The sequence below is a fragment of the Thalassophryne amazonica genome, chromosome 6, assembly GCF_902500255.1.
Source record: "Thalassophryne amazonica chromosome 6, fThaAma1.1, whole genome shotgun sequence".
In the NCBI taxonomy this organism is placed as follows: domain Eukaryota; kingdom Metazoa; phylum Chordata; class Actinopteri; order Batrachoidiformes; family Batrachoididae; genus Thalassophryne; species Thalassophryne amazonica.
In genome coordinates this window covers 65654625-65798803 of record NC_047108.1, presented here as the reverse complement: position 1 = coordinate 65798803, position 144179 = coordinate 65654625, and the positions used below count along the sequence as shown (strand labels likewise).

The 144179-nt window shown below is 41.9% G+C and overlaps 1 protein-coding gene across 3 annotated transcripts; it reads left to right on the top strand.

The window, feature by feature from the left end:
- Positions 1–30453: 30453 nt before the first annotated feature.
- avpr2ab (arginine vasopressin receptor 2a, duplicate b) lies at positions 30454–120266 on the top strand. 3 transcript variants are annotated; one of them, XM_034172359.1, is made up of 8 exons: positions 30454–30848; positions 34359–34433; positions 90237–90622; positions 100095–100340; positions 100568–100714; positions 102819–103031; positions 103122–103371; positions 119556–120266. In XM_034172359.1, the coding sequence occupies exons 3-8, from the start codon at positions 90239–90241 to the stop codon at positions 119753–119755; spliced, it is 1440 nt and encodes a 479-aa protein (XP_034028250.1). In that variant the 5' UTR covers positions 30454–30848; positions 34359–34433; positions 90237–90238; the 3' UTR covers positions 119756–120266. The 3 variants fall into 3 exon arrangements, with proteins under 3 accessions (XP_034028250.1, XP_034028248.1, XP_034028249.1); XM_034172358.1 differs by lacking the exons at positions 30454–30848; positions 34359–34433 and adding exons at positions 67187–67203; positions 67300–67301; positions 75085–75093 and having other exon boundaries at positions 102819–103371; XM_034172357.1 differs by having other exon boundaries at positions 30456–30848; positions 102819–103371.
- Positions 120267–144179: the final 23913 nt, after the last annotated feature.

Sequence of the window (144179 nt, the reverse complement as noted above, 5' to 3'; positions counted from 1 at the left end):
CGGACAAAGAAGGAAACTCCTGTCATCGCTGTCCCCTAATTGGAAAGGCCTTTGTGCTCCTGTGATGCTCACAGGAGCTATAACAGTAATTGAAATGCCAAATTCAATACAACCCATGCCACGGAAACTTCGTAAGAAAAGAGGAATAATGACATTTAAAACAGACTACAACATCACAGTAAGAAACGGGATACCAGAAGGGATACCCCGACAATTAGAAGCCATAGACAGTAGCAGAGTTAAAGCAGATGAAGACGCGGATAAATGGGGATGGGCATTGGCGCTGTTCGGGGTTACTCCAAAAATCCGTTCTAGGTTCCAGGAGGTGCAGTGGATTAATTACTTGTGGTATAATCAGCAAAGATACCTGAACTGGACATTGGCAGCAGTAGGAGCCTTAACCGAACAACTGCACGCCACCTCGCTAATGACAATGCAAAATAGATTAGCTATCGAGATGATGATGGCTGATGAACAAGGAGTTTGTATTATGATCAAAGCCACCGAATGTTGCACAGCTATTCCCATGCGTACAGGGGAAGACGGAAATTTGACAGAGCTCTTAATCACACTTGAAGAGATGCAACAGGAACTGTTAAGTAACTCCATAGGAGGGAGAAATGAAACTGACGATTCTGGATACATTGTAGGGAATGGAATGAATATTGGCCCACTATTTTCACTGTTTGGGACTCTAAGGAGAGGGTGGATATCATGGAAAGACTGGTTATACCAGATAGGTGTAGTCTTGGCACTAACAGGGGTGGCGGTCTTGCTGGTAATATGTTGTGGTATTCCCTTGATAAAATTTCTGGTTAATAAATTGATTTCATCCACAGTAGGACAGCACCCACTGTTAGCCATCCGAGCCCTGGAAGAAAGCACAAACGAAACAGACAGAGAACCAGAATATATGGAAATGGATGAAATACCAATTATCCTCCCCGACAGCCCCCAGCTCCCTAATATTGTGGCGTATACCCCAGATAAGGAGGACTGGGATGGACCGTGCTTGGTGATATTGTAGACGAGGAAGAAGACATGCACGCACATTTACATTCACACACATGCACCCACAAAATGAGGGATAGGATAGACAATATCTGAAAGAATGACATGGAGCTGTAATAATGAACGTATATGTATATTACTAGGACACAGGAGTATGGCTGAGAGACCAGACTCCCCTGATCAGGGACCTATGCCTGATCTGCCTCTATCAAGTCTGATTGGACTCTCAGAACTGTTTGGAGAAGAGGATATACAGGAGGGATGGTTGAGACATGATTGGTCGCCACAGCCGCCATCCATCCAGCAGCTAAACCAGTTGGCAACAGAAGGATCTTCATTGTTCCAGCATCTGGCGATGACAGCTTCACAGAATCTGCCTGCAGCAAGAGTCGGCCCAAGGACTCCACCATCACCTGAAGGACCCTTTGGACTCAGGAACACACCCCTTCCGCAGATGCCATGGAGACAGTCACATGTGCCAGTGGCAACGATACCCTCCAGGGGAGGCAGCCAAGGTCGGCCATATGCAGCAACTGCCTGAGTGCATCCTAGACCCAATTCACTGCTAGGACCTGTCCCCAGCTTTCCACCCCCAAGGCAGGAGAGATATTCCGATCAGTCTAGTACCTCTGGAGGACGATCAGCAGGGGTGGACCTTAGTCGAACTCACCGACCAGGACAGAGGGGAGCTTTGTACAGGCTGCTAAATGCCCAGAGTGTCCCAGCCACTTGCCCGAGCGACATCAGCAATACTCCCCCCACACACGAAATGCCTTCCCCCTTGTACTTCCTGTCCCCTGGACTGCACAACCTTAATCTGGTCATGGTCACCCCACTGGACATGGCAATCTTGGTTCGAGAGCTTCGTCTTCCACAAGAGTCTGTTCCAAAAACCTTGGAGCAGCTCCTGCCTCTCACAAATCACATTCCCCATGGGCTATTTGAGGAAATCATGCCACAACTGAGTCAGACAGCTGCATACCTGTTAAGGATACACCGTGACAATGCCAACATCTCTTGTGCTCAGGAGGGCCTCCATACTCAACTGTGTGGTCTTCAGTCTAGTATGGACATGCTAGCCAGCATGATGGAGCATATGGAAAGGGAACAGCTAGGGCTGGCCACCACCACCCTGAATGTGGGCAAGAATTCTCTGGGGGCCCTGTACAACCTGGCCAAGCAGCACAAGGAGCTGGAAAGATCCATCAGAGAACTGCACGACTGTCTGAAAGCCAGAATTCCTGATCCTTCCCCCACTACCCCTGAAAGGCCAACCTCCCCATATTCCCCAACGTCTCCCAAAACTTCAGATGCTGAGTAAATGCTGAGGAGCACGGACTGACGTGATGGCACTGAACACGGACTATGATCTTGGTTCTTGAGTTTGAATTGCGGACTGGTTTCAGAAATCTGAGTGTAAATAAAAACAAAGAAGGATATATGTTAGTAACGAAGGTTCGGTAAATGTCTGTCCTTACCATCATCTGCGTAACACAGATAAAGCTAAATGCATACACATAGATATCACATTGCGAAGTTATAAAAAGGGGACCCTTACACGGCGTGTTTGGAGATTTAGTAGTAAAGATGCACCATAGGGACCCCTTTTTCTTAAATTATAGCATGCCTCAAGAGACATGCATCGCCTAAATTTGGCGTCTGGCCAAAAAGGGCATTAGAAAACAAGCTGAAAAAGAAGAAAAACAAAGTGGAAAATGTTGAGAAATGGCCTATAATCAAAACCATTATATGATTGACTAAGGCAAATGACTTAAGGACGGACATGAAGGGAAACCATTTATTGTGTTTATCATTTAACTAGACATAGATGCGCTAACCTTAGAATAGTTTCTTGATTGGTTAACTAAATAGTGGTAACGTAGGGGTTATTTGATGCATTTAAGTAATAAATGTGTGACTCTTTAACAAAATAATATGTAGAACCAAGTATAATGGGTTGGAGCCTCTGGTTGAGTGAGACAATAGATGCCAGAAGATGATTGGTTGCACTGATGTCAATGTAAAGCCTTTACTTTGCCATGATTAAGAGGTTGCTGTAACTTGTTTTATGTGGCCATTTTAAGTGCCTTGAATTACACCAAAACTCAATGTTTGAATGTCACCTTGCGTTGATATAATCCAGCTAATTGATCACCTTGTGCCTTAGTAGGTAGGTTCACCTGCACTTAAACTTCAATATATTTACCGTGTGAAGTATCACTGATATTCATATCCGCACCAGAGTTATCAGTAAGTCGAGTGATGTGTTTTTCTTTTTTATTGCAATGCACAAATGAGGATGTCTTGTCAGTAAACAACCCAAGAGTATAGTTGATGTAATGGGACTCTTTCGAGTCCCAGAGGAGGGACTGTAGAAGAATTTTTAGGTCCATATTTGAACTGTGATGAACTATCAAGTGTCCGGATCTGAACTGTATGTCCTCTGGCTGAACTAGCAGGTGTTCAACCCAAAAAAAGGGCTCTATTAGTCATTCAGTCTGTCAGGGGCTTTCCAAGGCCTTTTAGGTGCTTTCCCGCAGGCCACGTGCGAGGGGCCTCGGGCCAGCTGCACCTGTGGCTAAGGCCACGTGCGGGGGGCCTCAGGCCAGCTGCACCTGTGGCTGAAGGTCTTTTAAAAAAATCAGTTGTAAATCCTTCACGTTTTAATGGGAGCGTTTGTCACATTGAAATAATGGCCTAACACCTGCTTAGGGTTCACTAGAGGACGCTTCCAATAGAAAACCATGTCTTGGGAATGAAATAAATAAAAAAGTCGAAGGAGGAGCGATGCCCGCGGGTCTCCAATAAATAGATGAGCGCGGTTGTCACTTATTCAGTCTCTCTATAGGACTCAGTTTGTCTAAGCTCTGTGTCGAAGGCTTAAATAAACTTAAAACTCTGTGCATTTTATCTTGCTTAAGGCTGAATTATTCTAAAGTGTTGTGTCCTTTTCTAGCATATCACTTGCAATTAGTTTGTGTTATCTAAAAGACGACATCCCGAGAAGACTAAAGACGAGCCACGACATTGGCCACCTCCTTCATTCTGGTCCAGTCGATGTCTCCTGCCCCTGGTGTCTCACTGCACATTTCCATATTCTGTAAACCAATCTGTACAATAATTTTTTATCTTGTATTTCACCACAGCTCCCAGCATTCTTGGGTCCTCATGTGGTTCAGTTAGTTCGATCAGAATGGATTCCAGCTCATGCATTTTTTAATTACACCGTTTTTTAAATACGCCCTTGGGCGTTCCACACAGGGTTGAACACTGTGACTTAAATTTATCAATCCATTGTCCTTCACTAACCTCTAATTGTGTGTTTGTTCATGAATGGCCTGATCCACTGTTGGTGTGGATGACTCAGCTGATTGACATTCCTAGTTTGGTGTAAGGTCACCAGGTGTCAACAGCAGATGAGAGTCAACATAAGGGAAAACCAGAAGCACTGACTGAGGGAAAAACAGAAAAGAGAAAGAGACACAAGTGTAGATCACTGATTTACACAAGTCATTGTGGGGAGGTGCTGCCGCTCCCCCTAACCCCATCTCTCTCTCACACAAATTCATACAGACATTCTGTACACACACATACACATGCATATCCACTGTCTGCCTCAGTAGGTTGACACACTATTGTTTGCATTTATATAGGTGTGCACCCCCCCTTTCCTGGCTGCTCACTCCCCTCTCAGTCTAGAGGACGGGCTGATTGACCCAGGAGAAGGCGATAGCTGAGGGAAGGAACACAGCAGAAGGAGCTCAAATTCATTTCTGCTGGTGCTGCTCGAGGTTCAGCACGTTAAAAGAGCATGAAGTTAACTACACGGAGCCAAGACGCACATGGCTATCAAATGGATTATTATCTCATACACTGGTGCACTACTGCACTGACAATGTAGAGATTAAGCACAAAGTGGGTGTGCACAGAGCTTGTAGAACTACTTTGTCACACTGACAGGAAAATCAGGGTTTTTTTTTTAGTGTGCTGTCATTGAGAAAAGAGCTGACTGTCACAGAGTGGAAGGACGTGGACTGAAGATGTAAATATTCAGGTTAAATTCTGATGCTTTGCTGCTCTCCAGAGAAGAATAAGTAAGTGCCTTTTATTTGTTCAGATGAAAAATGCTAATTGTAGTGATTATACTTAGTAGAACTGAATTATAACTGTTAACACTGTCGGCTGTTGTGTGGGAACTTAGAGGTGTCCAATGATATTTGTTGACTGACCAATCTAGGTCGCCCCTGTAAGTCAACACCGTTTCAATGTGACACATTAAATATTAATAACTTTTATACTTTTAGAATCACAGCCATGCCAATACTAAACTAATATTATAGTGGTCTGTCCTCCCACCCTCCTGGCTGGTGATACAGTAGGTAAAAGTTGCATGATGCACAGTTTCATCAGTCACAAGCAAAGACGGTTAGGTAATGGTCAAGAGGTTAAAACAATGGGCTTGTGACCAGAGGATCAAATCCCCGTCAGACCAGAAAATCAGAGTCCTTAATTCCATTGTTGCTGTAGTGAGCACATTGGCATCGGTGTGTACGTGTGTATGTGAGGAATCAGTGTAATGCACTTTGACCATGTAAGCGCTATATAAAAGCAGGCCAGTTACCAGGAAGCCTGTAACTCATTCAGAGTTGTTATGGGTGTCTTGGTGGCTTCCCTCACTTGTGTTCTTCTTGCATATTTACACAGTTTTTGAGAACTGCTTACTCCAGATTCACCATACTGTATCATACTGTTGGTATTTCTTAAAGATTCTTGTAAACGAAGTCCAACACACACTGACTTGGAAATGTTCATGTTTCCACAACTTTAACCAACTTTAAAAAGTGTTACAATTGGTAAAACCTGAATGAATTAAGTTGTTTGAACATGAGTTTGTAAGTTAGAGTTGATCTTACAAACTTAAGTTCAAACAACTTAATTCAGTCAGGTTTTACCAATTGCAATGCTTTTTAAAGTTGGTTCAACTATTCTCTTTTTCAGTGTATCTCCCAACTTGTCTGAAGAAAACTGGCTGTAAAATTCACAATAATTGTTTTAGCCAGATTGTTTAATTACTTAACGCTATGAAAATAGAGGGACTGTATATAAAATGGCTGTAATTCCTATAATGGTAAACAATAGTATAATATCTTATTTATATATCACTTTTTGCACAACATTATAGAATTCACAGTGTTATAATCAAATACACCAACCACGATTAAAACACAAACTACAAAACACTCAGAGAGCTTGTACCTCCAGCAAAGCCACATATTGCTTACAAATTCTTCTGGATCCTGGATCCAAGCTATTTTCTGGATTCAATACAAAATAAAATTCTTCATTTTCAAATTCTCAAAACTTTTCAAATTTCATCAACATCCTCTGACAACTTTTTGACTTAAACGCTATGCACCAAGCATTGTTCTGGATTTCAGTACTCAGATATATCACCTCCAAATTGAATCAGTTATTTTCCAGAACATTATCAATCTGCTCACCAGATTTCATTGAAATCCATTTATTACTTTCTAAGATGTCGTTTCACGAGATAAACAGACAAAAGCTGGTGAAAACATTACGTCCAAATACAGTACAAAACTGTAAATCCATCATAACAGACAAAACTTAATTTATGTACGTAATTGAAAATATTGCATGCTTAGTAAGCACGATGGGCTGAATTACATCGAGACAATGGTATCCACATGATAAGTTAAGAAATTATCATGTTAATGCAATATTTCGTTAAACTCCTGACAGTACAGCTAAACGTCGACACTACAAGCACATCTCAAAAGCTGTCACTATCCAAATACTTATGGACCCACTATATGTGTCGATTTACAGTAGTGTTCAGAATAATAGTAGTGCTATGTGACTAAAAAGATTAATCCAGGTTTGAGTATATTTCTTATTGTTACATGAGAAACAAGGTACCAACAGATTCAGTCGATTCTCACAAATCCAACAAGACCAAGCAGTCATGATATGCACACTCTTAAGGCTATGAAATTGGGCTATTAGTAAAAAAAGTAGTTCACAATATTGGTAGTGTGGCATTCAGTCAGTGAGTTTGTCAGTTTTGTGGAACAAACAGGTGTGAATCAGGTGTCCCCTATTTAAGGATGAAGCCAGCACCTGTTGAACATGCTTTTCCTCTTTGAAAGTCTGAGGAAAATGGGATGTTCAAGACATTGTTCAGAAGAACAGCATAGTTTGATTAAAAAGTTGATTGGAGAGGGGAAAACTTATACGCAGGTGCAAAAAAATTATAGGCTGTTCATCTACAATGATCTCCAATGCTTTAAAATGGACCAAAAAAAACAAACAAAAAAAAAACAGAGAAGTATGGAAGAAAATGGAAAACAACCATCAAAATGGATAGAAGAATACCAGAATGGCAAAGGCTCACCCCCTGATCAGCTCCAGGATGATCAAAGACAGTCTGGAGTTACCTGTAAGTGCTGTGACAGTTAGAAGACGCCTGTGTGAAGCTAATTTATTTGCAAGAATATCCCCCGCAAAGTCCCTCTGTTAACTAAAAGACATGTGCAGAAGAGGATACAAATTGCCAAAGAACACATCAACTGGCCTAAAGAGAAATGGAGGAATATTTTGTGGACTGACGAGAGTAAAATTGTTCTTTTTGGGTCCAAGGGCCGCAGACAGTTTGTGAGACGACCCTCAAACTCTGAATTCAAGCCACAGTTCACAGTGAAGACATTGAAGCATGGTGGTGCAAGCATCATGATATGGGCATGGTTTCTCCTACTATGTGTTGGGCCTATATATCGCATACCAGGTATCATGGATCAGTTTGGATATGTCAAAATACTTGAAGAGGTCATGTTGCCTTATGCTGAAGAGGACATGCCCTTGAAATAGGTGCTTCAACAAGACAATGACCCCAAGCACACTAGTAAATGGGCAGAATCTTGGTTCCAACCAAACAAAAATTAATGCCTCGCTGATGTAAAGAAATCATGAAAACTGTGGTTATACAACTAAAATACTAGTTTAGTGATTCACAGGATTGCTAAAAAGCAGTTTGAACATAATAGTTTTGGAGTTTGTAGCATCAACAACAGATGCTACTATTATTGTGAACACCCCCTTTTCTACTTTTTTTTTTTTTAACTAATAGCCCATTTCATAGCCTTAAGAGTGTGCTATCATGAATGCTTGGTCTTGTTGGATTTGTGAGAATCTACTGAATCTACTGGTACCATTGTTTCCCATGTAACAATAAGAAATATACTCAAAACCTGGATTAATGTTTTAGTCACATAGCACTACTATTATTCTGAACATTACTGTATATGTATATATGATCATCGCCAACATGCTTATTAAAATGTTGGATATGAATGACAACTGGTTCATAACAACAGGATTACTAGGCACAATATTTACATATTTAGCACTCATGTCATTGTGTAACATATGTTAGTATAATAAAATTGACATTGTTATGGCATAGCCGATTGAAAAAATACCTTCCTGTGGGCAACAAACATGTCAGAAGTGTGTGGCTTTGTATGCCATTTGCTTTTATAATGTTAACAGTGACGGTTTGGTTGTTTTGTTCCACAGTCACCGAGACAACTGCAACACACAGCAACAACAAAAAGACACGCAGGAGAAAATTGACCATGCACTGAACAGCAAGGTAAGGGATGAGACCGCGGGGGAAGCACACAGCTTACTCACCTTGGGTTGCTCTTCTTTTATATGCTTGTGTGCGTTACGTGTGCTTTAAAGGTGATGATGATGTAAAGATATATGGGTCCCAGACACAAATCCACATGGATTCAGTGTCAAGATTTTACACATTTTTGTTTAAAAATGGAAATAAAAGGCACCAAGACAGACTTTACACCTACTTAATGCAGCTTTCTCTGTCATATTACAGAAACAGCTTGGGCTTTTTAAAATGTATTACAGTGTAGGGTTACGGTTGGATGAAAGCACCTTTCCACCCCATTTCTCTTAAATGTTGACACAATGGATAATATGCTAAAAAATGACTTCCTGTTTTACTCATCACTTGCCAGTATCTTCTTGCTCGTTTGAAACAATTACACGTTCTATGTTGTTATTTGGTGTCGAGCCAAAATCAGTCAGGAAGTTCTAGTCTTGTTTCTGCCAAGTTGGTAAAGCTGCAGCCTGTTTTAGAAGTCTTAATTTGAGAAGTACAAGGCCTTGTTCTGTTGAGCACACGTGTTGGTTATCACTGTGCTAGTTAATAATACATAGGCAAAAACAGTGACTGATCTCATGGTGGGACTGTATTGGGCCTTCTGTAGCGTGAGGCTGCCTGCTGTCTGCTGCTGTACTGTAGAAACAACTGAAGGTGAGGCTTGTGAACACGGAAATGTGCTGCTGAAATGTGGGCAAGTAATGACTGTGTCAGTGTGTGCAGTGAGGTGCAGCCCTGCATAATGAACATTTAATTAATGTCCGGCCAAAAAATGTAGAAAAAAGTGTTTTCTTTTATTATTCACGAAAGGAAGCACTGTAGAAAACATAGCATCTGAATATGACTTTTAATGAGTACAACAGGGCCTTTACAAATTGATATGCACAAATTCATACAGGGTTTTTTCTGATCACTCAGCCGCCTCAATCAAATGGTAAATTTATGCTGCATGCAAGCGTGCACATGGGGTGTGATTTACTGATACATGTGGTGTCAGGAAGATCATGTGCTTCTATATTTTGTCATGCAACTGAAGCATCACTGAGCTTGGCATGCGGACAAACCGACTCGCCCATTGATCCATATATAAATAATGTCTCTTGCCTTTTGAAAAAACAGCACAACGCACTAGAGTTTTAAAACGTCATAACCTGAACAAATATTTGGTTCATGTGCTTATTTCACTCATTTCAGCACACGACTGGACTATTCTAACCACATTTCATGGCACCAAAGTAAACCGAAATAGGGCTTAAACTCAAACTAAAATAAGACTTCATGTAATAAAACATTTCCTCAGCAGTTTTAATCCTGACAGCCGAGACTGAAGGTAACATAAGGAGAGGGCAATAAAAGCGGAAACATGCAAAAAGACAAAGCGTGGTCAAATGGAACTGACATACACACACACACAGGACAGGAGTAAAACTAATGGGTTCTTCATGGATACGGTGTTTCACAACATCCTGTAATGCCTTGTTTACAAAGTAGTTCTGGTGTGTCTTCTTGTTTTTGTTGCAGAATCGTTGGGGGATAATAAAGAGGATATTAGAATAGTTAAAAAAAAAAAACAACAAACAAACAAAAAGATGCCACAGTGCATGAATTGCCTCAGTGCAGCAATTCATGAATTAAATGTTAAGTGCAAGGGTGCAAGGAAAGAAGGTAATGTTCTACAGATTTCCCAGCAATAATCAGAATCAGAATCAAATTTATTGCCAAGTAAGTCCCACATACAAGGAATGTGATCTGGTGTCATTGGTGCATAAACAACAATAAAAGAAAATACTTCTGTAAGAAGTGAAGGAGTCAGTAGATAAAATGAGCAAAACTATGTTCACTTTCAAATAAATTTAACATAGTGGAATGGGGCTGTGCAAAGGCATGCAGATGTACAGCACCTTTCAGTGCACGGATGATTAGTCTGTACTTTGTGAGAGTGGGGGGAGGCAGGGTAAATGGGGGTCTCTGGCATTATTTATAATTCTAGCTGTAGATGGAAAGAAGCTGTTTTTGTGTCTTGAGGTTTTAGTCCTGATGGACCTCAGCCATCTGCTAGAGGGGAGGGTAACAAAATGTTTGTATCCTGGGTGAGAGGGATCGGCCACAATCTTCCTGCTCGCCTTACGTCCTGGAGGGTAGCAGGTCCTGTAGGGATGGCAGATTGCTGTCTGTCATCCCAATAAGCACCAAACAAACTTTTTTTAAAAAAGCAAACCACAGGAATGAGGCAGATTGGGACACACTAGCCCCCCCCCCGCCCCCCGAAAAAAGCATTCAAGGATCTGCAGTGAACACTTAATAAATTTTTTGTGAGATTAATTTCATTTCTATTCTATTTTTTAATAAATAAAAGAAAAGAAACATTTTGGTTTTTAGAAGAAGCAGGTTTCAGGCTCCTGTTTCAGACTCTGTGGGCAAAATGACACTGATTATTGCCCAATTCCACATGAAATCAAATCAAGTTAACATGTAAAAAAAATTTCTTGCCTAACTGTGTATGAAACAAAGATTTCCACATTAATTATGCATGATTAAGAATGCTGTCAGCTATAACCCTGATTAACGAATGAAATGACTGAAATTTACCTTCAGACAGAAAGCCCAGTCATTTTTCTAAATGGACTGCATTTATATATCGCTTTTTCATCTGCATCAGACACTCAAAGTGCTTTACAATAATGCCTCACATTCACCCCGATGTGAGGGTGCTGCATACAAGGTACTCCTACACACTGGGAGCAACTAGGGGATTAAGGACTTGCCCAAGGGCTCTTAGTGATTTCCGGTCAGGCTGGGATTTGAACTGAGGATCCTCTGGTCTCAAGCCCAACTGCTTTAACCACTAGACCATCACCTCCCCTAAAGTCCTTCAGTGACAGCTGTTCTCTGATGTCATGGTGTCCCCCTGCTTAGGCGTTTTTCACAACTGGCTGGGGCTAAACAAACTATTCCTGCTCAGTTTTCAAGCACTAGCTGTGAACAGTAGTGTTTTTCCAGGCTCAGCAATCAATTTTTCTTGGTGTAAATCACAGACTGTCCCCTTCACGGGGAGAAATAAAACAACCCTGCATAAGAGGCATTTCCAATGTCTTAAATCATGGCTATGAGCTCTCCCCATAGCCATGATTGTGTTGGGGGTGCTAGACTGGGCTGTCGGGCTGAGGCAACAAGAACACATCCACAAAGGGTACAGACAATATTTTCATTAAACCCTTACTCTGTGACAGGGCACACACACTGGGCACATGCAAATGCAAATTACTTATTTAAAACTCATACAATGTGATTTTCTTTTTTGTATTTCTGTCTCTCACAGTTTAAAGTGTATACCTACAATAAAAATTCTAGACCTCTCCATTCTTTGTAGGTGGGAAAACTTGCAAAATCAACAGTGGATCAAATACTTATTTGGCTCACCATACATTATCAACAATAGCTTCAACAAATCAATAGATGCTAGAAAAAGGCAAGCAAGTGTTGCAGCTAAGGTCACCAGATTCCATATAGGTAAATAGCAATATAGAATATCATGCAGAATTGCTCTTATTGGTGTCAAAAACTTCATCAGACATTCAATTTCTGTGTAAATAACAACAGTGAAACAATTAGAACTTTTTCACACATTTATTAAAGTATTTTATTTTGATAGTTTTATCATCTGTCACAGCTATGCCTGAAATCCCACGCAACGAAGCAAACAAAATCACGTATTATTGTCTTAGGTGACTCTGTGGTGGGTTTGATGTTGATGAAAATCTATAGTGCATCTGGAAGGTTTTCACAGCACTTTTTTCCACATTTCAGCCCTTATTCCAAAATTGATGAAATTAATTATTTTTCTTCAAATTCTACACACAATACCCCATACTACAATGTGAAAAAGGTTTTGTGAGATTTTGCTAATTTATTACAAATAAAAACACCAAGAAATCACCATAACATAAATATTCACAGTGTTTGCCATGGAACTCAAACTTGAGCTTCCTGTTTCCACTGATCATCCTTGAGACATTTCTACAGCTTAACTGGAGCCCACGTGGGGTAAATTCAGTTGATAAGACATTATTTGGAAAGGCACACACCTATCTACATATAAGGTCCCACAGGTTGACAGTGCATGTCAGAGCACAAGCCAAGCATGAAGTCAAAGGAATTGTCTGTAGACCTCTGAGACAGGATTGTCTCAAGGCACAATTCTGGGAAAGGGTAGAGAACATTTCTACTGCTCTGAAGGTCCCAAGGGAAGTGACCAGAACCTAATGGTCACTCTGTCAGAGCTCCAGCATTCCTATGTGGAGAGAGGAGAACCTTCCAGAAGGACAACTATCTCTGCAGCAATCTTCCAATCAGGCCTGTATGGTAGAGTGGCCAGATGGAAGCCACTCCTGAGTTAAAGGCACATGGCAGCCTGCCTGGAGTTTGCTAAAAGGCACCTGAAGGACTCTCAGACCATGAGAAACAAAATTCTCGAATCTGATGAAACAAAGATTGAACTTGTTGGCGCGAAAGCCAGGCATCATGTTTGGAGGAAACCAGGCACCATCCCTACAGTGAAGCATGGTGGTGGCAGCATCATGCTGTGAGGGATGGTGGTGGCAGCATCATGCTGTGAGGGATGTTTTTCAGTGGCAGGAACTGGGAGACTAGTTAGGATTGAGGAAAAAGATGAATGCAGCAATGCACAGAGACAATCCTGGATGAAAACCTGCTCCAGAGGACTCTTGACCTCAGACTGGGGTGACAGTTCATCTTTCAGCAGCCAATTACCCTAAGCACCCACCCATGATATCAAAGGAGTGGCTTCAGGACAACTCTGTGAATATCCTTGAGTGACCCAGCCAGAGCCCAGACCTGAATCCGCTTGACCATCTCTGGAGAAATCTGAAAATGGCTGTGCACTGACACTCCTCATCCAACCTGATGGAGCTTGAGAGGTGCTACAAGAGGAACGACAAAACTGCCCAAAGTGTCATGGTCTGCCTTTGTCCTTGCCCTTTTTAACCTCTTGTGTGTAGTTTGTCAGTTTTCCCTCCAGGTGGCGAGTTATCTAGAGCCGAGGAACACCTGCAGCTCATCATCTCCTCGCACCTGACACACATGTGCTCCTGATCATGCACCCGCTACTTAAACCTCCGGCTCTGAGCTCAGTCTTTGCCAGAGTCTTCTGTGACCCTGACCAGCGAGAGTCTTCTGTGAGAAATCCACCTTGTCTACACTGACGCTTCCATGTGCTTTGATGTCTGAGCTTTCTGCAGCTCATTTCAAGGTAACCTGGCCTCCTGTAATTTCCGTATTAGAGCTTGTTGATCTTCCTGCATAGCTTCCATGCTGCACCGCTCCTGGCTCCCACGCCACTACCAAGCACGATGTCACTTTGGAAACTCATCTGCTCTCTGCCTCAGAGCACACAGCTCTGCCATGTTCAGCCAAGGTTCCTGCATGTCTATGAGATCCCGTTCTCATGCTGCTCCTTTTGTGACTGTGCATGACCAAGAACTGCTTCTAAGAACTGTGTTCAAGAAATAATATCAAGAAAAGTTTCCAAGAACTATATTCATGAAATATTTCCAAGAACCATTTCCAAGAACTGCATGAACTGTTTCCCAGAACTACTAGAACTTCCAATTCATTTCTGAAGCCAAGTCCCTGCTTAATCGGAACTGCATCACAAGACGCGCAGCATCTAACCTTTGACCTCTGAGGACAAGTCATGAACTGTGAACATTCCTGCCTTAAGCCTACAGTGAACTGTTTGTGTTAAAGGCTTTCCAGTGTTGAGAGTGTAAACACTCACCTCTGTTCTCCTCCATCCTCCTAGTTCCTTGTCCTCAGCTCTCTGTGTCCATATACTCCAGGACTTAATCCCGTAGCTTCATATACTCCAGGACTCCAGCTCATTCTCAGACTCCCAAGTCTGTCCCTGTGTGCACTGTGGCTCCCGAACTTCCACCATTATATGTGGGCCTGGTCTCGGCTCAACAGGCTTCCTCCAGCTCAGCACCTCAGTATTTATTATTGTAAATAAAGCTCTTTTCCTTCACAACCTGTCTGTTCTTGCTCCCAGTGTTTGAGTCCATCACCTGTATCGGTCCGGTCCCCCGGCCCTCTAACCACAACACAAAGATAGGTGCGCCAAGCTTGTGGCATCATATTCAAGAAGACTTGAGGCTGTAATTGTTGCCAAAGGTATATCATCAAAGTATTGAGGAAAGGGTGTGAATACTTACGTACATGTGATTTCTTAGTTTTTTTTATTTTTAATAAATCTGCAAAAATGGTAAATGGACTGCATTTATATAGCGCTTTTCCATCTGCATCAGACACTCGAAGCGCTTTACAAATAATGCCTCGCATTCACCCCGATATGAAGGTGCTGCCTTACAAGGTACTCACTACACACTGGGAGCAACTACGGGATTAAGGACCTTGCCCAAGGGCCCTTAGTGATTTTCCAGTCAGGCTGGGATTTGAACTGAGGATCTTCTTGTCTCAAGCCCAACGCCTTAACCACTAGACCATCTCTGTTAAAAATTTCAGAAAGCTTTTTTCATGTTGTCATTATGGGGTGTTGTGAGTAAAATTTTGAGGGAAAAATGAATTTACTCCATTTTGGCATAGGGCTGTAACATAAAATGCGGGAAACGTGAAACGTTGTGAATTCTTTCCAGATGCACTGTATGTATAAAGTTGGCCACTCACTGAGCGATGGTCAGATACACTTGTGTCTTATCAGTGGAATCCATTACTGTATCAGTGCAATCCAGGAACGTATTTCAGAAGAAATACAAGACAGTGCACACATTATGGTGTGCGCCGGTATCTCCACAGTGAAGGATGAGCAGGTGGTGTGCATTGAGCACAGCGGTGCTGTGAGACAGAATTCTTTGATGTGCACAATAACTACAATTTCTTTCCCACATTTGATTAGTTTATGTAGACACTGTAAACATCTGTGCTGTGCCAATTTGTCAGGCGCACCCAGATGGTAAATAGCACCATGTGTGAGATACGTTATTATTCAGGATAGGCTAACTAAACAAACAAACAAAAAAAGATTTAAAAAATCATTAGTCGACTAGTCAGTCAACTTTCATTAGTAGTCTGGTAGATTAGCTGATGACTAATCTTGACAATAAATGAATTAATAGTTATTATTTTAATTTTGATAATTATGGCTTACAGCTTCAAAATCCCTCAAGCAAACTGAGAACTGTGAGTGGGGAAGATGAAAGCACAACACTGGGGTCACCCTGATTACCATCACTAAGGTGTCCTTGAGCATTTTTCGCTATCCCCAAATTGCTCCCGATGTGTAGTCGAACAGCTTGCGTGGCATAACCTTGACACTGGTGTGAATGGATAAATGTGAGACATTATCAAGTTAAAACAGTGTGACAGAAATGCATTCCATTTACCATTTAATATGTGTGTATCTGGTTTAATAGGCAGGACAGGCTGGACGCAAATGCAGGACTCAGGTACACAGCTCAGTGGAGCAAAAGCATTTACTAAGTTAACAAGTTGGGGTCGGTACACAGAGAGGCAGTCAAAACAGAGCAACAGTAGCAGAAGCATAAGGCAAAAGGCGTGGTCGAGATACACAAGCAGGTAGTCAAAAAACACAATGAGGCAATCAGAGCAAGGCAAAAATACAAGAACTGACCTGGAAGGAAGGCACATCGATCTGGTGAAGAACAAAAGCAACTGTGAGGTTTATAAAGCACCCAGGTGATTAACTGCAAATCAAGAACAGGTGTGGAGAAACTCCCAGAACCGGGGTGTGGCCAGACAGAGAGAGACAGACACCCATCACTAAGAACCAAGAGAAAGAGACAAGATAAAGCAGGACAGAGAAAACCCAAGCAGAAAGACAGAGCAAGAGCCGGACAGAATACAAAAACAACCCAAACAAGACAGTAACCGAAAACATAATCACCCAACAGTCCAAAAATCTAACAGTGCCCCCCACCCCCAAGGGCCGACCCGATGGCCCAGGAGCAGAAGGGTGAGAAGCATGAAACTCACGTATAAGACTGGGGTCCAAAATAAACTGTGAGGGAATCCAGGACTGCTCCTCAGGGCCATAACCCTCCCAGTCCACCAAATACTGAAAGCCCCGACCCGCCGCCGGGAAGCCAGGAGGCGTCACACAGAGAAGATGAGCCCCCATCCACAAACCGGGCAGGCAGCAGGGCATCGGCAGGTGGGCATAAAGGGCTGGAACGGACCGGTTTCAGTTGGCTGACGTGGAAAGTGGGATTAACCTTCATGGACCTTGGGAGATGAAGATGGATAGAGACAGGATTAATGATCTTAGCTACAGGGAACGGGCCAACAAAAATGGGAGCCATCTTCTGAGGCACACCCCGAAGCGGCAGGTGTCGTGTGAACAGCCAGACCCGTTGTCCTGGAACGTAGGTAGGCGCCACCGACCGTTTGCGATCCCCGGCTTCCTTGTAACTCTTGGAGGATGGCAATAGGGCCCTCAGGGCCCGCTTCCAGGTCCACCGGCACCACATAATGAGTCCCAGAGCAGATGGTACAGGTAAGTGCAGATCTGTGGAGGTGAACAGAGATGGCTGGTGACCATAAACAACGTGAAAAGGAGAAAAACCAGAGGCAGAGGTGGGTAGACTATTATGTGCTAGTTCAATTCATGGCAACTGAGAGGACCAGAAGGCGGGGAACTGGGAGGACAGGATAAGCAGGCCTTTCTCTAGTTCTTGAATAAGGTGTTCTGTCTGTCCGTTAGCTTGAGGGTGGTAACCAGACGTCAGACTAGACGTGACCCAGAGAAGCCGGCAGAACTCCCTCCAGAACTGTGAAATGAACTGGGGACACCAGTCTGAGACTATGTCCTGAGGCAGGCCATGTAACTTAAAAAGATTCAACAAACGTGGCATGAAAAACGACTATCATGTCCGCAACGAATAATCTCCCCCCTAAGAGAAACTGGAACGAATAATCTGCCGTTGGGCCAATCTGGAGGTACGGGAGTATTACCTAACACTGACCTAATCTTGGATTCAATATTCCAGGTAAGAGCAGACACGAAACAGGTTTCGGGAAGAATCAGTTCTGGACTGGGAGCGGAGTCGGTGGACTCTCCTATGTGGGAAAGCGCATCAGGCTTACCATTCTTGGACCCTGGGTGGTATGATAAAATTGAACCTGCTGAAAAATGGCCCACCGAGCCTGAAGCGCATTGAGTCGTTTGGCAGTGCGAAGATCAATCAATTCAATCCATTTTATTTATATAGCGCCAAATCACAACAAACAGTTGCACCAAGGCGCTTTATATTGTAAGGCAAGGCCATACAATAATTACGTAAAAACCCCAATGGTCAAAATGACCCCCTGTGAGCAAGCACTTGGCAACAGTGGGAAGGAAAAACTCCCTTTTAACAGGAAGAACCTCCAGCAGAACCAGGCTCAGGGAGGGGCAGTCTTCTGCTGGGACTGGTTGGGGCTGAGGGAGAGAACCAGGAAAAAGACATGCTGTGGAGGGGAGCAGAGATCAATCACTAATGATTAAATGCAGAGTGGTGCATACAGAGCAAAAGAGAAAGAAACACTCAGTGCATTATGCGAACCCCCCAGCAGTCTAAGTCTATAGCAGCATAACTAAGGGATGGTTCAGGGTCACCTGATCCAGCCCTAACTATAAGCTTTAGCAAAAAGGAAAGTTTTAAGCCTAATCTTAAAAGTAGAGAGGGTGTCTGTCTCCCTGATCCGAATTGGGAGCTGGTTCCACAGGAGAGGAGCCTGAAAGCTGAAGGCTCTGCCTCCCATTCTACTCTTACAAACCCTAGGAACTACAAGTAAGCCTGCAGTCTGAGAGCGAAGCGCTCTATTGGGGTGATATGGTACTATGAGGTCCCTAAGATAAGGGACATGACTATTCAAAACCTTATAAGTAAGAAGAAGAATTTTAAATTCTATTCTAGAATTAACAGGAAACCAATGAAGAGAGGCCAATATGGGTGAGATATGCTCTCTCCTTCTAGTCCCCGTCAGTACTCTAGCTGCAGCATTTTGAATTAACTGAAGGCTTTTCAGGGAACTTTTAGGACAACCTGATAATAATGAATTACAATAGTCCAGCCTAGAGGAAATAAATGCATGAAGTAGTTTTTCAGCATCACTCTGAGACAAGACCTTTCTAATTTTAGAGATATTGCATAAATGCAAAAAAGCAGTCTTACATATTTGTTTAATATGCGCTTTGAATGACATATCCTGATCAAAAATGACTCCAAGATTTCTCACAGTATTACTAGAGGTCAGGGTAATGCCATCCAGAGTAAGGATCTGGTTAGACACCATGTTTCTAAGATTTGTGGGGCCAAGTACAATAACTTCAGTTTTATCTGAGTTTAAAAGCAGGAAATTAGAGGTCATCCATGTCCTTATGTCTGATAAGGACATGGAGATAAGCCAGGTTCTTATGGTCAGTCCAGACCAAAAACGGTAACTGTGCCCCCTCTGACCAGTGATGCCACTCCTCCAAGGCCACTTCAACCGCCAGCAGTTCGCGATCTCCAATGCCATAGTTGCATTCTGCAGCAGTGAGTTTTTTGGACAGAAAAGCACAGGGATGCAACTTGTTGTCAGTGGACCCTGTTTGAGAAAGCACTGCCCCAATAGCAATATCAGATGCATCAACTTTGACCATGAAATGCTGGGCAGGGTCAGTGAAACGATTGTTTAGGTTCTGGAATGCTTCATCGCACTCGGGAGTCCACACAAATGGCCAAAGTAAGGAGGTTACATTATGCAAAGGAGCCGCAACAGAGCTAAACTTGCGGATAAATTTCCGATAAAAGTTGGCAAAACCCAGGAACCTCTGAACGTCCTTGCGACATTTAGAAACTGCCCAGTCGCAGACCGCAGTCACCATAGCTGGGTCCATCTGAATCTGACCTTCAGAGATCACAAAGCCTAAAAATGACACTGTGGAATGGTGGAATTCATACTTTTCTGCTTTGACATCAAGATTATTTTACAGCAGAGTCTGGAGAACAGAACAAACCTGTTGAGTGTGAGTCTGTAAATCAGGAGAGTAAATCAAAATGTCATCCAGATAAACAAAGATACACTTGTTCAGAAACTTGCGCAGGACGTCAGTAACAAGGTTTTGAAATACTGCGGGAGCGTTGGTGAGTCCAAATGGCATTACTAAATATTCATAATGACCAGTGGGCGTGTTAAAGGCAGTCTTCCATTTGTTGCCTGCAAGAATGTGAACCAGATGATACGCGTTTTGTAAATCCAGTTTAGTAAAGATCTTAGAACCCTCCAAAAGCTCGAATGATGATGAAATCAATGGCAGGGGATACTGGTTCTTAATGGTGATGTTGTTAAGGCCACAATAGTCAATATACAGGTGGAGAGTCTTATCCTTCTTTTCTACAAAGAAAAACCCCACCTCGGCAGGCGAGGATGAGGAGTGAGCCAAACTGGCCGCGAGTGATTCCTGTATATAAGCATTAATGGCTTCGTGTTCCGGCGCTGAAAGAGATAACAATTTTCCCCGGGAGTAGATCAATAGCACAACCATACCTGTGGTGTGGTGGAAGCAATTTAGCTTTAACCTTGTTGAATACTTCTGCAAGATCATGGTAACAGGCAGGGAACCCTTCCAGATCTGACCTATTTACACTAGAAGTGCTTACCGGCTTAGTCAAACAGACATTATTATAAGCAGGTCCCCAAGATTCGAGCTTTCCATGAGACCAGTCTAAATAGGGTTTTTTGGCATTGCAGCCAGGGGCTCCGCAGGATTATAGAGTGAGTCATTTTGTCAAAGATGTGGAAACTGATTAGTTCTGAATGATGTTCAGGAATGGTCATACGAACTGACTTGAGTGCGGAACTCAATTTGGCCCAATTGGCGACCATCCACTGCATGGACCACCAGGGGACGTGATAGACGGTAGAGTTTAAGGTGGAGGGACCTGGCAAGAAAGAATAACATCAAATTAGAATCACCAAGAGAGAATAACATCAAATTAGAATCACCACCCGAATCAATAAACACAGGACAGAACAGCGTGGTATCAACGGCTGTTTCACATAACCACCACGAAATTATTTAGGCCCCAAGGGGCCGCAGCTTCTGTCAAGCTAACTTCAGCTGAACAACAATGGTATCAAGTGCCGAATGCCACGCCTCATGTGACCCTTTTAGTCTCTGAAAGCACGAATCCATGACCTAGGTCCAATGGTAAAGACAGCCTCAGAAGTTGAAGAATGGCAAAACATGGAAAGTCCACAAGTACATCTGTCAAAAGACCAGCAGTTTATACAAATTAATTTAAAAGTAAATGATGAGGCTATAGCTCAAAAGTGGAGCTCAATCCTAGACCAGAGGGACAGATGGTGTTACGGCCCAACAAGAGAAATTGTTAGAGCAAATACCACCAGGGTGTGGTCCAAAAGCAAAACAGATGTAGGACTAGTAAAAAACAGCCCCAGTAAAAATAAAAGTAAAACGGGAGAAAACTGCCTCACCAAAGGCAGTATCCATTAAAAACTCAGGCTATTGAAGGCATAAAACCAGTAATTAAGGGCTAATGACAGCTGGAGTTTTAATAAAAACTGCCAAGCCCATGCAATACTCTATCTTCCGATCCCTAAAAACAATACCAAAGAGTATCGGCTGGTACATGATCTGCGTCCTATCAATGCAATAATAGAAATGGATGCACCTATAGTACCTGATCCGCATACTACTATCAAGCACCCTGCTGGAGCAAAATGGTACACAGTAATCGATCGTGTTCAGCCTATTCAGTGTGCCTGTGCACCCAGACTCACAACATTTGTTTGCATTCACATTTCTGGGACAACAGCTAAAGTATACATGGCTACCTCAGGGACTGAACCTGTCCCCAGCCTCTTTAACAAAGTCCTGGCTGAAGATTTACAACACCTTGGACATACCCAGTACATTGGTGCAATATATGGATGATTCTTATTGCATCAGAGACTCAAGAACAGTGTGAAAAAAGATTCATTAATTGTATTGAATGCATTGGCAGATGGAGGTCATAAAGTAAGTAAGGAAAATTGCAGTTCTGCAAACAACAAGTAGAACTTGGGAAGACAGTTGTGTGGGACACGATGTATAGCCCCAAGCCAAGTGGAGGCTATAATCAAGGCTCCCAAACCCCAAACAGTGGGACAGATGCTTTCAGTCCTTGGGATGGCAGGGTACAGTCGGCCGTGGATTTGTGATTATCTATAAAAACTGCACCTTTGCGTGCCATGATTAGAGCAGTGGGGCAAACAAGCAATGCAGCTCTCCTCGTCTGGACAGATGAGGCAACGGGAGCTTTTGAGGCCCTAAAAACAGACATGCAATCTGCTCCCGCGTTCGGTAACCCAGATTATGGGAAACCTTTCCATTTGTATGTTACTGGAAAAGCTGGATATGCTTGTGCTGTACTAATGCAGGAAACAATGAAGGAAAACAACCATTGGCCTATTATAGTACAAAGCTTGACAACATTGAAACGGATTGCCACCATGCTATCAGGGTCTAGCAGCAGCTGCCTTTGCATTTCAAAAAGCTCATCCATAATCATGGGACATGCAGTAACGTTGTACACGTCGCATCAGTTACATGCCTGCTAACCAGTCAACTTTTGTCTTAACACAAGCTAGACGCACTGGATATGAAGTTGTGTTGTCCGCTCCAGAAATAACAATACAACGTGTCACACGTGAATCCCGCCACCAAATTGACCACAACCGTTAGATGGTACTCCACATAACTGTGTGGCAGAGACAGAGAAATTTTTGAGAGCCAGAGAACTTTGTATAATCACACCATAGATGCAGATCTAACCCTGTTCGTGGACGGCTCATGCTTTCGGGATGCCGCGGGATTGCATGCGGGTATGGGATGTTAACAAACACGGATGGCGAAACCTTTGAATTACTGGGTCCCAAGGAATTGATCAGCCTTGTTCAGCCCAACTGGCAGAAATCAAAGCTAACTATGGCTTGCCAGATAGCTAAGATCAACGTGTAATATCTACACAGACTCAGCCCTACGCTTATGGCGTATGTCATGTACATGCAAACATTGGAAACAAAGGGGATTCCTGAGGCAGATGGCACCCCTGTCACTCATGGAGAAGCGATTTCCCAAACTGTTACAAGCTCTCCAATTACCGTCTGAGGTAGCCATCATTAAATGTGCAGGTCATCAAAAGAATAATAACATCATAGCTCAAGGTAACAACCTAGCAGATGACGCAGCTCGAAGGAGCACAAGGGGAAAATATGTTTCCCCTGCTAACCATCCAGATTGTGCCCCACTGGTTTCACTTGACGCACTGATAGTGGCTCAAGTAGGCCAGTGGAGAAGAAAACGAATGTGGGTTAAACGAGGCGCTATTGAGACACGTAGTCAGGGGCCAGGACAAGCTGTGGCGCAGTAGTCATGGACATTTTGTGTTACCACCAATTTATTACGACATGCAATCATTTGGGCCCACGGACCCGCATTGTTCGCGAGTCCAAATTATGAACAAACTAAAAGCTGTCTGGTGGTCACCATATATGGCAGCTACAGTGGACCGTTTGTTGAATGAGTGTGAGGTATGTGCACAGTACAATGTCCGGAAATCATTCACAGCCCCTTTAGCCCGTTCCGGTCCCTGATGGGCCATTCAGACATCTTATGATGGATTTCATAGACATGGGAGCTGAAAATCGAGTTAAACGAATGAGATATGTTTTGGTAGTGATATGCAGATTCAGCCGATGGATTGAGCAGTAGCCTCTGCAAATCAAGACCATAAAACGGTAGCCAAATTCTTGTGCCGAGATGTTTCCAAGATTTGGCATTCCAGATACTATCTCATCTGACAACGGTAGGGCTTTTGTAGCCAAGGTTACACAAGAAACATCAAACAATTGGGTATCAAACAGAAATTTGGGTGTGTTTATCACCCTCAATCAAATGGGGCGGTGGAACGGGCTAATGGCATTTTAAAGAACAAACTAGCAAAAATCATAGCAGACAGCAATGGCAAACTAACCTGGCTGGATGCGTTGCCGCTTGCTTTATTGTCATGCGCTCACAAACTAACCGACTAACCCATTTGACACCATTTGAAGCTCTTACAGGTCGGCCGATGCCTATTCCATACCTGAGAGGACCCTACGAAGGACCATCGCTGGAGCAGCTACAAGACGAATGGCATAATTATCTGAGACAGTTAACCCAAATACAAAAACTATCTTTTTGCAGGTCAAAGGTGCTACACAGAGAGACAGAGAAGCAGAGATTCCACTCGAAAATCAGAGCATCCAACCTGGTGATCTGGTTTACGTCAAGGTGTTCAAAAAGAGTGGGACAGGCCCCGCCGAGAAGGTCCTTTTAAGTTATTCTTGCCTCACTACAGCAGTCAAAGTAGACGGTAAGGACACTTGGTTTCATTTAAACCACTGCTGTAGGGTTGGTGGCCCAGCGCCCCGCCGGCCTCGGCAAGCTCGTTTGGCAGAGCCGCGGGCCAAGGGGGGAAGCAAGAGAAGCCAGAGACCCTACAGCAGCACCGAGGGACAGCCACGCCTCCCTGCAGCCAGAAGAAGCACAGAGGGAAGGCCACGCCTCCCTGCAGCCAGGCGAACACCGGCCAAGGCGCTTACAGAGACTGATTGAACAAAGACGACGCACAGCTTCAGAGAGTAGTGGATCCCTGCCAGATAGAGCAGTGACAGACTCAGATGCCAGACTCAGAAACAACTGGAGACGCAGGCCAACAGACAGACAGAAATACAGAACCGAACAGATAGACAGGCCACAGGAGAACATCAGACTCGGACAGCAACTTAGTAGATTTACCGACAGAAGACCACGGAAGTACAACCAGACAAAGCACAGATACACCACACATCCCTAGTGACAGCTCATCTAGTGACGCTCACTCAGTAGCACATCTAGTAGCACATCTCAACAGTCATCAGAGCAATGATTAAGGAATTATTCAAGGGATTGACAATACTACTGGTGGTCAGTATGGGAGAAAATAGACATCCAAAACATACAACGGACTGTGCCGTGGCCATGGCCGCAATAGCAGCTAACAAGGCATTCTAAACACAGGAAAACATATAATTTGGTATACATTAAATCAAAAGCCTACAAGAACATAGGAATACAGGGAAAGCTGGGGGATTACATATTAGGCGAAGCCATTAGCATCAAATGTGAAGAGGAGGGAACACTCAACATAGAGGTGATTTGTGATAAAGGAGGATGCAGGGAAACCAAGCAAGACTGTAACTGTTACAGTACATGAAGCCACAAAATGGGTAAAAATCAAACCAAGGAAAAAGAGACAATTAGAAGCCTTAGAACAAGCAGTCACGTAGGGAGATGGGATCCCAGTACAGACTAGCCCGTACACAAGGGTGAAGACCAATCTACTTTACCAATGGTTGAAATTTCGGCTAGGCAGATTCAGTGAAAAGCCTTGCATAGCCTGTCACCGGAAAGGTGTGATACCTCAGGCTAAACCCCTACCTGATATATCAACAACTGTTATAGGAGTCCCCAACATAACTCAGACCAAGCAGAATGCTATACACAATGTGTTATGAAAATGGCAGTAGGTGATGAAAAATATGCTGCCGACAGTAACTTTGTCCAGTGCCTCTAAGTACAGAAGGAACCGTTCCACCTATGATTAAAATAGAGAAAGGGATGATACACCCATTCTGTATAGCTAAAGGCTTAGTAGCACAATACATAAGCGATTGGCAGGTAGGGACGACCCAGCCAAAACACCACATACAGTGTATGCAAAAGCAGCAAGAATACAAACCGGCCAAAACAGCATGGAACATACCGTCTGTCACACCCTGCCAGCAGCAGGCATACAGTGTGAACAAATAGTACCGGCCACAGGGGGGTCTGTAATTGGACTGAATCTCACCCATGCTTCATGGGTATCTACTCCAAATTTAGCTAAGGGAACGGTACCCTTAGCTGACATCTTTTGGATATGCGGACAAAGAAGGAAACTCCTGTCATCGCTGTCCCCTAATTGGAAAGGCCTTTGTGCTCCTGTGATGCTCACAGGAGCTATAACAGTAATTGAAATGCCAAATTCAATACAACCCATGCCACGGAAACTTCGTAAGAAAAGAGGAATAATGACATTTAAAACAGACTACAACATCACAGTAAGAAAACGGGATACCAGAAGGGATACCCCGACAATTAGAAGCCATAGACAGTAGCAGAGTTAAAGCAGATGAAGACGCGGATAAATGGGGATGGGCATTGGCGTTGTTCGGGGTTACTCCAAAAATCCGTTCTAGGTTCCAGGAGGTGCAGTGGATTAATTACTTGTGGTATAATCAGCAAAGATACCTGAACTGGACATTGGCAGCAGTAGGAGCCTTAACCGAACAACTGCACGCCACCTCGCTAATGACAATGCAAAATAGATTAGCTATCGAGATGATGATGGCTGATGAACAAGGAGTTTGTATTATGATCAAAGCCACCGAATGTTGCACAGCTATTCCCATGCGTACAGGGGAAGACGGAAATTTGACAGAGCTCTTAATCACACTTGAAGAGATGCAACAGGAACTGTTAAGTAACTCCATAGAAGGGAGAAATGAAACTGACGATTCTGGATACATTGTAGGGAATGGAATGAATATTGGCCCACTATTTTCACTGTTTGGGACTCTAAGGAGAGGGTGGATATCATGAAAAGACTGGTTATACCAGATAGGTGTAGTCTTGGCACTAACAGGGGTGGCGGTCTTGCTGGTAATATGTTGTGGTATTCCCTTGATAAAATTTCTGGTTAATAAATTGATTTCATCCACAGTAGGACAGCTCCCACTGTTAGCCATCCGAGCCCTGGAAGAAAGCACAAACGAAACAGACAGAGAACCAGAATATATGGAAATGGATGAAATACCAATTATCCTCCCCGACAGCCCCCAGCTCCCTAATATTGTGGCGTATACCCCAGATAAGGAGGACTGGGATGGACCGTGCTTGGTGATATTGTAGACGAGGAAGAAGACATGCACGCACATTTACATTCACACACATGCACCCACAAAAATGAGGGATAGGATAGACAATATCTGAAAGAATGACATGGAGCTGTAATAATGAACGTATATGTATATTACTAGGACACAGGAGTATGGCTGAGAGACCAGACTCCCCTGATCAGGGACCTATGCCTGATCTGCCTCTATCAAGTCTGATTGGACCTCTCAGAACTGTTTGAGAAGAGGATATACAGGAGGGAGGTTGAGACATGATTGGTCGCCACAGCCGCCATCCATCCAGCAGCTAAACCAGTTGGGCAACAGAAGGATCTTCATTGTTCCAGCATCTGGCGATGACAGCTCCACAGAATCTGCCTGCAGCAAGAGTCGGCCCAAGGACTCCACCATCACCTGAAGGACCCTTTGGACTCAGGAACACACCCCTTCCGCAGATGCCATGGAGACAGTCACATGTGCCAGTGGCAACGATACCCTCCAGGGGAGGCAGCCAAGGTCGGCCATATGCAGCAACTGCCCGAGTGCATCCTAGACCCAATTCACTGCTAGGACCTGTCCCCAGCTTTCCACCCCCAAGGCAGAGAGATATTCCGATCAGTCCAGTACCTCTGGAGGAGGATCAGCAGGGGTGGACCTTAGTCGAACTCACCGACCAGGACAGAGGGGAGCTTTGTACAGGCTGCTAAATGCCCAGAGTGTCCCAGCCACTTGCCCGAGCGACATCAGCAATACTCCCCCCCACACACAAAATGCCTTCCCCCTTGTACTTCCTGTCCCCTGGACTGCACAACCTTAATCTGGTCATGGTCACCCCACTGGACATGGCAATCTTGGTTCGAGAGCTTCGTCTTCCACAAGAGTCTGTTCCAAAAACCTTGGAGCAGCTCCTGCCTCTCACAAATCACATTCCCCATGGGCTATTTGAGGAAATCATGCCACAACTGAGTCAGACAGCTGCATACCTGTTAAGGATACACCGTGACAATGCCAACATCTCTTGTGCTCAGGAGGGCCTCCATACTCAACTGTGTGGTCTTCAGTCTAGTATGGACATGCTAGCCAGCATGATGGAGCATATGGAAAGGGAACAGCTAGGGCTGGCCACCACCACCCTGAATGTGGGCAAGAATTCTCTGGGGGCCCTGTACAACCTGGCCAAGCAGCACAAGGAGCTGGAAAGATCCATCAGAGAACTGCACGACTGTCTGAAAGCCAGAATTCCTGATCCTTCCCCCACTACCCCTGAAAGGCCAACCTCCCCATATTCCCCAACGTCTCCCAAAACTTCAGATGCTGAGTAAATGCTGAGGAGCACGGACTGACGTAATGGCACTGAACACGGACTATGATCTTGGTTCTTGAGTTTGAATTGCGGACTGGTTTCAGAAATCTGAGTGTAAATAAAACAAAGAAGGATATATGTTAGTAACGAAGGTTCGGTAAATGTCTGTCCTTACCATCATCTGCGTAACACAGATAAAGCTAAATGCATACACATAGATATCACATTGCGAAGTTATAAAAAGGGGACCCTTACACGGCATGTTTGGAGATTTAGTAGTAAAGATGCACCATAGGGACCCCTTTTTCTTAAATTATAGCATGCCTCAAGAGACATGCATCGCCTAAATTTGGCGTCTGGCCAAAAAGGGCATTAGAAAACAAGCTGAAAAAGAAGAAAAACAAAGTGGAAAATGTTGAGAAATGGCCTATAATGAAAACCATTATATGATTGACTAAGGCAAATGACTTAAGGACGGACATGAAGGGAAACCATTTATTGTGTTTATCATTTAACTAGACATAGATGCGCTAACCTTAGAATAGTTTCTTGATTGGTTAACTAAATAGTGGTAACGTAGGGGTTATTTGATGCATTTAAGTAATAAATGTGTGACTCTTTAACAAAATAATATGTAGAACCAAGTATAATGGGTTGGAGCCTCTGGTTGAGTGAGACAATAGATGCCAGAAGATGATTGGTTGCACTGATGTCAATGTAAAGCCTTTACTTTGCCATGATTAAGAGGTTGCTGTAACTTGTTTTATGTGGCCATTTTAAGTGCCTTGAATTACACCAAAACTCAATGTTTGAATGTCACCTTGCGTTGATATAATCCAGCTAATTGATCACCTTGTGCCTTAGTAGGTAGGTTCACCTGCACTTAAACTTCAATATATTTACCGTGTGAAGTATCACTGATATTCATATCCGCACCAGAGTTATCAGTAAGTCGAGTGATGTGTTTTTCTTTTTTATTGCAATGCACAAATGAGGATGTCTTGTCAGTAAACAACCCAAGAGTATAGTTGATGTAATGGGACTCTTTCGAGTCCCAGAGGAGGGACTGTAGAAGAATTTTTAGGTCCATATTTGAACTGTGATGAACTATCAAGTGTCCGGATCTGAACTGTATGTCCTCTGGCTGAACTAGCAGGTGTTCAACCCAAAAAAAGGGCTCTATTAGTCATTCAGTCTGTCAGGGGCTTTCCAAGGCCTTTTAGGTGCTTTCCCGCAGGCCACGTGCGAGGGGCCTCGGGCCAGCTGCACCTGTGGCTAAGGCCACGTGCGGGGGGCCTCAGGCCAGCTGCACCTGTGGCTGAAGGTCTTTTAAAAAAATCAGTTGTAAATCCTTCACGTTTTAATGGGAGCGTTTGTCACATTGAAATAATGGCCTAACACCTGCTTAGGGTTCACTAGAGGACGCTTCCAATAGAAAACCATGTCTTGGGAATGAAATAAATAAAAAAGTCGAAGGAGGAGCGATGCCCGCGGGTCTCCAATAAATAGATGAGCGCGGTTGTCACTTATTCAGTCTCTCTATAGGACTCAGTTTGTCTAAGCTCTGTGTCGAAGGCTTAAATAAACTTAAAAACTCTGTGCATTTTATCTTGCTTAAGGCTGAATTATTCTAAAGTGTTGTGTCCTTTTCTAGCATATCACTTGCAATTAGTTTGTGTTATCTAAAAGACGACATCCCGAGAAGACTAAAGACGAGCCACGACATTGGCCACCTCCTTCATTCTGGTCCAGTCGATGTCTCCTGCCCCTGGTGTCTCACTGCACATTTCCATATTCTGTAAACCAATCTGTACAATAATTTTTTATCTTGTATTTCACCACAGCTCCCAGCATTCTTGGGTCCTCATGTGGTTCAGTTAGTTCGATCAGAATGGATTCCAGCTCATGCATTTTTTAATTACACCGTTTTTTAAATACGCCCTTGGGCGTTCCACACAGGGTTGAACACTGTGACTTAAATTTATCAATCCATTGTCCTTCACTAACCTCTAATTGTGTGTTTGTTCATGAATGGCCTGATCCACTGTTGGTGTGGATGACTCAGCTGATTGACATTCCTAGTTTGGTGTAAGGTCACCAGGTGTCAACAGCAGATGAGAGTCAACATAAGGGAAAACCAGAAGCACTGACTGAGGGAAAAACAGAAAAGAGAAAGAGACACAAGTGTAGATCACTGATTTACACAAGTCATTGTGGGGAGGTGCTGCCGCTCCCCCTAACCCCATCTCTCTCTCACACAAATTCATACAGACATTCTGTACACACACATACACATGCATATCCACTGTCTGCCTCAGTAGGTTGACACACTATTGTTTGCATTTATATAGGTGTGCACCCCCCCTTTCCTGGCTGCTCACTCCCCTCTCAGTCTAGAGGACGGGCTGATTGACCCAGGAGAAGGCGATAGCTGAGGGAAGGAACACAGCAGAAGGAGCTCAAATTCATTTCTGCTGGTGCTGCTCGAGGTTCAGCACGTTAAAAGAGCATGAAGTTAACTACACGGAGCCAAGACGCACATGGCTATCAAATGGATTATTATCTCATACACTGGTGCACTACTGCACTGACAATGTAGAGATTAAGCACAAAGTGGGTGTGCACAGAGCTTGTAGAACTACTTTGTCACACTGACAGGAAAATCAGGGTTTTTTTTTTAGTGTGCTGTCATTGAGAAAAGAGCTGACTGTCACAGAGTGGAAGGACGTGGACTGAAGATGTAAATATTTCAGGTTAAATTCTGATGCTTTGCTGCTCTCCAGAGAAGAATAAGTAAGTGCCTTTTATTTGTTCAGATGAAAAATGCTAATTGTAGTGATTATACTTAGTAGAACTGAATTATAACTGTTAACACTGTCGGCTGTTGTGTGGGAACTTAGAGGTGTCCAATGATATTTGTTGACTGACCAATCTAGGTCGCCCCTGTAAGTCAACACCGTTTCAATGTGACACATTAAATATTAATAACTTTTATACTTTTAGAATCACAGCCATGCCAATACTAAACTAATATTATAGTGGTCTGTCCTCCCACCCTCCTGGCTGGTGATACAGTAGGTAAAAGTTGCATGATGCACAGTTTCATCAGTCACAAGCAAAGACGGTTAGGTAATGGTCAAGAGGTTAAAACAATGGGCTTGTGACCAGAGGATCAAATCCCCGTCAGACCAGAAAATCAGAGTCCTTAATTCCATTGTTGCTGTAGTGAGCACATTGGCATCGGTGTGTACGTGTGTATGTGAGGAATCAGTGTAATGCACTTTGACCATGTAAGCGCTATATAAAAGCAGGCCAGTTACCAGGAAGCCTGTAACTCATTCAGAGTTGTTATGGGTGTCTTGGTGGCTTCCCTCACTTGTGTTCTTCTTGCATATTTACACAGTTTTTGAGAACTGCTTACTCCAGATTCACCATACTGTATCATACTGTTGGTATTTCTTAAAGATTCTTGTAAACGAAGTCCAACACACACTGACTTGGAAATGTTCATGTTTCCACAACTTTAACCAACTTTAAAAAGTGTTACAATTGGTAAAACCTGAATGAATTAAGTTGTTTGAACATGAGTTTGTAAGTTAGAGTTGATCTTACAAACTTAAGTTCAAACAACTTAATTCAGTCAGGTTTTACCAATTGCAATGCTTTTTAAAAGTTGGTTCAACTATTCTCTTTTTTCAGTGTATCTCCCAACTTGTCTGAAGAAAACTGGCTGTAAAATTCACAATAATTGTTTTAGCCAGATTGTTTAATTACTTAACGCTATGAAAATAGAGGGACTGTATATAAAATGGCTGTAATTCCTATAATGGTAAACAATAGTATAATATCTTTATTTATATATCACTTTTTGCACAACATTATAGAATTCACAGTGTTATAATCAAATACACCAACCACGATTAAAACACAAACTACAAAACACTCAGAGAGCTTGTACCTCCAGCAAAGCCACATATTGCTTACAAATTCTTCTGGATCCTGGATCCAAGCTATTTTCTGGATTCAATACAAAATAAAATTCTTCATTTTCAAATTCTCAAAACTTTTCAAATTTCATCAACATCCTCTGACAACTTTTTGACTTAAACGCTATGCACCAAGCATTGTTCTGGATTTCAGTACTCAGATATATCACCTCCAAAATTGAATCAGTTATTTTCCAGAACATTATCAATCTGCTCACCAGATTTCATTGAAATCCATTTATTACTTTCTAAGATGTCGTTTCACGAGATAAACAGACAAAAGCTGGTGAAAACATTACGTCCAAATACAGTACAAAACTGTAAAATCCATCATAACAGACAAAACTTAATTTATGTACGTAATTGAAAATATTGCATGCTTAGTAAGCACGATGGGCTGAATTACATCGAGACAATGGTATCCACATGATAAGTTAAGAAATTATCATGTTAATGCAATATTTCGTTAAACTCCTGACAGTACAGCTAAACGTCGACACTACAAGCACATCTCAAAAGCTGTCACTATCCAAATACTTATGGACCCCACTATATGTGTCGATTTACAGTAGTGTTCAGAATAATAGTAGTGCTATGTGACTAAAAAGATTAATCCAGGTTTTGAGTATATTTCTTATTGTTACATGAGAAACAAGGTACCAACAGATTCAGTAGATTCTCACAAATCCAACAAGACCAAGCAGTCATGATATGCACACTCTTAAGGCTATGAAATTGGGCTATTAGTAAAAAAAGTAGTTCACAATATTGGTAGTGTGGCATTCAGTCAGTGAGTTTGTCAGTTTTGTGGAACAAACAGGTGTGAATCAGGTGTCCCCTATTTAAGGATGAAGCCAGCACCTGTTGAACATGCTTTTCTCTTTGAAAGTCTGAGGAAAATGGGATGTTCAAGACATTGTTCAGAAGAACAGCATAGTTTGATTAAAAAGTTGATTGGAGAGGGGAAAACTTATACGCAGGTGCAAAAAAATTATAGGCTGTTCATCTACAATGATCTCCAATGCTTTAAAATGGACCAAAAAAAACAAACAAAAAAAAAACAGAGAAGTATGGAAGAAAATGGAAAACAACCATCAAAATGGATAGAAGAATAACCAGAATGGCAAAGGCTCACCCACTGATCAGCTCCAGGATGATCAAAGACAGTCTGGAGTTACCTGTAAGTGCTGTGACAGTTAGAAGACGCCTGTGTGAAGCTAATTTATTTGCAAGAATCCCCCGCAAAGTCCCTCTGTTAACTAAAAGACATGTGCAGAAGAGGATACAAATTGCCAAAGAACACATCAACTGGCCTAAAGAGAAATGGAGGAATATTTTGTGGACTGACGAGAGTAAAATTGTTCTTTTTGGGTCCAAGGGCCGCAGACAGTTTGTGAGACGACCCTCAAACTCTGAATTCAAGCCACAGTTCACAGTGAAGACATTGAAGCATGGTGGTGCAAGCATCATGATATGGGCATGTTTCTCCTACTATGGTGTTGGGCCTATATATCGCATACCAGGTATCATGGATCAGTTTGGATATGTCAAAATACTTGAAGAGGTCATGTTGCCTTATGCTGAAGAGGACATGCCCTTGAAATAGGTGCTTCAACAAGACAATGACCCCAAGCACACTAGTAAATGGGCAGAATCTTGGTTCCAAACCAACAAAATTAATGCCTCGCTGATGTAAAGAAATCATGAAAAACTGTGGTTATACAACTAAATACTAGTTTAGTGATTCACAGGATTGCTAAAAAAGCAGTTTGAACATAATAGTTTTGAGTTTGTAGCATCAACAACAGATGCTACTATTATTGTGAACACCCCCTTTTCTACTTTTTTTTTTTTTTAACTAATAGCCCAATTTCATAGCCTTAAGAGTGTGCATATCATGAATGCTTGGTCTTGTTGGATTTGTGAGAATCTACTGAATCTACTGGTACCTTGTTTCCCATGTAACAATAAGAAATATACTCAAAACCTGGATTAATGTTTTAGTCACATAGCACTACTATTATTCTGAACATTACTGTATATGTATATATGATCATCGCCAACATGCTTATTAAAATGTTGGATATGAATGACAACTGGTTCATAACAACAGGATTACTAAGGCACAATATTTACATATTTAGCACTCATGTCATTGTGTAACATATGTTAGTATAATAAAATTGACATTTTATGGCATAGCCGATTTGAAAAAATACCTTCCTGTGGGCAACAAAACATGTCAGAAGTGTGTGGCTTTGTATGCCATTTGCTTTTATAATGTTAACAGTGACGGTTTGGTTGTTTTGTTCCACAGTCACCGAGACAACTGCAACACACAGCAACAACAAAAAGACACGCAGGAGAAAATTGACCATGCACTGACAGCAAGGTAAGGGATGAGACCGCGGGGGAAGCACACAGCTTACTCACCTTGGGTTGCTCTTCTTTTATATGCTTGTGTGCGTTACGTGTGCTTTAAAAGGTGATGATGATGTAAAGATATATGGGTCCCAGACACAAATCCACATGGATTCAGTGTCAAGATTTTACACATTTTTGTTTAAAAATGGAAATAAAAGGCACCAAGACAGACTTTACACCTACTTTAATGCAGCTTTTCTCTGTCATATTACAGAAACAGCTTGGGCTTTTTAAAATGTATTACAGTGTAGGGTTACGGTTGGATGAAAGCACCTTTCCACCCCATTTCTCTTAAATGTTTGACACAATGGATAATATGCTAAAAAATGACTTCCTGTTTTTACTCATCACTGCCAGTATCTTCTTGCTCGTTTGAAACAATTACACGTTCTTGTTGTTATTTGGTGTCGAGCCAAATCAGTCAGGAAGTTCTAGTCTTGTTCTGCCAAGTTGGTAAAGCTGCAGCCTGTTTTAGAAGTCTTAATTTGAGAAGTACAAAGGCCTGTTCTGTTGAGCACACGTGTTGGTTATCACTGTGCTAGTTAATAATACATAGGCAAAACAGTGACTGATCTCATGGTGGGACTGTATTGGGGCCTTCTGTAGCGTGAGGCTGCCTGCTGTCTGCTGCTGTACTGTAGAAACAAACTGAAGGTGAGGCTTGTGAACACGGAAATGTGCTGCTGAAATGTGGGCAAGTAATGACTGTGTCAGTGTGTGCAGTGAGGTGCAGCCCTGCATAATGAACATTTAATTAATGTCCGGCCAAAAAATGTAGAAAAAAGTGTTTTCTTTTATTATTCACGAAAGGAAGCACTGTAGAAAACATAGCATCTGAATATGACTTTTAATGAGTACAACAGGGCCTTTACAAATTGATATGCACAAATTCATACAGGGTTTTTTCTGATCACTCAGCCGCCTCAATCAAATGGTAAATTTATGCTGCATGCAAGCGTGCACATGGGGTGTGATTTACTGATACATGTGGTGTCAGGAAGATCATGTGCTTCTATATTTTGTCATGCAACTGAAGCATCACTGAGCTTGGCATGCGGACAAACACGACTCGCCCATTGATCCATATATAAATAATGTCTCTTGCCTTTTGAAAAAACAGCACAACGCACTAGAGTTTTAAAACGTCATAACCTGAACAAATATTTGGTTCATGTGCTTATTTTCACTCATTTTCAGCACACGACTGGACTATTCTAACCACATTTCATGGCACCAAAGTAAACAGAAATAGGGCTTAAACTCAAACTAAAATAAGACTTCATGTAATAAAACATTTCCTCAGCAGTTTTAATCCTGACAGCCGAGACTGAAGGTAACATAAGGAGAGGGCAATAAAAGCGGAAACATGCAAAAGACAAAGCGTGGTCAAATGGAACTGACATACACACACACACAGGACAGGAGTAAAACTAATGGGTTCTTCATGGATACGGTGTTTCACAACATCCTGTAATGCCTTGTTTACAAAGTAGTTCTGGTGTGTCTTCTTGTTTTTGTTGCAGAATCGTTGGGGGATAATAAAGAGGATATTAGAAATAGTTAAAAAAAAAAAACAACAAACAAACAAAAAGATGCCACAGTGCATGAATTGCCTCAGTGCAGCAATTCATGAATTAAATGTTAAGTGCAAGGGTGCAAGGAAAGAAGGTAATGTTCTACAGATTTCCCAGCAATAATCAGAATCAGAATCAAATTTATTGCCAAGTAAGTTCCCACATACAAGGAATGTGATCTGGTGTCATTGGTGCATAAACAACAATAAAAGAAAATACTTCTGTAAGAAGTGAAGGAGTCAGTAGATAAAATGAGCAAAACTATGTTCACTTTCAAATAAATTTAACATAGTGGAATGGGGCTGTGCAAAGGCATGCAGATGTACAGCACCTTTCAGTGCACGGATGATTAGTCTGTACTTTGTGAGAGTGGGGGGAGGCAGGGTAAATGGGGGTCTCTGGCATTATTTATAATTCTAGCTGTAGATGGAAAGAAGCTGTTTTTGTGTCTTGAGGTTTTAGTCCTGATGGACCTCAGCCATCTGCTAGAGGGGAGGGTAACAAAATGTTTGTATCCTGGGTGAGAGGGATCGGCCACAATCTTCCTTGCTCGCCTTACGGTCCTGGAGGTGTACAGGTCCTGTAGGGATGGCAGATTGCTGTCTGTCATCCCAATAAGCACCAAAACAAACTTTTTTTAAAAAGCAAACCACAGGAATGAGGCAGATTGGGACACACTAGCCCCCCCCCCCGCCCCCCGAAAAAAAGCATTCAAGGATCTGCAGTGAACACTTTAATAAATTTTTTGTGAGATTAATTTCATTTCTATTCTATTTTTTAATAAATAAAAGAAAAGAAACATTTTGGTTTTTAGAAGAAGCAGGTTTCAGGCTCCTGTTTCAGACTCTGTGGCAAAAATGACACTGATATATGCCCAATTCCACATGAAATCAAATCAAGTTAAACATGTAAAAAAAATTTCTTGCCTAACTGTGTATGAAACAAAGATTTCCACATTAATTATGCATGATTAAGAATGCTGTCAGCTATAACCCTGATTAACGAAATGAAATGACTGAAATTTACCTTCAGCAGAAAAGCCAGTCATTTTTCTTAAATGGACTGCATTTATATATCGCTTTTTCATCTGCATCAGACACTCAAAGTGCTTTACAATAATGCCTCACATTCACCCCGATGTGAGGGTGCTGCCATACAAGGTACTCACTACACACTGGGAGCAACTAGGGGATTAAGGACCTTGCCCAAGGGCTCTTAGTGATTTTCCGGTCAGGCTGGGATTTGAACTGAGGATCCTCTGGTCTCAAGCCCAATGCTTTAACCACTAGACCATCACCTCCCCTAAAGTCCTTCAGTGACAGCTGTTCTCTGATGTCATGTGTCCCCCTGCTTAGCGTTTTTCACACTGGCTGGGGCTAAACAAACTATTCCTGCTCAGTTTTCAGCACTAGCTGTGAACAGTAGTGTTTTTCAGGCTCAGCAATCAATTTTTCTTGGTGTAAATCACAGACTGTCCCCTTCACGGGGAGAAATAAAACAACCCTGCATAAGAGGCATTTCCAATGTCTTAAATCATGGCTATGAGCTCTCCCCATAGCCATGATTTGTGTTGGGGGTGCTAGACTGGGCTGTCGGGCTGAGGCAACAAGAACACATCCACAAAGGGTACAGACAATATTTTCATTTAAACCCTTTACTCTGTGACAGGGCACACACACTGGGCACATGCAAAATGCAAATTAATTATTTAAAACTCATACAATGTGATTTTCTTTTTTGTATATTCTGTCTCTCACAGTTTAAGTGTATACCTACAATAAAAATTCTAGACCTCTCCATTCTTTGTAGGTGGGAAAACTTGCAAAATCAACAGTGGATCAAATACTTATTTGGCTCACCATACATTATCAACAATAGCTTCAACAAATCAATAGATGCTAGAAAAAGGCAAGCAAGTGTTGCAGCTAAGGTCACCAGATTCCATTATAGGTAAATAGCAATATAGAATCATCATGCAGAATTGCTCTTATTGGTGTCAAAAACTTCATCAGACATTCAATTTCTGTGTAAATAACAACAGTGAAACAATTAGAACTTTTTCACACATTTATTAAAGTATTTTATTTTGATAGTTTTATCATCTGTCACAGCTATGCCTGAAATCCCACGCAACGAAGCAAACAAAATCACGTATTATTGTCTTAGGTGACTCTGTGGTGGGTTTGATGTTGATGAAAATCTATAGTGCATCTGGAAGGTTTTCACAGCACTTTTTCCACATTTCAGCCTTATTCCAAAATTGATGAAATTAATTATTTTTCTTCAAAATTCTACACACAATACCCCATACTACAATGTGAAAAAGGTTTTGTGAGATTTTGCTAATTTATTACAAATAAAAACACCAAGAAATCACCATAACATAAATATTCACAGTGTTTGCCATGGAACTCAAACTTGAGCTTCCTGTTTCCACTGATCATCCTTGAGACATTTCTACAGCTTAACTGGAGCCCACGTGGGGTAAATTCAGTTGATAAGACATTATTTGGAAAGGCACACACCTATCTACATATAAGGTCCCACAGTTGACAGTGCATGTCAGAGCACAAGCCAAGCATGAAGTCAAAGGAATTGTCTGTAGACCTCTGAGACAGGATTGTCTCAAGGCACAATTCTGGGAAAGGGTAGAGAACATTTCTACTGCTCTGAAGGTCCCAAGGGAAGTGACCAAGAACCTAATGGTCACTCTGTCAGAGCTCCAGCATTCCTATGTGGAGAGAGGAGAACCTTCCAGAAGGACAACTATCTCTGCAGCAATCTTCCAATCAGGCCTGTATGGTAGAGTGGCCAGATGGAAGCCACTCCTGAGTTAAAGGCACATGGCAGCCTGCCTGGAGTTTGCTAAAAGGCACCTGAAGGACTCTCAGACCATGAGAAACAAAATTCTCGAATCTGATGAAACAAAGATTGAACTTGTTGGCGCGAAAGCCAGGCATCATGTTTGGAGGAAACCAGGCACCATCCCTACAGTGAAGCATGGTGGTGGCAGCATCATGCTGTGAGGGATGTTTTTCAGTGGCAGGAACTGGGAGACTAGTTAGGATTGAGGAAAAGATGAATGCAGCAATGCACAGAGACATCCTGGATGAAAACCTGCTCCAGAGGACTCTTGACCTCAGACTGGGGTGACAGTTCATCTTTCAGCAGCCAATTACCCTAAGCACCCACCCATGATATCAAAGGAGTGGCTTCAGGACAACTCTGTGAATATCCTTGAGTGACCCAGCCAGAGCCCAGACCTGAATCCGATTGACCATCTCTGGAGAAATCTGAAAATGGCTGTGCACTGACACTCCTCATCCAACCTGATGGAGCTTGAGAGGTGCTACAAAGAGGAACGACAAAACTGCCCAAAGTGTCATGGTCTGCCTTTGTCCTTGCCCTTTTTAACCTCTTGTGTGTAGTTTGTCAGTTTTCCCTCCAGGTGGCGAGTTATAGAGCCGAGGAACACCTGCAGCTCATCATCTCCTCGCACCTGACACACATGTGCTCCTGATCATGCACCCGCTACTTAAACCTCGGCTCTGAGCTCAGTCTTTGCCAGAGTCTTCTGTGACCCTGACCAGCGAGAGTCTTCTGTGAGAAATCCACCTTGTCTACACTGACGCTTCCATGTGCTTTGATGTCTGAGCTTTCTGCAGCTCATTTCAAGGTAACCTGGCCTCCTGTAATTTCCGTATTAGAGCTTGTTGATCTTCCTGCATAGCTTCCATGCTGCACCGCTCCTGGCTCCCACGCCACTACCAAGCACGATGTCACTTTGGAACTCATCTGCTCTCTGCCTCAGAGCACACAGCTCTGCCATGTTCAGCCAAGTTCCTGCATGTCTATGAGATCCCGTTCTCATGCTGCTCCTGTTTGTGACTGTGCATGACCAAGAACTGCTTCTAAGAACTGTGTTCAAGAAATAATATCAAGAAAAGTTTCCAAGAACTATATTCATGAAATATTTCCAAGAACCATTTCCAAGAACTGCATGAACTGTTTCCCAGAACTACTAAGAACTTCCAATTCATTTCTGAAGCCAAGTCCTGCTTAATCGGAACTGCATCACAAGACGCGCAGCATCTAACCTTTGACCTCTGAGGACAAGTCATGAACTGTGAACATTCCTGCCTTAAGCCTACAGTGAACTGTTTGTGGTTAAAGGCTTCCAGTGTTGAGAGTGTAAACACTCACCTCTGTTCTCCTCCATCCTCCTAGTTCCTTGTCCTCAGCTCTCTGTGTCCATATACTCCAGGACTTAAATCCCGTAGCTTCATATACTCCAGGACTCCAGCTCATTCTCAGACTCCCAAGTCTGTCCCTGTGTGCACTGTGGCTCCCGAACTTCCACCATTATATGTGGGCCTGGTCTCGGCTCAACAGGCTTCCTCCAGCTCAGCACCTCAGTTATTTATTATTGTAAATAAAGCTCTTTTCCTTCACAACCTGTTCTGGTTCTTGCTCCCAGTGTTTGAGTCCATCACCTGTATCGGTCCGGTCCCGTCCGGCCCTCTAACCACAACACAAAGATAGGTGCGCCAAGCTTGTGGCATCATATTCAAGAAGACTTGAGGCTGTAATTGTTGCCAAAGGTATATCATCAAAGTATTGAGGAAAGGGTGTGAATACTTACGTACATGTGATTTCTTAGTTTTTTTTATTTTTAATAAATCTGCAAAAATGGTAAATGGACTGCATTTATATAGCGCTTTTCCATCTGCATCAGACACTCGAAGCGCTTTACAAATAATGCCTCGCATTCACCCCGATATGAAGGTGCTGCCTTACAAGGTACTCACTACACACTGGGAGCAACTACGGGATTAAGGACCTTGCCCAAGGGCCCTTAGTGATTTTCCAGTCAGGCTGGGATTTGAACTGAGGATCTTCTTGTCTCAAGCCCAACGCCTTAACCACTAGACCATCTCTGTTAAAAATTTCAGAAAGCTTTTTTCATGTTGTCATTATGGGGTGTTGTGAGTAAAATTTTGAGGGAAAAATGAATTTACTCCATTTTGGCATAGGGCTGTAACATAAAATGCGGGAAACGTGAAACGTTGTGAATTCTTTCCAGATGCACTGTATGTATAAAGTTGGCCACTCACTGAGCGATGGTCAGATACACTTGTGTCTTATCAGTGGAATCCATTACTGTATCAGTGCAATCCAGGAACGTATTTCAGAAGAAATACAAGACAGTGCACACATTATGGTGTGCGCCGGTATCTCCACAGTGAAGGATGAGCAGGTGGTGTGCATTGAGCACAGCGGTGCTGTGAGACAGAATTCTTTGATGTGCACAATAACTACAATTTCTTTCCCACATTTGATTAGTTTATGTAGACACTGTAAACATCTGTGCTGTGCCAATTTGTCAGGCGCACCCAGATGGTAAATAGCACCATGTGTGAGATACGTTATTATTCAGGATAGGCTAACTAAACAAACAAACAAAAAAAAGATTTAAAAAAATCATTAGTCGACTAGTCAGTCAACTTTCATTAGTAGTCTGGTAGATTAGCTGATGACTAATCTTGACAATAAATGAATTAATAGTTATTATTTTAATTTTGATAATTATGGCTTACAGCTTCAAAATCCCTCAAGCAAACTGAGAACTGTGAGTGGGGAAGATGAAAGCACAACACTGGGGTCACCCTGATTACCATCACTAAGGTGTCCTTGAGCATTTTTCGCTATCCCCAAATTGCTCCCGATGTGTAGTCGAACAGCTTGCGTGGCATAACCTTGACACTGGTGTGAATGGATAAATGTGAGACATTATCAAGTTAAAACAGTGTGACAGAAATGCATTCCATTTACCATTTAATATGTGTGTATCTGGTTTAATAGGCAGGACAGGCTGGACGCAAATGCAGGACTCAGGTACACAGCTCAGTGGAGCAAAAGCATTTACTAAGTTAACAAGTTGGGGTCGGTACACAGAGAGGCAGTCAAAACAGAGCAACAGTAGCAGAAGCATAAGGCAAAAGGCGTGGTCGAGATACACAAGCAGGTAGTCAAAAAACACAATGAGGCAATCAGAGCAAGGCAAAAAATACAAGAACTGACCTGGAAGGAAGGCACATCGATCTGGTGAAGAACAAAAGCAACTGTGAGGTTTATAAAGCACCCAGGTGATTAACTGCAAATCAAGAACAGGTGTGGAGAAACTCCCAGAACCGGGGTGTGGCCAGACAGAGAGAGACAGACACCCATCACTAAGAACCAAGAGAAAGAGACAAGATAAAGCAGGACAGAGAAAACCCAAGCAGAAAGACAGAGCAAGAGCCGGACAGAATACAAAAACAACCCAAACAAGACAGTAACCGAAAACATAATCACCCAACAGTCCAAAAATCTAACAGTGCCCCCCACCCCCAAGGGCCGACCCGATGGCCCAGGAGCAGAAGGGTGAGAAGCATGAAACTCACGTATAAGACTGGGGTCCAAAATAAACTGTGAGGGAATCCAGGACTGCTCCTCAGGGCCATAACCCTCCCAGTCCACCAAATACTGAAAGCCCCGACCCGCCGCCGGGAAGCCAGGAGGCGTCACACAGAGAAGATGAGCCCCCATCCACAAACCGGGCAGGCAGCAGGGCATCGGCAGGTGGGCATAAAGGGCTGGAACGGACCGGTTTCAGTTGGCTGACGTGGAAAGTGGGATTAACCTTCATGGACCTTGGGAGATGAAGATGGATAGAGACAGGATTAATGATCTTAGCTACAGGGAACGGGCCAACAAAAATGGGAGCCATCTTCTGAGGCACACCCCGAAGCGGCAGGTGTCGTGTGAACAGCCAGACCCGTTGTCCTGGAACGTAGGTAGGCGCCACCGACCGTTTGCGATCCCCGGCTTCCTTGTAACTCTTGGAGGATGGCAATAGGGCCCTCAGGGCCCGCTTCCAGGTCCACCGGCACCACATAATGAGTCCCAGAGCAGATGGTACAGGTAAGTGCAGATCTGTGGAGGTGAACAGAGATGGCTGGTGACCATAAACAACGTGAAAAGGAGAAAAACCAGAGGCAGAGGTGGGTAGACTATTATGTGCTAGTTCAATTCATGGCAACTGAGAGGACCAGAAGGCGGGGAACTGGGAGGACAGGATAAGCAGGCCTTTCTCTAGTTCTTGAATAAGGTGTTCTGTCTGTCCGTTAGCTTGAGGGTGGTAACCAGACGTCAGACTAGACGTGACCCAGAGAAGCCGGCAGAACTCCCTCCAGAACTGTGAAATGAACTGGGGACACCAGTCTGAGACTATGTCCTGAGGCAGGCCATGTAACTTAAAAAGATTCAACAAACGTGGCATGAAAAACGACTATCATGTCCGCAACGAATAATCTCCCCCCTAAGAGAAACTGGAACGAATAATCTGCCGTTGGGCCAATCTGGAGGTACGGGAGTATTACCTAACACTGACCTAATCTTGGATTCAATATTCCAGGTAAGAGCAGACACGAAACAGGTTTCGGGAAGAATCAGTTCTGGACTGGGAGCGGAGTCGGTGGACTCTCCTATGTGGGAAAGCGCATCAGGCTTACCATTCTTGGACCCTGGGTGGTATGATAAAATTGAACCTGCTGAAAAAGATGGCCCACCGAGCCTGAAGCGCATTGAGTCGTTTGGCAGTGCGAAGATCAATCAATTCAATCCATTTTATTTATATAGCGCCAAATCACAACAAACAGTTGCACCAAGGCGCTTTATATTGTAAGGCAAGGCCATACAATAATTACGTAAAAACCCCAATGGTCAAAATGACCCCCTGTGAGCAAGCACTTGGCAACAGTGGGAAGGAAAAACTCCCTTTTAACAGGAAGAAACCTCCAGCAGAACCAGGCTCAGGGAGGGGCAGTCTTCTGCTGGGACTGGTTGGGGCTGAGGGAGAGAACCAGGAAAAAGACATGCTGTGGAGGGGAGCAGAGATCAATCACTAATGATTAAATGCAGAGTGGTGCATACAGAGCAAAAAGAGAAAGAAACACTCAGTGCATTATGCGAACCCCCCAGCAGTCTAAGTCTATAGCAGCATAACTAAGGGATGGTTCAGGGTCACCTGATCCAGCCCTAACTATAAGCTTTAGCAAAAAGGAAAGTTTTAAGCCTAATCTTAAAAGTAGAGAGGGTGTCTGTCTCCCTGATCCGAATTGGGAGCTGGTTCCACAGGAGAGGAGCCTGAAAGCTGAAGGCTCTGCCTCCCATTCTACTCTTACAAACCCTAGGAACTACAAGTAAGCCTGCAGTCTGAGAGCGAAGCGCTCTATTGGGGTGATATGGTACTATGAGGTCCCTAAGATAAGAAGGGACATGACTATTCAAAACCTTATAAGTAAGAAGAAGAATTTTAAATTCTATTCTAGAATTAACAGGAAACCAATGAAGAGAGGCCAATATGGGTGAGATATGCTCTCTCCTTCTAGTCCCCGTCAGTACTCTAGCTGCAGCATTTTGAATTAACTGAAGGCTTTTCAGGGAACTTTTAGGACAACCTGATAATAATGAATTACAATAGTCCAGCCTAGAGGAAATAAATGCATGAAGTAGTTTTTCAGCATCACTCTGAGACAAGACCTTTCTAATTTTAGAGATATTGCATAAATGCAAAAAAGCAGTCTTACATATTTGTTTAATATGCGCTTTGAATGACATATCCTGATCAAAAATGACTCCAAGATTTCTCACAGTATTACTAGAGGTCAGGGTAATGCCATCCAGAGTAAGGATCTGGTTAGACACCATGTTTCTAAGATTTGTGGGGCCAAGTACAATAACTTCAGTTTTATCTGAGTTTAAAAGCAGGAAATTAGAGGTCATCCATGTCCTTATGTCTGATAAGGACATGGAGATAAGCCAGGTTCTTATGGTCAGTCCAGACCAAAAACGGTAACTGTGCCCCCTCTGACCAGTGATGCCACTCCTCCAAGGCCACTTCAACCGCCAGCAGTTCGCGATCTCCAATGCCATAGTTGCATTCTGCAGCAGTGAGTTTTTTGGACAGAAAAGCACAGGGATGCAACTTGTTGTCAGTGGACCCTGTTTGAGAAAGCACTGCCCCAATAGCAATATCAGATGCATCAACTTTGACCATGAAATGCTGGGCAGGGTCAGTGAAACGATTGTTTAGGTTCTGGAATGCTTCATCGCACTCGGGAGTCCACACAAATGGCCAAAGTAAGGAGGTTACATTATGCAAAGGAGCCGCAACAGAGCTAAACTTGCGGATAAATTTCCGATAAAAGTTGGCAAAACCCAGGAACCTCTGAACGTCCTTGCGACATTTAGAAACTGCCCAGTCGCAGACCGCAGCCACCATAGCTGGGTCCATCTGAATCTGACCTTCAGAGATCACAAAGCCTAAAAATGACACTGTGGAATGGTGGAATTCATACTTTTCTGCTTTGACATCAAGATTATTTTACAGCAGAGTCTGGAGAACAGAACAAACCTGTTGAGTGTGAGTCTGTAAATCAGGAGAGTAAATCAAAATGTCATCCAGATAAACAAAGATACACTTGTTCAGAAACTTGCGCAGGACGTCAGTAACAAGGTTTTGAAATACTGCGGGAGCGTTGGTGAGTCCAAATGGCATTACTAAATATTCATAATGACCAGTGGGCGTGTTAAAGGCAGTCTTCCATTTGTTGCCTGCAAGAATGTGAACCAGATGATACGCGTTTTGTAAATCCAGTTTAGTAAAGATCTTAGAACCCTCCAAAAGCTCGAATGATGATGAAATCAATGGCAGGGGATACTGGTTCTTAATGGTGATGTTGTTAAGGCCACAATAGTCAATATACAGGTGGAGAGTCTTATCCTTCTTTTCTACAAAGAAAAACCCCACCTCGGCAGGCGAGGATGAGGAGTGAGCCAAACTGGCCGCGAGTGATTCCTGTATATAAGCATTAATGGCTTCGTGTTCCGGCGCTGAAAGAGATAACAATTTTCCCCGGGAGTAGATCAATAGCACAACCATACCTGTGGTGTGGTGGAAGCAATTTAGCTTTAACCTTGTTGAATACTTCTGCAAGATCATGGTAACAGGCAGGGAACCCTTCCAGATCTGACCTATTTACACTAGAAGTGCTTACCGGCTTAGTCAAACAGACATTATTATAAGCAGGTCCCCAAGATTCGAGCTTTCCATGAGACCAGTCTAAATAGGGTTTTTTGGCATTGCAGCCAGGGGCTCCGCAGGATTATAGAGTGAGTCATTTTGTCAAAGATGTGGAAACTGATTAGTTCTGAATGATGTTCAGGAATGGTCATACGAACTGACTTGAGTGCGGAACTCAATTTGGCCCAATTGGCGACCATCCACTGCATGGACCACCAGGGGACGTGATAGACGGTAGAGTTTAAGGTGGAGGGACCTGGCAAGAAAGAATAACATCAAATTAGAATCACCAAGAGAGAATAACATCAAATTAGAATCACCACCCGAATCAATAAACACAGGACAGAACAGCGTGGTATAATCAGACTTCAGTTCTGCGTTAATCTCATTCTGAGAGTAGCGAACAATTGAGCTCTGACTCACCCACACTACCACTCTTGGCCGCACTGGGGCACCCCTGACAGGACAGTGTGTGAGAATATGACCTGATTGTTCACAGTAAAAACAGAGTCCTTCCACACGGCAGCGCTCCTTCTCCTCGCTAGTGAGACGGGTCTGTTCTACTTGCATGGGTTCTTCGACGGAAGTGGAGGGGAGGGTGCCCAGATGACCGGAAGTGAGAAGCCGGTCAGGTGCTGGGGCGACCCGTGGAGCAGAATGATGGCAGTCATGGCGTGGACGGCTGGACAGGCGGCGGTCAGTGTGAATAGCCAGAGCAATGAGGTCATCCAGATTTTCGGGCAGGTCCACCGCAATAAGCTGACTTTGGATACTGTCATTCAATCCCTGAAAGAACATGTCCTGGAGTGCTGCAGGATTCCACTCGCTCTTCGCAGCCAAAATGCGGAAATCAATGGCGTAATCGGCCACTAGGCAGTTGCCTTGCTTCAGCCTCATCAGTGAGCGAGTTGCCTCGCGCCCAGGAGAGGTTTGCTGGAATACCTGCAGGTGATTTAGGGAGGAGCAAGATGGTGAATTGCAGCTCCATTCAGCCATGGCCCACGCTGCTGCCTGGCCAGTCAGGTGAGTGATGATGATGCTGCTCGTATCTTCGACCTTTCAGCTGGGAACATTGGTGCCATCAACTCAAAGTGAAGTTCACATTGAGTAATAAAGGGTTCGACGTCCCCGGACTCATCTGAAAAATGCTCAGGTCATGAAAGTTGGTTGCAGACCTCTGGGACGGGTATGGGAGCCGGTGGGGCAGCTGATGATCCCGGAAGTGGTGTGTCGGCAGGAGTTGTGATGGTCATAGCCTGATGTTTCAAAGCGTTAAGAAGTTGCTCCACCTTAGTACTCACAGAGTCCATAAAGGTGTCTTGCTGTTTCACCAGTTTGCCGATTCCAGAGCTTATGCGGCAAGCTAGTCCTCTTGTTCGGCTAACTGCTGGCTGTGGTAACCAGACAGTAACCGAAAACATAATCACCCAACAGTTCAAAACCCTGACAGTGTGAAGTAGAACAAAAACTGCTTTATTCTGTTATGGTTTATTAAATCAATGGAAACCGATTTATGTGGAAAAAATTGTATGTCTTAGGGCAGGGGTTTTGAAAGTGTGGGAGACTTAAACACATTTTAAAAGTATTTGTGCATTTTTAAGGAACTGTCTATGCATTTACACATTTTACAGCCTTTGAAAACATTTTAAACATGTTTTTAAAGAACTTTCTATTTTTTCACATATTTTACACCCTTTTCAAACATTTTAAACGTGTTTTAGAGAACTTTCTGTTCTTCTATTTTTACCTTTTGTCATATTTTAAACATTGTTTTTTAAACATTTAAACATCTGTGTGTTTTTAAATGTCTTTGGCATAACTAACACATTTTAACATAAATAATATTAATTCAAATGGGGATGGGTATTGATACGATTTTATCGAAATCGATTCCGCTTATCGATCCGATTCCTTATGGATTCCCTTATCAATACCTCCTGTGAATTTTCTGTGTACTAAACGTAGGCTTTACAGTTTTCTATATCTGTAACATTTTATTGAGTCTTAAAGTAAATAAATATGAAATTGGTCACTGGATCCTTGATCTCTGGGCATAAATAAAAATAAACAAAATTTGTAGTTTTTCCTCTAAAGCATTTTCTTTCAGACATTAATGGTATGAATGTCATTCCATACCTCTGAGCTGAGCTCTTACTATGCTGCAAGACAACATCAATGTAATTCATAAAGAACACAGGATGTCCTCTGGGAGGAAAAAAACTTTTTAGTCTGTTGTAGTTTGTTGTCTGTGTTACAATGTTTGGAAAGAGGTGTCATCTGAGTTAAAACTGTGATTCGCTTTGAAGTTATTAATTCTAGCCGGACTCTAACTAGACTCGACAGAGAGTGGCGCAGTGTTTGGAGCTCTGCGAAAGGAACGGTGGACGATTCTCGTTTCTTGTTCGCAACAAGACAAGAGTCCTAGTTAGTGACTTTAATCCGCACAAAAGTGACTCACGATTGACATTTTTAAATGGCTTTGAGAGGGGTTAAGAAGTGGACTTGCCACTTCTGAAAAGCAGTGAAGCAATGAACCAAAGAAACAGTGGGTTGGAGCACTGCTTTGTTGCTTCAAACTTCAAGAACAGCCGTTACAGGAGCGGTTGATTACAGACCCACTGCAGGGTCTGTAATCAATGTAAAGAAATGATAATTTTCCTGATAAAACACCCTCAAAAACAATGACCGCTCTGAAGGACCGATAAGGGACTCGTTAAGCAAAAAGGCTATTGATGTCGGTGGATCGAATAATTTCTTAATGATTCTTGAAAAGAACCGTTCCCTATACCAAACCCTTGCCCCCCACCCAGGGTTGGACTGGGAACAAATTTCGGCCCTGGCATTTTTCCTCTGGACCAGCCCACTATTGGCCCGATGAATCCACCCCCAAACACGCACACCCACCTGTCCATACCAAACCCCCAATGAACAAATACTATACACCTAAACACCATGAACACACACCTAAACACACACTTTCACTGTCATTTCACCTTGATCATAGTACAAAACGCGGACCCTGCACCACAAGGGGGCGTCCTGATAACATTAAAGGCAATTACATATTTTGATGAAATTACAAGTTTAAATGACTATATATATATATATATATATATATATATATATATATATATATAAAACATCATGTGTCACAGAAATCCTACTTTACAATCACACTGCAGTCACTGGTAAATTATTTCCTTTTGCATTTATAATAAACACTTGTATTTATTTAGTGTTTGTTTTTCTGGTTGAAATAAGATATAAATAATCTACCAGACTTCAAAAAAGATACAAGTTTCCATGTTATTTTATTTGTCTAAAAATAAATGTCTTCCTTATGTTAAACAAGAAATTATCTAATCTGAAATAACAGGTGGTTTTAATACAGATGAAAGGTTTCTAAAGAACCATTTATTGATTTATTTACCTATTTTAATTACAAGTGTTCTAAACTTTTTTTAACAGTAATCAGAAATTTTGAGGTAACAACAACAAAAAAACATTTCCAATGATTTTTCTTCAGAAAACTGCTCTATAAATGAGCAGTCCTGTCACACGTGAATGTTTTGTACAGATCAGTGGTTTCTGCACCAATCGGATTGGTCCAATCCATTTTGTAGAGATCAGTGGTTTCTGCCACGAGTCTTCCGTGTTTTGGCCCGACGCGTCGTTCCTATTGGACAATGCGAAGGTACGTCACAGCTCAGTGTGTCGAAAGTTGGCGCACCTCATCTCGACAGAACACTGGCTCTTTGTGGAATTCAGGAGATCACTTGACCAAGCGTCTATATGTTCAAATAATAGTTTAAAAAAATACTGTCATCACTCTTCACTCTTAGTCAGTCTCTTACAACGGTGCAGCGTAAATACATGAGCTTTCCAGGAGCGCACGTCTCCTCCGGTACGCACTATTTTTTTGGGGGGGGGGGTGACCCCGCCCCCTGTGATAAACTCATCGCCCCCTTAATATTTTTTTTTTTTCTGGCGCCGGGTCTGACAAAACGGAAGCAAATGCACACAAGCGGAAAAACGTTTTTGTGTCTCCAAAGTGTGTGTGAGTAAGTGAGAGTGAGAGAGAGAGAGAGAGAGAGAGAGAGAGAGAGTGAGAGAGAGAGAGTGGTAATGTGTAACCACTGCTAGGATTCACACAGCAGCAAATTAAGGAGCTGAAGTCCGTAGCTGTTGCATTTAAAGATTAACAAAAGTAAAGCACAGTTAATTAAGATAAAAGAAACGATTCCAACCTTGTATCAGTAGAAGAGCGGAGAGAAGTCCAGGCGCCGAGGAGTCAATCCATTCACAGGGGCGGGAGCGGCCGCCTGCTCTTCCTGCAATCTGATTGGCCACCCTGTATGCTTCTCCATTGTCATTGGCTGTTGGTCATGTCAATCATTGTGCTCGATGTAAGTCTAAATTGTGTGATCAAACAGAAACAAAACTGAAACCTAGAATAAGACTGCGCCGTGTATGAAACACTACAGAACTTTTATTTTGACACAATTTCAGGAAGTGGCTCTGCAGCTGCGCCGATTAAATGCTGTAGCTTCACCGATCACGGACTTTCCTTGTGTTGACAGCAGTGCACACTGTATATTTCCATAATCTCTATAAATATGGGAGGGCCGGCCCACGCACGTCTAAACGTGCAGCGGCCCACCGGGCAAATGCCCAAAATCACAGATTATCAGTCCGAGCCTGCCCCCACCCCCCTCGCCTCACAGTTTGAAAACTACTGGCTTAGCGCCTTTTGGAAAATGGATTTTTCCTGCCTTTGTTAATAAATAAATAAATAAAAACCTACCCACACAGACTGGGAGGTCCTGTAATTGATACACCGGTGTATTATTATTATTATAAAGAAAAATACTAATAATATTAACAATTATAATGACTATGTAGGACTTTCCGAGGAATCAAAGCACTCAAAATAAATGCCAATAATAAAAAATACACTACAGTGATGATGAAAATTCACAAATTAAAGAGCTGGTAAGTACATGCCTTTGGCTGCTCCCACAGCAAATCTGAAGTGGATCTGCATGTTGAATTGGCACAGGTTTTACACCGGATGCTCTTCTTGATGCAACTCCACAATGTGGCAGGGGTAGGGTTAGAACCAGGAACCTTCCGCACTGAAACCAAGTGCAGTAAACACTTGGCCACCAACCTCTGTTGCAAATTAAAGAGCTGGTAATACACAAAAACAGGAAAATACCTGTCTACTATTTTACTATCAATTATGTATTTTTCAGGAGTATACTGTAAGTCACACCTCTTAAATGGTAAATGGACTGCATTTTTAAATCGCTTTTCCATCTCCATCAAACACTCAAAGTGCTTTATGATGTCAGAGTGCTGCCATACAAGGTACTCACTACACACCAGGAACAACTAGGGGACTGAGAATTTTGAACCAATGATCCTCTGGTTTCAAGCCCAACGCTTAACCACTAGACCATCACCTCTTGAAGAAAAACCCATATATTAGTTGCACCAGAGTATAAGTTGCACCTTTTTTTCTGTAAATTAAAGAGCTGGTAATACAGAAAAAAGTGTGACTTAGTCTAGTGCAACTGATATATGGGTTTGTCTTCAAGAGGTGTGACGTATACTGAAAAAACATAATTGATAATAAAATAGTTGACAGGTATTTTCCTGTTTCACTGAATAATTATAATACAACCCTTAATCAGAAAAAAAGAAAAAAGTAAAGGAATGAACAAGGATTCTTACATTTGTTTTGTGTGTGTGTGGGGGGGGGGGGGGGGGGGTGATGATATATATATATATATATATCTTCATGACATCACAACAATAATTTTTACAAGCAAGTTAAAGAAAAGGTTTAAAGTAGAAGTGAAGCACAATTCACTTTTTACTTCTTTGGCCATTGCTTTATAAAAGTGAATGAATATCTATCAATTACTGTGGAAGCACTCTTGTAGGCAGGGGAAGTGGCCAAGTGGTTAAATGTGTTTATGTCCTCTTCCCCTGGTGGGATCCCTGTTTATTGTCACTGTTTCACTTATGGAACATTTCATTCTAATGAGCAGGTGAGGTCTGGAAAGTTCATACTGTTTCTGTCCACACTGCTTCAGACACATGATCAAAGTGTCCTTTAAGCTTTGACAACAATGACGTTGTGCATCACTAATTATTTGCTTTTACTTCAACATGACTTTCTTTTGATTTTGCAGGATATGACAGATCGTAAACGGCATGTTTTTGGCTCTCGTTGTACTTGGCACATTCTGTATTTTGTCAGCGGGAGTGACTGCAGCATGTGACAACAGCATATTCACACGAGGCTATTGAAAGATGAGAATGTTTGGTAGCTCAGAGTATTTACTTGTGTAGTGTGACTGTTTGGGTCGCCCACGGTGTGCAATGCTGCTGTGTCCACAAAAGCAGGAGAGGATGAAGTGGTTTTCAAGAGGGTGACGAACTCCCACATTAATCAGAGTGAAAGCTTAACAGTAACGAGAAGAAGCAACGTAGTACCGCACTAACTACTAAAAGCAGCCTCTTTACTGTCCATCCAACTCAAAGAGATGGAATAGTTTGTGTTTTACATTTAATCGATCAGACATTTGAGAGAGCTGTGCTGAGCTTGGGTTATCAAGGAAAAAGCAAAGGCTTAATGCATTCTGAGAGGCTGCGTGTGTAAAGGAATACATCACACTTGATGCAGTAAAGATTTGCCCTCGAACTTCAATGTAAGACATCTCTGAGGTCAGAAAATGCCAAAAGTTTTTAAGATATGCATAGCTTGGCTTTATTGAGCCCACTGAGTAATTTCAAGACAATGCATGTTGATTTCTTGGATGTAGAGCTCATGCAAATGAGACATGAACATATTTGGAGAAAATACTTGATGTACTCAACAGGTTCAGGGGAACAGCAGCCATTCTCAGAATTTTGAAACAAAAAGACCTCAACAAGTTTTTGTGAGGCTCATACACAAAATACTGAAGGACTATCCCCATTTCAGGGTCAGGGTTCCCACAGCAGATCTAGTATTGATCAGTATTAAATATTCGTTCCATTGAAAGAATGGAAAAACGTTCATTATTTGTTTTATAAAATGCTGAAAATAGATCCTTGTCATTTGGTATTTTATTAATTTCTAAACAACAGAAAAGGGATTTACATTTTGGTGCTCCTCACTGATGCTTACCAGTCCAACACAAACTTTAAATAGGAGTCCAAAATTGTTCCCAGTAGTTTGTGATGCTGACCACTGACTTTGTGTGCAGACTGCTCTCTGCTTTCCTCACTCCAGTGAAAAATCACTGTTGGGAAAGTGTAGGTACACGGACCCACAACAGGGGGCGCAAATGAACGGACAATGGAGTAGGTCAAATAACAACACTTTACTGTTGTGAATGTGCACAACAAATACAACAGATTACAACAATAGACAGGTGTCAATTCACAAAGGTGTCGTGTGGGCAGGCTCGAAGATAGGAGACGCCTGTCCAAAGCAGAAGCGGAACCACACGATTTCCTCCGCCACCAGACCCCGGGAATACTGGAGCCGCCAAGTCCCGAACTCCCAGGTGGCCACTGCCTTCGCGTGTCGGACCTGGTACTGCTGGCGAGCAACAAAGGAACAATTAAATGTGGGTGCGTCTGCACCCAGGAATCCGCACGGCAGGAAAACTACCTCCACCACTCGTTGGAAAAGGAGTCAGCTAAACAACTCACAAAAGTCACAAAAGATCACTGTTAACCAGTCAGCTGAGCACGTTACCTTCCAGGTAGAACGCTATCTCGGCAAAGAGGTGGAGACGTCGTCCTGCTGATGTACTCCTGCCGATCAGATGATTGGTAACAGCTGTTGCAGGTGATGCGTGACAGCTGTCACCCTGGCTGCTCCTGTGAGGCGACTGCGCCCTCTGGTGCCTGGAGCCCGCACTCCAGACAGGGCGCCCTCTGGTGGTGGGCCAGCAGTACCTCCTCTTCTGGCGGCCCACACAACAATCACGTCAGAAATTTGTCCAGCTTTTCATCCTAACTTCATCTTAACAGCTCTTCATGCCTCCAGATGCCTTACGGCGACGGTGGATTGTTTTGTGTGTGTGTGTGTGTGTGTGTTAGAAGAATTAGCAGCGTCAGTTAGCTCCTTCAAATTGTTGTCTGCCAGCACAGCATCACACAGCTCAAACTACCGTCCCCGGTAGTGTGAGCATGTGCTATTGCACGCGCTGGGCATGCAATAGCACATTTCAAATAGCACCAAAATTGCATGCTTAAAAGAATTATTGCATGGTTAATAAAACACAATGGCAAATGGTACAAATCATCCAAGCCACCAAGCAAATTATGAGAATCCACTCAGCCATTAAATAATACTTAAATAGTAAGTCCCTTCGGCTGCTCTGTTTGTTTTTCACTCAGGGTCTCCACAGCAAATCTGAGGTGGATCTGTATGTTCAATTGGTACATGTTTTACGCAGGATGCCCTTCCTGACGCAAATCTGCAATACTTAAATATTGTACATTTATTCTTAAATAAGTTCACCTTTATGCAATCTTAGTCATACTGAAACATTGTTTGTCATTGTGTAACAGACAAGTGGTGTTCCTGTCATTATTATTATTATTATTATCCATTCACAATGTTGACATCCTCATCTACATGTATTTGAAAAATAATTTGAAGTTATCAACACAGGTCTGTTTTGTTGTATTTCTTACTTTTTTAAATGTTTTTTTTTTAATGAAAGTCAAGGCGCTTTTTATTCACTAATACTGTTCATACTACAATTTAATATAAAAATTAAGTGTTTTATTGCAAAATATTATTTTAACACTGTACACCTTGTTTTCATTCAGGACCATGGGCAACAAGTTCCTTGTTTTCATTGTTCTTTAAGTTCTTTTTCTGGAAAGCAGTGATATTTGTCCAATCCATGTCTAAAAACCATGATCCAATCTGTAATCCATTACACCCGTAACTGTTAGCAACCAGGGTTCTGATTGCTCTCTTCAGATTTTTTCAATTGCATTCTGTCAGAGGAATCCTGTTTCACAGCATGCCCTCTGGCTTAACCTTGCAACTTATTTATTCGCTAATAAAAAAAATAGCTTTGCATACACTCTCTTCACATATAAATTCTGGACTATCACACACAGAAAAAAACCTGAACCTGTAACATACTCATATACTGTAATCAAACTTCACCATATAAAATTAGTTTGAAAGAAATCATACTTCGTAGGCTGCTTATTACTAAAGAGGGGCTAAATCTACCTTCCTTGTTTTTGTCTACTTTCTTCTTTTATGTGCTTATGTCCTTAATATTTAACCCTAGTTACACAGCTCATCTAAAGTGTGCTTGTTTGGTACTATGCTTGCTGGGTGCATTGATTAATTGTGATGTGCGGAACACTAAGTGGGCAGTAATTACTTCCACCTCTAGGAACACTACATTACAGGTAGGAAGTGAAAAATGGGAGGAAAAACAACTAGAAATAGTTGAGAATGAGAGGGAAGTACACTTTTACAAAACCACAAGCTATTTCTTAGAATACTTTAAGGACACGTTATACATACTACATGTATAACAATAACTTCAAATATTATCTATGGACCAACTAATATCCTGGCAGAGGTTGAGTATAAGATGCTGGGGTCTTCATACTGCATCCAACAGTATCTTTTCAATGGGTCTGTCCAAGGGGAACAGATTTGGAGGTACACTTTCTTTTCCGTCCAGGGTGGTGTTGTCAATAAGCAGCTTGAGTCTTCTAACTTTCATGTTTCCCTGTGTAAACTTCCATAACCCTTACTATATCATACTTATTCCATGGTGTGACTTCATCTTTCAGCAGAACAATGTCGTTGTTCTTTGTATTTCTGTGGTCTTTGATCTGCTTCTTTCTGTATTGCATATTTAAAAGGTACTCCTTCATCCACTGTGACCAGATGTTGTTGGCTAAGGAGCTGAATTGGGTGAACTCCAGTACGTAGGTGCAGATAGGATTGGATTGAATCATTCAGTTGAACAGTGTTCAGGGGTCTACAATTCACAACTGGGATTACCCTGTATAGGGACATTTTGGGGAAAAGCAGTCAAGTTTATTTGACTGACTGTTCTAAAAGCTAGAGCAGGGGTGGGCATCGAGGGCCGAGACACTGCATGTTTTCCATGCAACCATTCACCTCAGCAGGTGGGTTGCTGATGAGCTTCTCCTATGAACATAAACACCTGGTTGTCAATGAAATCACCTGCTGAGACACCTGATCATTAATGAAATCACCTGCTGAGGTGACTGGTTGGACGGAAAACCTGGAGTGTCTCGGCCCTTTATGGCACATGATTGCCCACCCCTGAGCTAGAGGCTTCTCAGGATGTTAACATGAGGCCTTTGATTTCCTTTGTATAGCAGTTCAGCACAAACATTTCAGTGACTGCAATACTGTTCACTACTGTTGATCAGTTTGTAGAACCTTTGTGTGGATGTCATGAACCTGGGCCTTTTTGATGAGCACTGGGTCACTAGTTGGAATCCCTCATTCCTTGACGTATCCACTTGGTAATGCCTTCTGTCAAAGAAGGCATTACCAAGTAGAGAGAGGAAAGACCTTAACTATTGAAAACAGCATTAGTTTTCAGGGACTTTAGCAAGCACTGCTTTGCATTTTGTTTCCCTGCTTTGTGTACCAGTCCCATTTGATAAGCTCCCACTAAATTTAAGTCTTTTATATGGGCAGCATTTAACATTCTGTCCCACAGCTCATGGCTGTTAACACCACAAACGAATCTGTTTCTTAATGCATGCGGGTGGCTTTAATGGCAAGCACAAGTCCATTAGCAGTGTGTGGTTTTGTTTTCCAGCGACCATCAAAAGCATTGCTTTCGACTTTTCATCACCATACTTCAGTATGTTTGCCACAAAGAATTGTTCTAGCCATTCCAGATAGGCTTCAAATTCTTCCTCTGTTTCATCAAAGTGGAGGTCTTATCCATTCTCAAACCTCACCATTACACATGTGCTCACTCGTCTCAATGCAGTTCAGTCTTTAGCTATAAACTCACTTCACAAGGCAGTATCCCATGCTCCTCATCATATTCTGTTGTGTCACAGATGTTTTGTCCGAATATTGCTAAGGAAGCTGACGAGTTTGCACATGAAGACAGCAAACTTTATTACAAGGCTTCAACAACTGACTGGTCTCCAGTTACCTTCCACCTACTTCTGTGATGGGTTGTCCACAGTCATAGCCTTTTATAGCACTGCTTAGCACCCCTGCAGGTATCCTCAGTTACTGCACCCTCGGAACTTTCTACAACCCCTGGCAAAAATTATGGAATCACCGGCCTCAGAGGATGTTCATTCAGTTGTTTAATTTTGTAGAAAAAAAGCAGATCACAGACATGACACAAAACTAAAGTCATTTCAAATGGCAACTTTCAGGCTTTAAGAAACACTATAAGAAATCAAGAAAAAAAGATTGTGGCAGTCAGTAATGGTTACTTTTTTAGACCAAGCAGAGGAAAAAAATATGGAATCACTCAATTCTGAGGAAAGAATTATGGAATCACCCTGTAAATTTTCATCCCCCAAATTAACACCTGCATCAAATCAGATCTGCTCACTCACATTGACCCTATGCCATGACATTGACCCTATGTGTCTTTTTGCAAGGAATGTTTTTGCAGTTTTTGCTCTATGGCAAGATGCATTATCATCTTGAAAAATGATTTCATCATCCCCAAACATCCTTTCAATTGTCCAAAATATCAACATAAACTTGTGCATTTATTGATGACGTAATGACAGCCATCTCCCCAGTGCCTTTACCTGACATGCAGCCCCATATCATCAATGACTGTGGAAATTTACATGTTCTCTTCAGGCAGTCATCTTTATAAATCTCATTGGAAAGGCACCAAACAAAAGTTCCAGCATCATCACCTTGCCCAATGCAGATTCGAGATTCATCACTGAATATGACTTTCATCCAGTCATCCACAGTCCACAATTGCTTTTCCTTAGCCCATTGTAACCTTGTTTTTTTCTGTTTAGGTGTTAATGATGCCTTTCGTTTAGCTTTTCTGTATGTAAATCCCATTTCCTTTAGGCGGTTTCTTACAGTTCGGTCACAGACGTTGACTCCAGTTTCCTCCCATTCGTTCCTCATTTGTTTTGTTGTACATTTTTCGATTTTTGAGACATATTGCTTTAGGTTTTCTGTCTTGACACTTTGGCTTCCTTGGTCTACCAGTATGTTTGCCTTTAACAACCTTCCCATGTTGTTTGTATTTGGTCCAGAGTTTAGACATAGCTGACTGTGAACAACCAACATCTTTTGCAACATTGCGTGATGATTTACTCTCTTTTAAGAGTTTGATAATCCTCTCCTTTGTTTCAATTGACATCTCTCGTGTTGGAGCCATGATTCATGTCAGTCCACTTGGTGCAACAGCTCTCCAAGGTGTGTTCACTCCTTTTTAGATGCAGACTAACGAGCAGATCTGATATGATGCAGGTGTTAGTTTTGGGGATGAAAATTTACAGGGTGATTCCATAATTCTTTCCTCAGAATTGAGTGATTCCATATTTTTTTCCTCTGCTTGGTCTAAAAAAGCAACCGTTACTGACTGCCACAATCTTTTTTTCTTGATTTCCTATAGTGTTTCTTAAAGCCAGAAAGTTGCCATTTGAAATGACTTTAGTTTTGTGTCATGTCTGTGATCTGCTTTTTTTCTACAAAATCAAACAACTGAATGAACATCCTCCAAGGCCGGTGATTCCATAATTTTTGCCAGGGGTTGCAGATATTACAGGAATTTTATATGTTAATTTGCTGCTGCTGTAGCTGGTTGATTAGTCATTCTGGTTGATTGATTCTGATATGCAGTCTGTCCAAATGCTTGCCTGCATGAAGCTGACTAACCTGCCTGATGAGGAGCAAGGGGATTCAACTCGGAGAATGAAGAATGGACCTTTGAGTTGTTACGGATTTCCAGCCATACTGGGGAAGATCAGGCAAAGAGCATTAGGATTGAGTGGACGGGGAAGAAAATGTTACATCACATCTACATGTGACCCCTATAGTTAAGGAATTTTAGCAAATTCTATTGACCATCTGTGAAAAAATTGCTTACCAAAAAATTTCTTCACTAGCATGTTCATCTAGGTGTCTACTAACACCTATTAACCAGTGCAAACCCAAATCCTTGTGGAAAATTCTGGGGAGCCAATCAAATTTATGGTGCTCAGAGGGCCTGCGCCAAAAAAAAAAATAAATAAAATAGAATAAAATTGAAATAAAAAAAAAAATAATAAAAAAAAATCGTAAAATTAACTTCTGCCAATCTTAAATTGTAGTATGTCTAACTATGGGGTTTTTTGGGGTGCTGAATTGATTCCAACCATTAGATTTGAGAGAAAAACACTCTTTGATCATGTAAAATGTATTTTAGTGACATTTTTAACAGAACTGTGCTCAAAGGAAATGTTGCTTTGTCAGTTTTTACAACTTTATTCATGACACGCCCCAGTATCTTCCTCACTCCTCTTGTCATCCAGCTGGTTTATGTTCAGGCATGAGTTACAATGACAGACTCCTTGTTTTTTTACAGCAGCACCTGAGTGAGCTGCATTCCCCTGCACAATCACAGCTGGTAAATTTCAACAGGTAGTCTGGTGCAATGGGGTCTGTCGAAGGGACTGGTACACATCCTTGCACAGTGAGTTGCCACCGATAGTCCCGGACATCCAACGATGGACTTTACAGCATCAGCCAGTCCCTAGTCTGGAGGTAAGCTCGGAGAGAGTGCTGTGTTGCTGCTGCTGTTGTTGGGAAGAGTTTTATGTTCCCAGTAGACTCTCCACATTAGGAAAAAAAAATTTTGGTAAGCAATTTTTTTCCACAGATGGTCAATGCAATTTGCTATTGCAATGCAATTTGCTCTGTAGATGTATGCAGTCTATATTAGAGCCTCTGAACCCCAGAACTTGCTTGTGGGATATGGGGTACTTTGTGAGGCATTTGAGCTCAATCAGGGTTGGGGTTAGAGCTGGGGAGTGTCTGAATTTCAACGACCACTCTGGCATCAGTACAATCACTGATTATCTAGTGTGGTCTGTTTTTCCAGGACTGTTGTCTTTGCCAACAGATGATCACCCTGCTGAGTCTGGTGTGCTTGAGGTTTATTCATGTAATCAAAAAGGCTGAGGGAGTGTTTCCTTACCAGTGTCGGCAATGTGCTTGCTCATGATGTGGGTAAGGTTTAAGCCTTGCTTGTGTGCAGAGCCATGGGTCAACTTTTGTTGCAAGGTGGCTCCATATAAATCAGTTGAAATGACTATATCTATGTCCCTATTGCTATACAGCCGGTGGAATATATTATTGCATAAATTAACACACACACACACACATCACAGCCTGCAGCTTAAACCTCATAGCATGTTTATTATGCACTACACACATCAGAAAAAAACATACCTCTAACATTATTGTGTAATTATCAAACTTTTTCGCCATCCAAAATTAATTTCAACCAAAACATAGCTCATATGCTGCTTACTACTAATGAGTGTCTTTGTCTTCTTTCTTCTTTTATGTGTTAACCATCTATCTATCCATTTTTGATTATAGGGCAGCACAGTCTCATTTGAACCCCTACGTGACATTGCGGGATTTGACCGCATCTGGGGACAGCTGGCACGAACACAGCAGAGAATCCCCGGGCAGAGTGTGGGAGTATCAGCACAAACTATTCAGCCCGACTTGGTAAACATAAAAGCGTACTCGCTGTCACCTAGCGGATCTGCCAGTTTAAGATGTGACGGCTTAAAATGGTTAGCGACACCAGCAACCATTGTCAATTGTCTTCCGGGGGCCAGAGCAGGCGACATCGAAGGACATTTGAAATTGCTGGCTAAGGCTAAGCGTAAATTTGGTAAGATTGTAATTCATGTCGGCAGTAATGACACTCGGTTACGCCAATCGGAGGTCACTAAAATTAACATTAAATCGGTGTGTAACTTTGCAAAAACAATGTCGGACTCTGTTGTTTTCTCTGGGCCCCTCCCCAATCAGACCGGGAGTGACATGTTTAGCCGCATGTTCTCCTTGAATTGCTGGCTGTCTGAGTGGTGTCCAAAAAATGAGGTGGGCTTCATTGATAATTGGCAAAGCTTCTGGGGAAAACCTGGTCTTGTTAGGAGAGACGGCATCCATCCCACTTTAGAGGGAGCAGCTCTCATTTCTAGAAATCTGGCCAATTTTTTTGGATCCTCCAAACTGTGACTGTCTAGCGTTGGGACCAGGAGGCAGAGCTGTGGTCTTATACACCTCTCTGCAGCTTCTCTCCCCCTGCCATCCCCTCATTACCCCATCCCCGTAGAGACGGTGCCTGCTCCCAGACCACCAATAACCAGCAAAAATCTATTTAAGCATAAAAATTCAAAAAGAAAAAAATAATATAGCACCTTCAATTGCACCACAGACTAAAACAGTTAAATGTGGTCTATTAAACATTAGGTCTCTCTCTTCTAAGTCCCTGTTGGTAAATGATATAATAATTGATCAACGTATTGATTTATTCTGCCTAACAGAAACCTGGTTACAGCAGGATGAATATGTTAGTTTAAATGAGTCAACACCCCCGAGTCACACTAACTGTCAGAATGCTCGTAGCACGGGCCGGGGCGGAGGATTAGCAGCAATCTTCCATTCCAGCTTATTAATTAATCAAAAACCCAGACAGAGCTTTAATTCATTTGAAAGCTTGTCTCTTAGTCTTGTCCATCCAAATTGGAAGTCCCAAAAACCAGTTTTATTTGTTATTATCTATCGTCCACCTGGTCGTTACTGTGAGTTTCTCTGTGAATTTTCAGACCTTTTGTCTGACTTAGTGCTTAGCTCAGATAAGATAATTATAGTGGGCGATTTTAACATCCACACAGATGCTGAGAATGACAGCCTCAACACTGCATTTAATCTATTATTAGACTCTATCGGCTTTGCTCAAAAAGTAAATGAGTCCACCCACCACTTTAATCATATTTTAGATCTTGTTCTGACTTATGGTATGGAAATAGAAGACTTAACAGTATTCCCTGAAAACTCCCTTCTGTCTGATCATTTTTTAATAACATTTACATTTACCCTGATGGACTACCCTGCAGTGGGGAATAAGTTTCATTACACTAGAAGTCTTTCAGAAAGCGCTGTAACTAGGTTTAAGGATATGATTCCTTCTTTATGTTCTCTAATGTCATATACCAACACAGAGCAGAGTAGCTACCTAAACTCTGTAAGGGAGTTAGAGTATCTCGTCAATAGTTTTACATCCTCATTGAAGACAACTTTGGATGCTGTAGCTCCTCTGAAAAAGAGAGCTTTAAATCAGAAGTGTCTGACTCCGTGGTATAACTCACAAACTCGTAGCTTAAAGCAGATAACCCGTAAGTTGGAGAGGAAATGGCGTCTCACTAATTTAGAAGATCTTCACTTAGCCTGGAAAAAGAGTTTGTTGCTCTATAAAAAAGCCCTCCGTAAAGCTAGGACATCTTTCTACTCATCACTAATTGAAGAAAATAAGAACAACCCCAGGTTTCTTTTCAGCACTGTAGCCAGGCTGACAAAGAGTCAGAGCTCTATTGAGCTGAGTATTCCATTAACTTTAACTAGTAATGACTTCATGACTTTCTTTGCTAACAAAATTTTGACTATTAGAGAAAAAATTACTCATAACCATCCCAAAGATGTATCGTTATCTTTGGCTGCTTTCAGTGATGCCGGTATTTGGTTAGACTCTTTCTCTCCGATTGTTCTGTCTGAGTTATTTTCATTAGTTACTTCATCCAAACCATCAACATGTTTATTAGACCCCATTCCTGCCAGGCTGCTCAAGGAAGTCCTACCATTATTTAATGCTTCAATCTTAAATATGATCAATCTATCTTTGTTAGTTGGTTATGTACCACAGGCCTTTAAGGTGGCAGTAATTAAACCATTACTTAAAAAGCCATCACTTGACCCAGCTATCTTAGCTAATTATAGGCCAATCAGGTTTTAGAATTCATCATAGTACAGAAACAGCATTAGTGAAGGTTACAAATGATCTTCTTATGGCTTCGGACAGTGGACTTATCTCTGTGCTTGTTCTGTTGGACCTCAGTGCTGCTTTTGATACTGTTGACCATAAAATTTTATTACAGAGATTAGAGCATGTCATAGGTATTAAAGGCACTGCGCTGCGGTGGTTTGAATCATATTTGTCTAATAGATTACAGTTTGTTCATGTAAATGGGGAATCTTCTTCACAGACTAAAGTTAATTATGGAGTTCCACAAGGTTCTGTGCTAGGACCAATTTTATTCACTTTATACATGCTTCCCTTAGGCAGTATTATTAGACGGTATTGCTTAAATTTTCATTGTTACGCAGATGATACCCAGCTTTATTTATCCATGAAGCCAGAGGATACACACCAATTAGCTAAACTGCAGGATTGTCTTACAGACATAAAGACATGGATGACCTCTAATTTCCTGCTTTTAAACTCAGATAAAACTGAAGTTATTGTACTTGGCCCCACAAATCTTAGAAGCATGGTGTCTAACCAGATCGTTACTCTGGATGGCATTTCCCTGATCTCTAGTAATACTGTGAGAAATCTTGGAGTCATTTTTGATCAGGATATGTCATTCAAAGCGCATATTAAACAAATATGTAGGACTGCCTTTTTGCATTTACGCAATATCTCTAAAATCAGAAAGGTCTTGTCTCAGAGTGATGCTGAAAAACTAATTCATGCATTTATTTCCTCTAGGCTGGACTATTGTAATTCATTATTATCAGGTTGTCCTAAAAGTTCCCTAAAAAGCCTTCAGTTGGTTCAGAATGCTGCAGCTAGAGTACTGACGGGGACTAGCAGGAGAGAGCATATCTCACCCGTGTTGGCCTCTCTTCATTGGCTTCCTGTTAATTCTAGAATAGAATTTAAAATTCTTCTTCTTACTTATAAGGTTTTGAATAATCAGGTCCCATCTTATCTTAGGGACCTCGTAGTACCATATTACCCCATTAGAGCGCTTCGCTCTCAGACTGCGGGCTTACTTGTAGTTCCTAGGGTTTGTAAGAGTAGAATGGGAGGCAGAGCCTTCAGCTTTCAGGCTCCTCTCCTGTGGAACCAGCTCCCAATTCAGATCAGGGAGACAGATACCCTCTCTACTTTTAAGATTAGGCTTAAAACTTTCCTTTTCGCTAAGGCTTATAGTTAGGGCTGGATCGGGTGACCCTGGACCATCCCTTGGTTATGTTGCTTTAGACGTAGACTGTGGGGGGGTTCCCATGATGCACTGTTTCCTTCTCTTTTTGCTCCGTATGCATCACTCTGCATTTAATCATTAGTGATCGATCTCTGCCCCCCTTCTCGGCATGTCTTTTTCCTGGTTCTTTCCCTCAGCCCCAACCAGTCTCAGCAGAAGACTGCCCCTCCCTGAGCCTGGTTCTGCTGGAGGTTTCTTCCTGTTAAAAGGGAGTTTTTCCTTCCCACTGTGGCCAAGTGCTTGCTCATAGGGGGTCGTTTTGACCGTTGGGGTTTTTCATAATTATTGTATGGCCTTGCCTTACAATATGGAGCGTCTTGGGGCAACTGTTTGTTGTGATTTGGCGCTATATAAGAAAAAAGTTGATTGATTGATTGATTGATTAAAATGGTTTCCGCTAAAACCCCCATCCTCCGAATGGTTTGTGCTGACACTCCCACACTCCACCCAGCGATAAGTGTCTTCCCACAAACAGTGTTAATTCTAATGGGAAAATGATGTACTGTTTTGTTTTTAGCTGCCATCACCGATATAGTGGCAAAAAGTGCAGTTTTGTTTTTGGTTCCCAATGGAGAAGGGAAGACGAGACAAATGGGAGAGGTCGTGTCTGTAAGTGTTAGCCTACACAGCTAACCAGAGTAGTTGCGTTCTTTCACTTGCACAATCGTCTCGACACCTTTGAGCTCCGGGTCATAAACAAACTGCAACACATGTCCACTTTCCACCACATCATCACTTTTTCTTTGCATTTTCACTTTGTTTGCGTGAAATTTGCCCAAAAACTCAGAGAAAGTGCCATGTTTCTGTCCCCGGAAGCAGAGAAATTACGTCATATTTTATCGCTTTAGCGCCTGCCTGCCCGCCCTCAAACGAGACTGCGCTGCCCAGTTACAGTTAAAGTTGACAGGGGCTTATGCATGCAGTTCTTTTACGTGCTGTTAGTCTGAATATTTAACCTAAGTTGCAGAGCTCATCTAATGTGTGCTTTTGCGTTATACTTGCAGGGTGCATTGATTCATTGCAACACTCAAGGCCTTTCACATTGAACACATCGGTCAATCATTTTGATCCCTTTGCTTGTGTTGAATGCGTTCGTAATGAAAGGCCCTTAAGTGAGCGGTAATTATTTTGGCTTTGAGAAATACTGCATTACACGTAGGAACTTAAATAAATTAATTAATAAAAAATGGAGGATAACTGTAATTCCTCCTGGTTCTTTTTGTAGTATACTGCCCTTACAAAGAACAAAATCAATATATTCCTCAGTTTGAATTTACTGAAAGTCACGTTGAAAACCAAGCCCGGGTCCCCAGGAACGGAGCCCACACACGGACTCCATTTCCTGAAAAGACGCCGAACATGACAGAAACAATACCTTTATACAAGACAATGTGGGCGGTACAGGGGAGCCCTCCCTTTATCTGAAAGTTACGCATGCGTGATGGAAGTGAAACTTAACTCTTATGTTGAACCCTTGAACCAGTTAGAACCAGTTCCAGAAACTTCCAAACAGATAACTAAAACAAATACTTGATAACTAACATAAAATAAGGAATTAGCACAAATATTATCTAACAATAACCATAACCATAGACAGTATATATACTGGATAAACCATTGATTTCTATTTACTCACTAGATGGAGGAGGTCAGTGATCCGCTCATTCGCTGACTGTTGCCAGAGCACTGCCATCTTGGTTAGCATCTAACAACCAGGAATAAATAGAAATCGATGTGCATGATCAATGTTTTGAGGAGAGTTTCACAATAAACCTGCATTTTCCGTGTTATTACTGTGCTGTTATATTTATTCAAACTCAGTCCCACATTTGTACAGCCAATATTTGTCCAAAAAATACAGAAGAGGATCAGACTATTTATATACTAGACTTGAATTAATTTGTTAGTCCCAGTCCAGATATTGTGAAGATTTCAGTTGGAGTTATGAATTTTGTTGATACTATCCCGACCACTGAAGTCATTATCTTTATCAAGATAGAAAATAATACCATCAGTTTGTCAAAGACAAACATATTTAAACACATTATATCTGCAACAACACGAGATACTAGTCTGATCCTTAATTAATTTCATTATGAAGTTAAATTAAAGATGGGACATAATCAGGGGTGGAAGTAAGAGCTTTGCACACTCGTATTAAAGACGTTAATATTAAAGATGAATCTTAACCCGCCTGTGGCGCCGCTTTTATGCAGCGCTTCTCTGTGAAAATTTAAAATAAAATAAATAAAATGAAACAGCTATAGCCAGTTGGCCAGTTTTGCTGGTACTGAAGTTTTCCCCTGTTAACTCCGATTGTGTGCGCTCCGCTCCAGCAGGATCTGAAAGCACTACATTGGAATATGGAGTATATCATAGAGAAATTAATCTCATTTGTGTATTTTCTTATATTAGCAGAATATGTCAGAGATGGTTAGTGGCTGTCATGTCACCCTCCAAACTGAGAGAAAAACATTTCCATTCCATGAATTTGCTCTTACATAAAATCTCAGGATGGAAAACCTAATGTGAAGAAAAATCCCAAAGCTAATTAAAAAGGGATAAATTGAGACTTATGAAAGTAAGACTTCTAATTGGGCAGCACAGTCTCGTTTAAGAGTGGACGCTAAAAGGGTAAAATATACTACTGTCTACTTCCAGATATACGGCACTTCTCTGAGTTTTTGGGCAAATTACACGCAAACAAAGTGAAAATGAAAAGAAAAAGTGACGATGCAGTGGAAAGTGGACACGTGTTGTGATTTGTTTAGTATCCGGAGCTCAAACGTGTCGAGACGGTTGTGAAGGCGAGAGAACGCAGCTATTTTGGTTAGCTGTGTAGGCTAACACTAACCGACACGACGTCTTCCCTTCTCCACTGGGAACTGAAAAAAATCTACACTTTTTGCAACTGCTTCGGTAATTACAGCCATAAACAAAACAGTCCACAATTTTCCAGTGTGAAGTTATGCTGTGTATATATTGCGCAGTGGGAGCTGCTGTCCCCATAAGTGGTCAAATTCCGCGATATCACGCAGGGTTCAAACGGGCCTGCGCTGCCCTATTGATTCACTCAACAAATGCTGAGATATTTTTCACAATAAAACATTCAGGCAGTAAAATTGAAGTCACTACTTTACAGAATACAGATCAACACAAAAAAACAAATCATTTTCTTACCTTTTTTCAGAAATTTTAATCATTTCTCCACATCAATATTACATATATGTAATACTTACTTATGAAAGCTCAATCCACAATCCTTTGTCAACTTGTTGCTGCACCAGAATGCTGCACAAAAAGACATTTTCAGATAACCCAAACTTTAACCCAAGTTTAAGTCAGCACATCAGCGATTTATATTTAATCTAATCCCTGACAACACGTAATAACACTAAGCAAGATGGCGGCTGTCTGGCAACAGCCCACAGGCTGCATCCGCCATCTAGTGGATTAAATAGAAATTGATGGGATAAACCCTCGATGACATTACCCATATGTTTTGTGAAGACTAGGGTTTTGAGGCTCAAATGGGGAAGCTCTAGATGTTGCCATCTTGCCAGAACATAACTTCGCCCAACTCCTAGCCAACAGATGGAGCATGGCAAGACCAGCGTGACCTGGGTGGGACAAATGAAGCATGAACGTGCCCCATGTCTCAAAGTTATCAAACACGAGAAGACTGATGACTAATCTGGCTTCCTATATTTGGCAGTTTTTGACCATGTCATCATCAGTGGCACTAACATCACCAAGTTATCAATATCTGCTAATTAGAGCTGATGGTGCTAGCATACAAATTAAAAAACTAATACTAAAATTTAACTCATTGGTAATACTGAAGCTCTGACCTCTTCATGGTCTATTCTCAGTGTTGGTCATCCAGGCATTTAACCTCTAGGGGCAGGTTTTGTAGATGAACACATCGCTGAACTCAATGCAAATGCATGTAATTTGGCCACTTTTCAAAGGGGTCAGACTCGTCAATAAAGTCAAATTAATGTACAATGGTTCATTTATTTTCAGGTCAGCTTGGTTTATAAATCTCACCGTTCCAGTCAATGATAGCTGACAGCTGGCTGATAGAAGCAAGTTAGAGACAAAACCAAACCGGCTGATTTCAATAGAACAGCATACAGACAGAGTGTTTTCACTAAGTGGCCAGTCACGTAAGTATGAATTCTCACCTTTGGATTGGCCACTTTGCCGAAGTGACGTAGCTCTGACCTCAAGAATTACTACAATTAACCGCAGAGCAAGCCATATCATTTCAGATATTTGTATTACAGTAAAATGCTGAGAAAGGACAAACATGCTTGAGTCCACAGCAGCTAGCTGATGGTCTCCTTGACTTGGCAGGCATTAGCTGTATCTTAAAGCAATCTTATCTCTAATTATTCACATCTGTATGTTTTAAAATGATGAGTACATTTGTCAGGAACAAGGAAACAAACAATAGAGATAAAACTGGTTTGTTTTTTTTCTACCAAGCTCTTTGGGGAGTGACTCGCTTTTGGAGCTAGCATGAAAAGGCTATTCAAGGAATTGCGCATTTGGCACCTCAGTTGTGGTTGCGTTTTTCAGTGAAGGCTGCCACTTGGAATTGGAAAAAAAAGTGAGGCAGTTACAAGAAGGCTCCCCAAACTTGTAAAATTCCTGTTTGTCCTGGGTGGACACTTGCGATACATATGAGGAGGGTGTAGTCAGATGTGGTATTTTGTGGTGTTACTTATGCTAATTTGCTATCCATGTGGATGCACTTGGGATTTACACAAAAGTGGCATTCAACAAGTTAATCTCACATGAGGTCTAATATCTAAGTATGAGTGGAGTTGCAGTTGTGCTCAAAATTTTACATACCCTGGCAGAATTTTTGTTTTTTGGCCATTTTTCAGAGAATATGAATGAAAATGAAAATTGTTTATTTCGAACATTTGATACAACAACAATTACAAGATAGATCAGTAAAGACAACAACAAAAAAGTTCCTACTGTGTACCCAACATGTCCGAAAAGGGGTAGGGTGAAGCATCAGCTTATTTATCTCTACCCCTTCTTCCCCACAACCAGTAATACCCTTTGCCACGTATACACATAGATTCCTACACACCTAAACCAATATCAATATATATATATCAACATACATACAAACATATATACATACATACACACATATATACATATATATATACATATACACATATATATACACAAACATAAATATACACCTACACATACCTACTTACATACAAAATACTATATATTTACAAGCCGAAGCAAAAAACAAAAACACCCTAACCCTCATTACCCTTCCTCCTCCCTATACCTAGAAAAAAACATATTTTTGTACCGCTGTTTGAACTGGTTCATGCTTGGACATTGCTTGAGCCCCACTCCCAATCTGTTCCACATCCTCACCCCACAGACAGAAATACAGAAACCTTTTAATGTTGTTCGTGCCCACTGATGCTTTAAATTAAATTTCCCCCTCAGACTGCAATCTCCTGATCTGTTAAAAAACATATTTTTAATATTTGCTGGAAGTAAATTGTTTATTGCTTTATACACGATTTGTACTGTTTGAAAATGAACCAAGTCTGTGAATTTTAAGAATTTGGATTGTAAAAATAGTGGATTTGTATGATCTCTATAGCCAGTATTATGAATAATTCTTATAGCTCTTTTCTGCATTACTGATAGTGATTGTGTTGTACCTTTATAAGTATTACCCCATACCTCTGCACAGTACTGTAAATATGGTAAAACCAGTGAGCAGTAAAGAATGCGGAGTGAGTTGTGGTCCAGAATATGTTTCGCTTTGTTTAGAACTGAAATGCTTCTTGACAGTTTACTTTGTATATGTTTTATATGAGTCTTCCAGTTTATCTTATCATCTATTATCACCCCCAGAAACTTATTTTCATGTACCCTTTCAATATCTACCCCCTCGACTTGTAACTGAACCTGTATGTCTGTATTACAATAGCCAAATAACATGTATTTTGTTTTACTTAAGTTTAATGATAATTTGTTTCTGTCAAACCATATTTTCAATTTTCCCATTTCTATACTGATCCTCTTCAGTAACTCCTGCAAATCCCCCCCTGAACAAAAAATGCTTGTGTCATCTGCAAATAACACTAATTTTAATATTTTGGAAACATTGACAATATCATTTATATAAATTAGAAACAGTTTTGGACCCAATACTGACCCCTGTGGGACGCCACAAGCATTGTCCAAGCATGATGATGTATATTCCCCCAACTTCACAAACTGTTTTCTGTTACTTACGTAGCTTCTCACCCAGTGCAACACCAACCCCCTAATCCCATACTGTTCAAGTTTACTGATTAATATGTCATGATTGATTGTATCAAAAGCCTTTTTAAGGTCTATAAATATTCCAACTGAATGTAATTTGTGGTCTATGGTGTTTGTAATCTCCTCAACTGATTCTATTAATGCAAGTGATGTTGAACTATGTGCTCTGAATCCATATTGACTATCAGTAAGTAATTTATGTTTATTTATGAATTTGTCTAATCTATTATTGAATAACTTTTCTAATAATTTGGAAAATTGTGGAAGCAAAGAAACAGGTCTATAATTTGTGAAGTGGTGTCTATCCCCAGTCTTATACAGCGGCACAACCTTAGCTATTTTCATTTGATTGGGAAATTTACCGGTTTGAAATGATAAGTTACAGATGTATGTTAATGGTTCTACAATCCATTCAATGACCTGTTTTACCACCACATCAATTTCATTTAAATCGGTAGATGTTTTATATTTACAATTATTCCCAATGTCTATAATTTCTTTTCCATCCACTGCTGTGAGGAACATTGAACAGGGATTTCTTTCTATGAGATTATTATCCCAATCCTCAGGTTGGGAACTGGGAATTTTTTCTGCCGAGCTTGGTCCAATATTTACAAAAAAATTATTAAAACCGTTGACTACCTCATCCTTATTTTCCTTCTTGACATTATTATCAATGAAATACTGAGGGTAACTCTGTTTTTTATTACCATTTTTGATCATGCTATTTAATATATCCCATATTCCTTTAATATTGTTTTTGTTATTATATAATATGTTACTATAATATTCCTTCCTACATACCCGTATAATATTAGTTAATCTATTTTTGTATTTCTTATATCTATTTTCTGCCTCTTTAGTCTTTAGTTTTATGAATTCTCTATACAGTGTATTTTTCTTATTACATGCATTTCGTAACCCTTTCGTCATCCATGGTTGAGCTTGGATTTTTTGTTTTCTGTAGTCTTGTTTAATTGGACAGTTTTTATCATATAATGATGTAAATATTTGTAAAAAAGTTTCATATGCACTATCAACATCACTTTCACTGTATACCTTTTCCCAGTTTTGCTCCTGTAAATCCTTCTTTAGTGTGTTCATGTTTTCCTCTGTCCGCACTCGCCTGTATTTTATTTTCTCCTCTGGCTGATTCCGCCGATGGTTTCTATTATAAACGATGAAAACTGGTAGATGATCACTAATGTCATTGATTAATAATCCACTCACAGTGTTATTCTCAATATCATTGCTGAATATATTATCAATTAAGGTGGCACTATGGGATGTAATTCTGCTTGGCCTGGTGATTTTTGGATATAAACTCATACTGTACATTATACTGATAAATTCATCTGTTATTTTATGCTTATTTGGATTGAGCAGATCAATATTTAAGTCACCACAAATGAACACAGTTTTTTGATTAGTTTTTGAGAACATTTTTCCCATACAGTCAGTGAATGTTTCAATACTAGATCCTGGTGCTCTATATATACAGCTGACTAATACATTTTTGCTTTTTTCTTCACATATTTCAATAGTTATACATTCTAATAAGTTATCAATCACAGTTGTCATATTGTCTACTATTTTATAATCCATGTTCTTATCCACATACACAGCCACTCCTCCTCCACTCTTATTCTGTTTACACAATTAAATTCATATCCATCCAGTTCAAAATCCATTCCTTTATCTTCATTGATCCATGTTTCTGATATAGCAATTATGTTAAATATTTTTTTAAATTGACTTAAATATTCTTTAATGTTGTTAAAGTTTGCATATAGACTTCTGCTGTTGAAATGGATTATTGATAATTTGTTATCCGTTTTAATGATCCGATTAAACTGTTCATCTGTATAATAGCAACAACTGTCATTGATATTTGAGAAGAAATTATTGTCCGGGTCTATATCGTGCTCCAAGTCCAGTACATTGTGGTCTGTGTATTTAAATGTTCTCAGTTCTACTTTTCCATGATCAGCAATCCTTTGAGTTATATCCTTCTTGTCTCCAGATGTAGATGATGTAGTAGATGAATAGGTTCCTCTGGTCTGTGTCATGGTGTTGTGATGTGTTTGTGTCCTCATACCTTATTGGTCGTATTTGTCCAGTTCCTCGATGTTCCTGATTACCATAACCTTCGCTTGTTCTGGTGTTCCATTCAATTTGATGAATGTTTTGCAGTTGGATGTCCATGTCTGTTGAATTTTTCCCTGCTTTTTTAAGAAACGAGCTTTCCTGGCGATGTCTGCGTTTCTTTTGGTCAGATGTTCATTGATGAATACGTTTGTTCCTTTAAGTTTCCGTCCCTGTTTTAACAATGCCATTTTATGTTTTCTGTTGACAAACCTCATTATAACAGCTCGCTTGTCTCCATCCTCTCTCCTGGGCAGGGGGTGGCACGCTTCAATGTTATTACAGTCCATTTGAATACCTTTAGATTGCAGGAAGTCAGCCACCTGTTGTTCCACTGAGCTGGCCTCCTGCTCGTTGGCCTCCCCTCCGCTGTCTTCTGACACCGCCCGTGCGTATGATCGAGGTTTAATATGAATTCCTGTAATAATAACATCGTTCATCCTTGTGTACTGTTCCAACTCCGCAACACGGTTCTCCAGGTGCACCAGACGCCGGTCTTTCTCTGCATTCTGGATCCGGAGAGCCTTCACTTCTTCCACCAGCTCCATAATGGATTTCTGCTGCATTTTAACAACAGAGATTTCCTCAGACAAAAAGTCCAGGGACTTTTTGATATCGTCTCCCTCCTCCGCCGTCAGTGCCTTCTTCGGACCCATGGTCAGATAACTCCATGCTGGCGCCTCGGGCCTCGGTAAAGCCGCGCCGGTGGATGTGCGCTGACGCCTCGGGCTTCAGGTGGAGCCGCGCCGGTGGATGATAACACAAAAACTTTTTCACTCATGGTTAGTGGTTGGGTGAAGCCCTTTATTGTCAAACAACTGTGTTTACTCTTTTTAAATCATAATGACAACAGAATCTACCCAAATGACCCCAATAAAAAGTTTACATACCCCTGTTCTTAATACCGTGTATTGTCCCCTTTAACATCAGTGACAGCTTGGAGTCTGTTGTGGTAGTTTTGGACAAGACTCTCTGATGGTAAAGCTGCCACTGAATATGTCTTGGACTTTATTTACATCAATTATGAAGAAATTCAAACAGTATGACACTCTACGGTAAATCTGCATGGCGACAGTTCTCAAAACTGAGTGACTGTGCAAGAAGGAGAAGAGTGAGGAAAGCCACCAAGACAACCCAGAAGTTTTTAGGCTTACGTGGCTGTGACTGGAGAAATTGTGCACAGTGCAAATTTTGCATTTTGTGTCACCAGTTATCCATCTTCATGATGAAGTGGTATAGAGGAGGTTTTTCTTAAAAAGAAGACCCGAACGTTTAGCTACAAATTGCCAGAAGGTACATCTAAGATGCAAGCCTAGATTTGATTTGTTTTGGTGAAAGAATATCCTTTTTCGCTCTAATCCACTATGAAGCTAAGAGTGGTGACGCAAAATGCAAAATTTGCACTGTGCACAATTTCTCCAATTCCGAGGTGCCATTTGGACAAGAGAGGGACATACAGTGAGGAAAATAACTATTTGAACACAAAGCGGTTTTGCAAGTTCTCCCACTTAGAAATCATGGAGGGGTCTGAAATTTTCATCTTAGGTGCATGTCCACTGTGAGAGACATAATCTAAAAACTAAAAAAAAAAAATCTGGAAATCACAATGTATGATTTTTTTAATAATTTATTTGTATGTTACTGCTGCAAATAAGTATTTGAACCCCTACCAACCAGCAAGAATTCTGGCTCACACAGACCTGTTCATTTTTCTTTAAGAAGCCCTCTTATTCTGCACTCTTTACCTGTATTAACTGCATCTGTTTGAACTTGTTACCTGTATAAAAGACACCTGTTCACACACTCAATCAATCACACTCCAACCTGTCCACCATAGCCAAGACCAAAGAGCTGTCTAAGGACACCACGGACAAAACTGTAGACCTGCACAAGGCTGGGATGGACTACAGGACAACAGGCAAGCAGCTTGGTAGAAGACAACAACTGTTATGATTGTTTATTAGAAAGTGGAAGAAACACAAGATGACTGTCAATCTCCCTCGGTCTGGGTTCCATGCAAGATCTCACTTTGTGGGGTAAAGATGATTGTGAGAAAGCTCAGAACTACACAGGAGGACCTGGTCAATGACCTGAAGAGAGCTGGGACCACAGTCGCAAAGATTACATTAGTAACACTTAAAATCCTGCAGGACAGCAAGGTCCCCCTGCTCAAGCCAGCACATGTTGAGGCCCGTTTGAAGTTCACCAGTGACCATCCAGATGATCCAGAGGAGGCATGGGAGAAGGTCATGTGGTCAGATGAGACCAGAATAGAGCTTTTTGGAATCAACTCCAACAACCCCAAGAAAACCATCCCAACTGTGAAGCATGGGGGTGGAAACATCATACTCTGGGGGTGCTCTTCTGCAAAGGGGACAGGATGACTGCACCGTATTGAAGGGAGGATGGATGGGGTCATGTATTGCGAGATTTTGGCGAACAACCTCCTTCCCTCAGTAAGAGCATTGAAGATGGGTCATGGCTGGGTCTTCCAGCATGACCATGACCTCAAACACACAGCCAGGGCAACTAAGGAGGGGCTACGTAAGAAGCATTTCAAGGTCCTGGAGTGGCCTGGCCAGTCTCCAGACCTGAACTCAATAGAAAATCTTTGGAGGGAGCTGAAACTCCAAACCTGAAAGATCTAGAGAACATCGGTGTGGAGGAGTGGACCAAAATCCCTGCTGCAGTGTGTGAAAACCTGGTGAAAAACTACAGGAAACGTTTGACCTCTGTAATTGCAAACAAAGGCTACTGTACCAAATATTAACATTGATTTTCACAGGTGTTCAAATACTTATTTGCAGCAGTAACATACAAATAAATTATTTAAAAAAAAAATCATACATTGTGATTTCCTTTTTTTTTTTTTTTTTTAGATTATGTCTCTCACAGTGGACATGCACTTAAGATGAAATTTTCAGACCCCTCCATGATTTCTAAGTGGGAGAACGTCGCAGGGAGAAAATCGCAGGGTGTTCAAATACTTATTTTCCTCACTGTATACACACATACAGTTGTCTCAGTATATAGGTAGATAATAATAAAAATAAAAGTTAACTTGTATTTTAAACTGACATACAAAGTGATATTACAAAACTTTAGGAGCACAAAGAAGCCCCTCATAAATCACACTGCAGTGACCATAAAAGAACATCAAGCTCCTCAGGTTTAAGTGATTCCTTGATGTGAAAAGGCCTCTTTGTCTAAACCCTTCATTTTAAACCATTAAAAAGAAAAAAAAAACCTATGATTACTAACTTTGATCCACAGATATATGCCTCCCTCCTGTCTTTGAAGTTTGGCCTGGTTTAGCCGATGTGCTGCGTTATTGTCGTTTGATCTCCAGACTGCGGTCATTTTATTCACTTCCCTACGTTCAGGCTCCAGAGGATCAGCTGGTCCAATTTGTCACACATTCTGCTCAACCCACATCTCTGGTGAAGTTGGCATCTGGCACTTGATGCTATCACATGTGACCAAACTGGCATTTAGTGGCCTATTAGTGCTCATAAAGTTAACCCTGTAAAGTGGATTAAGCTGTAGCTGGTCTGTTTTTCAAAAAAAAAAAAAAAATAATCAAGCATTTTTTTGGAAACATGTATATAGATCCACTGCTTGCTTGTTAATCAAAATAATATCAGTGCACAGTCGTGTCCGTCAGCACATGCTGTGAGATAACGCAACACAGTTCTTTAGAGCAGGGGTGTCCAAACTTTTTTTAGTGAGGGCCAAATACAGAAAAATAAACAAAGGGCCGGGCCACACACTAGAGGTGACATATTGACACAAGAATACTAATATTTCTAACTCACCTATAATGTGAAGAACATTGCACTCAGTGGGAGCAGTGATGCTGTCCTTTGGACTGAAGGATGGCTGACATATCAGGAGAAAGTTTGATGGTTGAGACACGAAGGACGAAACGAGACGAGTCACTGGATAAATGCTGGGCTTTGTCCCGCCCATCGGACACTCAGCGTGTCTGGGGTCTATGGGGCAGTGGGCTGGCCTCGGCCGACCCGGATGCTCAGCTTCTGCATCCGTGGGAGCATTTTTTTAATTTTCATTCTGTTCTGAGTTGAACCGGAGACTTTCCTAATCCTCTTAGCGGCATTTTCTTTGTTAAAAACGACTAGCGACTAATCGAGCTTCTATTTCTGGTGTGTTTTTTTGTAGCTGCTTGTGTTTGGAGACTGACTTCTATCACTCTGTCTGACGTCTGTCGCAGTTTCTGTCCCTAGCGAGCAGCGGGTGCTGCTGAGCTCCTCCACCGTCACAAAGCAACTCACAGGCGGACAAACTTCACACGAGCCTCGCGCCAGTCCCAGCTAGCGAGCTAGCTAGGTAGCAAACTGCACATAATGGCAGACAATTTGAATGTTGTGGACCGGATTTTGGCGAAGCCATTTGATAGTCTTCCTTACGAAGAAGCCATGGCTGCTGTCATGGCTTCATCTCTCAATGGTTTGCAGGCCAAAGTTAAAGCAACAGCCCCCAGTGCAATGTTTGTGCGTTGCTATGCACACAGACTGAATCTGGTTCTGTCTCAGGGGGCTAAATGCTTATCTGAGTGCAGAATATTTTTTGCATCACTCTCTGGGTTTGCCACATTTTTCTCAAAATCCACAAAGAGGATGTCTTTTCTTGAGTCTGCAGGCTGCTCAAGGTTGCCCAGAAATGCTCCTACTCGATGGAATTTCACGTCACGGATAGTGAGCACTGTGGCAAACAATTATGATGCCCTCCTGCAAACTTATGTATATAGACTGTTGTTTTCCTCTTACTTCTTTTGCACTTCTTGTTATTTATGACAAATTATTGTGGTTTGCCATTTTTGCCTTTAAAGAGTGTTAACTTCTTCACTTGTTGCTTCCTGTTACTTATGATACACAATAGTGTTTGTTATTTCTTCTTATGTGTACAGTAATGGGTACAGAATTTACCTCTGTCGTTAGTTCATTTATTTATGATACATGATTGCGCTTTACCATTTTTTCCACTTTAATTTATAGGGGTTTTTTGTACATTTTTTGTCACTTCATGGTATTCTGTAATATACAGATTGTTTAACTTCTTTTGTTATTTATATGGTGCGACTTTAATGGAGGTTTAAGTCTTGTTCATTATGGTGAATGGTACTCTATGATAATGCAAAGTGCACTCTGTTGGTAAAACTGAATGACGTGCAATATTTTGCCCATCGGGTGGTGCTGTAGTGCAGTTGTGCTTTCTTAAATACCTGTACTGTACATAGTTGTAATGTGAAGTCACTGAGTCTTTTGTTTTTTTTATGTTCAAAAACTTTATTGAAGTAATTATTGTTTATCTTTGTGTTTGTTATTGCAGTAGACATTAAAACCAGAAATTTGTTCTTGAAAATAGCTGTTGTGAGATAATTTGTGGGATTGTGGGTGTTCTGGACGAAGTTAGTGTTTTCATGGGTGGTGGGGTGGAGGTGGTGGCCATGTTAGTGTGCGCGGGGGGGGGGGGGGGGGGGGGGGGGCACGCAGAGGGTTTCGCCCGGGGAGTAAATCACTCTAGGACCGCCACTGGAGATGGCTATCAGTCATTCTGGTTCTCAGTCTGCTTTTGTTCTGATTTAAAAGAGAAAATGTTTGTTCACATATGTACAGTATGTTGAGCCAAACAGGCTCAGCATTCTTTTTGCGTGGCGTCTCATCAGAGGAAACTTGGCATTATCCAAACTGATAGAATTCAGGGAGGGAGAGAAGCTGATGTTGACTCTTCAGAGAATCATCACATTGCATCCACCAGGAAGGGGGTCGAGAACAGCTTGATTTGTTTTTCAATGACAGAAAAATCTTGGAAACGCTGGTTGAATTCTGTCACGAGAGATGCAATCACAGACACATATTTCTCCTTTTTAGCAGAAAGGTCGGCCTTTGATTTCAGACAGCGCAGGGAAGTGTGCAGCATTAAAGCCTCGTAGTTGTGTCTCAAACAGGCGGAGCTTTACGCAGAAGGCTTTCATGTGCGCATACAGGTGTGGCACCAGCTGTTCTTTGCCTTGTAGGTTCTTGTTCAGTGTATTCAGATGATGCATAAGATCAACTAAAAATGCCAGGTCTGCCAGCCACAGAGGGTCACTTAGTTCATGAAGAGGTCAGCCCTTCTCTTTTAAAAACTGGTCAATTTCTGATCTCAGCGAATAAAACTGCTGCAGCACAGAGCCGCGGCTGAGCCAGCGCACATCAGAGTGGTATCCCCGTATTCAGCATCCACATCAGATAGGAAAGCCTGAAATTCTCTGTGGTACAGTCCTCTAGCTCGAATTATGTTGACAGTTTTTACAACAGTGTTCATCACATCACCCAGCTGGACAGTCTTGGCACACAATGCTTCTTGGTGGATTATACAGTGCATCCTAACAGCCTCACCTCTGCTCTCTTTTACCTTGGCGCACACCAACGATGCCATTCCTTTGCGCTCGCCTGTCATGGCCGGAGCTCCATCAGTTGTTACTCCACAGAGCTTGTCCCATTTAAGCCCCATCTTTTCAACTGCCTCTGACACAGCTTCAAAAATATCTTTTCCCGTCGTTGTACCTTTTAGGCTCATCATATCAAGCAGCTCCTCCGTACATCAAAAATGATCATCTACTCCCCGCAAAAAAATGAACAGTTGCGCAGTGTCTGTGGCATCTGTGCTCTCATCGCATGCTATCGAGTAAAAATCAAAAGCACAAGCGTTGTCTCTCAGCTGAAGTTTCAAGTTAGCTGACAAGTCCTCGATTCTCCGCACCACTGTATTTCTGGATAAGCTCACATTGTTGAAATCCGGCACTTTTTCTGGGCACATTATTTCTGTGACTTTGATGAGGCACTGCTTTATGAAATCACCGTCTGAAAACGGTTTGCCGTGCTGGGCAATACGTTTAGTGACTTCATAACTTGCTGTTGTGGCATTTTCGTGTATTTTGTTAGCACGAAAAAAAAACTGCTGTTGAGCTTGCAGGCTAGCTGCCATTTGCTTGACTTTCTGTGTTCGTTCGGCACCGGTGTACGATGTGTAGCTCTGATGTTTGGTCTCATAGTGCTGACGGACATTATACTCTTTCATCACAGCAACATCTTCATTACAAATCAAACAGACACACTTTCTGTTGATTTCTTTGAAGAAATACTCATTTTCCCACCGTGTTTGAAATCTTCTACACTCACTTGCTATTTTGCATTTCTTCGGTGCTGCCATTTCTGGTGACTCGCGGTAAAAGTTTTTCTTCGCTTAATTTCGTTTCTGTGGCGGGCTCCATCTAGTGTTGAAACTGAGAAGTGCAACAGAGTTGAGCTCAAGCTTCTTGTGCGGGCCATATTCAATTATATTTTCAAAATTTGCTGTATGCCAATAAAAAATGGAGTAGGGGTGTGCAAACTATGGCCCGCGGGCCGCAGTTGGCCCGCGGGCCATAGTTTGGACACCCCTACTTTAGAGCAACCGTCCCTCTTTCCATAACTCTATTCTTTTCCTTTGCTGGCCTGCTTTTTTTGTTTTTGCTGCACCCTTCACTCTGCTGTCAGTGCTCATTTTCTTCATTTTTCCCTCCTGAACCTAATTCAACATGCAGTTTATGTGACCAGTGCTGCAGCATCCCACGACTCAGTTTCTTGAATTGTCCTTAACTCTCATTCCAATCAATGTTTTCATCTTTTGAGCTATTTGTCTCTACACTAAGGAAAATAAACTTTAATTTTAATGAGGTCATGAAGGAGTGTGACTGAGGAAGAAAAGAAAAGGAAAAACAACTACATACACGACAGAATAGCGATTAGGCGAACAAAAACATGGAAAATTGGAATGCATGGGGGCAAGTGAGGGATGAGAACATTTAAGAAAGGTAGGATGAAGGGAATGCTCTGAAATCAACTTTGAGAAAGTATGAAAACGAAAATAAACCATGCGGGACCTGCGTCAAATAGATGAACAGGCTTAGAGAAACAGACAGGCTGATTAAAAATGGAGACAGTAGCAAAAGCAGCATTGTTAAGATAACACAATTGTTTTTTCATTCACATCTGTAATGTATGAGAATATATATGACTTAAAACAAGTATTTGTGCTGCATCTCTGCCCCTGTGTGTGTCTCAGATTAAAGATGCAAGTGCTTTGATTTGTGCTTTTCATGGTCCATGACACACAGTGCAAATTTACTCACTTTACCCATTTTTAGGGTGTTTGGTGACACTTTAGTACTGATTTCTTGGGCATTTTGGGCATACTGTATGTAGTCCTATATTACTGTGTATCTGGGCAGTGGCGCTGCAAGGGTCTCATGGGGCCCCAAGCAAAAAATTCTAAGGGGGCCCTCTGACCAGCTTTCATAATGTAAAATATAAACTTTTTTTTTATTCCAAAGTGCACATCAGCAATTTTTTTTTTCTGTTATTACACTGATTGTGGATGCAGATAGGGTAGTAGTGCTTGAAGTACCAGTGATGGAGGCAGTGCTGCTTGAAGTACCAGATATGGAGGTAGTGCTGCTTGAAGTACCAGATATGGAGGTAGCGCTGCTTGAAGTACCAGATATGGAGGTAGCGCTGCTTGAAGTACCAGATATGGAGGTAGCGCTGCTTGAAGTACCAGTGATGGAGGTAGTGCTGCTTGAAGTACCAGTGATGGAGGTAGTGCTGCTTGAAGTACCAGGGATGGAGGTAGTGCTGATGGAAGTACCAGTGATGGAGGTAGTGCTGCTTGAAGTACCAGGGATGGAGGTAGTGCTGATGGAAGTACCAGGGATGGAGGTAGTGCTGATGGAAGTACCAGTGATGGAGGTAGTGCTGATGGAAGTACCAGTGATGGAGGTAGTGCTGCTTGAAGTACCAGGGATGGAGGTAGTGCTGATGGAAGTACCAGTGATGGAGGTAGTGCTGCTTGAAGTACCAGTGATGGAGGTAGTGCTGGTTGAAGTACCAGTGATGGAGGTAGTGCTGCTTGAAGTACCAGGGATGGAGGTAGTGCTGCTTGAAGTACCAGGGATGGAGGTAGTGCTGCTTGAAGTACCAGTGATGGAGGTAGTGCTGCTTGAAGTACCAGGGATGGAGGTAGTGCTGCTTGAAGTACCAGGGATGGAGGTAGTGCTGATGGAAGTACCAGTGATGGAGGTAGTGCTGCTTGAAGTACCAGTGATGGAGGTAGTGCTGCTTGAAGTACCAGGGATGGAGGTAGTGCTGCTTGAAGTACCAGTGATGGAGGTAGTGCTGCTTGAAGTACCAGTGATGGAGGTAGTGCTGCTTGAAGTACCAGGGATGGAGGTAGTGCTGCTTGAAGTACCAGTGATGGAGGTAGTGCTGCTTGAAGTACCAGGGATGGAGGTAGTGCTGATGGAAGTACCAGTGATGGAGGTAGTGCTGCTTGAAGTACCAGTGATGGAGGTAGTGCTGCTTGAAGTACCAGATATGGAGGTAGTGCTGCTTGAAGTACCAGTGATGGAGGTAGTGCTGCTTGAAGTACCAGATATGGAGGTAGTGCTGCTTGAAGTACCAGATATGGAGGTAGTGCTGCTGGATGTACCAGTGATGGAGGTAGTGCTGCTTGAAGTACCAGATATGGAGGTAGTGCTGCTTGAAGTACCAGATATGGAGGTAGTGCTGCTTGAAGTACCAGTGATGGAGGTAGTGCTGCTTGAAGTACCAGATATGGAGGTAGTGCTGCTTGAAGTACCAGTGATGGAGGTAGTGCTGCTTGAAGTACCAGATATGGAGGTAGTGCTGCTTGAAGTACCAGATATGGAGGTAGTGCTGCTTGAAGTACCAGATATGGAGGTAGTGCTGCTTGAAGTACCAGTGATGGAGGTAGTGCTGCTTGAAGTACCAGATATGGAGGTAGTGCTGCTTGAAGTACCAGATATGGAGGTAGTGCTGCTTGAAGTACCAGATATGGAGGTAGTGCTGCTTGAAGTACCAGTGATGGAGGTAGTGCTGCTTGAAGTACCAGATATGGAGGTAGTGCTGCTTGAAGTACCAGTGATGGAGGTAGTGCTGCTTGAAGTACCAGATATGGAGGTAGTGCTGGCTGAAGTACCAGATATGGAGGTAGTGCTGCTTGAAGTACCAGTGATGGAGGTAGTGCTGCTTGAAGTACCAGTGATGGAGGTAGTGCTGCTTGAAGTACCAGATATGGAGGTAGTGCTGCTTGAAGTACCAGATATGGAGGTAGTGCTGCTTGAAGTACCAGATATGGAGGTAGTGCTGCTTGAAGTACCAGTGATGGAGGTAGTGCTGCTTGAAGTACCAGTGATGGAGGTAGTGCTGTTTGTAATTCTTCAGTTGCCCCCTACCTGGCTGCCTATTAAAAATTGGCCAATCAGTTTTTTTTTTCTAAAGAGTTAATGTCTACGGAGTATTTGTGCTGAATATGCTGAAGATGCTGAAGACCTTTGCTCATGCTTGTCTGTGACATATGCATATTATGAATGATATTCACGTTTTGTGACACCCGCGTTCACGTTTTGGGAGATTTTTTTTTTTTTTGCATTTGTTGCACACATGAATGATGACATCAAGTGTGTTATGATTAAAGTTGTTTACTCATGGGTTCTGTAAAACACGGACATTTATATTGTGTTACAAAAATGAGCAGTTCTGTCCTGCTTCTAACTCTGCCGCCCAAAGTACTTCTTCGGCACTTGCAACAGAAGTGGAAGCCGCGCTCACCTAAGTAGCTACTCCCCCTAGTGTCATGGTTGGGCTTCTGCTCCATTTCTGTAATGCCCGACAACACAGGTCTAGAATATAACTGTAGCAGGATGAATGACAGAAAACAGAAAATAAACAAGATTATATAAACAAAAATAGGAAAATAGGGGGTAGCTTCTCCTTATCCATACACATTCACATTTTCCTTTTAACAGTTTGCGGATAACTTACGATTTGCAGCTAATTGACATTTTGGGGGATTAACACGCAGCCAGTGTGAAAGGCCTTTAAGGTCCTGGCAGAAAGGTGAGCTCCCAAAAACACTTCAGCCTAACTGTTTCAGGTCTTCGTGGCATTTGTTTTTATGATAACAGTAAACAGTTTATGAGTAGCTTATAATGTACGGTGACAAGACATACTCAGCCATAGAAAGGTGCAAGTGTATGTCCAATCTGCTGTAACAGATGAGTTTTTTGTCTCTAATTTGATATATTTTGAGTGACAAATCCACAAAAATAATCCTCTCTTCCCGTTTTCAACTTAAATATGACTCAAAAAAGTGGTCTGCTGTGAAAAAGGCTTGCTGGGTGGAGTTTTTTTTCTGGTGTCAGCAGCATGCAGCTGCATATGTGCCCTTCTCAATTAGAGCAATTTTAAAAAAGATATTCACGCCCAGAAAAAATGCAGTAGTCACAGAACCCTAAGCATCAGAAAAGACCCGTACAAAACCTTTCATCAGGATTGCAAAACCACTGGTCAACAAAGTGGAGAAACTCAAACTTACTATTAATATGCAAAAAAAAAAAAAAAAACATACAGGAAGTCATCTTTATGATTATTAAATGTGGCTCAACCCAGCAATTCTGAGAGAGGCTAGCACTGCACGCCATGCAGCAAACTACTAAGGAAAGAGCAGAGGATAACTTTGTATACGTATACAACCCCTGGCAAAAATTATGGAATCACCGGCGTCGGAGGATGTTCGTTCAGTTGTTTAATTTTGTAGAAAAAAAGCAGATCACAGACATGACACAAAACTAAAGTCATTTCAAATGGCAACTTTCTGGCTTTAAGATACACTATAAGAAATCAGGAAAAAAAGATTGTTGCAGTCAGTAACGGTTACTTTTTTAGACCAAGCAGAGGAAAAAAATATGGACTCACTCAATTCTGAGGAATAAATTATGGAATCACCCTGTAAATTTTCATCCCCAAAACTAACACCTGCATCAAATCACATCTGCTCGTTAGTCTACATCTAAAAAGGAGTGAACACACCTTGGAGAGCTGTTGCACCAAGTGGACTGACATGAATCATGGCTCCAACACGAGAGATGTCAATTGAAACAAAGGAGAGGATTATCAAACTCTTAAGAGGGTAAATCATCACGCAATGTTGCAAAAGATGTTGGTTGTTCACAGTCAGCTGTGTCTAAACTCTGGACCAAATACAAACAACATGGGAAGGTTGTTAAAGGCAAACATACTGGTAGACCAAGGAAGACATCAAAGCGTCAAGACAGAAAACTTAAAGCAATATGTCTCAAAATATGAAAATGCACAACAAAACAAATGAGGAATGAATGGGAGGAAACTGGAGTCAACGTCTGTGACTGAACTGTAAGAAACCGCCCTAAAGGAAATGGGATTTACATACAGAAAAGCTAAACGAAAGCCATCATTAACACCTAAACAGAAAAAAAACAAGGTTACAATGGGCTAAGGAAAAGCAATTGTGGACTGTGGATGACTGGATGAAAGTCATATTCAGTGATGAATCTCGAATCTGCATTGGGCAAGGTGATGATGCTGGAACTTTTGTTTGGTGCCGTTCCAATGAGATTTATAAAGATGACTGCCTGAAGAGAACATGTCAATTTCCACAGTCATTGATGATATGGGGCTGCATGTCAGGTAAAGGCACTGGGGAGATGGCTGTCATTACATCATCAATAAATGCACAAGTCTACGTTGATATTTTGGACAATTGAAAGGATGTTTGGGGATGATGAAATCATTTTTCAAGATGATAATGCATCTTGCCATAGAGCAAAAACTGTGAAAACATTCCTTGCAAAAAGACACATAGGGTCAATGTCAATCAGCAGATGTGATTTGATGCAGGTGTTAGTTTTGGGGATGAAAATTTACAGGGTGATTCCATAATTTATTCCTCAGAATTGAGTGAGTCCATATTTTTTTCCTCTGCTTGGTCTAAAAAAGTAACCGTTACTGACTGCCACAATCTTTTTTTCTTGATTTCTTATAGTGTTTCTTAAAGCCAGAAAGTTGCCATTTGAAATGACTTTAGTTTTGGGTCATGTCTGTGATCTGCTTTTTTTCTACAAAATTAAACAACTGAACGAACATCCTCCGACGCCGGTGATTCCATAATTTTTGCCAGGGGTTGTAAATAACTGGCACACAAGCATAAATGTAAGGTCAATACAGTTCTCTGAAATTTTTAATCAATAAAATGTCTCCCGTGATAATTAATTCTAAGCTCTAACAGGAACAAACATGCATGAGGAGTTGCAAAGGTTTTCAACCTTTAAACCTCACTGAAAAAATGTTAGCTGCCTTGAAGTTGGCTGAACTAAATTTAGTGGAACCTAACTTGGACCACTAATGTTTGTCAAAGTTAGCTGAAATGCTAATCTGCTACTAGGAATGAAAAAGTTAGCTTTGGTCAGAATCAGAATTGAATTTATTGCCAAGTAAGTTCTCACATGCAAGGAATTTGATCTGGTGTTGCTGGTTTATAAACAACAGTAAAAAGAAAAGGAAAGAAGAGCAATCAGAGATTTCTGATGTCTGCCAATCCAGTGTCGCAGACCGAACGGTCCCCAAAAAAATGGTCCCCCTTGATGACACGGTTCACGGATTATCACCTCGTTTCTGCTCAAACTGCACTCCAGTCATCATCTATCTCAGCGACAGATATCTGAAGTTTTTGTACAACAATCATTTCCACATAAATTCAGCATTATTTCATTATAAAAAGGCGGCGGAAGCGATCAGAGTGCCACGGCTAAACGAGCTGCTAGCTGAAGCATTCACGCAAGTCGGACATTTCAAAGCATCATGGAATTTTGCCTCATTTCTGATTAAAACTGACTTTAGAATGAGTTAAGAGGTTTTACCTTTATCATCCCATTAATCCATTTGATTGCTTTGGGTAGAGACACCGTCTCAGACGTGCTGCTGTGGTCTGAAATGACGCATGCGCAGATGCAAAAGGTGGATCAATTTTTAGGGGTGAACTGTTCAGTCTGCAACACTGGATCCAGATCGCCTCCAAAATGCAGTAGAGTCTTCCATGCCCTAATATCTATCTTTGGTGCAAATTTGGTGAGAATCCCTGAAATAGCTTTAAAGTAATCCTTCAAAGTCTATAGAAAAGGAAATCTTGATCCAGAATCCAGATCTGGAGCACTTCCAAAATTCAGTGGAGTCTTCCATGGTCTAATATCTATCTGTGGTGCAAATTTGGTGATAATCCGTGAAGTAGTTTTGACAGGGGCGTAGGTTTGCATATGGACCATAGGGACAAGTCACAACCAATATTTTGGGATGGCAAAATAGTCCCTACGAATATTTAGCATTTTTGTTTATATAACAAAATCATTCACTATTTTTTTTTCGAACTCGATACTATAATTTTAGTCGTCACGTTTTGTGTTTTCGATGTGCCAGAGTGACAGGGTTACCATGTTGCAATTTCATTAGCTCACGTTCTTCTCACATGGATGTAAACAAAGCGCATCTCGTGGCAGGCAGTGCTTAATTTGTAAAGTGGGAGGTCCCGGAGCGCAGAGGATGGGTGGCTCCGGTGCAGTGTTGCCAGATGTACGATAATTATCGTATTTGTACGATAGTTTTGCCCTCTGTACGATGTACGATCAATAATGGGAAAAAATCCAATATGTACGATAATTTCAGTTGGTTGCCCAAACACGCATCTTTCTCTGACACCCAAGAATCATTTTGCAGGCGTTGCACTCAGGCGGCATCAAAGACACACCACACACAGGGCTGCTGCAGGCTTTGGGCGACCGGGACAAAGTCATTTGAATGAGTTCCCATCCAATCTCTGCAGGACAGGACAGGAAGATTCCCCAACCAACAACATCTTTTTTTTTTTTTTCAAAACTGTATTTCAACAAATGCAATAACAAATGAACAAAATACAAGAGCAAAGAGATATACAAGAAAAATAAAAAAAAAGTTCAAGTTCCTTATGGAGGTGTTCAACAAAATCTGCACAAGTGGCCATGGCATCGGATGACGACAGCGACCTCAAGGTTGAATTCGACTCTTTCTAGTCTGGTAATTGACACGTTTGTGTTACTTCACAGTCTGGTAGTGCATTTGCGTTCTTTTTGTGCCATAGTTTCCCCCATTACTATAATTACTGTTTAAAAATGTGACATAAAATTCTTTGTAAATTAAAAAAACCCGCTAAAATAGCTACGTTGTATGCGTTTTGTTTGTGTACGATAATTTCTCCCAAAATACGATAATTTTGAGGTTTTGGTACGATAGTTTCATATTTCATATCTGGCAACACTGCTCCGGTGCAGAAAAACAAGAAGGGGGGGGGGGTTGCGAACAATGCTGTGCGCCACACTTAAAATAAACTGCACACCCACACAAACACGCACACACACCTTCACAAATGACACTAACACCCTGCCTTTTCCTCAAAAATTACTACATTTATGTTTGCTGTCTGTCTCTGTACTTTTCTGTCAGTTTTGCGCTCTTTTTCATACTTTTCCCTCGTTTCAAAAGTCACCGAACGCACTTTACCATAATATATGCAACATATAGCACACTGTTGGAAAGCACGGGTTCTTGGCTTGCTGTCAGTGTTGAAATTTTTCAGAGTGAGGGCTTACATGAGAACTTACGGTAACGAGAATCAGCGGCGCACTAGTGTGAAACTTCCGTGTTTTTCCTCTGCGTTATGACATCACAGGCTTACGTTTACCGTAATACACCATATATATCATTGGAAATCCCTTTTTTTTTGGCAAATTAGTTTGCCAGATACCTACAACTGCATTATTGATGAAGAGAATAGATTATACATCTTGTTTGCCAAAACTTTTTTTTTTGTTAGCTCCACAAGTATTTTTTTTGTTGTTGTCTTGTTCTCTCAGGTGTAGGCCTATAGAATAGATTCGTGATTTTGGGTGCAATTTAGTTATTTAAGCTATTTGTTTGTTTGCCTACACACTTAATATTGTAAATAAAGTGTTAAATTATTCAGCATTATGTCGTCATATGTTATGTATTATGCTGTACTTGTGCGTCTAATGGTATGAGTGGGTTAGGGGGTGGTGGTGGTGAGCAGGGGGGCCGGGGGGGTGTGTGGTATTGTCCCTACCAAAGCTGAGACCAAACCTACGCCCTTGAGTTTTGACATAATCCTTCAAAGTCTATATAAAGTGAAACTTGATCTAGAATCCAGATTGAGATCACCTCTAAAATTTAATGAAGTCTTCAGTGGCTTAATATGTATCTGTGTTGAAACGTTCATCAAAATCTGTGCAGTAGTTTTGACGTAATCCTGCTAACAGTAATACTTCAAAGCCCATGTAAAGTGAAACTTGATCCAGAATTGAGATCCAGATCCGGATCACCTCCAAAATTTAATGGAGTCCTCTCTGTTCTAACATCTATCTGTGGTGAAAATTTCGCCAAAATCTGCAGTAGTTTTGATGTAATCTTGCTAAAAGACAAACAGACAAACAAATAAATAAACGCTGATTATTTTATTACGTCCTTGACGGACGTAAAAATACTTCTGTAAGAAGTAATTGGTGCATAAACAACAATAAAAAGAAAAGGAAAAAATACTTCTGTAAGAAGTAATTGGTCAAATAGACAAAACTATGTTCACTATCAAATAAATATAACATAGTGGAATGGGGCTGTGCACGGATGATCAATCTGTATTTTGTGGGAGTGGAGGGTGCAGGGTAAATGGGGGTCTCTGGCATTATTTTCAAGTCTAGCTGTGGATAGTAGAGAAGCTTGAATCTTGGAGCTTCTGCGATTTGAAGCGAAACGTCCTCGCGTCAAGCAACCCAGTCCAGTCCAAGATTCAAGCTTCTCTACTATGGAAACCACCTGGACAACTGAGAGCCTACACAGAAATCTAGCTGTGGATGGAAAGAAGCTGTTTTTGTATCTTGAAGTTTTAGTCCTGATGGACCTCAGTCCTCTGACAGGGGGGAGGGTGACATATTGTTTCCTGAGTGAAAGGGATCGGCCACTATCTTCTTTGCTTGCCTCAGGGCCCTGAAGGTGTACAGGTCCTGTAGGGATGGCAGATTGCAGTCGATCACTTAATCTGCTGCGTGGATGATACACTTCAGTCTGCTCCAGTCCTTAGCAGTGGCAGCAGCGTACCAGACAGTGATGGAGGAGGAGATGATGGACTCAGTGATGGCAGTGTTGAAGTTCGCCATCATTGTTTTTGGCAGGTTGAACTTTGTTAGCTGCTGCAGAAAGTAATTAGCGAATTGTGAATTAGTGAACTGGTAATTAGGGACATGGGAGAACTGTTCCCACCACTGATGTGGGCACATTTAAAATTGCACAAACTGGCTTTCCAACAATAACACTTTGTCTTTCAGGAATGGAAAGCATCAGTGTGGAAACAGACTGGGATGGGTTAACCCTCTCCTCTCTGGCAGCTGCAGGAAGGAGCAACATCTCTCCCTCGCCCTTGTTCATTTCCAAGCTGAACCCCCTCAACAGTTCTCACAACGGAAGCTCATTTGTTGGGGCCTTCCCCAATATTGATTCTACCACCAACTCTCTCACTCTATCCCCGCCAAGGCAGAGGAATGAGGACCTGGCCCAGGCAGAAATTGCCGTGCTGGGGGTGATCTTGGCTCTTACCACCCTGGGAAATGGATTTGTGCTGTGGGTGCTGCTGAGAAGAAGGAAGCAAAACACAGCAATGCATGTGTTCATGGTCAATCTGTGTGTGGCTGACCTAGTGGTGGCGTTCTTTCAGGTTAGTACCTGGTTTTCCTGAGAGCATTGTAATTACTCAAAGTACAACAACATTGCGGTAAAGAACAGAATGAGAGGAAAACATTTAAGCCTGTTATTTCGCGGAACCTCACTGACCACTTTTTAAATGTTCTTGCACCCAAGCAGAGCGCATCGCATGTGGGGGTAAAGTTTTTTTGTCCTGTGTGTCGTCTGTCCATCTGTGTGTGAACAAAGTAACTCCAATTTTGGTCGAAATTGGCAAAATGGGGGGGTTGCGCCTACCCCAGTGACCATTGGTCAAGAGCTAGGGTGGACCCTAGACAGGCCACCATTCTATCGCAGGACGATATATAAAGACAGACAAACATATTTACCGTACACCTACTTTAAATTTACAGTTCCTAATTCACCAAGCCTGCATGTCTTTGGACATGGGAGGAAGCCAGAACAAACACAGGGAACTCATGTGGTAACCACTAAGCTATCTTGCTGCTCATTATTTGGGCAATGATGCATTTTTTTTGTTTTTATTTTGGCTGTGTGCACCAACACAGTGAAGTTGAAATTAAACAAACATGTGCTTGTAGTGTAGACTTTATGCTTTAATTTATGGGGTTCAACAAAATTATCACATTAACCATTTAGGAATTACAGCCATTTTTATACACAACCCCTAAATTTTAAGAGGCCATAACTAATTGGACAATCTAAATATAAAAAAATATTGTTGATACCAGTACTTCCCCTACAGGGGAACTAGTCCTAGGGTCCACTAGTCCTAGGTTACATTAGTCCTAGGGTCCACTAGTCCTGGTTAGGGTTAGGGGTGAACTTTAAAATCAGTTTAGAGTTGTAATATGCACCATCAAATAATATAAGGAGGTTAGGACCAGTGGACCCTAGGACCCATGGACCCTAGGACGAGTAGACCCCCCCCCCCCTTTACAGAAAGTTGTCTTTCAGTAAGTTAGAGGATGAATACAACAACATTCACAAGTCACTGAATATGTTTGAACTTCATTTATACCAATCATGAAGAAATATGAACAGTGTGGTACTGCAGCATGAGTAGGCAGTACTTGCTCAAAGACTGAGTGACCAGGTAAGTGGACAAATGAGAGAAGCCACCAAGATTATAACAATTCTGAAAGGGTTATAGGTGTCAGGAGGTGTGTTTGATCTGCTTTAATTTCTTGGTTGTAGTCTGTTTTTATGTGTAGGCTGTCTTCTTTTTTGTTTATCTCCTTGTTGGATGCTTTTCTGTTTGGGTCTCTCTGTCTCTTTTACAGGTGGGCGTGTCTGTCTCTCTCTCTCCCTGGTCACGCCCCCCTTTCCAGTGCTTTCCATGCTCACCTGTGTTCAATTTGCAGCTCGTCACTGGGGTGCATATATACAGCTCATTCTGCTTTGTTTCTTTGCCAGATTGATGCAGCCTGTGCCTTCTTTCCAGCTCTCGTTCATGTTCCATAGTCCTGCCTGCCTCAAACTGTTTTCGACCACCTGCCCGTTTGTTCCGACCGCGATAAAGCCTGATGTTAATAATTCTGCTGCTGTGTTTTCTGGACTGTCTACCCGTGTACCGACCACTGCTTGTCACTCCACTAAAGTTTGTCAACCAGAGCTGTGTTTGTGAGTCTTGCATTTGTGTCCAAACCAAACCTTCTGTCAATAGGCTTCTGTGGGTGTGAATGGAGAAACTGCCCATAGTGAAATTTTAGCCTGTTAGATCACCAGCTATACAGTTTCCTGTGTGGAACAGAGAATGAGTGCAATGTAAGAAAACAGACCAATTCTAGGCTAGAGCCTCCAGTTCTAGGCTAGAGATTCCCATGTGGCTTCTGTCAAAGCTCAAAAATGTCATCTCTTCTTTTTAGAAAATCCTTCTCACTCCTAAGCCAGGAAGCTGTATAACCTGTGATGCAACAGACAAAAATTGTTGTGTGTGTCTTTGTGGCTTCCCTCATGCATCTCCTTCTTTTGCAAGTTCACTCAGTTTTTGAGAGCTGCCCACAGTTTGTATTTCTTAACAATTCATGTAACTATAGATGTATTCAGTGGCTTGGAGAAAGGACAGATACTAAGTCCTATACAGACCCTGAGGCCCATTGTGCCATTTCTTATCCCTGGATTCCATAGTGTGATGCAGATAAGAGTCTGTGACTCCCTCTGGGTGGGACTGGGTATAAAAATGGGCGTAATTCCTAAATGGTTAATGCAATACTTTTGTTAAACCCCTGAACTGAAGCTAAAGGTTTACACTATAAACAAATCTCAAATGTTTCATTCTGATTCTATTACACAGATGCAAAATTACAAAAATTATGTTAGACTGTCCATCTACTTATGGACTTAACTGTATTTATATCATTGAATTATTGAAACGATCTTTATAACTTTTTAACATCACAAAAACAACTGGGTCAAACACTTCTGACAAGAGTACAAAAAGGTGCATCACCAAAATGATATTGCAGTGCTATTGCATTGTTACTGCAAACTGCTGCAAGTCAGGTTTATTTATAACCAAAGACAGGATCTAATTTGTACCCCACAGGACATGACAGGATCAACTCCCATGAGTTCAGAGCAGACTGAAATAGCCATAGTAGGATTTTAATATGAAGGATCATAAAGAAGAGCACTCACTGGAGTGCATACCCAAGGCCCAAAACACCTTGTCTTGCAGTGTCATGGGAACTTAAATCTGGATAATCTTAAAATAAAATCAGTTGCTCCTAGTCTAAACATTTAACCCTACAAATAAATCACAAAACTACTGTAAAGGGTACTCAGAGAGTGCATTCTTCTGTTAAGGCCCCAGAGTCCTCTGTTGTTTTATATATATATATATATATATATATATATATATATATATATATATATATATATATATATATATATATATATATATATATATATATATATATATATATATATTTATGTATATATATATATATGTATATATATATACTCAGAGAGTGCATTCTTCTGTTAAGGCCCCAGAGTCCTTATTTATTTATATATATATATATATATATAAATAAGGACTCTATATACTCAACAAAAATATAAACGCAACACTTTTGGTTTTGCTCCCATTTTGTATGAGATGAACTCAAAGATCTAAAACGTTTTCCACATACACAATATCACCATTTCCCTCAAATATTGTTCACAAACCAGTCTAAATCTGTGATAGTGAGCACTTCTCCTTTGCTGAGATAATCCATCCCACCTCACAGGTGTGCCATATCAAGATGCTGATTAGACACCATGATTAGTGCACAGGTGTGCCTTAGACTGCCCACAATAAAAGGCCACTCTGAAAGGTGCAGTTTTATCACACAGCACAATGCCACAGATGTCGCAAGATTTGAGGGAGTGTGCAATTGGCATGCTGACAGCAGGAATGTCAACCAGAGCTGTTGCTCGTGTATTGAATGTTCATTTCTCTACCATAAGCCGTCTCCAAAGGCGTTTCAGAGAATTTGGCACTACATCCAACCAGCCTCACAACCGCAGACCACGTGTAACCACATCAGCCCAGGACCTCCACATCCAGCATGTTCACCTCCAAGATCGTCTGAGACCAGCCACTCGGACAGGTGCTGAAACAATCGGTTTGCATAACCAAAGAATTTCTGCACAAACTGTCAGAAACCGTCTCAGGGAAGCTCATCTGCATGCTCGTTGTCCTCATCGGGGTCTCGACCTGACTCCAGTTCATCGTCGTAACCGACTTGAGTGGGCAAATGCTCACATTCGCTGGCGTTTGGCACGTTGGAGAGGTGTTCTCTTCACGGATGAATCCCGGTTCACACTGTTCAGGGCAGATGGCAGACAGCATGTGTGGCGTTGTGTGGGTGAGCGGTTTTCTGATGTCAATGTTGTGGATCGAGTGGCCCATGGTGGTGGTGGGGTTATGGTATGGGCAGGCGTCTGTTATGGATGAAGAACACAGGTGCATTTTATTGATGGCATTTTGAATGCACAGAGATACCGTGACGAGATCCTGAGGCCCATTGTTGTGCCATACATCCAAGAACATCACCTCATGTTGCAGCAGGATAATGCACGGCCCCATGTTGCAAGGATCAGCCATTGAAGAGGATTGGACCAACATTCCACAGGCCAACATTGACAACCTGATCAACTCTATGCGAAGGAGATGTGTTGCACTGCATGAGGCAAATGGTGGTCACACCAGATACTGACTAGTATCCCCCCCCCAATAAAACAAAACTGCACCTTTCAGAGTGGCCTTTTATTGTGGGCAGTCTAAGGCACACCTGTGCACTAATCATGGTGTCTAATCAGCATCTTGATATGGCACACCTGTGAGGTGGGATGGATTATCTCAGCAAAGGAGAAGTGCTCACTATCACAGATTTAGACTGGTTTGTGAACAATATTTGAGGGAAATGGTGATATTGTATATGTGGAAAACGTTTTAGATCTTTGAGTTCATCTCATACAAAATGGGAGCAAAACCAAAAGTGTTGCGTTTATATTTTTGTTGAGTGTATATATATATATACGAGGTCTGTCAATAAAGTATAGGTCCTTTTTATTTTTTTCAAAAACTATATGGATTTCATTCATATGTTTTTACGTCAGACATGCTTGAACCCTCGTGCGCATGCATGAGTTTTTCCACGCCTGTCGGTGACGTCATTCGCCTGTGAGCACTCCTTGTGGGAGGAGTCATCCAGCCCCTCGTCGGAATTCCTTTGTCTGAGAAGTTGCTGAGAGACTGGCGCTTTGTTTGATCAAAATTTTTTCTAAACCTGTGAGACACATGGAAGTGGACACGGTTCGAAAAATTAAGCTGGTTTTCGGTGAAAATTTTAACGGCTGATGAGAGATTTTGAGGTGATACTGTCACTTTAAGGACTTCCCACGGTGCGAGACGTCGCGCAGCGCTCTCAGGCGCCGTCGTCGGCCTGTTTCAAGCTGAAAACCTCCACATTTCAGGCTCTATTGATCCAGGACGTCGTGAGAGAACAGAGAAGTTTCAGAAGAAGTCGGTTTCAGCATTTTATCCGGATATTCCACTGTTAAAGGAGATTTTTTTAATGAAAGACGTGCGGACGGATTGCAGCGTCGGCTCGCAGCCGCCGCGACGCTCCGCCACAGGAAAAACACCTCTGTTGGAAGCCTTAAGGACAACTTGGAACATGTCCAGCTGTTAAACAATTTCTCATATACTCACTCCACTGAAAGCCATCAAAAGCCGCCTGGATTTTACAAATGGTTATCAACACGGAGGTGTTTTTCCTGTGCCGCCGCACCGCGTCGGCTGCGTCCCGACGCGCGGACCCGTCCGCACGTCTTTCATTTAAAAAATCTCCTTTAACAGTGGAATATCCGGATAAAATGCTGAAACCGACTTCTTCTGAAACTTCTCTGTTCTCTCACGACGTCCTGGATCAATAGAGCCTGAAATGTGGAGGTTTTCAGCTTGAAACAGGCTGACGACGGCGGCTGAGAGCGCTGCGCGATGTCTCGCACCATGGGAAGTCCTTAAAGCGACAGTATCACCTCAAAATCTGTCATCAGCCGTTAAAATTTTCACTGAAAACCAGCTTAATTTTTCAAACCGTGTCCACTTCGATGTGTCTCACAGGTTTAGAAAAAATTTTGATCAAACAAAGCGCCAGTCTCTCAGCAACTTTTCAGACAAAGGAATTCCGACGAGGGGCTGGACGACTCCTCCCACAAGGAGTGCTCACAGGCGAATGACGTCACCGACAGGCGTGGAAAAACTCACGCATGCGCACGAGGGTTCAAGCATGTCTGACGTAAAAACATATGAATGAAATCCATATAGTTTTTGAAAAAAATAAAAAGGACCTATACTTTATTGACAGACCTCGTGTATATATATATGTATATATGTATATGTGTATATATATATATATATGTATATATATGTATATGTGTATATGTATATATGTATATATATGTATATGTGTATATATATATATGTATATATATGTATATGTGTATATATGTATATGTATATATATATATGTATATATATGTGTATATGTATATATATATGTATATATGTATATATATATGTGTGTATATATGTATGTGTATATGTATATGTATATATATATGTGTATATGTATATGTGTATATATATATGTATGTATATATACGAGGTCTCTTAGATAATAAACCGACCCTTTTATTTTTTTTTTTAACTATATGGATTTGAATGACATGCGATTACACCAATCATGCTTGAACCCTCGTGCGCATGCGTGAGTTTTTTCACACGTGTCGGTGACGTCATTTCCCTGTGGGCAGGCCTTGAGTGAGATGTGGTCCCGCCCTCTCGGCTGAATTCCTTTGTTTCACACGCTGCTCGAGACGGCGCGCGTTGCTTTATCAAAATTTTTTCTGGACCTGTGAGGAATATCCGAGTGGACACTATTCGAGAAATTAAGCTGGTTTTCTGTGAAAAGTTTAACGGCTGATGAGAGATTATGGGGTGTTTCTGTCGGTGTAAGGACTTCCCACGGAGCGGGACGTCCTGCAGCGCTTCCAGGCGCTGTCGTCGGCCTGTTTCGAGCTGAAAACATCCTAATTTAAGGCTTAATTCACCCAGGACATCGTGAGAGAACAGAGAAGATTCAGAAGAGGCCGGCATGAGGAATTTATGCGGACATTCCACTGTTTAAGGACATTTTTTTAATGAAAGACGTACGCGCAAATTCGCCGAGTCGTTTCCGTGACGACTCGGCAAATCTGTGTGCGCTGCGACAGGAAAAACACCTCCGTGTTGAAAACCATTTGTAGAATTCAGGCGGCTTTTAATGGCTTTCAACAAGTGAGTAACTGAGAAATTGTTTAACAGCTTGGGCATGTTCCAACTTGCCCGTTAAGATTTCCAACGGAGGTGTTTTTCCTGCCGCGACCCCCCGCGGTCGGGTCCAGCCCGACATGCGACTCTGCCCGCACGTTCTTTCATTACAAAATGACCGTTAACAATGGAATGTCCGAATAAACTCCTCATGCCGACTTCTTCTGAAAGTTCTCTGTTCTCTGACGACTTACTGCGTCAACAGAGCCTGAAATGTGGAAGTTTTCAACTTGAAACGGCGAGACGCTGCCGCCTCGAAGCGCAGATCGCGTCAGGCGCCGTGGACCATCCTTAAAGCGACACTACCAGACCAAAATCTCTCATCAGCCGTTAAAATTTTTACCGAAAACCAGCTGAATTTATTGAATGGTGTCCACTCAGTTGTGCCTTACAGTTTTGAAAAATTTTTTATCAAACAACGCAACAGTCTCTGAGCCATTCCTAAACAATGAAAAAAATCGACGAGCGGGTGGACGACTCCTCACTCAAAGACTGCCCACAGGCGAATGACGTAACCGACAGGCGTGAAAAAACTCTCGCATGCCCACGAGGGTTCAAGCATGTCTGATGTAATCACACGTGATTCAAATCCATATGGTTTTTGAAAAAAATAATAAGGTCGGATACTTTTCTAATAGACCTCGTATATATATGTATATATATATATATGCATGAATGAATGAATAAGCTTTATTGTCATTGTATAAAGAACACAATGAAATGTCATTCGGCAACACCCCTGTGCAGCAGCTCCCTCACAGATAAATTACAATATACAATAGACTATCACATATAAAATATGTAGTCTGTTAAAAACTACATATACTACACATACTTCTAAAAGTCTTTTCACAGCCATTGGGAAAAAGCTGTCCTTCAGTCTGTTTGTGCGGGCTCGGATAACCCGGAGCCTGCCAGACGGGAGGATGGAGAAGAGGGAGTGTCCCGGATGGTAGGGATCATTCGTGATCTTTGTGGCCCGTCCGAGAAGGCGTTTTGAGTAAATCTCAGCCAAGGATGGGAGTGGGCAACCGATGATCCGCTGAGCTGTTTTAATCACTTGCTGAAGCTGTTTCTTCTCAGATGCGGTGCAGCTGGCGTACCACACCGTACATCCATATGTGAGTACGCTCTCGATGGTGCAGCTGTAGAAATTATTCAACAGAGGCGGAGGCAGCTTCTTCTTTTTCAATGCTCTTAGGAAAAATAGGCGTTGCTGGGCCTTTTTAACCATATGATTGGTATTGGCTGTCCAGCCAACTTCCTCAGAGATGTGTAGTCCTAGGAACTTGAATTCTTGGACACGTTCCACCCGTTCCCCTTTGATCATCAGAGCATGGTGAGGTGTAGCCCGCGCCTTCCGAAAGTCAATTATTATTTCTTTCGTTTTCTTGGTGTTCAGGTGGTAGCATACCAAACGGCAGCTCTCTCTAGTTTCTCCATGATCAAAGCTATACACACACACACACATACATGCACACAGAGGCCACTTGGCTGTTATTGTATAGATAGATGATGTCAGCGGTGAGTGTAGTCATGATTTTGTACAAAAGCAGTATCAACGAAAGGCTGAGTCTTTGACAAACAATGATGTGAAGAGGACATCCATTGTGACATCATAGGCATGAGAAAATTATTGAAATGTTTAAAAACAATGTTTCTCAATGAAATGTTGGAAGGGATTTGCACATTTCTTCCTCTACAGTGCGTAATATGATTTAAATAATTTGGTGGAATTTCAGTGCATAAAGGGCAACAGTGTAAGCAGTGTAAGATGAACACAAGGACTGCCATTCATCAATAGCTTAGATAACCATATGGGCAAGGGATTACTTTGGGAAACCTTTGTCAAGCACTTCAGTATGGAGTTGCATTTATGAATTTAACATTACAAAGTGGTCAATGTCTTGGCGTTTCCAAATTTTTTTGAGGGGATGTGCTGCAAGCCTATGATGTAGAAATGATGTGTCGGTAAGTCTGCTCCCTTGTTTTTACTCGAGGCGGCCATAGCAGATCCAAGGTGGGTCTGCATGTTGATTTGGCACAGGTTTTACGGCAGATGCCCTTCCTGATGCAACGCCACATTAAATGGATGTACAAGTATCTTAACAAAAAGTTAAATGAAATTGACTACCCAAAATATGGAATATGGAACCCAAAATATGGAATATTTTGGGTTCATACTGTCTGCAATGGATCAAGGTCAAATTACATGTAAACATTACTGCAGGTTTATTATTATTATTATTATTGTTGTTGTTGTTGTTATTGTTATTTGCATTTTACATACCTCCCCAGTCATTTCTGATTTTGGGTTGTGCATTTTCACTGTGGCTGATTTACAATGCTCCTTGAAATGAACATTGATTACTTTATTTTGGTATTGGTTGACTATGTAATTCAGTCTAAGCAATGGCACCAGCAACACCCTAATCTAAAGTTGACCACATAGTTTTCCTGCTATTTATGTGCTGCAATTTTCAGATCCGCCTTGGATTGGCAGCTTTATATAGCTTTAATATATTTTTCCTCCACCAGCCAGCACAAAGTTTCTTCTTTTTTGAATCGATTTTTTTTAAGCAAAGTAATATTATTTTTTAAACTGTGTGTCTGTCAGGTTCTTCCCCAGTTAATATGGGACATCACTGAAACGTTCCAGGGACCTGACTTGCTCTGTCGGTTCGTCAAGTACTTGCAGATTGTGGGCATGTTTGCTTCTTCTTACATGATAGTTGCCATGACACTAGATCGGCACCATGCCATCTGCTACCCGTTGCAGGCCTACAGAGGATGGGCTATGTCACGCTGTAACACCCCTGTTATAGTAGCCTGGGGTCTGTCACTACTCCTCAGCCTACCACAGGTAAGGAGGCGAGCAAAAACTCTGTGCCTCGCACAGGCATGCACACAAAAAAAACACATGGTAAAATAGGAAATGAGAAATCAACGGGTGTTCACACCCAGATTCCTGCAGGAGAACTCAAGCTGTTGGTGTATTTTGAAGAAGATGAGGCCATCGTAGTTTAGCTGTAACAAAGAAGCCATGTTTGTGGCCTGCACTGACCACCCTGCCTTTGTTCTATCCGTCAGGTGTTCATCTTTTCTCGCTTTGAAATTAATCCCGGCGAGTTTGAGTGCTGGGCTCACTTTTCTGTGCCGTGGGGGTTGAAGGCGTATGTCACATGGATGACCGTGGCTGTTTTCCTCTTGCCCGCCATCATTATTACCACCTGTCAGGTAATACTGGTGTGTACTGGCTGAACTCTGATTAGGATTAAATACTGCAGACAACAGTATTTAATAATGAAGTGCATAGTATGAATGAAGTGCTGTTGACTTTTCACTGAGGCTGCAATTGGTAGGCGTTGTTTGATAACCTGTGGGGGACAGAGCTGGTTATCTAGCGTCCCACAGTGGACAGGCATTCTGGGCTACCTCCCATCAGCCATGCTGCCATATTTAGAGAAAGATATTTCCAGGGTCCAGCTATTTCCCTTAATTAACACAGCACTTCTAGGACCACTGCTGAGACGGCTGCCCAATAAATCTGAACCTCCTGCCGTGAATTAGATTGTGCCAGATCTGCATCACAGAGAGGCTTTTCATTTCAGTATCAGGTTTTAAATTAAGAAAATTATTTTCCATACATCCAGGCCAGCATTAGGAATTCAATCTTAAAGTTGCATGTACTGAAGTATAACATAGTTTATAATGCACTATGTATTGGAAGCTAGCGTCTAGTTCCCTAAACAAAGGAGATGTTTTTAGAGACATTTGTCTGTTCCCAAGATTATGCAAAAACTGCTATTTATTTTTGTGAAAGGGTGGGGTACAGGCCAAGGAAGAAGCCATTATCCATTGATCCACATAGTGGAGTAGATCCAGAAAAGTTTTCTTTAATATTGTGACATAGTGCATTTTCACCATTTTTGTCAGGTTTTCAAACAATAATGCACAAATGCATTATTGCTCCCTGCATATCTAGAGTGAAAATATCTAACATTATCTCTTTGTCTTAGTCTAAGAATTCCTGGCTGCACTCCTTGATTGGATCTGCTCCAGAAGTCAATGGCATCTTTCTTGGCCTATACTACACCGTTTAACGAAAACTGGTTTAGTACTTTTTGTACAATCCTGCTAAAATGTATCTCTAATATGTGTGAGGTATTGCTGGAGGTATGTGTCTCCGTGCACTCTCTGATTAGATCATGCACTAGTACAGAGCTGCATACGGTGCGTCCGTAAAATATTCACAGCGCTGCACTTTTTCCACATTTTGTTATGTTACAGTCTTATTCCAAAATGATGAAATTCATTTTTCCCCTCAAACTATCAGGACTAGTCAGGATTAAGGGAAAGATGAATGCAGCAATGTACAGAGACATCCTAGATGAAAACCTGCTCCAGAGTGCTATTGATCTCAGACTGGGGTGACGTTTCATCTTTCAGCAGGACAATGACCCTAAGTACACAGCCAAGATATCAAAGGAGTGGTTTCAAGAGAACTCTGTGAACATCCTTGAGTGGCCCAGTTAGAGCTCAGAACTGAATCCAACCGAACATCTCTCGAGAGATCTGAAAACGGCTGTGCACCGACACTCCCAAACCAACCTGATGGAGCTTGAGAGTTGCTGCTAAGAGGAATTAGCAAAACTGCCCAAAGATATCATATGTGGCATCATATTCAAGAAGATGTGAGGCTGTAATTGCTGCCAAAGATGCATCAAGAAAGTATTGCGCAAAGGGTGTAAATACTTACTGTGATTTCTTAGTTGTTTTTTTTTAATAACGTTGAAAAATTTCAAGAAAAACTTTTTTCATATTGTCATTATGGGGTTCTGTGTGTAGAATTTTGAGGGGGAAAAATGAATATACTCCATTTTGGAATAAAACTGTAACAACAAAATGTGGAAAAAGTGAAGCGCTGTCAATACATTGCACTGCATGCAAAATCTGGAAGAAATTAAATGTTTGGCATTAATAATCAATTAGCTAAAAATGAGATGCCTTAAATCTATTGCTATATTTGTGCAGAAGGCTGTAAGAAATGCTGTAAATGTTTATGGTAGAAATTCTGATTGCAATGGAGTGACAGAATTCTTGATAAAAATTCTTGACTCTAGTAAATGAATAGTGAATCCCAAAACTCTTGTTCTGTCTCTTTTTGAATTTTCCAGAGCACTTAAATATATTCTTTCATCGGGACAAATACAGTTATTTGGATCAGGCATTATTCAATCCTTAAGATTAATTTTAAGGCATTCATATTTTAAAATGTCAGATTTTTATTTTAATTTATTTATTTTTAACCATGCCACTTCTTTGGAAATATCTCTTTTAGATAAGAATCTTCAGGGAGATTCACAATAACATCTACCTGAAGTCGGAGAGAGTGGTAATGATCCAGATGAGGAGGAATGATTCCATGGTCCACTCTCAGAACTTGAACACAGAGGATGAGCGGGCGAGTGTGAGGGGAAGGCAGGGGTCTGGGGGAGGGAGCAGGGATGGAAGAGGAGGACATCTCTTCAGTAACACCCCTCGCAACAGCCAGGTGGGAACCAGTTATGACTGTGTACCATCTAGTATTCATAACAACAGTGGCCATGATGAACATTTGTTGTTATTAACATCATCAATGCAGCAACAACCACTGACCAACTCAGACTGTCAGGAGTCCCACTTAAACCACGAAGTGGCCTCAAACTCACCTCGCTGCTCCTTTGATATTGCTCCTCCTCCTTCTCCTGCCTCGCCACCTCAGAGCATCACGAAAGCCATGTCCAAGACGGTGAGGATGACTCTGGTCATTGTGCTGGTTTATACGATATGCTGGTCACCGTTCTTTGTTGTCCAGCTGTGGGCTGCCTGGGACCCCGACCCTCCAATTCAAGGTTAGTTCCATTCCAAAAAAATATGGGTGCTGATTGGCACTTGTATTATGTTGCATTTGAAACTGCAATTCAATGCAAACAGAACTGTTTTAGCAGCGTGAAGTTGGCTACATTCTCTTAATCAGTCGTACACTATATAAATATTAAAATCAATTGAAGGGTTCCGAATGCAAAACCTAGGAAGTCAATTTTTTAAATAGAAAAAAAAAATGCAATTTAAAATTGGGATTTAATGGAAAACAAATTTGAAAATGCACATATTTCCATAAATAGAATAAAAATGGTTTGTTCAAATTCTTTAATTTAGTCTTTATTTAACCAGGTTAGTCCCATTGAGATGGAGATCTCTGTAAAGGAGACCTGGACAATTATAAAGTTTCAAATTCACCTAACCTGCATGTCTTTAAATGTGGGAGGAAACTAGAGCACCCGGAGGAAACCCACGCAAACACGTGGAGAACATGCAAACTCCACACAGAAAGGCCACAGGTGGGAATCAAACCCATGGCTTTCTTGCTGTGAGGCAACAGTGCTAACCACTAAGCCACCATGCTACCGTGCTAATATTTTGCACACTGATAGTTCCATAATGTAAGGTTTCGGCCCCGAGGTGGGGTCGCTTCTCTTATTTCTTATCTGTACCTCTGCTTCACTGCATGCCTTCCCGTGTACCGTACCCCTACTTGTGTAAACGCTAAAGATTATTTTTTACTTATAACACCTTTTCCTCGAGTCTGCATTTTGTGCCTTCCCACATTCTGTGCCATGCATCCTCGAGCCCCCTGACACATAAGCAGCCAAGTGCATGTTGGGTTAGCTAAACATTTCCGGTTTTGGAGATACTGGGTTTTGCATCTGATTCAGAATATACATAGTTTTGTCATGGAGGGCTTACATTATAAGTTATTAAGTAATTATAAGTATGAGGTGAATCTTCAACTGCAATATTTAATGGAGACAAAACCCCCACCATGGCACTAAATAACTTAAGTTTTAAAAATATTATTACTTTTTTTCCCTGCCCTGTAAATGTCAGACCACTGACACAGTTTGATTATTTTACTTATCCCAAAACATGTAAACCCAAACACTAAATGAGACCTGCTTAACAACAATTCAATTTTCAATTTATTTTCAATTTATTTCATTTATATAGTGCCAAATCACAACAAAGCTGCCTCAAGACACTTCACACAAGTAAGGCCTAACCTTACTAACCCCTAAAGCAAGCACACAGGTGACAGTGGTAAGGAAAAACTCCCTCTGATGATGCTGAGGAAGAAACCTGAAGCAGACCAGACTCAGAGGTAACCCACTGCTTAGGCCATTCTAACAGTTACAAGGTTTTTACAAAGTTTTACAAAGTTGAAGATGCAGGAAACAGAAAAACCAGAGTAGCATCAACAAGAAAATGCATTATTGAGGGCCTCTTCACACATCGTACGAATGTGGCCGAATTGCGCACGAAGCAGCAACCGTTTGCAATTTGTGTAAAATTGGAGCTGCTTCCAATGCCTCGTACAGCTGTCTCTACAACTATTTGAGTACACCGGCGGCTGAAAGACAGAGTGTGCTCTGTGAGAGCCCATTGGATCCCTCTCGCGGCAGGTGTCGGCCAAATTCCAGGTGACACACACGAACATCTAACACCGCTCGCTTGACACTTAGAAAATGTGAGGCCATTTGCGCTGTCAGCACAAAAATAGTGATCACTTTCAAGCCGGCTGTGAAATTTGTCTAAGTGCCCCCACGAGTGTGGCATTGCAAAACAGCAACACACATGTACCATGTGGGGAGCACACTTGCATGAACTGCTGATATGGCGCACACAGCACAGCGAACTGCCTTCCAGCTGCTGACCAGAGAATCACTGCCACCTACAAATGAATGACGACTCAGTGCACATGACATGTCACATTAGAAACACAGAGACCATGGCCAGATCAGGTATATAAATAAATACAACACTACCAATATACACAGTTATATAACAAATAACTAAAAAGACATGATCACATAACACAGACACAGAGTGACACCTTGGTGTGTGCACCAGACTGACAGTGGGTGTGGCCGCCGACAGCAGCAGCTGTTGAGATCTCTGGTCATCCCAGCTGGTTCTGGACATCCCAGCTGGGGAACATGTACCATGTTTGGACGGACATGAACTTACAACTGTCCACTGTGACGCGCGTGTGTCTGCTTGCTGTCTTCACGTGGACATACATAAAAACATATATTGCTGTTGCGATGGGCTGCAGCAAGCGAGCGCATGGCGCACACATTGACAGGCTGTCCCAGGTAAAACGGACCGTCAGATCATAACACGCAGTGGGCAATCTGAATGTCACTTCACCCACGTGAACTCTGTTCCACATGATGCGGTGTCTGTCCTGCAGAGTCCCATCCACAGGAAATGCATCAGACCGGATGCATGCGGGGCTGACTGGACATACCAGGCCAGTAGATGTGGACATGATAAGAGCGCACTGTATCATTTATGTCATTTATGTCAGACTGTACGTCTGTGACCATGGGTCATCTACAGAAGAACAGATGGTTCATACTTGTATTGTCCACTTGATAAGAGGGATTCAATAAAATGCAGTGTTTTATGGTGTGTGGTTTTATTTTTTAAATACATTTATCTCCTTGTTGATTTTAGGCATTGTATGCTCCTTTTATAGGGCAGCGTTGGTAGCGCAGTGGTAAAGTTTCTGTCTGTTAATCAGAGCTTTTGTAAATTGCAGGTTTGAATCCTGTGGGTGGCATGTATTTTTTATTTTTTTGCCAGAGAAGCTGCACAATGTCATTCCACATGCTCCAGCTGCTCGCACTGTGTTCCCACTGCAACGGTTTCATGTGGTTCCGAAAGCATCACAGTGGGATCATTTACACCTGCCCCTCCCAATGTCGGCTCGATGTTTTCGTGGTTTGCTCATACAAGCTGTTTCGCCGTGATTAGCCCTGATTTGTACTTATTCATATTAAATGTGAAGGGACCCTAAAGTGCAGCCATTGGTGCTTCAGGCAGGTGGGGCCCTGGGGTGCAGGGCCAGCGTCCATCCATTACATCATCAGTGGACCTGTCCCCTTGCCAGAATATATTCCAAAAGCAGACTGCAGTATGTCTCTATGGAATCTGACTGCTTTGTCTCCTCAGGGAGATAGTTCCACAAAACAGGTGCACAATAAGAGAAGGCTCTGTGGCCCACAGACTTTTTATTCACCCTAGGGACACAAAGTAGTCCTGCACCCTGACAATGCAGAGCCCAGGGTGTAATTAGGTCAGCTAAGTAGGGAGGTGCTAGTCCATGAATAATTTTATAGGTTAGTAACAGAACCTTAAAATCTGACCTCACAGAGACAAGAAGCCAGTGAAGAGATGCCAAAATTGGTGAAATGTGGTTGAACTTTTTGCTTCTTGTCAAAACTGTGGCAGCCGTATTTTGAACCAATTGGAGCGTAGGATCAAAAATTACCCCAAGGTTCCTCACTTTGTCAGTGTGAAGTATGACACATGAACCTAGGTTAAGCTTTATCTGGTCAAATTGATGTTGATGTCTCAGTGGACCAAGAACCATCATTTAGGTCTTGTCCGAGTTTAAAAGTAAGAAATTGGTATGGTGATATGGTACTACGAGGTCCCTAAGATAAGATGGGACCTGATTATTCAAAACCTTATAAGTAAGAAGAAGAATTTTAAATTCTATTCTAGAATTAACAGGAAGCCAATGAAGAGAGGCCAATATGGGACGCAGCCGCCGCGACGCTCCGCCACAGGAAAAACACCTCCGTTGGAAACCTTAACAGGCAAGTTGGAACATGCCCAAGCTGTTAAACAATTTCTCAGTTACTCACTTGTTGAAAGCCATCAAAAGCCGCCTGGATTTTACAAATGGTTATCAACACGGAGGTGTTTTTCCTGTGCCGCCGCACCGCGTCGGCTGTGTCCCAACGCGCGGACCCGTCCGCACGTCTTTCATTAAAAAAATCTCCTTTAACAGTGGAATATCCGGATAAAATGCTGAAACCGACTTCTTCTGAAACTTCTCTGTTCTCTCACGACGTCCTGGATCAATAGAGCCTGAAATGTGGAGGTTTTCAGCTTGAACAGGCTGACGACGGCGGCTGAGAGCGCTGAGCGACGTCTCGCACCGTGGGAAGTCCTTAAAGCGACAGAATCACCTCAAAATCTCTCATCAGTCGTTAAAATTTTCACTGAAAACCAGCTTAATTTTTCGAACCGTGTCCACTTCGATGTGTCTCACAGGTTTAGAAAAAATTTTGATCAAACAACGCGCCAGTCTCTCAGCAACTTCTCAGACAAAGGAATCCCGACGAGGGGCTGGACGACTCCTCCCACAAGGAGTGCTCACAGGCGAATGACGTCACCGACAGGCGTGGAAAAACTCACGCATGCACACAAGGGTTCAAGCATGTCTGACGTAAAAACATATGAATGAAATCCATATAGTTTTTGAAAAAAATAAAAAGGACCGTTACTTTATTGACAGCCCTCGTACACTTTCTCAATCAGGCATGAACATTTTCTCACTTTTCTCTCGTGTGTAAACACTCTCAAAGTTCAAACCTTAGTAGGAAAATAATACCAAACTGTTTTCAGGGCCAAACATTTGTTTGAGAAATAAAAATAGAACGTTTTCCTATAAATAATTATGATGGCATTTAGAACTAACGAATTAATTTTAACGATCAACGAACGAGGTCGGACACATAAGAAATTATTAATAGTGACTGACCAGTATGTCACAGATCGGGCCTCTGCGTCCTGATGCTGCGCCTTTTTCCACTCACACCTGGCTGCAGCAGGTGTGAGTGTCCGTGTGACAAACACAGTTAAGAGTAGTTGTTGGCGCTCTTTTTTCTTCTGGGCAACAAGATTCTTATAAACAGATACGCAGAACACAGAACACTGTAAAAAAAAAAAGGCATGCAAAATTGGACTAAAAACTCCATGAGACTCCGAGGCCATGACAGGTGAACGGCGTTATAGCGAGGGACCACTGTATTCTCTTTTCACATGTCAATAATTCTTGACATGTGGATATTTGCTCGCTCAATTAATAAGACAAGCCTAATCTGTCAGATTTCTTTATTTTTTAAATGTATTTCTGTATTTATTTTATTGTGACAACCGAATGGAGACGACAAAACCTGGTTGCAGCACGGGCGAATTAAGGGAATGATGAAATTACAGTTGTTATTATCAATTTCATAGTCTAAAACGATCACACCACATGAAGTTAAGCTCAGTGCTGCTCTGGCTCCAGGCTCGAAGTCTGGAGAAAAAGGCGAGCAGCGCTGTCTTTGCAGTCAGCGCTGTGACCACGGATCGTGCTCCATAATAATCCCGGGATTTGTATTGATTATTATGTAGTATAATTAGGAAAGTGTTATTTATGTAACATATGCATTGATTTGTATAATGGCACTGTTTATCATGTTGATCATCTTCATTTCTATGTGGATTCCAGCGCTGGTTCATTTTGGTGTATAATTTACGCCACCTCTCGACCTGGTGTATATTTTCAGCGCAGCGTACGCCAACGACCACATTGATAAATGCCAAGTAGCGCAGCCGTTTTGGCGTACACCCCATATACGCTCAAATATCGCCGTACGCAATGTTGATACATGAGGCCCATTGTACCAAACACAGTGAAGTCAGGTGTGATGTCAACCATGCAAGGACATTCCCAGTAATCCCAAAATGATTCTCCAGCCAATCAAGTAGAATATGACAATCCACTGTATCAAACTCAGCACTAAGATCTAACAGTAACAGAACCATAGTGGTGTCTAAATCCATTGCAAGCAGAAGATCATTCACCACTTTAGTTAGAGCTGTCTGTGGAATGTGAATTCTAAATGCAGACTGCAGTGGCTCAGAGAGGTTATTCTCAGTATGGTGGTCCATGAGCTGCTGTGAAACCACTTTTTCAAGAATTTTAGAACAAAATGATAGGTTTGATGTTGGCCTATAATTTTTCAGTTAGACTAGGCTCAAGGTTGGGTTTCTTAAGTTTTGGTTTAATCACTGCAGATTTGAAACATTTACGAACAGATCCAGAGGTTAATGAGAGATTATTAATCTCCAGCACAGTTGGCTCAAGAATGGGCCACAGGTCCTTAAACAGTTTTGTTAGGATCAAATAAACAAGTTGTGCTTTTTGCAGATGTTACGAGTTTCGTCAGCACGGCTAGCGAGATACTATCAAATTCTGTAAATCTAGGTAATACCTCAATGATGGCACCCACCTCAATAGCAGGGTGTAGTGGCTGGGTTAAGGCATGCCGGGATATGTTTAACCTAATGTCATCTATTTTCTTCTCTACGTAATCTAAGAAATCTTGTGATATAAAACAACCTTTGAATGATGACGATCACTGTCCACCCAGTTTGGGTATGGCACTGGTAGTGACTGAAATATGAGACTCTAGGGTAACATCTCTGTGCATTTTGACAAACAGTGTTGATGTCTTTGTTGGCAGCTGGTGATCAAGCAGTGAAGCTGTTGTAGCTGTTGTCACCGATAGTACGGACGAACTGGATGTCCTCTGACTGTAAGCTAAAGGCAAACACCAGGGGCCAGTAAATAACCTATTTATGTCTCCTTCTAATTTTGAAACCCGACCAGATGTTGACATTTCATCAACACAGCTGCAAGCAGGCCGCTTGAATCACAAGCAGAAAATGCAGAGGAAGACATGAATGATTGAACGTACACCCAGATGGATATGCAAGGCCTGCTCACATGCAGACACAAATAAGCAAATGCATGAAAGAATCCTCGCAGGCAGTCGCTTCCAACACCCGAACATGCACAAATGCGCACAGTCTGATTATTATCAGCTGTGTCTTCACTCATTATGTGTTAGTTAGATAACACCTTATGAAACAATGGGGGTTTTATGTAATAAGTGAGCAAACAAACAGGACATGTCGGGATTTGTCAATTTTCCTTTTTTTTTTTTTTTTCTAGGTGGCATGTCCCCTCCAAAATAATTTGAGTGAATAAATGCATGATGGAGTCCAACCACTTCAGTTTGTTAACACAATAACTTAAAAAAATAAATGCTATGATCACATACAAGGTCCGTTAGAAAAGTATCCGACCTTTTTATTTTTTTCAAAAACCTGATGGATTTGAATCACATGTGCTTGCATGAGCCAACCTTGAACCTTCGTGCGCATGCGTGATTTTTTTCACGCCTGTCAGTTGCGTCATTTGCTTGTAAGCAGCCTTTGTGTGAGGATGGGTGGAGTCTCTCGTCGTTTTTTCTTTGCAAGGAAATGGCGGAACGACTGGAGCAGCGCGACTGCATCAAATTTTTCTCGGATAGTCAAACGACGGTCCCACATCACCACAGCGTTCACTTTGGAAATGATCTGGTCATTTCAGCATGTTGATGGCTGCCCGGAGCGCAGCGCACTCTCCACCATTGTGCGGCCGTCTTTAAACCGGTTGTACCGCTCCTTAATCTGTGTGATGCCCATAGGATCGTCACCGAAAGCCGTCTGAATAATCCGAATGGTTTCCACCTGGCTGTCGCCCAATTTCTGGCAAAATTTGATGCAGTCGCGCTGCTCCAGTCATTCCGCCATTTCCTTGCAAAGAAAAAAACGACGAGAGCCTCCACCCGTCCTCACATAAAGGCTGCTTACAAGCAAATGACGCAACTGACAGGCGTGAAAAAATTCACGCATGCACACGAAGGTTCAAGGTTGACTCATGCAAGCACATGTGATTCAAATCCATCAAGTTTTTGAAAAAAATAAAAAGGTCGGATACTTTTCTAACAGACCTCGTATACAGTGAGGAAAATAAGTATTTGAACACCCTGCAATTTTGCAAGTTCTCCTACTTAGAAATCATGGAGGGGTCTGAAATTTTCATCTTAGGTGCCTGTCCACTGTGAGAGACATAATCTAAAAAAAAAAATCCGGAAATCACAATGCATGATTTTTTTAAATAATTTATTTGTATGTTACTGCTGCAAATAAGTATTTGAACACCTGTGAAAATCAATGTTAATATTTGGTACAGTAGCCTTTGTTTGCAATTACAGAGGTCAAATGTTTCCTGTAGTTTTTCACCAGGTTTTCACACACTGCAGCGAGGGATTTTGGTCCACTCCTCCATACAGATCTCCTCTAGATCTTTCAGGTTTGGACTTTCAGCTCCCTCCAAAGATTTTCAATTGGGTTCAAGTCTGGAGACTGGCCAGGCCACTCCAGGACCTTGAAATGCTTCTTACAGAGCCCCTCCTTAGTTGCCCTGGCTGTGTGTTTGGGGTCATCGTCATGCTGGAAGACCCAGCCATGACCCAGCTTCAATGCTCTTACTGAGGGAAGGAGGTTGTTTGCCAAAATCTTGCAGTACCTGACACCATCCATCCTCCCTTCAATACGGTGCAGTCGTCCTGTCCCCTTTGCAGAAGAGCACACCCCGAGTATGATGTTTCCACGCCCATGCTTCACGGATGGGATGGTTTTCTTGGGGTTGTTCTCATCCTCTAAACATGGTAAGTGGAGTTGATTCCAAAACACTCTATTCTGGTCTCATCTGACTACATGACCTTCTCCCATGCCTCCTCTGGATCATCCAGATGGTCACTGGTGAACTTCAAACGGGCCTCGACATGTGCTAGCTTGAGCAGGGGGACCTTGCTGCCCTGCAGGATTTTAAACCATGACATCATCATGTGTTACTAATGTAATCTTTGTGACTGTGGTCCCAGCTCTCTTCAGGTCATTGACCGGGTCCTCCTGTGTAGGTCTGAGCTTTCTCAGAATCATCCTTACCCCACAAAGTGAGATCTTGCATGGAATCCCAGACCGAGGGAGACTGACAGTCATCTTGTGTTTCTTCCACTTTCTAATAAATAATCATAACAGTTGTTGTCTTCTACCAGGCTGCTTGCCTGTTGTCCTGTAGCCCATCCCAGCCTTGTGCAGGTCTACAGTTTTGTCCCTGGTGTCCTTAGACAGCTCTTTGGTCTTAGCTATGGTGGACAGGTTGGAGTATGATTGACTGAGTGTGTGAACAGGTGTCTTTTATACAGGTAACAAGTTCAAACAGGTGCAGTTAATACAGGTAAAGAGTGCAGAATAAGAGGGCTTCTTAAAGAAAAATTAACAGGTCTGTGTGAGCCAGAATTCTTGATGGTTGGTAGGGGTTCAAATACTTAGTAGTAACACACAAATAAATTATTTAAAAAAAAATCATACATTGTGATTTCCGGATTTTTTTTTTTTTTTAGGCTATGTCTCTCACAGTGGACATGCACCTAAGATGAAAATTTCAGACCCCTCCATGATTTCTAAGTAGGCGAACTTCCAAAACCGCAGGGTGTTCAAATACTTATTTTCCTCACTGTACCTGTTCTACACATGGGTAATAGAGATGAATTTTAGGGCCACTTCACACATAGTGCGAAGTTGGTCGAAATGCGCATTAAGTGCGCATGAAGCAGGAATCGTATGCAAAACGTGTAAATTTGTAGCTGCCTCTAACACCTCATACACCCATTGCTTCAACTATTTGTGCACACCAAAGGCTGAAAGACAGAGTGTGCGCTGTGAGAGCCCATCGAACCTTCTCGCGGCACGTGTCGGACAAATTCCAGCTGACACATATGAACATCTAACACCGCTCGTTTGGCACTTAGAAAATGTGTGGCCATTCGCACTGTTAACACAAAAACAGTCAGCAGACAATCACTGTCGAGCTGGATGTGAAATTTGTCTAAGTGCCCCACAAGTGTCGGCTCCCCCCACAACGTGTGTGTGTATTTTGCGCGCTCACCTCCACTCCCTCCGCTCCCCCCAACACACATGTGCGTGTGGTTCATGCCCCCCGCAGGCGAGGCATCTCTCATTTGATCACAGTGTGACATCTTGGTCTGTGCACTGACAGGACAGGGGCGTGGCTGGCTGCCCACACCTGTTGAGACATCTCTGGTTCTGGACATCACAGCTGCAGAACACGTTTGTTTTCTTTTTTAGAAAATATGTTTATGTGCTTGTTGATTTTAGCCATTTCATGCTCCTGTTACAAGACAGTAATTGTAATGCAGTGGTAAAGTTTCCATCGGGTAATCGGAGTGTGCGGGTTTGAATCCTGTGAGTGGCATTTTTTTTTTTTTTTAACCAGTGTTATTTAACTGTGGGGTTCTGCATTGCGTCCCCTTTTATGTAGTATTTATATCAACCCAGTGATATTCATTAATTATACAGCAGTATTTTATTTTCCTCCACATCAGCAGCGCAGTGTGGTGCACCTCGTCCCATGGAACACAGTGCGAGCAGCTGCAGCTGCTCGCACTGTGTTCCTGCTTAAAAGACACGTCACATGCATGAACCGTTGCACCAGGATTGTGCATGCCTGCTCGTCGGTGTGATGTTTTGTGGTTCGCTCATACGAGCTGTTTCACCGTGAGTCGCCCTGAGTTGTACTTATTCGCACTATGTGTGAAGGGGCCCTTAGCTATGTCATTGTATATTTCATGTCACTTTAGTTAAGGTGTAGTAAGTTGCACTGCATTGTGTGTATGTTGTCATCATTAATTTTCATAGAGCAATTTGTGACGTTCATGAGACTCAAGTGAATGATGATAAAAGGTGTTAGCATGTCATATCACTGCAATGCTGTGGCATGCCGTACACAGCAAGTACATTTTAAGTGGCAAAATGTGCACTTTAACTGGCATAGAGCGCACGCTGGCCCGTTCGGCTTTTAATTAAAGTGCACCCTAGCCAGCTGCTACTACGTAGTCAGTAATGCGTGATGCTTGCTACCTGACCTGTTTACCACGTGAACTGCGAAAATAAGGGCTCCAATGAGCGGGTCATGATTTCATATATAAAGCTGACCATGTGTGTGTTCATGCATGTACGCTTTCAACCTAAGGGCCCCAGTGACCTCCCCCTTGGTGCCCTCAGTCACCATAGCAAGTTTAGTCTCGATTGCTTAATTACTGTGGGTGTGCATAGTGAGCACACACACACACACACACACACACACACGGTCAGCTTTATATATTACATATATGTATGTATATATGGAGGTCGTGGTATCGCTTCCCACCTGGGGCCTTTCTGTGTGGAGTTTGCATGTTCTCCATGTGTTTGCGTGGGTTCTCTCGAGGTGCGCCAGCTTCCTCCCACATCCAAAGACATGCAGGTTAGGTGAACTGGAAACTTTAAATTGATCGTAGGTGTGCGTGTGGATGTGAATGTGTTTGTCTGACTGTATGTGGCCCTGTGACAGACTGGCATCCTGTCCAGGGTGTACCCCGCCTCACTCTTATGACTGCCGGGTGAAGAGCTCCAAACCCCATGACCCTTAATTGGAGTAAGCAGGTATAGCAAATTAATTCATTAATATGTATGAAATAAGCAGCTGTAGAAAAAGTGAGTGATGGTTGAGTATGATAGACAGCAATCTGAGAGAGAAAGCAAGAGTGACAGAGAGATCATTAGTGTGCAGAGATACTGACCAAGGATTTTTAAAAAGGAACAGACTTCTTTCTTCTTTCTGTCTCTCCATGCAGGCCATGTTGTGTCTGCACTCCCTTGTTTTGGCCCACCTTTGAAATTGAAAACTTTTGTACATATTTGTAATGGCATGACAAAGGGCCCCTGAGCAGAGAACATCAGTGGTATACAGTATAAAGCTGGTTTTATTAGCAGCAGATGTTGCTGGAACAGTCAGTAAACTCAGAGACAGCAGTCTGTGCAACAGTGTTGTCCATGTGGAAACAGATGATGCACATGGTCAAGGACACAGGTGCAGGGTCAGCACAAAGGAGGTCAGTCCGTCAAATAGCAGTGGACATGAGCGAAGCAGCAAGTAAATAATCCAGTGAAACAAGCAAAGGGTCAGTACCCAATCAGCAAGCATACCAGGTTGAAGGACTATACTCAGGAAAAACACAGAGGCAGCATGGGTCCGCAACAGTGGATCAAACAGGAAATGAATATGAGAAGAAAAGCATGAGAGCAAGACGATCAAGCACGGGAGTGAAGGGCAGTGATCAGCGTAAGTAGTGCGTGATTCAATGAACGAGGATGTATCAGTGCAAGTGAAACTTATAAGACTGAACATGAAGCTAAACGTATGCAGGGTTGTAGTGCTGAGTGCTCTTCTAAATGGACTACAGGTGCCAACCTTGTATGCTCATCATGTCCGGTGGCTGTCTGTTCTGGTCCAATGCAATCTTTGCGGACTGATGGGTATTATCTGGAAAGACCGTATTACCAACGTTGAGGTCCTGAGGTGGGCGGGCATACCGGCTATGGAAGCCATGACTAGCCGCTTGAAACTCAGATGGACCGGAGACATCATCAGGATGTCTGAAGAACGACTGCCGCGGGACCTGCTGCTTTCTGACCTGAAAGAGGGGACAAGGCCCCGTGGTCGACCGCGACTGCGTTTTAAGGACGTGGTAAAACGTCGCCTTGGCCTGGCGGGTATCAGCCATCAGCAGCTGGAGACATTGGCAAACGACAGGGTCAGATGGAGCACAGTAGTGAGGGAAGGTGCTGAAGCAGTTCACAGAAAATGGGAAATCCAGGAAAACAAAAGAGGATGCCGGCGGCATGCAACCAAACCTTCTGGAAATGAATATTTGAGCTGTATTTTTTGTTTGCTCAATATTGTCCTTGTCTGTAATAGACTGACTGACAAGTAGTAGTAGTAGTAGTACTAATCAGTGCAAGTGAAACCGGAAACCCAAGTTTCAGGAAGTAAACCCAATCTAAATACACACGGAGGAGAGATATTAGGGAACATGAGGAAACACTCTCACTCACTCCTCTTCAAATGCTTCGTCCAATTGAGGAAACACTCAGTTATAAATTTAAAAGCATTATCAAACCCTTCAACAGAAAACAGACATCAAAAATGTAAACCATAACAATATTAATCCATTAGTGTCAAGCTTTAATTTATGGGCCTTCAAAGGAAAGAATTTGGGTTCTCTGCTCTCAGCATGTGTAGGTTTGAAGTCACATGAAGCTTGAAATGATCTTGTTCCTCATATTTCATTTCCAAAGCCTAGGTCTGTGGCCACCAAAGCCACAGCTGTTTGAGGGATATTTATAGCCACGTTACTGTGAATAAATGAATGTTTTGTATGCAAACTAAATGATTGGTGTACACATTTATTTGACAAGAAAGACAAAGAGGGTGATGTGACGTACAACTGCCAGGCAACCTTTTACATCATGACTTTACAACTTGACTTGTTATAACAGTTAAAGCTCACACTTTGCTCAGTGTTATGCAATTTGAATGAAAACAGTTCTTAGAAAATCAGGTGGCGTAGTAGAGCACAGGGCTTGAACACAGAATGCCACTGATTCAGCTCACAGCTTGCATTGTATGATTTACATTGCTGTAATATGAGCAAAAAGTAAAGTGCACTGCTTGATTCTACTTCTCCTGTGCTTAAAAATATGTAAGAATTGCTGATAAATGAAGTGTTATTGTTGATCTTCTGTATATCCAACCCTAAATCAGAAAACCTTCTTCTCGATATTTTTAACAAAAGACCTCTTTTTGCACTGTAGAATTTTGAATGCCATTTGTGAATGTATCCATACTGCAGTGCTTGTTAAAGTTTTCCCAAAGCTGTTGATGGATGATTTGGGCATGCGGAGAGTGTCAGCGAAATTCACACCAAAGCAGCTGATGCCAGAGGAAAAACAACTGTGCTGGAAGTCCGGCAGCCACTCATTCTGCTCAGCTGATTCAGGCTTTCCTGCCCAAACACACCACTTCCGTGATTGTTCAGGATCCCTTCTCTCACACACACACTTCTTCCAGCAGTTCAGCCATTGACAGAAGCATTTCTGGAAGTCCTCTTTTGGATTGGTGTCCAGGTAGGCTGTTGCAATCCACATGAAGTCTTCTTGCCACTGAAATTGAGTCTCTTTTAGTGTAGTTTTGAACAGCCAAAAATCACAGAGAGCCATATTGGTAGAGTAGGAAGTCTGACGAATTACAGGGATGGTGTGTTTGGCCAGAAAAGCCTGAACGAGCTCACTACATGTCCACATCCTTCATCAAAACTCCTCGTCTCAAGTCGTTCCGTAATGTTAAAATCTGAGCAGTGCATGTCTGCACTCTTTGGTTTGGTGCTTGTGTCTGATATGCTCTGTGGACAAGAAAAATTCATGCATGCTCAAGATGGTTCCCTACATCTGCCCACCAAACAATTCAGTTTCAATTTATTTCATTTATATAGCGCCAAATCACAACAAAGCTGTCTCAAGGTGCTTCACACAAGTAAGGTCTAACCTTACCAGCCCCTAGAGCAAGCATACAGGCGACAGTGGTAAGGAAAAACTCCCTCTGATGATTTAAGGAAGAAATCTCAAGCAGATCAGACTCAAAGGAGTGACCCTCTGCTTGGGCCATGCTACCAACACAGTTGACAATACAAATATACAGGAAATTTTTGGGAGTCCATGCCAGTGTACAGGACGGGAGACCTGCAGAAGAAGACGCCCACTCCCACTTCTGGATAGAGCCACACCTCAAACAACAACTCCCACACCTCATTTGTTTCCGTGGGATAAAAAAGGTTGCATACTTTTTGCATGCACCTTGTACATTCCTTGCAACACAACCACATCCCATTGATTTCACTTCACCTGAAGTGGCACACAGCAGTCATGGAGAACATGGTCCTGCTGTCTGATGCTAGTTCCTGCTTCACACTACTTCGTAACCTTTGATATTTCAAAGTTCCACAAGTTCCACAGGATGGTCATTAAGAATCTGATTGCCATGGTCACCTATGTGTTTTGATTCTTTCATTTGTACAGCCACAGTCAATAAGTCCGTAACCATAGATATTGCTATCAGGTAGTAGTAACCGATTCAAAGTCCCGTGTCCACGCCTCAGTTGTCCAATTAAGATCACTAACCCAACGTCGCTTCCTCTCCAAGCCTTCATGGTCACAGTCTTGCAGATAAACTTGCATAGCTTTCTTGTAGACACGTAAAAACAAAATGTGGACTTCAAGCATTGTAAATGGCAAATGTACTCCATTTATATCGTGCTTTTCCATCTGCATCAGACGCTCAAAGCACTTTACAATAAAGCTTCACTACACACCGGGAGCAACTAGGGGTTAAGGATCTTGTAAGCCATGGGACCAGAAATTTGTCTGTCTTAAAAAAAACACACAGAAAAAACAAACAAACCAGATGTTGTTTCCTATATGTGTTAGGGAGAATTGTTTTCCCCTCATCAGTACATACAGTGAAACTGACTAGTCTGTACACGTGGGGTGCATGTAAGGTGCAGTTGTTTTTGCTGGACTTTGAGCTCAGCCTCGCACACAGAGTGTATAGACGCAATGAGAGTTGTCACCTGCAGTACTTTTAAGGTATGTTAAGAGCTGGTTGTCTTGCTTTAACTATTGTGTGCTTTGCTTGGGTGCTGTGACATGTAGCTAGAGGGAGATTCCTTTTTCTCTTTAATGTTTGAGTAAGAGGTTAGTGTTTGTATCAAAGCACAGGTTGTTAATCATCTTAGTAAAGTATTATCAGCAGATATGTTTTCATTTCAAATCATGTTTAATGTCCGGACACAGCTCCAGCCATGCAGAAGAACAAAGGCTACCTTTAAATATGGTATTATCCAGTTTGATTAACCCTATTCAGGACTTTTAGGGGTCCATTGGATCCCATGGCAAGTGCTTTCTCCATATTGTGCTCACTAAAGTCCTGAATAGGGTTAAAGTTGTGCTTTTTGAAAGAGTTATGCTATTTTATTAATATGTTTTGTTTGCATTTCAGTTTTATGTTGCTTTTCTACTCTATTGCACTCTGTGTGCATGCGTAAAGGCCCCTTCACACATAGTGCGAAGTTTGGACCAGATTTGGACAAATATGGCGAAACAGCGTGAAACAGTTTGAATTTGCGCACCACGAAACATCGTTCCGATGGGCAGGAGTGCATGATTCCTGTGTGAGAGCTCGTGGACACGACAGCATCTTTTGAGCAGGAACAGTGCGAGGCGCACCACATTGCGCCGCTTATGTGGAATAAATTTTAAAAAAAGAAAATTTTTGTGTGGGGTGACTGTTCCACACTGGCTCACAAGGTGCATGTGTTAAGATACTTCTCTTCCCCCTCCACAGGAGTGGCCTTCACTATCCTGATGCTGCTGGCCAGCCTGAACTCGTGCACCAACCCGTGGATCTACACGGCCTTCTCCAGCAGCGTGTCCACAGAGCTGCAGACACTCCTGCACTGCCACTCACAATCTCGCCGCCGGAGCTCCCTGCCCAACGACTCCACCATCACGCACGCCTCCATCACCAAGGACAACCAGTACTGACAAAGACGGATGAGATGCCCAAACATCCACAGCAAGGACATGTGTGTGCTGTGTTTAAAAAAAAACACTGTCCCTACCACCTCCGATGCTGCTGAGTGACAGAGAGGTGACCCCCTACCAGATGTTTCTCACAGCTAAGAACAGAGCTGCTGTCAACAGGGACACTATCTGCATCACCAGGCCTCTCCAAAGGAAAAATAACCTTGAAGTAAGAAAAAAAAGGACACCTCAGTAGGCTGTTGAATTGGCTCTTGTGCACTGATTCTCACAAGAATCTTTTATGTCTCTTGTGCCACAAAGCTGCTGGAATGCATTAATGGAGTTACAACACACCTAATATACAACGCAGTACACAGCTACATGTGCAGAGATATCAAAGCAGCAAGCCAACGGAGAGAGAGACAGACAGAGGGAGCTGCTGGACAGAGAACAGACACTGGATGTCACAGATGTTCCAGCTGCAGGAGTGCCCCTGAGAACAGGCCGCATTAGACATCTAATAATGTGGAGAGGAAAAAAACTTTGGTCAATCAGAGAAAGTCGATTAGAGATGGGACGCTTGAGGTAGAAATCATATTCACTCAGGAGGAATCCGCTTTCAAGAATCCATGCAAGCGGGGAAGAGACGGACGAATGAAGGAGACAATGCACCGCGGCTAACTGGAAAACCACAGATTAACACAAACACAAAACTGGAGTCGGTTTACTGCAGCCCAAATGGCCAAAACCACACACCTGTTTTGTACCAACACAGTATATGAAGTATATAAGAAAAAAAAAAAATACCTCACTGTCGTTTTCCTGAAAGTATGTAAAACAAGTGAATTTTATGTTGGGGGAAACAGAATAAGAATGTTTGATTGCAGTCCATGTACAGTGTAAGAATAATTTATTGAAAGTCTGCACAGTATGGCACATTAGTGTTACTAAAGTAGCCTAATGTGGTGTTATGTAGCATACATGTTGAATGTAAATCATATAATGTACGAGTCAACACTGTACACTGTAACATTTAAGAAAGAAGTCAAACCAAAGCCTTATTAAGTTGGATAATAGATTCTATTTGGGTTTTGATGGAGGAAAGCTTGGAAAACAGAAAGCATCATTTCATTCTGATCCTAAAGGTCATTTATTAGAGTCCATATGTCTGCCAGTGGCAGCACAGTGGCTTAGTGGTTAGCACTGTTGCCTCACAGCGAGAATGTCATGGGTTCAATTCCCGTGGCCTTTCTGTGTGGAGTTTGCATGTTCTCCCCGTGTTTGCGTGGGTTTCCTTCGGGTGCTCCAGTTTCCTCCCACATCCAAAGACATGCGGGTTAGGTGGATTGGAATCTTTAAATTGTCCGTAGGTGTGTGTATGGGTGTGTCTGTGTTTGTTTGTCTGTTTGTGGCCCTGCGACAGACTGGTGTCCTGTCCTGGGTGTGCCCCGCATCGCACCCTATGACTGCTGGGATAGGCTCCAGCCCCCGCGACCCTCAATTGGACTAAGCGGTAGAAGATGAATGAATGTCTGCCAGTGTTGAAGTAGACCGACCCTCAAAGAGCTCATCCACAAGCCAACGCCAAAACATCTTTGAATTTTACGTCTTGGATTAGCAAGATTATTGGAGATCTAATTACACCTGAGCGCTGTTTCACTTAGTTGTTGTCGGTGACAGAACAGACAGTACTGTGCAAAAGTCTGAAGCATCCTCATTTCTGTATCAATATGATTGTCATGTTTTTCTTCATCATTATGTCAGTAAATGACAAAATTTGAATTTTCAAAGAATTTAATATTTTTTGAAGATTTTTTTTTTTTGCCAATTCTATAAGAGCTGGGTGTTCAAGAAAGTAACAAACGTTGGTTAAATTAAATTTGTTTACTTTGTAGATTTACAAATAATACATAATTCCTCAAAACAACAAAGTGGAAATAATAACAATCAAAATGTAATGAAGTGATTAATATGGCATGCAGCAACAGGTTAGTTTCAGCCAAAATAATTCAGTGTGAAATGCAAATTTTTCATGTTAGTATTTTGTACAGGGAAGTACATAATATTAAGAAGCTTTTCATACATGTGCTGTTTAATTTAAGATTAAGATTAATCAGATTAAGATTTTCACACAGTACTGTATATAACTGATGTATGATATTCAGCCCACAGGTGTGTTTTCTCCAGGTGGAACAGCTCATCTGTTCATCTGACCAACAATGATGCTATAATTTAAAAAAAAAAAAATGGAAGGGGTTTGGAATTCTACATTTTGAAATCTTGAAAAACGTATCTCACAATTTTCAGTGAAACCATGAAAGGAAAATTCTGAGGCAGATATGGATCACCATCAGCCAGCTCTTTCCAGAAGGAAGGATCATCTCTCCAGAAACTTTTTCTGAAATTTGAGATTCACAGGATGAGACTTTTTCAAAAGCTTTATATCTGCAGCCCGCTGACATTACAGGCACTGGATTAATATTACAACGATGTCAGCTGTGTTATTCTTAGCTCTAACACCACAGCAGGGATCCTTAGGAATGTTACAGCACTCCTTGAGCCATGTGTACTTCAACTGTTTATTTATTGATGTATAAAAAATACACATTTTCTGTTTATGTCACATTTTTTCTGGGTTTAAAAAAAAAGCATTATACTTTTCATCTGGGTGATAGACATTGAATGTAGTGGTGCTACATGTGTGGTCTTGATCTTTTATACATTTCATTATTTTATGACATAAAAATAAATTAATCAGGCTTCTCTATTAATTGTTCTGAAATTATGGTTTTAAAACTGTGAAACCTGATCTGTGCAACATGATATAAATTGATAAAAATATCAAAGCCACAGTAATGGAAAATTTAAATATGACAGTAGAAGAACTAAATCACTTTTACAGCCAATTGATGGGTATATATATGTGTGTGTGTGTGTGTGTGTGTTATATATGTTGGGTCATCCTCCCACTCTGAGGGATCCTTGATGAGAAGGTCCTTGATGGGGAAGTCCATGCTGATGTGGAATGACTCAAAAATGTGACCCGAGGCAGATGTAACAAAATCTGTCACGAATGAACTAATGTCCCAGTCCATAACTCAAAATGTCACTCACACGTCACAAAAAAAAAGGAGCTGGGCAGCAATGGCTAAAAGTGAAGCCAATTTGAATGGCATGTTCCAGCTTTCACCAAATTAAATATTCGTTCCAATGAAAGAATGTAAAAACATTCATTATTTGTTTTACTGCAATAATGGCTAAAATAGATCCTTGTCATTTGATATTATATTATTTGATTAACAACAGAAAAGGGACTTACATTTTGGTGCCTCACTGCTGCTTTGACATCAATAATCCAACACGAACTTTAAATAGGAGTCCAAAAATAATTCTGTGGATGTAGTCTGTGATGCCGTGCACTAACGTAGTGTAATTCCTCAGTGCAGCAAAAAAAAAAAAAAAAAGTCACATCAGAAATTAGCCCAGCTTTTCATTCTAACTTCCTCCTAACAGCTCTTCATGACTCCGACGGCTGACAGTGCAGTGGATTTGTTTTTTGTTTTTGTGTGTGTGTGTGTGTTAGAAGAATTAGTACCATCAATTAACTCCTTCAAATCATTGTCCGTCAGCAAAACAAACTTCGCATGTTTAGCTAAATGCCGCCCCCACTAGTGGGCGGGGTTCACAGCATGCAATGGTACAAAACATATGGAACCAAATTGCACGCTAAATGCAACACAACACAAATAGGACGAATAATCCATGTCACTTGACATACAAGCACCAATCAAATGACAAGGGTCCACTCAGCCTTTATATCAATCAATCAATTTTTTTATATAGCGCCAAATCACAACAAACAGTTGCCCAAGGCGCTTTAGATTGTAAGTCAAGGCCATACAATAATTATGTAAAACCCCAACGGTCAAAATGACCCCCTGTGATGCAAGCACTTGGCTACAGTGGGAAGGAAAAACTCACTTTTAACAGGAAGAAACCTCCAGCAGAACAGGCTCAGGGAGGGACAGTCTTCTGCTGGGACTGGTTGGGGCTGAGGGAGAGAACCAGGAAAAAGACATGCTGTGGAGGGGAGCAGAGATCGATCACTAATGATTAAATGCAGAGTGGTGCATACAGAGCAAAAAGAGAAAGAAACAGTGCATCATGGGAACCCCCCAGCAGTCTACGTCTATAGCAGCATAACTAAGGGATGGTTCAGGGTCACCTGATCCAGCCCCTAACTATAAGCTTTAGGCAAAAAGGAAAGTTTTAAGCCTAATCTTAAAAGTAGAGAGGGTGTCTGTCTCCCTGATCTGAATTGGGAGCTGGTTCCACAGAGAGGAGCCTGAAAGCTGAAGCTCTGCCTTCCCATTCTACTCTTACAACCCTAGGAACTACAAGTAAGCCTGCAGTCTGAGAGCGAAGCGCTCTTATTGGGGTGATATGGTACTACGAGGTCCCTAAGATAAGATGGGACCTGATTATTCAAAACCTTATAAGTAAGAAGAAGAATTTTAAATTCTATTCTAGAATTAACAGGAAGCCAATGAAGAGAGGCCAATATGGGTGAGATATGCTCTCTCTTTCTAGTCCCCGTCAGTACTCTAGCTGCAGGCATTTTGAATTAACTGAAGGCTTTTTAGGGATCTTTTAGGACAACCTGATAATAATGAATTACAATAGTCCAGCCTAGAGGAAATAAATGCATGAATTAGTTTTTTCAGGCATCACTCTGAGACAAGACCTTTCTGATTTAGAGATATTGCGTAAATGCAGGAAAAGCGTCCTACATATTTGTTTATATGCGCTTTGAATGACATATCCTGATCAAAAATGACTCCAAGATTTCTCACAGTATTACTAGAGGTCAGGGTAATGCCATCCAGAGTAAGGATCTGGTTAGACACCATGTTTCTAAGATTTGTGGGGCCAAGTACAATAACTTCAGTTTTATCTGAGTTTAAAAAGCAGGAAATTAGAGGTCATCCATGTCTTTATGTCTGTAAGACAATCCTGCAGTTTAGCTAATTGGTGTGTGTCCTCTGGCTTCATGGATAGATAAAGGTGGGTATAATCTGCGTAACAATGAAAAGTTAAGCAATACCGTCTAATAATACTGCCTAAGGGAAGCATGTATAAAGTGAATAAAATTGGTCCTAGCACAGAACCTTGTGGAACGCCATAATTAACTTTAGTCTGTGAAGAAGATTCCCCCATTTACATGAACAAATTGTAATCTATTAGACAAATATGATTCAAACCACCGCAGCGCAGTGCCTTTAATACCTATGGCATGCTCTAATCTCTGTAATAAAATTTTATGGTCAACAGTATCAAAAGCAGCACTGAGGTCTAACAGAACAAGCACAGAGATGAGTCCACTGTCCGAGGCCATAAGAAGATCATTTGTAACCTTCACTAATGCTGTTTCTGTACTATGATGAATTCTAAAACCTGACTGAAACTCTTCAAATAGACCATTCCTCTGCAGATGATCGTTAGCTATAGTATATAAACACTAATACAATAAAACTCATGTAAACTGTCATCGTATAAACCAAATACTCGCACTCACCGGACAAAAGCAAAAGTTCCAATGATTTGTATGGTTTTCCATGTAATAAACACTGTTTATTATGTGGCTGCAATGCTACGCGTGCTCTGATTGGCTGATTACGGTCGGATATTTTCCCATATGGGACCAGTTACCATGACAATCGGTCTGCAATTTATATTTTCGTACAAACCAGGAAGCTAAAAACATGATTAAAAAACCAAGTCGGACATGAACTTCACCATAGATATCTAAACAGGATTTGAAAAAAAAACCACACAGATTGAAAGCTTACCAGCTAATGATCAGACCATCTGTTAGCAAGTTCCTCATGGAGGTGAAGAAAGTGAACGAGCCCAACACTGTCAGTAGCATATTCGGGCGCTACTGTAAGTTTGCGTGTTTATATATAATAGCCATATAATAAACAAATTATTAACCTTGCTTGCTCAATCTGTACGGGAATATTAGACCTCTGTATTTTTAGCCACCTCAGTCTGATATTTCCCGGTACAGACCTCTCACTTGGTTAATGATCCCTTAATGTACCAGATTTTGTATAATGGATTGTTGCTCACATTGGACAAAACTTCTTGTCTAATTGCAATGCATTTCCATTAAAAACCCCTCGCATGTACTGGACAGAGCAGTCTGGGTGTGCCCAGCAACAGAGGTATGAAATGAAGTTCACTCGCCGATTTGAGGAAAGCGGATACCGTATTTCCACCAGAGTGGCCACAGAGTTATGGAGTTGTAGAAGTATAAATCAGGCTTTAGGATTTTAAGGTTATTACCACTCCGCAGTGGACTTAGAAAAAAAGTGACTCGACCAAATGTAATCTTGTTCATGCACATAATGCCTGCAGCTTATTTAAGGCAGGTGTTTATTTTTTCAGACAAAGTTTTGACCCCATCATGAGGCACATCCCGATTCAAGGTCAGGCATTGAATCAAGGAAATACATAAGGATAATTAGTGCTGAGGATTCCCCATAGATCGTACGGCACCTCCTGACTATACCTAATTTGTTACACACAGTGCCCTCAAAAAGTATTAGAACACTTAGTATTTCACACATTTTAATTTCTTTATGCCATTCCAAATACAAAAAATACAAAAATAAAAAAATTCTAAAATTATTTTCCTTAAACCCAGACTGAAAGCAAATTTCTATAAGTTGACATAAATTAATTAAAAATATAAAAGCCAAGATGATGGGTTGCATAAGTAATGGAACGCTTTGGTATAATACCTATAAGTAAACAGTTTTATTACCAGTTTTCTTCAGACAAGTCAGGGGATGGATACATGAACATTTCCAAGTCACTGAATATGTCTTGGACTTTATTTACATCAATTATGAAGAAATACAAACAGTATGGTACTCTTTGGTAAATCTGTATTGTGTAGACAGTTCTCAAAAATTGAGTTACTGTGTAAGAAGGACAAGACTGATGAAAGCCAGCAAGACACTCAGGCAACCCAGAAGAAATTTGTAGGCTTCTGTGGCTGTGATTGGAGAAATTGTGCGTGATGCATGTTTTGCATTTTATATCCCCAGTTACACAGCTTCATGGTGAAGTGGTATAGAGGAGGATTTTCTTAAAAAGAAGACTTCAGCTACAATTTACCAGAAGGTACATCTGAGATGCAAGTCTAGATTTGATGTTTTGTTGAAAAAATCCTTCTCTATACCACTTCATCGTGAAGCACAACTTTTGAAAATTTGAATATAGAGAAGCCTGAATTTTATGAAATCTGGTGTCAGAAAATTATAATATACAAAACGCAAAAGGTTACATACATTCAAGCACTGCTCTATAAATGCAGTTTTATTATTTATTCTTGTTATTTTATCCTGGTTATATAGGTTCCATTAGAGCACGTGAACTTTGTGTGTAAAATGAGATTATACAACCCCTGGCAAAAATTATGGAATCACCGGCCTCAGAGGATGTTCATTCAGTTGTTTAATTTTGTAGAAAAAAAGCAGATCACAGACATGACACAAAACTAAAGTCATTTCAAATGGCAACTTTCTGGCTTTAAGAAACACTATAAGAAATCAAGAAAAAAGATTGTGGCAGTCAGTAACGGTTACTTTTTAGACCAAGCAGAGGAAAAAAATATGGAATCACTCAATTCTGAGGAAAAAATTAAGGAATCACCCTGTAAATTTCATCCCCCAAATTAACACCTGCATCAAATCAGATCTGCTCATTGACATTGACCCTATGCCATGACATTGACCCTATGTGTCTTTTTGCAAGGAATGTTTTTGCAGTTTTTGCTCTATGGCAAGATGCATTATCATCTTGAAAAATGATTTCATATCCCCAAACATCCTTTCAATTGTCCAAAATATCAACATAAACTTGTGCATTTATTGATGATGTAATGACAGCCATCTCCCCAGTGCCTTTACCTGACATGCAGCCCCATATCATCAATGACTGTGGAAATTTACATGTTCTCTTCAGGCAGTCATCTTTACAAATCTCATTCGAAAGGCACCAAACAAAAGTTCCAGCATCATCACCTTGCCCAATGCAGATTCGAGATTCATCACTGAATATGACTTTCATCCAGTCATCCACAGTCCACAATTGCTTTTCCTTAGCCCATTGTAACCTTGTTTTTTTCTGTTTAGGTGTTAATGATGCCTTTCGTTTAGCTTTTCTGTATGTAAATCCCATTTCCTTTAGGCGGTTTCTTACAGTTCGGTCACAGACGTTGACTCCAGTTTCCTCCCATTCATTCCTCATTTGTTTTGTTGTACATTTTTCGATTTTTGAGACATATTGCTTTAAGTTTTCTGTCTTGATGCTTTGATGTCTTCCTTGGTCTACCAGTATGTTTGCCTTTAACAACCTTCCCATGTTGTTTGTATTTGGTCCAGAGTTTAGACACAGCTGACTGTGAACAACCAACATCTTTTGCAACATTGCGTGATGATTTACTCTCTTTTAAGAGTTTGATAATCCTCTCCTTTGTTTCAATTGACATCTCTCCTGTTTCATGTCAGTCCACTTGGTGCAACAGCTCTCCAAGGTGTGATCACTCCTTTTTAGATGCAGACTAACGAGCAGATCTGATATGATGCAGGTGTTAGTTTTGGGGATGAAAATTTACAGGGTGATTCCATATTTTTTTCCTCAGAATTGAGTGATTCCATATTTTTTTCCTCTGCTTGGTTTAAAAAAGTAACCGTTACTGACTGCCACAATCTTTTTTTCTTGATTTCTTATAGTGTTTCTTAAAGCCAGAAAGTTGCCATTTGAAATTACTTTAGTTTTGTGTCATGTCTGTGATCTGCTTTTTTCTACAAAATTAAACAACTGAATGAACATCCTCCGAGGCCGGTGATTCCATAATTTTTGCCAGGGGTTGTAATATAATGTATTGTGAGACTACTTTAGAGTAGACATTTCTGAAACTGTTTTCTGAATAACAATTTCAGCATTTCGTTTGAGAAATGTGTGTGAGTGGCGCTGCTGGATTTTGCAGAACAATACTGGGATGCTTTCAAGGTATCTCCTGAGTAGTGGTACGGGTCAAACGAGCAGCCTCACCTTTTCCTTTGTGCAGCCCGGGTGTTTGGGTTTTCTGCATGCCACTGTGGGCCTGTTCCCCAGTCACAAGCCTGCACTTTGATACTTTGCCAAATGAAAGGCTACAACAACATCAACCCATGTTTTCCTTTGTTGGATAAGGAAATAGATGAACTTCTCCCAAACCATTGGAATGTTCATGTATTTTCCTCAAATGAAAATTAAACATTCTTAAACAAAACAGTAATAATACCACACTCATTTTGCACTCATCATAACGTTAGGATACTGTGCCCTCCAAAAGTATTTGAACACTTGGAATTTCACACATTTTAATTTGTTTATGCCATTTTAAATACAATAAATACAAAAAATAAAAAAAAATCTAAAATTATCTTCCTAAAACTCAAATTGAAAGCAAATCTCTAAAACTTGATCAAACCTGTAAGTAATAATCAGTTTTATTGCCAGTTTTCTTTAGACAAGTCAGGGAATGGAAACATGAAGATTTCCAAGCCACTGAATATGTCTTGGACTTTATTTACATCAATTATCAAGAAATACAAACGTTTCTTTCACCAAAACATCAAATCTAGGCTTTCATCTGAAATGTACTTTCTGTCAAATTGTAGCTGAACTTTCAGGTCTTCTTTTGAAGAAAATCCTCCTCTACACACACTTCATCAGGAAGCTGGAATTTATATTTTTAATTAATTTATATCAAGTAGTAGACATTTGCTTTCAGTTTGAGTTAAGGAAGATAATTTTAGAAAAAAAAATGTATTTGAAATGGAATAAACAAATTAAAATGTGTGAAATACCAAGTGTTCCAATACCTTTGAGGGCAAATGAGAAACACAAAGGAGTAGCATCTTACATCTCATAATAGTGCAGCAGATAAGAGAATATTTAGAGTGGAATCCTGCAAATGGTGACACAAGCATTAAATTTGGCACAAATAATCCATTGACATGAACTCTTTCGAAAAAACTGATCAGCCACTTGAATTTTCAACAGGCGGCCAGGTAGGGGTCAACTGAAGAATTACACAATTGCCAAAATTAAAAGATGCTCCAATCATATAGAAAACTACACCACATCATTTGCCTGATCATAATGATTCCAAAAAGGTATAGTTTGGACTATCTGTGACTGAATGTTTTGGAGTTATGAGGTAAAAAGCAGCAATAATGGTGACAAAAGTCAGTTTCAGTTTGTACAGGGGTCAAAAGTTAAAGTTGCTCCATTAATTTTGCTCCAGCTGTATTTGTGCTGAATTTGATGCTTGTATCACCATTTGAAGGATTGTTTCAGTTATGTGCTGCACTAATAAGCCAACAGAGCATGAACCAGCTGCTGTCTGTTAGCTTAAACATGTGCATATGAGGCAACCCGAATTAAAGGAGAAATGCTGCTTTTAACAACTTGGACCTCATTTCTGGCATAAAATACGAGGTCTGTCAATAAAGTATAGGTCCTTTTTATTTTTTTCAAAAACTATATGGATTTCATTCATATGTTTTTACGTCAGACATGCTTGAACCCTCGTGCGCATGCGTGAGTTTTTCCACGCCTGTCGGTGACGTCATTCGCCTGTGAGCACTCCTTGTGGGAGGAGTCGTCCAGCCCCTCGTCGGAATTCCTTTGTGTGAGAAGTTGCTGAGAGACTGGCGCTTTGTTTGATCAAAATTTTTTCTAAACCTGTGAGACACATCGAAGTGGACACGGTTCGAAAAATTAAGCTGGTTTTCAGTGAAAATTTTAACGGCTGATGAGGGATTTTGAGGTGATACTGTGCGGACGCGATTGCAGCGTCGGCTACAGCCGCCGACGCTCCGCCACAGGAAAAACACCTCTGTTGGAAGCCTTAAGGACAAGTTGGAACATGTCCAGCTGTTAAACAATTTCTCATATACTCACTCCACTGAAAGCCATCAAAAGCCGCCTGGATTTTACAAATGGTTATCAACACGGAGGTGTTTTTCCTGTGCCGCCGCACCACGCGGCTGTCCCGACGTGCGGACCCATCGCCGGACCCGTCCGCACGTCTTTCATTAAAAAAATCTCCTTTAACAGTGGAATATCCGGATAAAATGCTGAAACCGACTTCTTCTGAAACTTCTCTGTTCTCTCACGACGTCCTGGATCAATAGAGCCTGAAATGTGGAGGTTTTCAGCTTGAAACAGGCTGACGACGGCGCCTGAGAGCGCTGCGACGTCTCGCACCGTGGGAAGTCCTTAAAGCGACAGTATCACCTCAAAATCTCTCATCAGCCATTAAAATTTTCACTGAAAACCAGCTTAATTTTTCGAACCGTGTCCACTTCGATGTCTCACAGGTTTAGAAAAAATTTTGATCAAACAAAGCGCCAGTCTCTCAGCAACTTCTCAGACAAAGGAATTCCGACGAGGGGCTGGACGACTCCTCCCACAAGGAGTGCTCACAGGCGAATGACGTCACCGACAGGCGTGGAAAAACTCACGCATGCGCACGAGGGTTCAAGCATGTCTGACGTAAAAACATATGAATGAAATCCATATAGTTTTTGAAAAAAATAAAAAGGACCTATACTTTATGACAGACCTCGTATGGTCGTTTACTCACCAATATAAATTTGTTGTGATTAGAAGTCCATAGTTCAAATGACGTGTTCAGTTCAAATCTGAGGCAAACATAGTTCTTCTTCTGCTAAGGTAGATTTGACTTCTTGTGGTACACAGCACTAACTACTGGACAGGAGGAACCTAGCAGTCAATGTGACTCACTAATTTCAAAATGCAGCTCTTTCAACCAACGTGTGGTGCTGTTACGTGTCAGTCATCTGTGTCCAATCAGATCTCAGGGGAGTCCAGTGAAACCCCGGCCTCCACTCTAGCGCAACCCATGCCAGGAAGTGTTCAACATTTGACATTTCCTGTTTCACTGTGACTGAAAATTATAACACGCAGTGGGCAATCTGAAGTCACTTCACCCACGTGAACTCTGTTCCACATGATGCGGTTGTCTGTCCTGCAGAGTCCCATCCACAGGAAATGCATCAGACCGGATGCATGCGGGGCTGACTGGACATACCAGGCCAGTAGATGTGGACATGATAAGAGCGCACTGTATCATTTATGTCATTTATGTCAGACTGTATCTGTGACCATGGGTCATCTACAGAAGAACAGATGGTTCATACTTGTATTGTCCACTTGATAAGAGGGATTCAATAAAATGCAGTGTTTTATGGTGTGTGGTTTTATTTTTTAAATACATTTATCTCCTTGTTGATTTTAGGCATTGTATGCTCCTTTTATAGGGCAGCGTTGGTAGCGCAGTGTAAAGTTTCTGTCTGTTAATCAGAGCTTTTGTAAATTGCAGGTTTGAATCCTGTGGTGGCATGTATTTTTTATTTTTTTGCCAGAGAAGCTGCACAATGTCATTCCACATGCTCCAGCTGCTCGCACTGTGTTCCCACTGCAACGGTTTCATGTGGTTCCGAAAGCATCACAGTGGGATCATTTACACCTGCCCCTCCCAATGTCGGCTCGATGTTTTCGTGGTTTGCTCATACAAGCTGTTTCACCGTGATTAGCCCTGATTTGTACTTATTCATATTAATGTGAAGGGACCCTAAAGTGCAGCCATTGGTGCTTCAGGCAGGTGGGCCCTGGGGTGCAGGGCCAGCGTCCATCCATTACATCATCAGTGGACCTGTCCCCTTGCCAGAATATATTCCAAAAGCAGACTGCAGTATGTCTCTATGGAATCTGACTGCTTTGTCTCCTCAGGGAGATAGTTCCACAAAACAGGTGCACAATAAGAGAAGGCTCTGTGGCCCACAGACTTTTTATTCACCCTAGGGACACAAAGTAGTCCTGCACCCTGACAATGCAGAGCCCAGGGTGTAATTAGGTCAGCTAAGTAGGGAGGTGCTAGTCCATGAATAATTTTATAGGTTAGTAACAGAACCTTAAAATCTGACCTCACAGAGACAAGAAGCCAGTGAAGAGATGCCAAAATTGGTGAAATGTGGTTGAACTTTTTGCTTCTTGTCAAAACTGTGGCAGCCGCATTTTGAACCAATTGGAGCGTAGGATCAAAAATTACCCCAAGGTTCCTCACTTTGTCAGTGTGAAGTATGACACATGAACCTAGGTTAAGTGTTATCTGGTCAAATTGATGTTGATGTCTCAGTGGACCAAGAACCATCATTTAGGTCTTGTCCGAGTTTAAAAGTAAGAAATTGGTATGGTGATATGGTACTACGAGGTCCCTAAGATAAGATGGGACCTGATTATTCAAAACCTTATAAGTAAGAAGAAGAATTTTAAATTCTATTCTAGAATTAACAGGAAGCCAATGAAGAGAGGCCAATATGGGACGCAGCCGCCGCGACGCTCCGCCACAGGAAAAACACCTCCGTTGGAAACCTTAACAGGCAAGTTGGAACATGCCCAAGCTGTTAAACAATTTCTCAGTTACTCACTTGTTGAAAGCCATCAAAAGCCGCCGGATTTTACAAATGGTTATCAACACGGAGGTGTTTTTCCTGTGCCGCCGCACCGCGTCGGCTGTGTCCCAACGCGCGGACCCGTCCGCACGTCTTTCATTAAAAAAATCTCCTTTAACAGTGGAATATCCGGATAAAATGCTGAAACCGACTTCTTCTGAAACTTCTCTGTTCTCTCACGACGTCCTGGATCAATAGAGCCTGAAATGTGGAGGTTTTCAGCTTGAACAGGCTGACGACGGCGGCTGAGAGCGCTGAGCGACGTCTCGCACCGTGGGAAGTCCTTAAAGCGACAGAATCACCTCAAAATCTCTCATCAGTCGTTAAAATTTTCACTGAAAACCAGCTTAATTTTTCGAACCGTGTCCACTTCGATGTGTCTCACAGGTTTAGAAAAAATTTTGATCAAACAACGCGCCAGTCTCTCAGCAACTTCTCAGACAAAGGAATCCCGACGAGGGGCTGGACGACTCCTCCCACAAGGAGTGCTCACAGGCGAATGACGTCACCGACAGGCGTGGAAAAACTCACGCATGCACACAGGGTTCAAGCATGTCTGACGTAAAAACATATGAATGAAATCCATATAGTTTTTGAAAAAAATAAAAAGGACCGTTACTTTATGACAGCCCTCGTACACTTTCTCAATCAGGCATGAACATTTTCTCACTTTTCTCTGTGTAAACACTCTCAAAGTTCAAACCTTAGTAGGAAAATAATACCAAACTGTTTTCAGGGCCAAACATTGTTTGAGAAATAAAAATAGAACGTTTTCCTATAAATAATTATGATGGCATTTAGAACTAACGAATTAATTTTAACGATCAACGAACGAGGTCGGACACATAAGAAATTATTAATAGTGACTGACCAGTATGTCACAGATCGGGCCTCTGCGTCCTGATGCTGCGCCTTTTTCCACTCACACCTGGCTGCAGCAGGTGTGAGTGTCCGTGTGACAACACAGTTAAGAGTAGTTGTTGGCGCTCTTTTTTCTTCTGGGCAACAAGATTCTTATAAACAGATACGCAGAACACAGAACACTGTAAAAAAAAAAGGCATGCAAAATTGGACTAAAAACTCCATGAGACTCCGAGGCCATGACAGGTGAACGGCGTTATAGCGAGGGACCACTGTATTCTCTTTTCACATGTCAATAATTCTTGACATGTGGATATTTGCTCGCTCAATTAATAAGACAAGCCTAATCTGTCAGATTTCTTTATTTTTTAAATGTATTTCTGTATTTATTTTATTGTGACAACCGAATGGAGACGACAAAACCTGGTTGCAGCACGGGCGAATTAAGGGAATGATGAAATACAGTTGTTATTATCAATTTCATAGTCTAAAACGATCACACCACATGAAGTTAAGCTCAGTGCTGCTCTGGCTCCAGGCTCGAAGTCTGGAGAAAAGGCGAGCAGCGCTGTCTTTGCAGTCAGCGCTGTGACCACGGATCGTGCTCCATAATAATCCCGGGATTTGTATTGATTATTATGTAGTATAATTAGGAAAGTGTTATTTATGTAACATATGCATTGATTTGTATAATGGCACTGTTTATCATGTTGATCATCTTCATTTCTATGTGGATTCCAGCGCTGGTTCATTTTGGTGTATAATTTACGCCACCTCTCGACCTGGTGTATATTTTCAGCGCAGCGTACGCCAACGACCACATTGATAAATGCCAAGTAGCGCAGCCGTTTTGGCGTACACCCCCATATACGCTCAAATATCGCCGTACGCAATGTTGATACATGAGGCCCATTGTACCAAACACAGTGAAGTCAGGTGTGATGTCAACCATGCAAGGACATTCCCAGTAATCCCAAATGATTCTCCAGCCAATCAAGTAGAATATGACAATCCACTGTATCAAACTCAGCACTAAGATCTAACAGTAACAGAACCATAGTGGTGTCTAAATCCATTGCAAGCAGAAGATCATTCACCACTTTAGTTAGAGCTGTCTGTGGAATGTGAATTCTAAATGCAGACTGCAGTGGCTCAGAGAGGTTATTCTCAGTATGGTGGTCCATGAGCTGCTGTGAAACCACTTTTTCAAGAATTTTAGAACAAAATGATAGGTTTGATGTTGGCCTATAATTTTTTCAGTTAGACTAGGCTCAAGGTTGGGTTTCTTAAGTTTGGTTTAATCACTGCAGATTTGAAACATTTACGAACCGATCCAGAGGTTAATGAGAGATTATTAATCTCCAGCACAGTTGGCTCAAGAATGGGCCACAGGTCCTTAAACAGTTTTTGTTAGGATCAAATAAACAAGTTGTGCTTTTTGCAGATGTTACGAGTTTCGTCAGCACGGCTAGCGAGATACTATCAAATTCTGTAAATCTAGGTAATACCTCAATGATGGCACCCACCTCAATAGCAGGGTGTAGTGGGCTGGGTTAAGGCATGCCGGGATATGTTTAACCTAATGTCATCTATTTTCTTCTCTACGTAATCTAAGAAATCTTGTGATATAAAACAACCTTTGAATGATGACGATCACTGTCCACCCAGTTTGGGTATGGCACTGGTAGTGACTGAAATATGAGACTCTAGGGTAACATCTCTGTGCATTTTGACAAACAGTGTTGATGTCTTTGTTGGCAGCTGGTGATCAAGCAGTGAAGCTGTGTAGCTGTTGTCACCGATAGTACGGGACGAACTGGATGTCCTCTGACTGTAAGCTAAAGGCAAACACCAGGGGCCAGTAAATAACCTATTTATGTCTCCTTCTAATTTTGAAACCCGACCAGATGTTGACATTTCATCAACACAGCTGCAAGCAGGCCGCTTGAATCACAAGCAGAAAATGCAGAGGAAGACATGAATGATTGAACGTACACCCAGATGGATATGCAAGGCCTGCTCACATGCAGACACCAAATAAGCAAATGCATGAAAGAATCCTCGCAGGCAGTCGCTTCCAACACCCCGAACATGCACAAATGCGCACAGTCTGATTATTATCAGCTGTGTCTTCACTCATTATGTGTTAGTTAGATAACACCTTATGAAACAATGGGGGTTTTATGTAATAAGTGAGCAAACAAACAGGACATGTCGGGATTTGTCAATTTCCTTTTTTTTTTTTTTTTCTAGGTGGCATGTCCCCTCCAAAATAATTTGAGTGAATAAATGCATGATGGAGTCCAACCACTTCAGTTGTTAACACAATAACTTAAAAAATAAATGCTATGATCACATACAAGGTCCGTTAGAAAAGTATCCGACCTTTTTATTTTTTTCAAAAACCCTGATGGATTTGAATCACATGTGCTTGCATGAGCCAACCTTGAACCTTCGTGCGCATGCGTGATTTTTTTCACGCCTGTCAGTTGCGTCATTTGCTTGTAAGCAGCCTTTGTGTGAGGATGGGTGGAGTCTCTCGTCGTTTTTTCTTTGCAAGGAAATGGCGGAACGACTGGAGCAGCGCGACTGCATCAAATTTTTCTCGGATAGTCAACGACGGTCCCACATCACCACAGCGTTCACTTTGGAAATGATCTGGTCATTTCAGCATGTTGATGGCTGCCCGGAGCGCAGCGCACTCTCCACCATTGTGCGGCCGTCTTTAAACCGGTTGTACCGCTCCTTAATCTGTGTGATGCCCATAGGATCGTCACCGAAAGCCGTCTGAATAATCCGAATGGTTTCCACCTGGCTGTCGCCCCAATTTCTGGCAAAATTTGATGCAGTCGCGCTGCTCCAGTCATTCCGCCATTTCCTTGCAAAGAAAAAAACGACGAGAGCCTCCACCCGTCCTCACATAAAGGCTGCTTACAAGCAAATGACGCAACTGACAGGCGTGAAAAAATTCACGCATGCACACGAAGGTTCAAGGTTGACTCATGCAAGCACATGTGATTCAAATCCATCAAGTTTTTGAAAAAAATAAAAAGGTCGGATACTTTTCTAACAGACCTCGTATACAGTGAGGAAAATAAGTATTTGAACACCCTGCAATTTTGCAAGTTCTCCTACTTAGAAATCATGGAGGGGTCTGAAATTTTCATCTTAGGTGCCTGTCCACTGTGAGAGACATAATCTAAAAAAAAAAATCCGGAAATCACAATGCATGATTTTTTAAATAATTTATTTGTATGTTACTGCTGCAAATAAGTATTTGAACACCTGTGAAAATCAATGTTAATATTTGGTACAGTAGCCTTTGTTTGCAATTACAGAGGTCAAATGTTTCCTGTAGTTTTTCACCAGGTTTTCACACACTGCAGCGAGGGATTTTGGTCCACTCCTCCATACAGATCTCCTCTAGATCTTTCAGGTTTGGACTTTCAGCTCCCTCCAAAGATTTTCAATTGGGTTCAAGTCTGGAGACTGGCCAGGCCACTCCAGGACCTTGAAATGCTTCTTACAGAGCCCCTCCTTAGTTGCCCTGGCTGTGTGTTTGGGGTCATCGTCATGCTGGAAGACCCAGCCATGACCCAGCTTCAATGCTCTTACTGAGGGAAGGAGGTTGTTTGCCAAAATCTTGCAGTACCTGACACCATCCATCCTCCCTTCAATACGGTGCAGTCGTCCTGTCCCCTTTGCAGAAGAGCACACCCCGAGTATGATGTTTCCACGCCCATGCTTCACGGATGGGATGGTTTTCTTGGGGTTGTTCTCATCCTCTAAACATTGGTAAGTGGAGTTGATTCCAAAACACTCTATTCTGGTCTCATCTGACTACATGACCTTCTCCCATGCCTCCTCTGGATCATCCAGATGGTCACTGGTGAACTTCAAACGGGCCTCGACATGTGCTAGCTTGAGCAGGGGGACCTTGCTGCCCTGCAGGATTTTAAACCATGACATCATCATGTGTTACTAATGTAATCTTTGTGACTGTGGTCCCAGCTCTCTTCAGGTCATTGACCGGGTCCTCCTGTGTAGGTCTGAGCTTTCTCAGAATCATCCTTACCCCACAAAGTGAGATCTTGCATGGAATCCCAGACCGAGGGAGACTGACAGTCATCTTGTGTTTCTTCCACTTTCTAATAAATAATCATAACAGTTGTTGTCTTCTACCAGGCTGCTTGCCTGTTGTCCTGTAGCCCATCCCAGCCTTGTGCAGGTCTACAGTTTGTCCCTGGTGTCCTTAGACAGCTCTTTGGTCTTAGCTATGGTGGACAGGTTGGAGTATGATTGACTGAGTGTGTGAACAGGTGTCTTTTATACAGGTAACAAGTTCAACAGGTGCAGTTAATACAGGTAAAGAGTGCAGAATAAGAGGGCTTCTTAAAGAAAAATTAACAGGTCTGTGTGAGCCAGAATTCTTGATGGTTGGTAGGGGTTCAAATACTTAGTAGTAACACACAAATAAATTATTTAAAAAAAAATCATACATTGTGATTTCCGGATTTTTTTTTTTTTTTAGGCTATGTCTCTCACAGTGGACATGCACCTAAGATGAAAATTTCAGACCCCTCCATGATTTCTAAGTAGGCGAACTTCCAAAACCGCAGGGTGTTCAAATACTTATTTTCCTCACTGTACCTGTTCTACACATGGGTAATAGAGATGAATTTTAGGGCCACTTCACACATAGTGCGAAGTTGGTCGAAATGCGCATTAAGTGCGCATGAAGCAGGAATCGTATGCAAAACGTGTAAATTTGTAGCTGCCTCTAACACCTCATACACCCATTGCTTCAACTATTTGTGCACACCAAAGGCTGAAAGACAGAGTGTGCGCTGTGAGAGCCCATCGAACCTTCTCGCGGCACGTGTCGGACAAATTCCAGCTGACACATATGAACATCTAACACCGCTCGTTTGGCACTTAGAAAATGTGTGGCCATTCGCACTGTTAACACAAAACAGTCAGCAGACAATCACTGTCGAGCTGGATGTGAAATTTGTCTAAGTGCCCCACAAGTGTCGGCTCCCCCCACAACGTGTGTGTGTATTTTGCGCGCTCACCTCCACTCCCTCCGCTCCCCCCAACACACATGTGCGTGTGGTTCATGCCCCCCGCAGGCGAGGCATCTCTCATTTGATCACAGTGTGACATCTTGGTCTGTGCACTGACAGGACAGGGGCGTGGCTGGCTGCCCACACCTGTTGAGACATCTCTGGTTCTGGACATCACAGCTGCAGAACACGTTTGTTTTCTTTTTTAGAAAATATGTTTATGTGCTTGTTGATTTTAGCCATTTCATGCTCCTGTTACAAGACAGTAATTGTAATGCAGTGGTAAAGTTTCCATCGGGTAATCGGAGTGTGCGGGTTTGAATCCTGTGAGTGGCATTTTTTTTTTTTTTTAACCAGTGTTATTTAACTGTGGGGGTTCTGCATTGCGTCCCCTTTTATGTAGTATTTATATCAACCCAGTGATATTCATTAATTATACAGCAGTATTTTATTTTCCTCCACATCAGCAGCGCAGTGTGGTGCACCTCGTCCCATGGAACACAGTGCGAGCAGCTGCAGCTGCTCGCACTGTGTTCCTGCTTAAAAGACACGTCACATGCATGAACCGTTGCACCAGGATTGTGCATGCCTGCTCGTCGGTGTGATGTTTTGTGGTTCGCTCATACGAGCTGTTTCACCGTGAGTCGCCCTGAGTTGTACTTATTCGCACTATGTGTGAAGGGGCCCTTAGCTATGTCATTGTATATTTCATGTCACTTTAGTTAAGGTGTAGTAAGTTGCACTGCATTGTGTGTATGTTGTCATCATTAATTTTCATAGAGCAATTTGTGACGTTCATGAGACTCAAGTGAATGATGATAAAAGGTGTTAGCATGTCATATCACTGCAATGCTGTGGCATGCCGTACACAGCAAGTACATTTAAGTGGCAAAATGTGCACTTTAACTGGCATAGAGCGCACGCTGGCCCGTTCGGCTTTTAATTAAAGTGCACCCTAGCCAGCTGCTACTACGTAGTCAGTAATGCGTGATGCTTGCTACCTGACCTGTTTACCACGTGAACTGCGAAAATAAGGGCTCCAATGAGCGGGTCATGATTTCATATATAAAGCTGACCATGTGTGTGTTCATGCATGTACGCTTTCAACCTAAGGGCCCCAGTGACCTCCCCCTTGGTGCCCTCAGTCACCATAGCAAGTTTAGTCTCGATTGCTTAATTACTGTGGGTGTGCATAGTGAGCACACACACACACACACACACACACACACACGGTCAGCTTTATATATTACATATATGTATGTATATATGGAGGTCGTGGTATCGCTTCCCACCTGGGGCCTTTCTGTGTGGAGTTTGCATGTTCTCCATGTGTTTGCGTGGGTTCTCTCGAGGTGCGCCAGCTTCCTCCCACATCCAAAGACATGCAGGTTAGGTGAACTGGAAACTTTAAATTGATCGTAGGTGTGCGTGTGGATGTGAATGTGTTTGTCTGACTGTATGTGGCCCTGTGACAGACTGGCATCCTGTCCAGGGTGTACCCCGCCTCACTCTTATGACTGCCGGGTGAAGAGCTCCAAACCCCATGACCCTTAATTGGAGTAAGCAGGTATAGCAAATTAATTCATTAATATGTATGAAATAAGCAGCTGTAGAAAAAGTGAGTGATGGTTGAGTATGATAGACAGCAATCTGAGAGAGAAAGCAAGAGTGACAGAGAGATCATTAGTGTGCAGAGATACTGACCAAGGATTTTTAAAAAGGAACAGACTTCTTTCTTCTTTCTGTCTCTCCATGCAGGCCATGTTGTGTCTGCACTCCCTTGTTTTGGCCCACCTTTGAAATTGAAAACTTTTGTACATATTTGTAATGGCATGACAAAGGGCCCCTGAGCAGAGAACATCAGTGGTATACAGTATAAAGCTGGTTTTATTAGCAGCAGATGTTGCTGGAACAGTCAGTAAACTCAGAGACAGCAGTCTGTGCAACAGTGTTGTCCATGTGGAAACAGATGATGCACATGGTCAAGGACACAGGTGCAGGGTCAGCACAAAGGAGGTCAGTCCGTCAAATAGCAGTGGACATGAGCGAAGCAGCAAGTAAATAATCCAGTGAAACAAGCAAAGGGTCAGTACCCAATCAGCAAGCATACCAGGTTGAAGGACTATACTCAGGAAAAACACAGAGGCAGCATGGGTCCGCAACAGTGGATCAAACAGGAAATGAATATGAGAAGAAAAGCATGAGAGCAAGACGATCAAGCACGGGAGTGAAGGGCAGTGATCAGCGTAAGTAGTGCGTGATTCAATGAACGAGGATGTATCAGTGCAAGTGAAACTTATAAGACTGAACATGAAGCTAAACGTATGCAGGGTTGTAGTGCTGAGTGCTCTTCTAAATGGACTACAGGTGCCAACCTTGTATGCTCATCATGTCCGGTGGCTGTCTGTTCTGGTCCAATGCAATCTTTGCGGACTGATGGGTATTATCTGGAAAGACCGTATTACCAACGTTGAGGTCCTGAGGTGGGCGGGCATACCGGCTATGGAAGCCATGACTAGCCGCTTGAAACTCAGATGGACCGGAGACATCATCAGGATGTCTGAAGAACGACTGCCGCGGGACCTGCTGCTTTCTGACCTGAAAGAGGGGACAAGGCCCCGTGGTCGACCGCGACTGCGTTTTAAGGACGTGGTAAAACGTCGCCTTGGCCTGGCGGGTATCAGCCATCAGCAGCTGGAGACATTGGCAAACGACAGGGTCAGATGGAGCACAGTAGTGAGGGAAGGTGCTGAAGCAGTTCACAGAAAATGGGAAATCCAGGAAAACAAAAGAGGATGCCGGCGGCATGCAACCAAACCTTCTGGAAATGAATATTTGAGCTGTATTTTTTGTTTGCTCAATATTGTCCTTGTCTGTAATAGACTGACTGACAAGTAGTAGTAGTAGTACTAATCAGTGCAAGTGAAACCGGAAACCCAAGTTTCAGGAAGTAAACCCAATCTAAATACACACGGAGGAGAGATATTAGGGAACATGAGGAAACACTCTCACTCACTCCTCTTCAAATGCTTCGTCCAATTGAGGAAACACTCAGTTATAAATTTAAAAGCATTATCAAACCCTTCAACAGAAAACAGACATCAAAAATGTAAACCATAACAATATTAATCCATTAGTGTCAAGCTTTAATTTATGGGCCTTCAAAGGAAAGAATTTGGGTTCTCTGCTCTCAGCATGTGTAGGTTTGAAGTCACATGAAGCTTGAAATGATCTTGTTCCTCATATTTCATTTCCAAAGCCTAGGTCTGTGGCCACCAAAGCCACAGCTGTTTGAGGGATATTTATAGCCACGTTACTGTGAATAAATGAATGTTTTGTATGCAAACTAAATGATTGGTGTACACATTTATTTGACAAGAAAGACAAAGAGGGTGATGTGACGTACAACTGCCAGGCAACCTTTTACATCATGACTTTTACAACTTGACTTGTTATAACAGTTAAAGCTCACACTTTGCTCAGTGTTATGCAATTTGAATGAAAACAGTTCTTAGAAAATCAGGTGGCGTAGTAGAGCACAGGGCTTGAACACAGAATGCCACTGATTCAGCTCACAGCTTGCATTGTATGATTTACATTGCTGTAATATGAGCAAAAAGTAAAGTGCACTGCTTGATTCTACTTCTCCTGTGCTTAAAAATATGTAAGAATTGCTGATAAATGAAGTGTTATTGTTGATCTTCTGTATATCCAACCCTAAATCAGAAAACCTTCTTCTCGATATTTTTAACAAAAGACCTCTTTTTGCACTGTAGAATTTTGAATGCCATTTGTGAATGTATCCATACTGCAGTGCTTGTTAAAGTTTTCCCAAAGCTGTTGATGGATGATTTGGGCATGCGGAGAGTGTCAGCGAAATTCACACCAAAGCAGCTGATGCCAGAGGAAAAACAACTGTGCTGGAAGTCCGGCAGCCACTCATTCTGCTCAGCTGATTCAGGCTTTCCTGCCCAAACACACCACTTCCGTGATTGTTCAGGATCCCTTCTCTCACACACACACTTCTTCCAGCAGTTCAGCCATTGACAGAAGCATTTCTGGAAGTCCTCTTTTGGATTGGTGTCCAGGTAGGCTGTTGCAATCCACATGAAGTCTTCTTGCCACTGAAATTGAGTCTCTTTTAGTGTAGTTTTGAACAGCCAAAAATCACAGAGAGCCATATTGGTAGAGTAGGAAGTCTGACGAATTACAGGGATGGTGTGTTTGGCCAGAAAAGCCTGAACGAGCTCACTACATGTCCACATCCTTCATCAAAACTCCTCGTCTCAAGTCGTTCCGTAATGTTAAAATCTGAGCAGTGCATGTCTGCACTCTTTGGTTTGGTGCTTGTGTCTGATATGCTCTGTGGACAAGAAAAATTCATGCATGCTCAAGATGGTTCCCTACATCTGCCCACCAAACAATTCAGTTTCAATTTATTTCATTTATATAGCGCCAAATCACAACAAAGCTGTCTCAAGGTGCTTCACACAAGTAAGGTCTAACCTTACCAGCCCCTAGAGCAAGCATACAGGCGACAGTGGTAAGGAAAAACTCCCTCTGATGATTTAAGGAAGAAATCTCAAGCAGATCAGACTCAAAGGAGTGACCCTCTGCTTGGGCCATGCTACCAACACAGTTGACAATACAAATATACAGGAAATTTTTGGGAGTCCATGCCAGTGTACAGGACGGGAGACCTGCAGAAGAAGACGCCCACTCCCACTTCTGGATAGAGCCACACCTCAAACAACAACTCCCACACCTCATTTGTTTCCGTGGGATAAAAAAGGTTGCATACTTTTTGCATGCACCTTGTACATTCCTTGCAACACAACCACATCCCATTGATTTCACTTCACCTGAAGTGGCACACAGCAGTCATGGAGAACATGGTCCTGCTGTCTGATGCTAGTT

Excerpts from the sequence above, each read along its gene's own strand:
- avpr2ab (XM_034172357.1), top strand. The coding sequence starts at position 90,239 with ATGGAAAGCATCAGTGTGGAAACAGACTGGGATGGGTTAACCCTCTCC. Across the intron at positions 90,623-100,094 it reads TAGTGGTGGCGTTCTTTCAG|GTTCTTCCCCAGTTAATATG; the intron begins GTTAGTACCTGG and ends TGTGTCTGTCAG. Across the intron at positions 100,341-100,567 it reads TACTCCTCAGCCTACCACAG|GTGTTCATCTTTTCTCGCTT; the intron begins GTAAGGAGGCGA and ends TCTATCCGTCAG.